We start from the raw sequence: 144,179 nt of genomic DNA on the forward strand, positions 1-144,179 counted from the left end.
AGTGTTTTTGGAACCATGGAATAATAATTCACTAATGTGACGAAGATTGTATGTGAAACAGGTGTACCGGGACAGATCGGAAGGTGCGAGAACACACACCTACACCATTTCGCTGTAACAGATGTGAGTGCACCCCCAGCGTACTTTCGATCCTTTAACGCATCATAACCAGATATTCAGAGAAATTGTACAAGCATTTTTCATTTCACAACATCAAGATGAATGCGTAAATCATCTTTCAATTGCCATATCAAAGAGATATCGCTCTTCCTGCATTTTAGTGATTGATTAAATATATATATATATATTTAGTGTCGCTATGTGCACTGATGTGGAACCAGGTGTGCTTTGCTCAGTTTTGCGCGAATAATTTGAATAATAAAACCTGTGGTTATAAAGTGCCTGTCTTGTGTGTATTCTTCCTCATGTTTTTTTTTTTTTCCGCACGATTCCTAATCTAAAACAAATAGCTATGCTGGGAAAATTTTCTTTTTGGTTCTGGAAGAAGGTGCCCGTGATTTCTTTGTTATAGGCATCGTGCATGCCGTACCAAGCTAAGTCAATGTCCATGGCACGTACGACAGCCAGACTTCTAACGCAGAGCCTCGGGACCATCGCCAAGTGACCGAGGAGAACGACGTGTGCGTGCGAAACTTGGCCAAATACAGCCGCGACACCCCGACTTACCGTCACACAAACACCCGAGGCTGCCAATCATGCCACCAGGAGAAACACGCCCAGCGTGCAGTTCTCTTAAAGAACACTGCCTGTCAGGTGGCGATCTTTCGCTATGATGAGCGAGTGTTAATACACACGGCAAAAAGGTACGTTGCCACCCCCAAACTTGTATCTCGAACTGTAGATGGTTTTCATATGATGGCAGCTGCACTGATTGCCACTCCATTTGAGAATTCTGGCGCCTCTACAGGATCCTGGAAGAAAAGTCTGATTTAGGGCCTTAAAGGGGCCCTCACCACCCCGCATTCTAGGACGAGAGAGTGGTTTCCTCCTTACCTTCGTTATGCCCTTTCAATAGGCGATGTCTCCACTCACCACTTATTGCTTAAAAGTTTGTGTAAATTATCAGCACTAAGCGTTGAACCTATCGGGATTGCGCCCTTGTCGCTTACACGCAGTTACTTCCGCTGTCGGAAAAACACAAAATTAAGGTCAGTCGGTTAAATGCGCACGACACGTCATGCGTTACAAGAAAGAACGGATGGGCGGCTGCATGGCAAAGTAGAGCAGGAGACGATTCATATCCGATATATTACTGCGATAGCAATTATATGGACACTCTCGGCCGGATTTTGCCGCCGGCGTCGACGTCATTCACCGTATATGTATACGCATCTATATATATGAAAATGAAAAAAAAAAAACAGAAAAAGACTGCGGCGCACGGAACCGAACCTCTTGCTTGTGAGTGCGAGGCGTTAGCCACTTAGTCACGAAGGAGCAGCTACTTCAACGTTTAAGTGGCAAGCTATTTATATCTACTACTTACTGCTGACGACGCCCATCTCGGGGGAACTATGGCCTCCGAGATGGCGGCACGCGGCGTGTTTCTCTCCGGGTTCCAATCGCCACGCTCCCCATCAAAATGAACAAGTATCACCTCGCACACCCGGCTACCGCGAGAGGGCGCGGATTCCGGCAGTGGCATACAGCAGAGGGCACGGCATTCCAGCATGCGCATGTTGTTTTAATCCCACGTACGAGCAAGAATCACTGCCAGAATCTTCTGGCTGAACTGAAGGAAAGCATTTTTTTTCTGTCAATGCATTTATTTTGGTTCAATTTATGAAGAAAAGCATGGCAACTGCTGCATTTTTCAGATCAGTAATTGTAGGAAGCTATCAATTCATCTATGGCAGCATTAATGTTTTTTCTCATTATGGTCCATTTTGTGTCAGTGTTGAATACCTCGATTTGAAAAATATAGAGGCATTCTAGCATTCCTCTTTTCTGGAGACCTGTATGAGGGAAAACTGGACTAATTATCATCCTTGAATTGTATTGCTCCTCTATTCACACTCATAATTTTACTATTATATTGCGTCCAGATACTTATGAGGCGGTCAATCGAAGCGCAGTTACGCTCTAACTGAGTGCCCTGGTCATGTCATTAAAATAAAGAACGTGAGAGGTAATTTTGTTTGAATATTGTAGAAGGCTTCGATTACTCGTACGTTCACTTCCTACGTCTTTTGTAGTCAAAGTGTTTAAGTTGTCATCGCCCCCCCCCCCCCTTTTGTCTTTTGAATTTTCATTTTGTCAAATATCAGTGTCGTGTTCATTTACTGTAGTTTCGACTGCACCCAAATCAAAGGGGCGCACATGTAGCATAATGGCATCTGCCTAATTAAAATCAAGCATTTGCAGAGGTGTACTACTGAAGAAAGAAAAAGTACAAATCGTCAGCGCTATGTAGCACCGCAGTGTTTCATATACCAAATACATCAAAGTCGGAATCCGTGTTGCATACTTCTTGAACAAGGAAAACATTTCAATGTTCGTTCTTACATTGCCCAACGCGCATCCAATGAACACAGTAAAGTTCACAGTGGGAATGGGCGACCATAAGTGAACAAAACGTGCCTTAACCAGACCTCGTCACAAAACAGCGGCGTTCAGTCTAGACATATTAATCTAGATGCATGGTGACCCCCTGTACTCCACTCCCTGCTTCTGAGGCTCGACGGGAGGATTCTTGAAACGGTGATACAATGAAAAGCAGCGCTAGTTCCATGAAAGGAAAGAAAAAGCAACCCTTTTAATCGAGTGTAGCCTGTGAGCGTCACTCTTCCGACTCCGCTTGTTGACCGGACTGTCATTTTTTACAGCGAAAGCTGTTATGAGATCACTTTTCGGGTCACGCGCAGGTGCATGTTGTCTGCCACCACCGCTGGTGTCCGTAACCACATCGCACGAAATTAGAAAAAAAAAAAAAAACCTTGCACCAATGGCACAGTGGGGCTCGAACCAGGTACCAGCCCAGGTGCCAGCCCCAGTATTCTACCACTGAGCCACACCGGTGCTTTTGACCTGTTGTCAAACTTGCCAGGCTTGATGTCGGGAAAGCAATCGCGTTAATACGACTTTAAAAGCGTTTTAAAACAGCGAAGGAACAACCTGTCGTCGCATAACGCGATTAGCATAACGAGTGGGCCGTCCAATGCTCCAATCCATTACAAAAGTAGAGTGTCTAGTACACTCTAACAAAAGCTTGTACTTGTACACCTTTTAACTGTGGTGCATACCCACTGCAGGCGTAATTCTTCATCGTGGTCAGCCACGGCATGAACATTTGGCACAAGATTCCTTGCAAGTGTTTAGGGGATACCGCGCTTCTCAGAAGAATGACAAAAGGTTGCATAGCGAATATCAGCCTACTACTACCCCCCAAAAAATGTTTTATTAATGTCATAGTGGGTATCAAGCAAGTGCGCTTGCAGTAGTTACCGAATGAGTGTTTTGAAAAGGCTCCGAAAGGCCGCTCTTCTAGTTTTCGCTGTGACTGTCCTGCACCTACCACGCAGTCCTGGCGTTTACGTTTTTTTTTTCTTCACCAGTGCCTTCCATACCACACAGCCTGTCAAGTTCGAAGTACAGTAAGTTTCCAGCACTTCCGGATCTCTTGCAGAGACATCGGAATTATAAGTACTCTAATATGAGCGGCGCAAATCTATAGCAAAAAAAAAAAGAAAAAAGAAAGAAAAAAAAAAACTGCCCATGTGGAAATATATAGATGCCCAAGCATCGACTTTGCCTTTCGTACACCTTGGGCCAAAATTCCCAAATGAGCGCGCATTTACATCAAAGTGCAGAACTATTTTTTTTTTCTCTCGCCACGTGCAAGCTTCGACAACAGTGCGGCAGCCTTTTCGACCATACGAAGGAGTGCCGTGGTGCAGAGAATGGAGCGGGCCACGCCCACTTCTGGAAACACGCTATCTCTGTCCGACTGGGACAGCCGGGGAGAAACCCGCCGTGCGCACACCATCTCTGAGGCCATAGAGGAACCATCGTGTTTTCGCCGTTACCAGCGAAATGGCGCCATGAGCACGCCTCGCCAGATCGTCACGACGCGGCGGCGCGCGCTCATCTCCCACGCGTCGTTTGCTTAGCGGAGAGGGGAGAAAGTAAGATGCTAACGGGTGCGTGCGCTTATCTCCCGGTAGAGAGAATCGGTAGAGAGAATCGTAGGCTTTGGGCTTTCACCGGAACTATATTGTAGTTACCGGGCGCACAAGGGTCCCTGCACTCGTTGCACAGTTTCAGTTTGCGAAAAGGGCACGCTTTTCAGACATAGCGAAGTAACAACTGAGATGCTTATACGCGTGAGCAACATGGGGCACATTTCTATCTGCTTGCCATTCTTCACGTGACATTTCAATTTGTTGCTATCGCATTCATTGCTTCGCGTTTGCGGCAAACCTGCGACTTTTTTTCGTGTATGTAATGCACATAGACATTCCGGGAATTGCTGTTCTTGAGTCGAATAGTCGAGAAACGCCAGGAGAGAATAATGTGCTCTTTTTCTTTTTTCAGAGGCCGGTGAGAGCCCCATAAGCATATGTACACAATATGCCGAAAATCACATATTTATAAAACATCAGAAGAAGCTTTACAAATTTGTAAACCTGCAGTGAAAAGGTATCACAGTACTATAATAAAAAGACACTACTGGAGCGTATCAATCGGACAATTAGACACATGGGGAAATATTACAACGCCACTAAGGCTGCTACAGAAGTCCTATAAGTGGTACATCTCAGAACTATGTATAATAAATAACTTGTGTGAGCGTTAGGTGTTTGTTTAGGTGCATAAGTTTGCGGGGGGACTCCAGTGCCGACAGCGATATTGGCAGTTTTCATGTGATGCCATAGTCCGGCCACAGGCACACACACTTATGAAAATGTGGTTAAACCAATGTCTTTGCATTATTGTGGTTAAACCGACAAGCCCAACTAAGGTGTGTCCGTGGCTAAGCACGTCGCAAAAAGCGCTTGCGTTCCTGCACACCGGCGTGCGGTCTTGAAATGCGTGCGCGGTGGTTAAACTGGCGCGCCCGCTGGATGCACTTTTAGGGGCGAAGCTCCTTCAGCCTAGCGTCATGCGTCCTAGATGTATGTAGTAGTAGGTACCCACCTCTCATTTAGTCCTCGGAATGTCCGCTGGATGGCAGTACTTGTATATAATGAATATATAATGAAAAGATGCAAGATGGCGAGTGTTCACTAGATAAACGGACAGACAGACAAGACAGACGGATGATTCACGGTTTACCAATAAACCATCCGAAGCTTCGCCTCACTCATCATCATTCACTTCGTGGATATGCTGTGATTTTTTTCATCCAGCGCCGTGACAATAGTCAGTGGGGGGGCAACAACGCGCTCTTGTGCAAACTGCCCTGCTGTGTATACTCGGCTTTCATAATATCATTGCCAATAAAGCTGTCAGTTCTCATTAGTATTGTGTCTAACTAGAGGCGTAGGCAGATATTTTTTTCAGGGGGGGGGGGGGGGGGCACCCCTCCATCTCAAGTGGGGGCCGGGCAGGCAGATGTGGTCTCATTTTGCGGTCTGTATGCTATGGCACAAAAAAAGAAAGCCGGGGGAGAGAGCTCGAAGTGCCACCCCCTGGCTATACCACTGTGTCTACACAAAAGAATGAGCCTTTAAAGGGTCAGTCAACACGCACAGACATATTTTTTACACCCCACAAAAAAAGCTCGGCAATTCGTAGAGGAGACCGAGGCAATTATGTTTCCCGAATATTACAGCGCATAGCTTCCATTTCAAAAAACAACTGCCGCGCTCCTGTCCTATGCCTGACCAATTCTCTTTTTATGCGCAGTCACCCATTGGGGACTTGACGAAGGATTGTGGGCTACGGCACCCACCTGCATCGGCTTCTGGTTCAAGATGCCGTGCCGCAGTATGGGCAATTTCGCCAGTGCCGTCGCTTTCTGCCGGCTCCACAGAGCAGTGCCCTTTTCTCACAAATTGCTTCATAATACTTTGCTGAGCTATGCAGCTTAGTTGAATAACAAATGCAGTCACTACGAGATAGTTATAACCGTGCGGCGGTCATTTCTTTATTCAAGTAGCACGCACCTCCAGACAAATGCTTGCTGTTTTTCAGCCTTAGTCAGTATAAGTCGGCCTTATATATTGCAATGACCCCCTTCCCTCCCCAAAAACCCTGCACATGCCTTTGTCGGCGACTGGTATGCACTTTACGCATTAAAACACACGGGCGTGATTAGAAAACTCCCTTAAGTCAATCCCGCTGCTCTTCAAGACACACATTTGTTCCCCTCCCCCATTTTTATATGCGGAAACGGATGCTGTGCTCACATGTACGCACCGTAGACAGGCTGGCGAATGCGGCACCGGCAGTGTTATTAAGGTTAATGAATGCGTGAGAAAAAGTATAAACTGCTCTGTCGCAAAGACAAGCTGCCACGAATCCGTCATATACAATTTCAAGCTATAGATACTTCTGGCAAGAGTGTTTTTCTCCTACCAATAGACTGAACCGCTAGTGTCATCCACCGTGTCGTCGGTGGATGACACTAGCGGTGATACTTTCACGAATTTCAAAGCCAAATTAAATGTATATTCATTTTTATTGCAAAAAGCATGCTTATTACCACTGATGTGCTAATAATCTCATTTTCACCGCGATCAAAAGTTTTTCTGAGTGGTAGACAGTCCCTTTAGGCTCTGACAGGTGGCTGACAAATGACTTTGCAGTATAGGAGTGACTGTGCAGGCAGGCCCCCAGACAAAGAAACCACGAGGAGACTATCAGTGTCATATGTTGCATTAGCAGTAAAATGATGAAAGCACCTACCATGGTGTCCTTTATCTACAAGGGCAATAAGTTTTGCTGCCCCTAACGCCACCTGGTAAGTAAGAGCACTACTGACTGTTTAGTCCAGTGTTTGTAAAAGTGTGGCTTTAAGCTTGTCAAAATAATACTGCAGTTGTGAGTAGGGCCGCTACATCAGTCATCAGTAGGGTTACGTCAAGTTCAAGTACACATCCGAAGAAAGACCCGTGTCAAAATCACCACACTTCTGGTCATTTATTTAAAGAAAAACTTCCTTAAAAATAGCAGTCACTTTAACAGAGGGTGCTGACATTAAAACCTATGGGTACCTGCAGAAAAATGTAGACTTTTTAGGGGCGAAGCTCCTTAGGGCGTGGGCTGTGCGTCCCCTGTAGCCTGTATGTAGCCACCTCTAGTTTAGTTCTTGCAGTGTTCACTAGATGGCGGTACCGTCCCCTGTATGTAGCCACCTCTAGTTTAGTTCTTGCAGTGTTCACTAGATGGCGGTACCGTCTCCTGTATGTAGCCACCTCTCGTTTAGTTCATGTAGTGTTTACTAGATGGTGGTACTTGTAGCTGATGATGAAAAGATGCAAGATGTTATAAACTAGAAAGCGGTACTTGTAGTTGATGAAAGACGCGAGATAGGAAAAAATAGGATAGGATAAAATAGGAATGATGTCACATATGGCGCATGTCATTGGTTGAAGGCAATCATTCGATTTAGTGCGGCGACGTACGCTAGGGGGAGCAATGTAATAAAATCGAGTGGGCAACAAAGATTGTTCTAAAAAATAAGGCTGACAAAATACCGTAGGTTGGGCAACACACGGTGTGGCACGGCAATATGCATGCAGCTTTACAGCTTGAAGGATCAATGGCATTGTGTCTTCTGGGAAGGCCACACCTGCAGGTGCTGAGATGTCTCGGTGTGTCCACCAAGCTCACACCCAGATTGGAAATCCTTCCAAAAGCCCTACGCGACAAGGGGAAAACACCCTACCACCAAAATCGCTACCTTCAAGCATGGGGATGACCAAAAAATGACAAACTGCGGGGCACAACATATGCATACAGATGGTATTTTCTCGTACAACTGAGAAAATGTCATAGTAAGTGATTAATAAGTGATGTGTGCCTACATGACTAGAGTACACAGTATTAAACCTGCACAAAGATACCACTTGCACATGTAACATCCTTTGACTGCCCATTCAAACTTTTTCATCTTACAGTTCACAAAACCATATCATTTGACATGTGCATACATTACCACGTGACTTGAAAATCAGTAAAACACTAGGAGCAGAACTGGAGGGAGTTGATGGCCGCCCACTCTTTCAATGTTTTAGGGACACCTATAGGAACAAGCTTGCCCGTGTCTTCGCAAGCAGAAGAAAAATATTACAACTTGTCGTTAGGCTAGTTGGTAATCAGTCATTAGGTAAGTTAATTTAGCACAATTTGTAAATGCCTTGAAACACTCCCATAGTCACACACCCTTCCCCTCAAGAAACACACACCAGACACAGCACTGATAACATGCTGACTGCTGCTTTCGTAACCATTGCAACTGTGTTACGGAATAACTCACACTGCAGTCAAAATAAATATTTTCCTCATAAAAAAAGCACATGAAATAGTGGAAAGATAAAACCTACTCTTACTAGAAAATGGGTAGAAGCACAGTCATCCACTGGCACCATTACGATAGCCCTTAATCAGCAATGTTACATTCTTAAATAAGCACAAAGTAAAGAAACCAGCAACAATTCACAGCCACTGATATAGTCAAAATAGCGTGTAATATTTCACTGCACAGTCAAATTAAGCTTTCTCCTCATAGGAAACCCTACGTGAATGGTGGAAAGTTAAACACCACGCTTACCTGAAAATGGGTAGAAGCACTGCCATCCACGGGAACCATTACAATAGCCCTTCATCTGTAATGTTACATTCTTGGATGAGCACAAGGTGAAAAAACGAGCACTAATTTACAAGCCACTGATATAGTCAGAATAGCGTATAATATTTCACTGCACAGTCGAATGAAGTGTTCTGCTCATAAGAAAGCTTAAGTGAATGATATGATTGATATGTCGGGTTTAACGTCCCAAAACCACCATATGATTATGAGAAACGGCGTAGTGGAGGGCTCCGGAAATTTCGACCACCTGGGGTTCTTTAACGTGCACCCAAATCTGAGCACACGGGCCTACAACATTTCCGCCTCCATCGGAAATGCAGCCGCCGCAGCCGGGATTTGAACCCGCGGCCTGCGGGTCAGCAGCCGAGTACCTTAGCCACTAGACCACCGCGGCGGGGCTTAAGTGAATGGTCGAACTTTATAGGCCGCTCTTACCTGAAAATGGGTAGAAGCACTGCCATCCACAGGGATCATTGCAATAGCCCTTCATCTGTAAAGTTACATTCTCGGATAAGCACAAGGTGAAAAAACGAGCACTAATTCGCAGCCACTGATATAGTCAGAATAGCGTATAATATTTCACTGCACAGTCGAATTAAGTGTTCTCCTCATAAGAAACCTTAAGTGAATGGTCGAACTTTATAGGCCGCTCTTACCTGAAAATGGGTAGAAGCACTGCCATCCACAAAAATCATTGCGTTAGCCCTTCATCTGAAATGTTATATTCTTAGATAAGCACAAGGTGAAGAAAGGAGCATTAATTCACAGATGCTGATATAGTCAGAATAGCGTATAATTTTTCACTGCACAGTCAAATTAAGTGTTCTCCTCATAAGAAACGCTATGTGGATCGTGGAAGGTTAAACACCATGCTTACCTGAAAATGGGTAGAAGCACTGTCATCCACAGGGACCATCAAGATAGCCCTTCATCTGCAATGTTACATTCTTAGATAAGCACAAGGTGAATAAACGGGCATCGATTCACAGCCACTGATATAGTCAGAATAGCGTATAATTTTTCACTGCACAGTCAAATTAAGTGTTCTCCTCATAAGAAACCCTGTGTGAATGGTGGAATGTTAAAGGCCGCGCTTACTTGAAAATGGGTAGAAGCACTGCCATCCACAGGAACCATTACGATAGCCCTTCATCTGTAATGTTACATTCTTGGATGAGCACAAGGTGAAAAAACGAGCACTAATTCGCAGCCACTGATATAGTCAGAATAGCGTATAATATTTCACTGCACAGTCGAATTAAGTGTTCTCCTCATAAGAAACCTTAAGTGAATGGTCGAACTTTATAGGCCGCTCTTACCTGAAAATCGGTAGCACTGCCATCCACAGGGATCATTGCGATAGCCCTTCACCTGAAATGTTATATTCTTAAATAAGCAGAAGGTGAAAAAACGAGCACTGATTCACAGACGCTTATATAGTCAGAATAGCGTATAGTATTTCACTGCACAGTCAAATTAAGTGTTCTCCTCATAAGAAACCCTATGTGGATCGTGGAAGGTTAAACACCGTGCTTACCTGAAAATCCTGAAAATGGGTAGAAGCACTGTCATCCACAGGGACCATTAAGATAGCCCTTCATCTGCAATGTTACATTCTTAGATAAGCACAAGGTGAATAAACGGGCACCGATTCACAGCCACTCATAGAGTCAGAATAGCGTATAATTTTTCAGTGCACAGTCAAATTAAGTGTTCTCCTCATAAGAAACCCTGTGTGAATGGTGGAATGTTAAAGGCCGCGCTTACTTGAAAATGGGTAGAAGCACTGCCATCCACAGGAACCATTACGATAGCCCTTCATCTGTAATGTTACATTCTTGGATGAGCACAAGGTGAAAAAACGAGCACTAATTCGCAGCCACTGATATAGTCAGAATAGCGTATAATATTTCACTGCACAGTCGAATTAAGTGTTCTCCTCATAAGAAACCTTAAGTGAATGGTCGAACTTTATAGGCCGCTCTTACCTGAAAATCGGTAGCACTGCCATCCACAGGGATCATTGCGATAGCCCTTCACCTGAAATGTTATATTCTTAAATAAGCAGAAGGTGAAAAAACGAGCACTGATTCACAGACGCTTGTATAGTCAGAATAGCGTATAGTATTTCACTGCACAGTCAAATTAAGTGTTCTCCTCATAAGAAACCCTATGTGGATCGTGGAAGGTTAAACACCGTGCTTACCTGAAAATCCTGAAAATGGGTAGAAGCACTGTCATCCACAGGGACCATTAAGATAGCCCTTCAGCTGCAATGTTACATTCTTAGATAAGCACAAGGTGAATAAACGGGCACCGATTCACAGCCACTCATATAGTCAGAATAGCGTATAATTTTTCACTGCACAGTCAAATTAAGTGTCCTCCTCATAAGAAACCCTGTGTGAATGGTGGAATGTTAAAGGCTGCGCTTACTTGGAAATGGGTAGAAGCACTGCCATCCACAGGAACCATTACGATAGCCCTTAATCTGTAACGTTACATTCTTGGATGAGCACAAGGTGAAAAAACGAGCACTAATTCGCAGCCACTGATATAGTCAGAATAGCGTATAATATTTCACTGCACAGTCGAATTAAGTGTTCTCCTCATAAGAAACCTTAAATGAATGGTCGAACTTTATAGGCCGCTCTTACTTGAAAATGGGTAGATGCACTGCCATCCACAGGGATCACTGCGTTAGCCCTTCATCTGAAATGTTATATTCTTAGATAAGCACAAGGTGAAAAAACGAACACTAATTCGCAGCCACTGATATAGTCAGAATAGCGTATAATATTTCACTGCACAGTCGAATTAAGTGTTCTCCTCATAAGAAACCTTAAGTGAATGGTCGAACTTTATAGGCCGCTCTTACCTGAAAATGGGTAGAAGCACTGCCATCCACAGGGATCATTGCGTTAGCCCTTCATCTGAAATGTTATATTCTTAGATAAGCACAAGGTGAAGAAAGGAGCATTAATTCACAGATGCTGATATAGTCAGAATAGCGTATAATTTTTTACTGCACAGTCAAATCAAGTGTTCTCCTCATAAGAAACCCTATGTGGATCGTGGAAGGTTAAACACCGTGCTTACCTGAAAATGGGTAGAAGCACTGTCATCCACAGGGACCATTAAGATAGCCCTTCATCTGCAATGTTACATTCTTAGATAAGCACAAGGTGAATAAACGGGCACCGATTCACAGTCACTGATATAGTCAGAATAGCGTATAATATTTCACTGCAAAGTCGAATGAAGTGTTCTCCTCATAAGAAACCTTAAGTGAATGGTCGAACTTTATAGGCCGCTCTTACCTGAAAATGGGTAGAAGCACTGCCATCCACAGGGATCATTGCAATAGCCCTTCATCTGTAAAGTTACATTCTCAGATGAGCACGAGGTGAAAAAACGAGCACTAATTCGCAGCCACTAATATAGTCAGAATAGCGTATAATATTTCACTGCACAGTCGAATTAAGTGTTCTCCTCATAAGAAACCTTAAGTGAATGGTCGAACTTTATAGGCCGCTCTTACCTGAAAATCAGTAGCACTGCCATCCACAGGGATCATTGCGATAGCCCTTTACCTGAAATGTTATATTCTTAAATAAGCAGAAGGTGAAAAAACGAGCACTGATTCACAGACGCTTATATAGTCAGAATAGCGTATAGTATTTCACTGCACAGTCAAATTAAGTGTTCTCCTCATAAGAAACCCTATGTGGATTGTGGAAGGTTAAACACCGTGCTTACCTGAAAATCCTGAAAATGGGTAGAAGCACTGTCATCCACAGGGACCATTAAGATAGCCCTTCATCTGCAATTTTACATTCTTAGATAAGCACAAGGTGAATAAATGGGCACCGATTCACAGCCACTGATATAGTCAGAATAGCGTATAATTTTTCACTGCACAGTCAAATTAAGTGTTCTCCTCATAAGAAACCATGTGTGAATGGTGGAATGTTAAAGGCCGCGCTTACTTGAAAATGGGTAGAAGCACTGCCATCCACAGGAACCATTACGATAGCCCTTCATCTGTAACGTTACAATTTTGGGTGAGCACAAGGTGAAAAAACGAGCACTAGTTCCCAGCCACTGATATAGTCAGAATAGCGTATAATATTTCACTGCACAGTCAAATTAAGTGTTCTGCTCATAAGAAACCTTGAGTGAGTGGTCGAATTTTATAGGCCGCTCTTACCTTAAGATGGGTAGAAGCACTGCCATCCACAGGGACTACTACGATAGCCCTTCATCTGTAACGTTACAATCTTGGATGAGCACAAGGTGAAAAAAACGAGCACTATACTCCGTTTCATACATCATGTGCAACGCTGTCAAAGCTAGCGCTCTTGTTTGCGGTGTGTACTGCCGCGACCAAAAAGTAGTGCGTCGCTTGGGGTGTACGAGAATCAATAAATGCTTCTCGGGAAACTTCTAAGCATACATATTTGTCATCAGGTTAAAAAACAAACGCCTGTGTTGTTGGATAAACAATCCAAATATGCGAGTTGGTAATTTATGTTTGTCGCTTTCGTATCAGGTTTTCGCTCTCCGCGCGACCCGCGCCGCCGTTTTTTTTTTATTTGTTGTGGCAGCTTCGAAAAAATGGCGTCCAGCTCTGCGTCCTCGACCACCTCTCCTGCGCGAATTTTTTCGAAGCTTCGCACATCAAAGCTGTCAAAGCACGCCAAGCAAGTAATTGCAAATGTGTACGCCCGTACCAGGATGCGTTTCCCGGAGAAATCTGTGCGGGAAGTGCTGAGTGTTGTGAGCGAGGACACCGAAATATCTCCCCGTACCGTGGCGAAATTGAAGGCGGAGCGTCTGCGTGGGCCTTTGGTGTCACCGAAAAAACGAGCTTGCGAGGTGAATATTTTGAGCTCGCGAACCGTCAAACATGACAGCTTGACAATCCATGCCATCCGTCTGAAAGTGCACAGCATGTACGCCAAGAGGGAGATCCCAACACTGGACAGTGTGATAAGGGCTGTCAACGAAGACGACGACTTGCCGAACTTCACGAAAACCACCTTGTGGAGGCTAATGAAGGACATCGACCTTTGCTAAGAGAAAACGGAATCTTGCGCTAATCGAGCGCAGTGACATCATTGCCTGGCGTCGCAGGTACTTGCGGGCGATCAAGAAATTCCGAGGACAGGGCCGGTGGGAACCGTTATTTTCATATTTCCTTACGCAGCACATGTAGATTTCCTTGATATAACACTTGATGTTAGCATTGCAACTTTATAATGGTAATGGAGAGTATTACATATGAATTACAACCTGGAAAAAAGAAAACGGTTAAGCAAGGTAATTGCTTACAGGTCGCATTTCACGACTTTTGTTTTTGTTGGGTGGGGGTATTTGCCTCAATCGGTGAGAGTTATTCGCTAAATCTCTGCCGTTTGGTGCAATAAGCGCTCATTCCCGTGAAAGATGCGAGTTACTGACAGCATTGTTGGGAATTTCAGTGTCTATTTTTGTTTCCATTCGTGCAAAATGATAGCGACGGCCAATGAATTCTTACCGAATACCGCATGTGTGACATGTGAACTTGCCATGAATCAGAACCGACGGCCAAATGCCACCTACGTGCCGAATTAAAGCCCGACTGAAGAAAGCACTGACGCCGACCGTTTTTTTTCCTCGATTGACGCTAAGCAGCTGTTTACGAAAGAGCAGTCAGCATATGAGTGGGTAACGAAGAAAATAGAATATGCATATGAATGCTTTTTGTACTTTTTGCTCAAGTTGTCCTTTGCAGTATTTTCGACTATGGTCATGGCAAGACTCAAGCTGCTGCTGTGGGTATGTTTACTTGTGTGCGCTAACTCGTGCGCTCGTTCGTTTTGCTTTGTACAGGTGCATCATCTACTTGGATGAAACATGGGTCAACGCAGGGCACACGAAGGAGTACGTTTGGCAGGAAACGACTGTGAAGTCATCGCAAGATGCCTTCCTCAAAGGTCTGATGACAGGATTGGCTGCACCCTCGGGCGAAGGGGCCCGTTTGATCCTCGTACATGCTAGCAGCAGTGCAACTGGTTTCATCGAAGGAGCTGCTGACTACTTCTGAGCAAAAAAGGGGGGCAGCGCTGACTACCACTCTGAGATGGATGGCAGATACTTTGAGGAGTGGTTCACCGACAAGCTTTTGCCAAACATTCCGCCTAATAGCGTTATTGTCATGGACAATGCGCCATACCACAGCGTAGCTCTTGAGAAAGCACCTACCAAGTCGACGCGCAAAGCTGATATTCAGCTTTGGCTCACAAAGAAAGGTGTTCCATGGTCAGAGGACATGGTGAGAGCTGAACTGCTGGAACTTCCCCAAAAGGTCAACACACCCAGTATTGTGTACCGCATCGACACTGTGGCGGCTACCCACGGCCATGAAGTGCTTCGTGTACCACCATACCACTGCGAGTTAAACCCAATCGAGCTTGTTTGGAGCCAGGTAAAGGGGTACATCGCAGCACGGAATACGGGTTTCACTTTGGCTGAAGTAGAGAAGCTTCTGCCAGAAGCACTGGCATCTGTAAAACAGGAAAAGTGGCAAAACTGCTGCGCGCATGTAGAGCAAGTTGAAGCTGAAGCATGGGAACGGGACATGATTGTGGATAGTGAAATCGAACCACTTGTCTTCTGCATTTGTGATTCGTGCAACTCCTCCTCCGATGAGTCGGGTGCTCAGTTCAGTGATGACGAGTTGAGTGGCATTGAAGAACTTTGCTGGCTTTCGAGGAATGTGCGGCCTGTCAGTGGTGGCTTTGTTCACGAGGGTCGACTGGTTGAGCTGGATTGTGGACACCTTTCTAGCGAACCTGCTGAGCTCATTCCCCAAGAAGGCTGTGTCATTATGACAAAGCAAAGAGTGCTTCCTCATCGTGTGATTTTGTGTGTTGGTTTTAACGTCGCCAAGTGACCCGGGCTAGGAAGGACACTGCACTGTACTGCTCCCTAATAATTGCTTTATTTATGTTTTGTTGTGAAGTGCAAACGTTCGGAATGGTCACATGACCTCTGTAAAAACTTGGTATAAAAAAGGAAAAAAAAGAAGATGTCGGAACCCACCACGACATTGGCCAGAGGTGCTCTTCTGTAAATAAAGTTTGCGTTTTTTAAACCACAAAAGTCGTCATCCGTTTGGAATATTGGTCCATCGCACGCAATGAGTATTGCCCCTGGATTTATGTATGTATGGAACAAATCTCCAACTTTTTGAACCAGTACAACTTTTGGGCACTGAATTACCTTATACCATAAAGATTTTCTCAACCGAGAAAAACAGGCCATATCCAGGTTTTTATAAAAAAAACGATTGACGCATAAATTAAAATTTAGAGTTTCTGCCGAATAACAGCCTAGCTGAAACTCTCTTTTGAACGATAAAAAAGGAACTCTTACTTGCGGGAAGGAGGATGGGTTGGAATTATACTGAAGAAATAAATCGCGAATAACAATTCACAAAAATGTTGCATATATTAAGATAGTAAACGGGCGAATACCAAGTCTAGGAAATGTTTTATGCATTTGTGTGCCAAAATCACTATTCCGAGCTACACAAATTTGCTTTCTTCCCTTTTCCCTGAATAACATATCATTCGTTACTCGCATGAAGTGCGTCGGGCTACCGTACAGTGCAGTGGAAGGTCGATTCCGCACTGTTTTGCTAAAACTGAACAGGTTTCTCTGCCGGCGGCCCGCTATAATCAATAACCTGCTGTGTGTTTAAAGAGTGGCACAGAAAAGTGGATCATCGGGGCAATGACGAAAACAAAAGTTGAAGGTGAGCACCTGTCGTTAACCCAGCCTCATTTGAGCTGCTGTGCTACCTAATCAATAAATTAACGTCATCTTACACGCAGTACTCGCTTACATCAACGAGGTAAACCGACAATGCGGTATAATCGCGACAAAATCGCCATGCTGGTCAAACCTCGGTGCCAGCTCAGCAGGTTCCGGCCCTCACACGGTATGCACAAATGAATAGATACGTGCAGTTCACTTCCGCGTGCAAGTAAGTTGAAGTTACTGAAAAAAAAAAACAAGATTTCGAAGTGAACTCGCAAAAATTATAAAAAAAATTGCACCACGTGGATTCGAACCCATGCACTTCAAAACTACGGTGAACTCTCCGGAGCGACGCGTCAGACCACTCGGCTACGAAACCGCGCGGAGCAACACCTTGGGTTTTATTTACGGACTACTTGCCTAGCCTTCACAGCGTTGCACCTGATGTATGAAACGGACTATAATTCCAAGCCACTGATATAGTCAGAATAGCGTATAATATTTCACTGCACAGTCCAACTAAGTGTTCTCCTCATAAGAAACCTTAAGAGAATGGTCGAACTTTATAGGCCGCTCTTACCTGAAAATGGGTAGAATTTATTTTATTTATTTATTTATGACATACTGCAGGCCCCACAAGGGGCCCAAGCAGGAGGGGCATAATCACTCAAGTATAAACAAACCGACAATACAAGGTAAAATACAGCAACTTCTAAAAAAAAAGAAACATACTGTCTCAATTTTCTATATGTTCAATCCCATCAATACTACAGACAACAGATATGGGCAGATCATTCCAGTCAGATATGGTGCGTGGACAGAAGGAAAATTTGAAGACATTTGTTCTGGCGCTGTAGGGGGTCAGGGATGCAGCGTGTCGATGTCGTGTACGCCGAGAAGTCAATGGCTGAATAAACTGATCAGGGCTAATGCCGAGTTTGTTGCTCTTAAGCTGGTAAAGAAATTTAAGCCTTTCTATTTTACGTCGTGCCTGCAACGTTTGGATCCCGCGCTCTTTCATGAGAGTAGTAGGCGAGTCTGATAAACGATATTTTGAGTAGATAAAGCGAACCGCTTTGCGCTGTATCATTTCAAGAGCCTGAATATTTTTTTGCTTGTGCGGGTCCCAAACTGAGCATGCGTATTCGAGTTTCGGTCTAATAATCGATGTGTATGCAAAAAGTTTAACACTTGGAGGAGCTAATTTAAGTTTGTGTCTGAGAAGGCAGAGCTTGCGAAAAGAGGACGCACAGACGTTGGAAACGTGCTGATTCCAACTTAGGTTGTTTGTAATGGTGACACCAAGGTACTTGTAACAACTGACTTCACAAAGCGGCCGTTCAGGAAGCTCATAGGAAAACAACAAGCTGTTCTTCTTTTTAGTAATTTTCATGAAGACCGATTTTTCGGCATTTAACTTCATATTCCACTTTGTGCACCATGCCTGTATGCTAAGAAGGTTAGAATTTAATTGAATTTGATCCTCGTGGCAAGTTATTTCGTTAAAAAGAATACAATCATCCGCAAATAGTCTAATTTGTACTGGGCTGGTAATCACATCAACAATATCATTAATATATATAAGAAACAAAAGAGGGCCTAGTACACTACCTTGCGGAACGCCAGATGTGACGGGTAAAGATTTGGAACATTTATCATCAATACTAACATATTGCGTGCGGTCAGATAGATAAGAAGAAATCCAGTTTGTTATAAAGGCCGGAAGTCCAATTGCCTGTAGTTTGAGCATGAGTTGCGAATGTGGAACAAGGTCAAAGGCCTTTCGAAAATCCAGGAATATTACGTCGACCTGGCCAGTCTTATCAAGGACGCCGGCAAAACTGTGAACAATAGAGGTTAATTGAGTGACAGTAGAAAATCCTTTTCTAAAACCATGTTGAAAGCAGGATAATAAACCGTTATCGTTGAGAAACTTGGAAATGTAGTTAGCTATAATATGTTCTAAAATTTTACAGCAAGATGATGTTAATGAAATGGGACGATAATTACCAGGAACCATGACATCGCCTTTTTTAAACACTGGAACAATGCGTCCGACTTTCCAATCAAAGGGTAGGACACCAGAAGATAATGATGTGTTGAAAATTGCCACAAGAAAGGGTGATAATGCTTCAGCGTAACGGGAAAGAAAAACGTTCGGTATCCCGTCAGGACCAGGTGAAGACTTAGTTTTTAGGTTAAGCATCATAGAAATCACACCAGATATAGACACAATATCAGCATTGATTCTGCAATTGGAAACAATTTGGGGCATAGGCTCATGTACTGTCGAAAATACACCGTGGAAATAAGCGTTGAAATGCTCAGCAATGTCTGCCTTATCAACGAGGAGCGCATTATCGTGACGTAATTTTTCAATAGGTTTTCTTTTGTTCGACAAGAAGTTCCAAAATTTCTGCGGAGCAGATCGAATGAAGTTCGGCAACTCGTGCTCAAAATAACTTCGTTTAGCGCTTGCTACGGCTTGATTAAGGGCTAATTGAGTGGTTTGAATGATGTCACGAGAGGACACTCCTCGCTTCAGGCGTTTTAATTTTCTTTTCAAGTGTAAAATATCCCGTGAAATCCAAGGGGTTAGCTTACGCGTCTTTTTTACCTTGTCTGGAACAAAATGTTCGATACAGTGAAGACACATGTTCTTGAAAGTATCCCACATTTGGGCAGTGTTAGAACCGTGAAAGTTGCTTAGGCGGAGTTCTAAATAATCTAATACCCCTGTCACACGGGCACTTAAAAGTCTTTTAAGTAAGCGGTCTTTTTCCGAAAAGGAGTTCCTGACAGCAGACACACGGCACAGAGCGAACTCATTTTCAGAAGCGGTCTTTTTCGTAAACGGCGTTCGTCGATCTCTTTTACGGCTCTGAATAAGTAGCCTCGAAACCAGTGGGCACCAGCAATTTTCGAGTGGTGGAAAAAAAAGAGCGAATGCTTATTTTTCCGTCATCAAAACTCTTTGTAAAAACAAATTTCATATCCTGCAGAAGGTGTAATGAACTCTTGTAATGGTTATTTCGTTTTCTAGTCTCGTAAGCAGCTACAACGCGTCGGCAATATCACGTGGTGACGCTCGGTCTTGCGCTGCTTTATCCTCTCCTTGGCGGCTTTTGCAGCGTCTGCCTCGCTTTCCAGAGCGAGAAGGCAGGCCGTGAGGCTTGCGATCCTCGCTTTTTCTCCCGTACGGTCGCCCATAACGTGTCGAGAGCAGTCGAGAGCAGCGAAAAACAAATACGGTAAATAAAAGCACAGTGGTGCCAGACGGACTTGTGCACGTCGCTAGTTATGGGAATGCTTCCTTATCTAGTGCAAAAACATTCACATCGGTGTTTCTTCATCTCTTATTCTTAAACTTATTTGAAGAAACGAGCAGTGCAACAAGTCTTTAATTTGTACATCGTGGTACATCGTTTAATTTTCATTGCTTCTCTTTTAACTGCTAGCGCCACGCTTTCACTAGCGTCATCGAACGAAAACACTAAAAGGAGATCGTTGCTGCCGTGTGTCTGCGCCACAAACACCTCTTTGTTAAAAGTCTTTCAACTTCGTAAAAGACCGCTTACTTAAAAGACTTTTTGCGTGCCCGTGTGACACAGGTATAACACAAATTCATCAAGAAGCACTGCCATCCACAGGGATCATTGCGTTAGCCCTTCATCTGAAATGTTATATTCTTAGATAAGCACAAGGTGAAGAAAAGAGCATTAATTCACAGATGCTGATATAGTCAGAATAGCGCATAATTTTTCACTGCACAGTCAAATTAAGTGTTCTCCTCATAAGAAACCTTAAGTGAATGGTCGAACTTTATAGGCCGCTCTTACCTGAAAATCGGTAGCACTGCCATCCACAGGGATCATTGCGATAGCCCTTCACCTGAAATGTTATATTCTTAAATAAGCACAAGGTGAAAAAACGAGCACTGATTCACAGACACTCATATAGTCAGAATAGCGTATAATATTTCACTGCACAGTCAAATTAAGTGTTTTCCTCATAAGAAACCCTATGTGGATCGTGGAAGGTTAAACACCGTGCTTACCTGAAAATGGGTAGAAGCAGTGTCATCCACAGGGACCATTAAGATAGCCTTTCATCTGCAATGTTAGATTCTTAAATAAACACAAGGTGAAGAAAGGAGCACTAATTCCCAGCCACTGATATAGTCAGAATAGCGTATAATATTTCACTGCACAGTCAAATTAAGTGTTCTCCTCATAAGAAACCCTATGTGAATGGTGGAACGTTAAACGCCGTTCTTACCTGAAAATGGGTAGAAGCACTGCCATTCACAGGGACTTTTACGAGAGCACTTTATCTGCATTGTTGGATTCTTAGATAAGCACAAGGTGAAGAAAGGAGCACTAATTCACAGACACTGATATAGTCAGAATAGCGTATAATATTTCACTGTACAGTCAAATGAAGTGTTCTCCTCATTAGAAACCCTATGTGAATGGCGGAACGTTAAAAGTCGTTCTTACCTGAAAATGGGTAGAAGCACTGTTATCCACAGGGATTATTACGATAGGCCTTCACCTGAAATGTTATATTCTTAAATAAGCACAAGGTGAAAAAACAAGCACCGATTTCCAGCCTCTGATATAGTCAGAATAGCGTATAATATTTCACTGCACAGTCAAATTAATTGTTTTTCTCATAAGAAACATTAAGTGAATGGTGGAATGTTAAATTCTGTTTTAACCAGAAAACGAATAGAAGCATTGCCATCCCCAGGAACTATTACGGTAGCCCTTCATCTGAAATGTTAGATTCTTAAATAAGCACAAAGTGAAGAAACGAGCACTTATTCACAGACATTGATATAGTCACAATAGCATTTACTTTACTGCGCATTCAAATTAAGTGTTCACACAAAGGACCTTACAAAAATTGTGAAATAATTAAGGCCACTCTTACCTGAAAATGGGTAGCAGCACTGTCATCCACAGGGACTGTTACGATAGCCCTTAATCTGCAATGTTAGATGATGTAAAGAAACAAGCACTATGCAAGCACCACTAATTATCTTTGTGGTTTTTCTCTAAGTGCAGTTGCTGCATTGGAAATCTTGACAGCTAGGGTTTAATTCATTCACTCCCATTACCAATTTCTTTTTGTTGTGGAGACATCATATTTATTTTTATGGGCAAGGTTAATCTTTGTTTTTATCAGAACTATGTCGATGTTGGCCTGCTTTTTAGCACTAAACTTTGTCATGCTCTCTTCATGCTGAGTGTGATCTTCACTCTCAGTGATATACGAAGACTAGACTGCGTTATCCACTCCTTCTGCATTCAGAAAGCTAAGACTTTGCCAACTTAGACCACATGCTCTGGTGGTGCCCCTTTTTATGGGTAGACGAAGATGTTACATCATACAAGCGGGATACTGCTACACTGTCTCGATTTGGAAGCACAATTATGGGCAGGCCAACAATACTGCGATATCGCGGGGGCTAGACCTATCTGTCCCTGTGTGAGAACGGCCTGCTGCGTGCTGGTGGGTCCAAATAGAATTTTTCGATTCAGACTCATTGCCCATTATACATCTAGCCTGTTTTCAGTTTTTTTTTTATTTGGCTTACCAACGAATGCTTCCTATTTTCATGTTTTTTTCTTGTTCATTATAATATTCTACTACTTGTTCATTATAATATTCATTTTTTACCCCACAAATCGAACTAATATCTCTCCTTTGCTACTCTCATTGTTGATGCCACAGTTGCCAACTGCTTCTTTTTCCAGTTTTTTTTTTTTTCTTTTACATTGCAGCAACCCATTACCACCACAGTATCCCAAGTGACCAACTTCTGCCACAAAGTCAAAGAAAACAGCATCTTTGAATTTGTGGCACTCGCATTTGTTCCACGACTCCAATACAATTTCGCAATGCCAAAATTCAACTGTACTGTGCTACTGTATTCTCATTTGGTATAAAAATGTAGCAGTGCTAATCGTAGTGGCAGAGACTATGAGTACAAACAGCAATACCTAGACTACTTTCATATGAAAGGACCATTTCGCACACAACTGCAACTATCGAGGTTCCGAAGTTATCTTCCCATTTGTTATTTTGAATTTTTTTTTCCGTAGCTACAGTTAAAGGGTATTTTTAGCGAATTGCGAGACCCATGGTTGAAAATCTCCAAGGGTGGGTAATGAGTAATGACTGTGCTTTTGACATGACATATTTCATTGCTTAAAGGGACACTAAAAGTGAACAGAAATGTATGTCAATGTGCAAGTTCAATGTTTGAGAACGTCTAGACCGTCAAATTTGTCCACAGCAGTGCTCTACTAATTAAAAAAGATAAATGTGCAACACAATATGCACCACAATGGGACATTTTGGAATGAGCCAAACGTCATCAAGTGTCTCAAGTCCAATCCGGAATTATTTGCTAGCACTCAAACTACTTACGATGATGTGATACATTACAAGACATAATAAATGCCACTTGCACGCTTTTATTTGATTCACACAAAAAAAAAGAACTTTTGTAACAGTGGAGAACGGTGTGAAAATGAAAACCTCTTAAAGGGGCCCTGAAACACTTTTTCAAATAACCATGGAATTATTGCCTCACGAATTCAACACCGCAAAAATTTTAAGAATTTGTCCAGTACGAGTGAAGTTACAAAGATTTGTCACACGCTGCAATTGCATTCTTTCTTCTTTCGTGCCGACGAAAGCACTGGAAGCTAAGCAGGGAAGGAAGGACCACAGGGAAACTTCATGTGAGCCCAGTGACCTTGAGAACTTTTTCTTGGAATTTTTGGCTTTTTTAATGTAATCGCATGCACATGCGTAGACAATTAGCAGCCTCCCGTGGTGGTCTCTGTAACGAGTGAGCGCGCTATGTTCGAATCTGACAATGGCTGATAGATGGGCTTGCTACGTATGATTTTTGGGTATATTGCGCGATTTCTCGAGAAGAGAAAGCAATTTTTCACTTATTTTGATAATTTATTGTGAATTCCAGGCCGCGTGATGCACTATGATATTTGGCTCGTGTGTCATCAGGAGCCTCTACTACCTATCGGCAGTGTTTTCTGACCATGCTCAATAAGTGTTGCAGGGCCCCTTTAATGGAACTGTTGCGTAAGTGGAACACCTGCCTCCGATATTAGTTTCATACTTGTATTCTGCACTCGTTTTTTTTGCTCAGTAAACAGAACTCCTGTAAAATAGGAAATATTTTGCTGGACTTCTAAGGTTTCGTGTAACGGGTCCCCTGTATGTACAACAAACCAAGCTATGTTAGTGGATGACTTCAGTGAAAATGTGACCAGCAAGTGATGCCGACCTTTCGTTGATGCTGTAAAATTGATCAATGTTACACCATATGCCTTAGTGGATGAGAAACGCCGCACTATATGCTCATGTCTTAGAGAAACTTTGATCCGTACTTTGTATGCTTTCCCAGTTCTAATTACACTAAGGACAATATGCCAGTTAAACCCGGTCACTTCTTAAATTCTGCTAGCCAACTTTTACTTGATAGCTCTAGCTGGAGTGTTTCTTAGAGGATGTTTCTCTTCATTTTTTGATATATTACGGGTAATAATATTAGTGCACACACAACTGGTGCGCTCTTTTCAACAACAAGTTCCTACGAAATGCTTGGGATTTAAAAAGTGCTCGCTAGAGGACAACACGAGTCAGCTTCTCAGGCCGGTCTTGAGAGTGCCCTACTCAGGCTCACCCGGCGATTTCCAGCATGGCCCGTACCAGAAGGTTTTGTGCTCAGCCTGATTGAGCCAGTTAGCCTTTGAGCATAAATTAGTTGTTGACAGGCACGTGTTTCAACAGGCACATTAAAACATAAAGACATAAAGAGCAAATGCACCTTTCTTTACGACAGCCTACAACATCAAGCCACCCCTCATTTTTCTACAGACATTACTTGTTCAATGAATTCTCAACAACCCAAGCCTCAATCTTCACCACGTTTAATTCAACCTCTGATTTCTGATTGAACAGTTTTGAAGATAGAAAATAAAAGCAATTGATATCTAATAAGCACAGCAAGTGTTGCTCACTAGAAATTGCTGCATTTAGGAACACTTGCAGTCAAAACCGTCCCTATGTCATATGTACTAGTTATCACGTAATGAATTACAAGCAACATAATTTCAACCATTCTAAGAGAACATTTACAACCCAATAAAGTTTATTGAAAGCATACGAATAGTGTCTGCAGTTTTAATTATGGCATGTAGGATTAACACCCACACACCAGCCATGACTTTCGCATAGACTGCGCAATAGCTGCCCTCATTTCACCCTCGTGATGTTATTATCAAACTTTCTGCAGCACCACAATAGAAGGAAGCTTGTGCCTCAGTCCTGTGCCAACTTTCTTGACAAAGAGGTTTTTGTCAAGGAAGGCAACAGCAGTCATCCTTGGCAGCTTTTACGTGGTACCCTACAATTTCTACACCACACTAAGGAGTGTCCCCAACTTGCATGCAGTAGCACCCATCAGTGCCAGTTTTCTTATGCAGAAACCTTGGCATGCAAATTAGCAAAATGTAAACCTACCTTGAATTAACCAACAAGGCTGATCAGTAGACGAGTGGAGACCTAGAGTGAGTGCGGATATATCAATATATATTTATACTTATAGTATGCAACGGCAGTTACCACCAAACTGTTGTTGCACCCGGCAGCTATAAGGTGCAAATGACATTTGTACTGATTACAGCAGCTGCACAGCATTTAGGAAGTTTGATGGACACTGTACAGTCAAAAGTGAAGATATACTCCATGCACACCACAGTTAGGTCACACATTGATGGAAGCGGCTTTTTTGATTCTCGTAGCTGATTTCAGAGCAAGAGAAGTACCGTTTTGTGGAGACAAAAGTGTTTTCAAAGAAAAAAAACAGGTTTGGTACAGATATTTTTTTAGCTGCAGGTGGCAAAGTATCTCACAGCACTCCTAGAGTACGAAAACTCACAGAGGCATCAATAATAAAAGGTATTTCACAGAAAACAATCAACACGAATTGTGCAAAGCAAACGAAAATATAGTTTGGCACCAACAGCAGCGTGACATGACCTACATAATTAAAATACTAGCAGTTCTAGCGAGGATACGACCAAACTGGTAAAGCTGAGTACAGTCGAACCTCTTTAAAAGAGACGCTGATATAAGAGACAAATAGATATTGAGACACCAGTGGTCCTACAGTAAAATACGGGCTGATAAAGAAGTGCATACGAGGTACCCACTTTATAAGAGATCTCATTAAAAGACAAGAAATACTGGCCAGAGCAAGCCTCTTATTAATGGGTTTAACATTACTACATCATAAAGTGAACTGTTGCCAAAGCAGCAGTAGATACCGATAGGTACATCAAAACAATCTCGGTCATTTTAAAATTTTGCCAAAATGCTCTGCATTCCAAGTAGGATAAAAGGAAGAAACTGCTGAATGAGATGTGTGCATCGGGTGCCAATTATTGTTCTGTATATGAGATCAAAGAAGATAAATTTACATATTAGTAGCTTACAAGTACGAGTTCTCTGGTATGACAGCACATATATTGTTTTCGGGTTCTTTAGGATTTGCAAATCTGTTTCACAGTTAAAGCACCTATTCAACCTTTTTTCAGTGCATTTTCATAGCAGGCTCAGAGAAGTCACTAACAAAAATTGCAGTTCAAGGCAGTATGCAGCGCTTTCATGGCTGCCAACACAACCCCAGGGTCACCCAGAGGGCTACTAAACTGAATGCTATGTTCACAAAGCTGGACTGCTGCTATGAACAGCTGATGCAGAATACTGTGCACTGGAATTTACTGCATTGTGATGCACTATTGAATGTGTGGTCATAAAAACTTGACATTGAAACATTGTTTCGAAGCGAGCTGGCAATTGCAGCTAAGCTATTCTTCACACCAATGCACAACGAGCACTCAGAACTTGAGTCCGAAATTGCAAGTTTTTAAAGGGCAAGGCTGAAAATGTTTTATTTAGCTTTGTACATGAGTTAATGATGTGCTTGGCTTGAGTGAGGATTTCAGATGAGGTCAGCAACTGAAAAAAAAATAAAAGTTGCATTTAGCTGAAAAGCATTGGCAAGTGGAAGAGGCAAAATAAAAAGCGAGCCAAGCAACAACTGTTTTACCATTCATGGGCATTTCATCAATCTGGGTACTGTAGTACTGCTCAATGTCTCTCAAGATGCGGATGTCATCGTTTTTGACAAAATTGATGGCAACACCTTTTCGACCAAAACGACCGGACCGTCCAATCCTGAAAATGAACAACAGATAGTTGCGAATTATTAACTGACTCATTACATGGCTTGCTACTTCAGGTGACGAGCAATGACTAGTATGTATAAAAGAGCAACACATAGAAACAATATATAACATATAGACACAAATATTACACTCAAATCTCATTATAACAAAGTTGCATCTTACACGAAAATAAGTTTGTTATAACCAAAAATTTGTTATACAGGTTTATTCCACGCACTATATCAATTGCAAGACTTCTTTTCATCTGCCTCATAATAACCGATGCATATTAATAATCCAGGTTCATTATATCAAGGGTTATATACAGCATAACACCCAATCTTTCCAACTTCCTAGGGGCCGAAAAATCACCCGAAAACTCAGGCCGTCAAAAAAAAAAAAAAAAGGAGGAGGTTGAAAGCTTGTTTTACTTCATTGAAGAGTTCGAACCACTGCAGCTATGTCTGAAAAAGCTCTCAAAGCCTGCAGTAACTTGCCAGGCATTTTGGTGCATGTACAAGTTCTCGTGATTACGTCTGGTATCTGCAGGGAAACCAGCCATTTCTTCCTAGTTGCATGCAGCACGTGGGCTGCTAGTTGCTGCTTGGGTGCTTGCTGTGCCGTATGCACGTGTCTGCCTCAAATGTATGTTGTTCAGTTCATGACAACCCACTGGTGTGGCATTGGCAAGCTTTGTCCTTGAACACGAGTCTGTGCAGCACATTTAGTGGTATTGCACAAGAGGCAGCATTGAAAGACGATGAAGCATGTTTAGGTAATCTATCAAAAGCGTGCAGCACACTTGGAATTTCACTAGGTTACATGCCTTTCCGAGCGATTAGCTTAAAGGAGGAGGTGGCGTTGAAAAAGCTTTCTTTTTTTGTTTGTTCACCTAAAGCAATGAAATTTGGCATGTATTTTCATAAGTGCCTTGAAAAGGAAAATGTGCAGTTTCATCATGATACCTTGAGTAGTTCTCAAGTTACATCATGCTACGTGGTTCGACTTACATGGGTTGCTCGTAGAAAGCCTAGCGCTGTAAAAAAACATGTCAGGAAGCTGCCAACGATGTTGATCTTTACTCAAAAGAAGACAATTTGGTATGACAATTTCAGAGTTTTTTTATCAGTTCTCTTTTTTTTTTATAAACATCATCACGGCTGCCTACACACATTGTCAGAAACAGTGTCATGTACAAGTCATCTTCTAGAAAAAACAAGAATTCTAAGATTGTCAGACCCCCAAGAAATGTTTTGGGATCCAGAAAAAAAAAAAAAAAAACTGCATCCAAATCCATCCAGTCATTCCCGCACTACACTTTCCATGAGCAATGCACAATGTCCAAAACACACTTGTGAGAAAAAGCCTGTTGAAGTTTTCGACAAGCTTTTTTCGACGAACTTTCTTGTTTCCCGTTGAATAATGATGAAAATTGACACAGACACCAAGAATGACCTCACAGTGCTTCCATAAAACTTTTGAGGCGATACCACGAACACTTTACGAGAGACAAATTTTTTCTTCATTGAACCTCATGGAGGGGCTAAGCATAATGTAAAAAAAAAAACCAGTATTGAGAAAACTGCGTTTAAAGTTTCAACTTTTCTTTACTAAAACATCTAAAAATTGTGATCTCAGGTTCGTCTTGTGATATTTAACTTCCCAGGCATGTGTTCTCTGCCCAGTGTGTCTTTCATTAACGTAATTAAGTACTTGATTACAAAAAATCACTGAACATTTTTTTATATACAGAGAGGCTTATTGCATAAAAAAAATGGCTCACACCATGACAGCCTATGCCTTCGTTCAAAATAACAGTTGTGGGCAGGAGACAAGCATATAAAAATTGGTGCCCCTGCCTCATACATCTTTTGCCACTCTAGCCGTGAAATGTTAAAGGCCGGTCACGGAAATGCTAATCTACGAGATTAGATTTGTGGGGTTTAACGTACCAAAACCACCATATGATTATGAGAGACGCCGTAGTGGAGGGCTCCGGAAATTTTGACCACCTGGGGTTCTTTAACGTGCACCCAAATCTGAGTACACGGGCCTACAACATTTCCGCCTCCATCGGAAATGCAGCCGCCGCAGCCGGGATTTGAACCCGCGACCTGCGGGTCAGCAGCCGAGTACCTTAGCCACTAGACCACCACGGCGGGGCGCTAATCTACGAGGCTTTCATTGTCTCAGAACATTCATAGGCGCTCTTGGCGATACCAAGCGCATCTAAATCGCATCACAAAAGCTTATTGAAAGCCCTACATGTGACCGTGGAGTGTGCGGCCGCGTGGACAGTGCAGCCGGCGCGTGATGCACTTGGCGGTGGCGTTCGGTCACGATGCATGAAATGCGTAGCTACGATGACAAAAAATGGGCGCGCACTGCGCTTGGTATCGCATTTTCGAGGCATGACGTGCGAAACTGCTAGCCGCTGTTCCGAGCAACCCTTGGCAGTGGAGGGAGGTAGGGGGGTGACGAGCTTGACTGTGTAGTCCACTGCCGATGCGTAAAATGCCTGTGTGCGGTTCCGAGCAGCTAGCGAGTGATGTGCTTCATTGCTTGCAAAGAAGCACGTCGCCACAAGTGCGCTAGCGCGTCGTTCCTGCCCGCAGTCTCGCTGTCAGCGGAGTTAGGGCTAAAGACAACTTCGATGACATAACGCGCTCGTAGACCGTGCGCCCGCTCGTAGTAATCTGATCGCGCATCCGCTACTAAAATGTAATTATAGCCTAAGTGATCATCGAGCGATGAACACGTCATGCAGTAGCGATTTTCGAGAGCCATGTCCTCACAACGCACAACCAGCAGATGACGATTTCCCGGAGTGAGCATCGGGCCAATGGCGAGGCGAACTGAGGCAACATGGTGGCCACAGCCAATCAGGGGCATCGAAACGACCTTCCAACATTTGCTTTTTGTGCACTTGTTTTTAAAGGGAGGAGCCAGCTGAGGCAGGTAATTTAAACACAGAGAAATGCTTTTTTACGACGAGCCCAAGAAGCCGACTCCCGGCCCCGCCATCGCGAGGCTATAATTTTTGAAAAGCTGTTTTCTCGCGATTTTCAGAAAAAAGTTTCGCTACCTAGGAGGGTAAAATGAATTTTCCGAAGCACTTCTGCGCAGTTTTCAGTGTAGATGTTTTGGAATCAGATAGAAAAAGGGTTAAAGAAACTGAAAACTTGATTTTCAAAAAAATCGATTTTTTCGCCATTTTTCATGATACCAAAGCCGCGTCCCCCTTAAGATTCTTATAATCGTATTTTTCAGCTACCGGTGCCATTGCTTCCTGCCACCATCACACCTTTATGCATTACGAATGACCCCTTGGAATTCTCAATATATTCATCCCATAACATTTTGAGGTTGCAAAAAAGCAAACTTTTGGGATCTTCCATGGCTGCAAACGGGTGGACTAGCAAAAGCTCTTGCTTGAGCCTGTGAGACAATCGGTGTGCCAACGGTAGTTACCGTAAAAAGCTGTGTATAGCTCGTTTTTTTTTTTTATAAATTTTACTATGCAATTTTTCCGGCCCAGACTATATTGTAGCGATGCTGAGACAGACAGGTTAAAAAAAACAAGCTTCTTTATTAGGGCGAACTTGTGCCCCAATTCTAAAGACTATGGTCGTCAAGTCCGATTAGCCGAGTGGCACAGATCCAACTATCTTCCTCTTCCTCGTAGCCGGAGCGCACGAACGCGTGGCGCATGCCAGCCGGGTCTTGCAGGTGCTGGTGCCACGATGATTGTGGCGGGCTACTTGAACGCGGCCAACCTGTCGCAGCAATATGCAGACCTAAAAAAAAATCACAGCATATCCATGAAGTGAATGATGATGAGTGGGGCGAAGCTTTTGTCAGCCCGTCCGTGCTTCCGTTCTTGCTTGTGTTCGTCCGCGCGACCATCCGTGCGTCCACTAGTCTGTCTGTGTGTCTGTCCGTCCGTCCTTCGGCGTGTCCATCTAGTGAATACTCCAAGTACCGCCATCTACCACCTCGCATCCCCTATGGCACGTACCCGCTCTAGAGTGGGTATGTGCCACCGGTGGCCACCAACTACAGCTACTATACATACATCGGAGGATGTACAGACCCATGCCTTAAAAGTTCGCCCCTAAAATTTCCGGCCTGGATTCGTAGTTTTGGTTTCAAATATAAGCAATGCTATCATGATTATCAGGTGTCTGCACGCTTCTGCGGTAGCCAGCATTGGGGGGCACGCTGCAGCCGCTGGGCAGTTGTGGCCCGGGTTCCGGTCAATAAAGAAGGTTCCTGGTCGGGCTCGGTGTTTTCCCTGCGGTGTCGTGGTCCGAGTAGCCTCAAAACCCCCTAAAAGTGTTAATGACGTTAGTCCTACAAGCGCGCAGCAGTGGCCATCGCAACCACTTGAAGCACGTAACAACGACTAAGATTTTAAGTCTGTGACTTTACCCCATGCCAACTCCACGAAGGCACCATTCGGCTGCCTTTAAAGAAAGGCTATCTAAGCTACTGAAACCATCGATAACTGTGCTGTGGGGCGACAGTTTGGCGTGGACGAGAAGGGAATTCACAGCTGGAGAAGCCCTCTTTATAAGCAGTGGCCAGCGAAGTTGTTTTCGGGGAACGAAACTGTAGTATTTTGCCGACGTTGTACAAGAACGAGTGAACTTTGTTTGGCAGCAACAAGCTGCACAGCTGACATCAAGGCATTGAGCAGGCAGTCTTCAAGGAGAGCAAACATTGGGTGTCCTGGTTCATGCGCCATGCTGGATTCTCCCTGCGTCGGCGTACTTCGATATCACAGAAGCTGCCAAAAAACTGCGAACAGATGCTTGTGAGCTTTCAGAAGCACGTCATTTCCTTGCGAAAGGCAGTCTCCTTTCAGATGGGCTAGATCGGAAATGCTGATCAGGCGCCTGTGCACCTTGATATGTCCTCGGCTCTGACAGTTAACTAAAAAGGCTCCAGGCAAGTTACCGTGCGATAAACTGGGAATGAGAAAATGCGGGTGACTGTAATGCTGGCCTGTATGGCAGATGCGCACCAGCTGCCACTCCACGTGGTGTTGAAATGAAACACGCTGATGAAAGGGGAGAAGTTCCCAAGAAATGTCATCATCCGCTGCCAGGACAAGGGTTGGATAGATGAATCGCTTGTACTTGACTGGATCGAGTCCGTGTGGTGCCAACAACCCGGAGAACTGATAGGGTTTCCATCAACGCTAGTGCTTGACGCATTTCGGTGTGTCATCTGGTGGACTCCATGAAGCGACTGCTGTGCGACTCCCGTACCGAGCTTGTTTTCCTGGAAGGGATGACATCCGAGCTGTAGCCGCCTGATGTGTGCCTCAATAAGACATTTGAGGACCACATCAAGTGCCTGTGTGTGGAGTGGATGAGGTCCGGAGAGCTGGAAGAGACCCCTTGCCAGACGACTGAAGCAGGCCTCGTCAACTATGCTGTGCTCATGGATCGCCGAGACTCGGGCCTGCATTCCTGAGAGGCTCATCCGTTTCTTCAAAAAGTACTCTCTCTCAGACGTCCTTGAGGGCACTGACGAAGAGGTGCTATAGGCGGACATGTCCGACAAGGGAGGTTCGGATGAGAGCTCATCAGATGACGATGAGTAACTGAGTAAATAAATGTATTTTTCCGTTTTTCTCGGGGTATATTCCGGTAAAAACTTTTTTCTCGCATTTCCTAAGTTCTAAATGCACTTTGGATTATATGCGGGTCCACAAGCCTACTTAAAACACAACCTGTGTGATTGTTGCCTTATGTCGCTGAGTAACAGATTCTCATGGCGGCACCAGATTTGCAATCCTTATTGGCTTGGAGTTGGCACTTCTTCGGTCTGTGGCAAAGCAGCGCTTGTTTGAAGCACAATACAATACAAAAGCTGCTTTTGAGGACTGCACACCCCAATAAAATTTTACATATAAGTGCTGTATTCAGTCAACTGCCTATTTTTCAGACATGCTTGAAAATTCTACTACTTCATTGGCATTGCCACAAGACCCTGAGAGTTAACTTATGAAGCCTGGAATTTTGGATGCTATTTGGCATGCGATTCTCAGGACTTTCTGCTCAAGGTGCAAATGTGAAGCGTAACAACTCCTCACATCTGCGCTTGTATCCGTTTAGTCCTTTATCCCAAGTGTGTCTTCTAAGCAGTGCGCAATAAGGTAACAATGAATAGCTACCAACTCGCCCAAGCAAGTACCCTTATAAGTTACTGCAGCATAAAGGCTGACATACCAAGCTTTTAAACTTAAAAATGATCAATCAATGTGAGGGTAACATGTTCCTTTAAATGAGACTTCCAACAGTGCGGATTTCTCCTACACTCAAAACAAAAATTGAGTATTTGGGGAGGAATGTCGCTACACAACAACAATCGCCATCTACTTCGAGTACTTTTCTCGCGCCATCACCATGGTTCTGGTAGTTCACGATCGCGAATGGCAAGCGCGTTATCAGTGTGATATAGCATTCCCGACAGCAAAGTGGCCAGGGCTGGGCTTTCAAGAAAAGAAACACGAGCTAGTGAGATACAATTATTGTTGTGTAGCAAAACTGCTCTCTGAATACTCTGTTGTTTTTTATAGTGTAGGTAGGTGTATTCACGGTACAGCACCCCTCCACTGCAGTGAAACCATTTTTGGAGGGGAGTTATATGTGGACTAATAAGTACCTAGTCACTCACTTCGAATACTTTAAAACTTAAATCAAACAGCTGAAATATTCGCACAAGCATAGTTTTCAAACTTCCCGAGTATTACATACAGTGCACATACGAGTACGTCACATCTTGTACAACACAAGCCCTTTTTTAAAAGTTGCACATTTGGACAATACAGAGTAATCTACCTTTGAGAAACCTTTCGAGCTAATTAAAAATAAATCAACCTCTTGTCTGAGCTTAGCAACACAGTGATGGATATAAACATATGGGGAGCAAACATACTAAAGATACATATTTCTGACCCGAAAGGCAACAGTATTTCACGTATCACTTTAAAGCATCGCTGATGAAACATGAGTGCATGCTATCACGGATCGTCTGCTAATTAGAAGACTGACTTTGCTATACCAAGCAACCTGGCAGCCCACTTTTTCTGATGCCTTTTTCTGAAACTGTGGCAGATACAATCATTTTTGACTAACCTGCATTCAATCTGCAGCACAATAGCAGTGATGCTGCTGCCAGGCTGAAATGGTTACATATGACACTTCATAACTTGTTTGGTAACAGTTAATGCAATTATTCCCTACACAAAACAGCAAGAATCCTTAGCTCTAACCTGTGTGATTTAGAAAAAAAAAGTGGAATTTCTTTAATACTAGTTACTATTCACTTTGACACTGCTTTGAAAAACAACAAAAAAGAGAGATATGTAAGCACAAGCATAACGCATTGTGGGGAAACAAAAATATGGGTTCCATCCAAGAAACCATGAAATTGGCAGTTATTTGAAAGGTAATAAAGTGCCGCATGTTTTGCAGTAATTATTTCAGGCAACCTGAAATGTGTGAGAAAATTGGTGCACATACCTGTGGATGTACAACTCTCGGTTGTTGGGCAGATCATAGTTAATGACAAGGGACACCTGCTGGACATCGATGCCCCGTGCCCAAATATCTGTGGTGATGAGCACTCGACTGAAAAAGGAGAACGAAGCCTGCTCAAGTACGCAGCACAAAGGATTCCAACCTATACCAAGACTACAAGAAGAGAGACTTGATATCAGTTCACAAATATCATATACATTTAGGAAACATTTGGTACTACAGTTGAGCCCACATATAACAGCCCCACTTAAAAAAAATTTTCACTGAAAACGAACAGTATCCGCGTGACCGTGAAAATATACATTGGTTCAATGACACAAAATCGCACTTACAACGAATTTCTCCGAGCGCTGCCGACTGGTTACAGCGAGCGGAGTCGGTGTTCTGCTGACTTCCCGGGAAACCACTTTCGACTACTGATGAAGCATCGGTGAGGTGCCCATAGATTCTCATTGTTAAACATTGACCCTGCCTCCGCGCCCATTTAGTTGCCGCTCTTCCCGACTGCTCTGTTGCGCACCCTTCCGTCTTTTGTCATCCCACTATTCTGAGCATCCCACATTGCCAGATGCAGCCAGTGTTTTCACACTGCCACCCATCTTTCGAAGACCGGTTGGCCATCTGCCCTATTTTTGATCGCTAGTACTGTCGTTGACGTCGCCTGCCTGGAATGACCAGACCACTGCTAACATCGTCTGTATCCGATCGACTGCGTCTTGTCTTGTATTGTTCTACTGCACGCGCGTGCGCTTCCCCACCCACTCTGATAATTCACAATTCTTTTCGTGTTTAGGCCCTGCTCACATCGCACTCGGCTCAACATGCCCTCATCACGCTGTGGAAGCGTAAAAACGGCTGTTAATTTGTGTGGAACGAATCGCGAAATATCTCTGTGCGCGCAGGCCCTCTTCCAAGTTTTTCTATATGCGAGTTGCACGTGCCTTTTAAGCAAGCTACCCGACCTGCCTCCATCCCAAGTGTTTTGGTTTTAAAGGTCTTCCCGCCGTATCCTCCCCTCTCTTCACTCTATGGAAACTCCTTGCCCTTCTCTCACAAATTGGCTCTCCTCTCTTGACACAACTCCTTCGCCCGTCTCCACCGCTCCGTGACACCAGCCACGCTGCGTCGAATTCAGAAGTTTTTCTGACTAGAAACGGGCCCAGAGCTGTACCACACGTTCTGGCATGTGTGTTGCATGTGCGAGTCTTGCTGGCTCTCAGTGTGCGTGTGTGGTCAGGATGGCGGACGGGAGGCCTTTCACGTTTTTTCCTGCCACTCAACAAAACGTTGAAAGTGTGACCGCTTGGCTTGAGCGTAATTCACGCGTTAGGTGCCATGATGCGAAGCGCCTGCTATTGACCATCTGGCAGCCAATTTGCCGCTTCGGGCGTCCCGGTATTCAGCTGTGGAGATGGTGAATATTTCGTGGGTGGCGGTGACGGCTACATGCATGCGAAACTGTTTTCGCGAGGCCAACTCAGTCGACGTCGGGCCCGATGCAGGGACTGAAGCTTCTGAACAGGACCATTCCGGCGGCAATGTCGTCGACTCCGACCTGGCAGAGCAGGTAGGACATCTGTTGCGATGGTTCAATTACCGCCGATGATGATGCCGAAACCGCGGAACCGTGCACGAATTAGGGCATTGTGAATTAAGTATGCGGCGAGAGCGATTTGGAGGAATCGGATTGCGAGAACGACGAAACATTGGAGCCAGTGCCTTATGCAGCTTACGCTACGGGTTTCGGCGAAGAGCACACTGCCATCTGAAAGAAACTCGAGACCGCCCTTATCGCTTCTGCTCTTAGAAACACGTGCATCAAGGACATGGGTAAAAGCAACACAATTTGTATCTGCTAAGAAAAGGACTGTAGAAAAGTGCTATGATACCATACTACGGTGCAGCAAGAAACATGCTTTGAAGTTGGCGCTCACAGTAAAGTCAACAAGCTCTTTGAACCACATCAAAACCAAGCAAACATGTTCCTACAGGCCTATGGTTTAACAATGTGCAGTCCACATACAAACAACTTGTTTCTGAAATAAGTAACCTAAGATAGGAACGCAGACTATACTTCAGAATGCACTCTATCCTTGTATTCACCAGAGCTAGCACTACTGGCCAAGGCCATTTCGAAGCACAGTTAAAACAGAGTGCACATCATCTATCTGGTACTTTTGATTGATAATGTTTATACACAGAAAAATGACGATGAACAAAAAGAGAAGCACGCACTCTGTCGCTGGCACATCCAGCAGGGTGTGCTGCTCCTTTCTTTGCCTGTTATGTTGACTGGCTTAGGCGAAAGATTTAGATGAACCATCAAATGCAAAATTTAACTGTCACCACCAGCATCACGCAGCGATAGCGACAAGTGACGTAAGAAATTTTCATCACTTAATGATGTCACATATTGCCCAAATTGGCAATATCATGACGTCACTGTGACATCTCGTAACATGATCACACCATCACATGACGTCATAGCTTGGTCAAAGGTGGTTCAATCACAGAGGCACTGCAAAAAAGCTTTCCAAGGGTGGTGGGGCAAGATCAATACGAGCCATATGCCTTTCAGTCATATCAGGTGAATGCACAAGAGAAAAAGATATTTTTTTTTTCAGCATTATGTACCACTGACCCAGATTTCAACCTTTGTGATAACATTCAATGGTGCAAGGGGCCAATTGGCACATTTATACGTACACGCACATTGCTGAACTCAAAACTAATCAATACAGTCCATGCCACTTATAACGATCCCAGATATAACAATCTATTGGTTATAACGACCATATTCCAGTGCACTTACGATTTTTCTATGGTACCATGTGAAACTCAGTCTACATACACCAAACATTTTTCACAGCCTCCTACTCTTACAACGAACAATTCCAGCATGGTTGCGGCAAAACTATGGACCAAACGAAGTGAAAAAAATTTTAAAACAGGCATTCTAAAGCATGTGATAGGCGTGCGCTTGCGTGTGGTCTGCTGCAGTTTACTAGCGACGAAGATATCATAGACCGTGGCAAGCACCGCATGCAGATTTCGCACGTTGCGAGCGAGGTCGCTTTTTCCAGACGTTTCTTCACCGCCAGAACGAAAGTGAGGGCATTTTTTGACAGGCCGTAACTACATTTAAAACCGTATAATGCAACATGTTTTTATTGATTGTGAAAGCCGATGTGCAGAAGAATAATTGTAAAAAAAAAAAAAATATCAAGAAGATTTTTTTTAATCGTCTCTTGCATGTTCTTTCCTTGAAGTTAGCGCATTTACATCTTTTCATTGAAAAGTGTTATTAATATAAGCTTTGGCAGTTTTGTAAATAAGCATGCTGACAAAGTAATGCGGAATTTGCACTGCTCTGTCATAAGCCTTTTATAAAATATAAACCATCAAACTAGGCAAACATATGTTTTTTAGGTCAAATTTGAGAATTTTATATGAAAAAATGTACACTATGCAGAGAATCGAAATATAATTGATCGAAAATGAAAATATGCATATATTTAGCTAAACAAACATGAGGTACGTAGCTTTGATATATTTTCATACCTGCTAAGTTCAAGGACTTTGAAGAGGGAGGGGGGGGGCATGCTAAATTCATTGCTATTATTTTTTTGAAACCAAAAGAAAACAAAAAACATTGTGAAAAACAAACAAGGGGTGGGGGTCCCAATCCAAGCGCAAATATAATTGATTGATTTGTGGGGTTTAACGTCCCAAAACCACCATATGATTATGAGAGACGCCGTAGTGGAGGGCTCCGGAAATTTCGACCACCTGGGGTTCTTTAACGTGCACCCAAATCTCAAGCGCAAACATTGGCATTGCAGTCTTATAATAGCTTGGAGTGGCCGAACAAACGAGGGCAGGCCTTCCCACGAAGGTGAGAGTCTCAAAGGGGGAGCGCAAGTACTCCCGAATTATCACGCCATCAAAACGACAACACGTAAACCTCATTATAATGAAGCTGAAGGGGAGCTACAATTACTTCGTTATATCCATTACTTCGCTATATCGACTATAACAGTTTGTGGCAATGTATGCTCAGATAGGTGCACACCTATAAGAATGCAAAGAAGGAAACTGCCTCGCGGCCCGATGTACCGCTATGCGACCACGCGTGCGACGAAAAAAAACAACAACGATCGAATCTCATTAATTAGAACACGTTTATTTCAAACTTCCGGTTAATTCAAATTCACGCTGTGGTCCCGTCAAAGCTATGTGTATTCCAATGGCCGAAAACGCCCTGTAATTCGAATGCGCAAGCACTTATGAAGGTTAATTTGAATATACCGCACTCCGAAAATGCTCTCAGCACCATGCCTAATCCCGCGGCGGCATTTCTCAACATCTCGCTCGCTGGATTACATGCCAAACGGTTCTGCCACCGCGATCTCCGACAACAGTGCAGCTCTGGCCGACCGGCTCGCCCTCCGCCATCTCCTGACACTGTGAAGCTCTCGCTGAGTGGTACCCTGTTCTCGGACTCCTTTGACTGTGTCCCCATCTTTCTCTGTCTTATCTTTACTTCTCACTTCATCCTTTTTAATCCCTCCTTATCCCCTTCCTTCGTGAGCCACTGTTGAGGTGTCGCATTCTGATGCAGACAGTTACGGGGCTCACTTTTATCTTCTTTTCTCTCATTTAAGAATCACTCCCCTTCCTCTCCTCTCAACAGCTGTGCACGAAGAAGAAAAAAAAGAAAAGGAAAGAAAAAACTGTGGCACATTGTTTGCTCTCTCTCAAATGTCGATCTGCGACGCGCCTGTGCCACGCTTCTCCCTTTTCTGTCTCTTTGCGCGTAAAGACCCTTCTCCTTTCAAGGCAGCGCACAGAGAGAGAAGAAAAAGAAAGAAAGCTGTCGCGGAAAGTCCTGCTTTCTTGGTGCAGAGGGTGAGTGCAAACATTGAAAAAAAAAAAAAAAGGAGAAGAGGTGCAGCCCTTTAGAGGCTTCAGCAGCGGAGAAGCAGCCGTTGCCGTCGTCTTTAGTGAGCGTTGGCTTTGGACTTAGCCGCGCGCTACTATGCTTTGCAAACTACCGTAATTACTCGCATAATCCTCGCACTTTTTTTCCCAAAAAACCTATGGAAAGTTGGGGGTGCGATAATTACGCGGGGAAAATTTTCCGCAGAAAGGTACAGCGCAAGGAAAAAAAAAAGAAAACGGCCACAAATTGCAGTTTTTCCACAAGCAACTAAAAGCTTCAAAAAGTGCTGATACAAGGCTTACCTTTACAATGAAACTACATGTTCAACCCAAATCAAGGTTTATTTGCACAGACAAAGGTCACTAGCTAATAAATTAGTCTCTTCGGCGAACTACTCGGAGCCCGAATCAAGACTGCCATCTTCGTCGCTCATAGAAGCGTCATCGGACTCATCGCCAGCTTCAGCGTGGTCTCCCTTGTCGTTTTCGTGGACCACCTCGTCTTCCGTCCCATCCAAGGCGTTGGAGATCCCAGTCTTTTTGAAGCTGCGGACGAAAATTTCTGGCGAAATCATGGACCATGCCTCGATTACCCACGAACAAAGGATCTCCACTGACGGCTTCTTTAACTTGCCCCCGGGAGTCATTGCGTGGTCGCCTTCGGCCATCCATTCCGAATGCAGCCTCCGAACATTATCCTTGAACGGCTTGTTCAAGGATACGTCAAGAGGCTGCAACATCGAAGTCAGATCGCCTGGAATGACAGCGAGGTCAGTCCGCAGCTCCTTCAGCTTCGCCCGAACGGAGTCGACCAGGTGACCGCGGAAGCTTTCGACAACCAGCAGCGACGGGTAAATAAGTGCTCCAGCGCGTCGACCCCAAACAGTTTCACCCAGTCGACCATAAGGTCGGCGGTCATCCACCCTTTCTCCTGTACACGCACGTGTATTCCAGGGGGAAACTTGGCCTTCGGGAGGGTCTTCCGCTTAAAAATAATAAATGGGGGCAGCTTCCGCCCGTCCGCTGTTACGGCGAGCATGACGGTGCACCTCTGCTTCTCGGCACCCGTCGTTCTAATATGCACGCTCCGCACACCCTTTTTCTCCACCGTTGTGCTTGGCGGCATGTCGAAGTTGAGCGGAGTTCGATCCGCGTTTTCAATTTGTGAGAGCAGGAAGTTCTTTTGCTCCGGAATCCTAATCACAAATCGATGAAACTCGATGACCTTATCATCGTACGCCGAAGGTAGCCGTTGACACAGAGTCGTCCGTTTCCTGAGCGAGAGTCCACTACGGCGCATGAACCGTGTGGCCCACCCGTTGCTCGCGCGGAAATCTCGTGCCGGGATGCTTTCCTTTCGGGCAATTATGCGCGCCTGATTTCTCAGCAGCTCGATCGAAACGGCACACCCGTCCGCGCGTAGACTCTTGATGTATTCGAGTAGTGCCGCCTCAACCTGTGGGTATTTTCCAGTCTTAGGCCCACGGAAGGCCTTGCGTGACTTGTTCGTGGCTTTAAGCTGTTCTTGCTGCCGTCGCCAGTAGCGCACACAGAACTCGTCCACGCCGAAGTGCCTGCCAGCGGCCCTGTTGCCGTGTTCTAGAGCATGGTCGATGACCTTTAGCTTGAAATTAGCTGTATAGCTCTTGTATCGGCTCATCACGACGCTGCAGAAAGGACAATGCTAGCCACGGATCACAACTGCGCTACCTCAGAACACCGCACCACAGACCGCACTACTAACACTAGCGCCATGCCACAGAACGCCGTCACACGCCGTGCCACAAGTGCTACTACGCAACTTGTGGCTTGGTTTGGATTAGATTAGAGCTCCGTTCTAGCAAGTTAGTAATTGTTTCTCTTCCCTTTTGAAACAGGGCACGCGTATCACGCGCCACAGGAATAAAAGTAAATAAATAAATAACTGGTCTATTCGTCCACTGGCCAGGCGTCAGTTTCCTTAATGCGCCTCAGAATTTCCTCAAACGCTCAAACACACACACAAGCAAGCGCCCAATAGTTCGGTGTAAGTCGAGCCGAGCCAAGGCTAGCCGTCTTCCGCACCTGCTCTATGGAGGAAAGAAAAACATGACCTGCTCCACTTTCCTTCCTCCGTGACCTGCTCCATTCACGTGGTTTAAAGTTATCTGACGACGGCACTTGGATGTTTACTCTGATAACGGCTGTGATGGTTAAGGACGTTCGTCACTATGTTTGTTGACAGCGGACGAAAAAGGATTCACATCAACAATGGATGCGAACAAAAGAAGCGTTATATTGTACACTAGAGAACGTCATGGCAGGCGAAAATAAAACTATATGTCCAACCCTACACGCCGAGCGTCACGCAACATGTACGAGAGTCAGACCTCTAGCATGCGGAGAGCTCGCGACTACGCTTACTCCGAGTCCAGCGCGTAGAGTTCTCAGTTCACAAGAGGAAAACGCTGCCTCACAGTTTGGGTCCCCGTCGTCCCGACATGATGCGATTGTCGACGTGCGCGAGGGCAAAGGTGGCACGGCTGGAGCGGCTGGAAGGCTTACGGCACACGGATGCGCTACCGTGTGCAGCGCCGTTTAGTCAGACGTCGCGGCCAGCAGTCAGGGTCGCAACTCCTGAGGTTCAGGGTCAGGCCCCGGCTCACGAGGACCACGCCCGGTAGGCCTCGCCACGAACCTGCTCCCGGCCACTGCACTCAGGCAGGAGCCGTTCGGCAGGTCTCGGCCTTGGACCTTGAACAGACACACCGGAGCTCGACCTGGCCGACACGTACGGGTCCCACGTCCGGCTCAGGAACGCTCCCAGGCACTCGTCCTCTCGAGCGGCGCACTGCTTCGTCTGCCTTCGTGGCCTCCCCGCTCGAGCTCGCTTTTCCACGTTCCTTCTTCTTCTCCTCTTCTTTTCCATTTCTTGTTATCGCCTTCGTGCCACCTGCCCTCCGCTCGTCTTCTTTAGTTTCGGTTTGGCGTTCCTCGGCGCTTGCAAGACCTTTTAGCCACAAATCGTACCTAAACACAGCACTTTTGTGTCCATTCCTTACAAATATCCCCCTGCTCAAGAAAGTTGTTTAGGGGGAAAACAACTTTTCACAAGCGCGCAAGGTGGAGTTCCCAAAAGCGAAAACATGGCAAAAAAAAAAACATTATTTACAGAAGTTCATTCCGTTAGGGAAAGGGTGAATTGACATGAAAAGAAATTGTGCCACCACTAAACGCTAACCAGGGGAGAAGTCAAATGCGGCTGAGGTAGTCGGCAACCACGTTGTTGGAGCCCTTAATGTACTCAACCACGAAGTCACACTCAGTAAGCAATAGGCTCCCTTTCGTGGTATTTCTTGAGAAGGTTAATGTGAAAAAGACTTCTCCGAGTTCCGAGATCTATCTCGTAGTCATAGTCACTGCGTTTTTCAAGCACTGTGAAGGGTCCCTTCCATGTCAAGATCAATTTATTCTTATCTGATGGTAGCAACAGCAATACTTTGTCGCCGGCTGATAGGTGTCGAACTCTTGCTTTCCTATCGTAATATTTCTTCTGTGTCATTTTCGCCTTCAGGAGTTCTTCGTGCGCTACCTTGCAGGTGTCTTGCAGTCGCTCCTGGAGATCTATAACATACTCGTATGTTGTTTTCGTTTCAGGATCGATGTTGGCCCCTGTCCACAATTCCTTAAGGATCGACATTGGCCCGCGTACAAATCTGCCGTAGAGGAGGTCGAACGGCGCGAATCCAAGGCTCGTCTGGGGAACTTCACGGTATGCAAAGAGCAGGAGAGCCAAGTACCTGTCCCAATGTTGCGGCCGTTCTTGACACATGCGGCGAACCATTTGTTTGAGAGTTCCATTAAATCTCTCCACAAGTCCGTTGGCCATGGGGTGATAAGGCGTTGTGGGTAGCTGACGAAATGAAAGTAGCCGACCGAGTTCCTGCATGAGACTCGAGGTGAACGACTTTCCACGGTCGCTCACTATCTCACGGGGCACCCCAACGCGGGAGAACATCTCTACTAGTGCTTCCGCTATGCGCTCTGTCTCGATGCTCGGTAGTGCCACCGCATCCGGGTAACGCGTAGCGAAGTCTACCATCGTTAAGACATACTTGTTGCCCTTGGATGACGTTGGTGACAGCGGGCCAATAATATCGATGGCGACCCGCTGAAAAGGTGTGTCTATGATAGGCATATTTCCCAATGGAACTTGTCCGACGAGGTGTTTAGGCACGGTCCTCTGACATACGTCGCACGACTTCACGAACCGTATCACATCAGCCCGTACACCCGGCCAATAAAACTCTGTAAGGACACGGTCTGTTGTCCTTCTTTGCCCTTGGTGACCAGACAGAAGGCCTTCATGAGCCATCTTCATTACGGTGTTTCGAAGATCCTTGGGTACTACAAGTTGCTCCAAGTCTCGCCTTTCTGCCGTGCGGTGGCGCCGGAAAAGAATGTCGCGTACCAGCACAAACTCAGTGACTGCTGGCTTCTTAGATATGACCTTCCCCAATGCGGCGAAGCAGGTTTCCAGCGTGGGATCTGCGTGCTGTAAATTCTTTAGCGCTTCCCGGCTGATATCCAGGGGTTGGATCCGAGGAACAATCAGTTCACTGGGCTTTTTCCTTTCTTTTCCTGCAGCCGCCGACATGTCATCTTGTCGTCTTCTATCTGATGAGGTTGCATCTTCAGGTTCTTCTTCAGTGCATACTGGATCATGGTGAATCTGAGCTAGTTTTGGACGTCTTGCTGGCTGCTTCGGGGCTGGTCGGGCAGCTGATAGTACACCCGCAATGTTGCCAAGCACGACTTCATACAATGGATTCTCCATACAAACAGCAAGCACCTGACCTCTGAAAAACGGAGAATCTATGTACACCTCTGCTTCTGGTAAGACTTTTGCAGATCGGTCCAATAAGCGAACGGTACGGGTGTTGCCAGTCAAGTTGCAGTCAGGAACTAGCGATCGTTTCACCACTACTGTATTGCAACCGGTATCCCGCAATACGGTAACCCGCTTCCCTTCGAGATAGCCCTTTACAGTTGGCATTTGTTTTGACCCGTTGTCGCAAGTTGCGTTGCTTTGGGTCCCATCACACATGTCATGACGATGTTTCTCATCCTGATTGTCAGGCGCATCTTCCATTGATTTCTCCTGCTGCGCTTTCTGGTATCCCAAGACGGAACATGATGCCTCTCTACGTTTTCCCGAGTTTGAGGGACAACTATCGGATCTGTGCCCTGACTTCTTACAGATCCAGCACGACGTCGACTTGGGCGCTCGAGACTTTGTCCAGCAATCGGAAGCTCGATGACCCGGCTTGTTGCACAGAAAACAAAGCGGTTTTCCTTTGCTTTCGCTGACAGTGTCAACTTTAGCTGTAGCCATCGGTTTCCCTTTTTCGTCTTTTCCTCTAGCGAGATTCACAATTCCCTGAGCTTCCAAATATTGATCAGCCATTGTTGCCAACGTGTCCAGGCTATGACATCCTCGCTCCTTCAGGAAGACAGCCAACTTCTCGTCGCACCGCCTGAGGAATTGCTCGGACACCATCTTGTCTCGCAGTGCATCATATGTTTTGGGAGTCTTCGCCAGCTCCTGCCAATGGTCGAAGTATCCACAGAGACGTCCCGCGAACTGTCGACCTGTCTCAGTATTCTCGGGCCGGGCATCCCTAAACTTTGTGCGGTATCCCTCCTCTGTATAACGGAACCGCTGGAGGAGCGTCTGCTTGAGCTTTGCGTAGTCCGTAGAGTCTTCTGCAGACATCCGTCCTACCACGGTCAAGGCTTCTCCCGTTAGACACAAGCTCAGTGACAGGGCCCACTTGTCGGTTGGCCAGCCTTGGCTCATGGCAACCCTCTCAAATCTCTGGATGTACGCATCCAGTTCGTCCCTACTCTCATTGTAGGGCGGAATCATTTTGTGTGGGCTGCGAAAACTCTGACCACCACCCATACTATCATCCGCAGAACTCGTGCTCGGCCGCTGCGCTTCTGCGACACGACGTCGCTCCTCGAGCAGGAGCCTTTCTGCCTCCATGCGAGCCATTTCACGCTCATGCTCCACCTGTGCTGCTAGCCGTGCCTCCTCTCGATCTTTCGCTCTCTGGTCCCTCATTTCTTTTTCCTCAGCGCTCACCCATGCCAGCAAAGCCTCACCACTCAGCCCCATCTCCTTCCCTAGCTCAACTAGCTTCCTCTTGTCGTCCATTCTCGTCCGCCACACACAAACAACGTGAGGCTCTCAGATGTAAGGCGAGAGCTTAGTCCTGTCTCGCGGACGCCAGAAATTGTGATGGTTAAGGACGTTCGTCACTATGTTTGTTGACAGCGGACGAAAAAGGATTCACATCAACAATGGATGCGAACAAAAGAAGCGTTATATTGTACACTAGAGAACGTCATGGCAGGCGAAAATAAAACTATATGTCCAACCCTACACGCCGAGCGTCACGCAACATGTACGAGAGTCAGACCTCTAGCATGCGGAGAGCTCGCGACTACGCTTACTCCGAGTCCAGCGCGTAGAGTTCTCAGTTCACAAGAGGAAAACTCTGCCTCACAGTTTGGGTCCCCGTCGTCCCGACATGATGCGATTGTCGACGTGCGCGAGGGCAAAGGTGGCACGGCTGGAACGGCTGACCGCACACGGATGCGCTACCGTGTGCAGCGCCGTTGAATCGGACGTCGCGACCAACCCAGCCGCCTGGGTCGCAACTCCCGAGGTCCAGGATCAAGCCACGGCTCACGAGGACCACGCCCGGTAGGCCTCGCCACGAACCTGCTCCCGGCCACTGCACTCAGGCAGGAGCCGTTCGGCAGGTCTCGGCCTTGGACCTTGAACAGACACACCGGAGCTCGACCTGGCCGACACGTACGGGTCCCACGTCCGGCTCAGGAACGCTCCCAGGCACTCGTCCTCTCGAGCGGCGCACTGCTTCGTCTGCCTTCGTGGCCTCCCCGCTCGAGCTCGCTTTTCCACGTTCCTTCTTCTTCTCCTCTTCTTTTCCATTTCTTGTTATCGCCTTCGTGCCACCTGCCCTCCGCTCGTCTTCTTTAGTTTCGGTTTGGCGTTCCTCGGCGCTTGCAAGACCTTTTAGCCACAAATCGTACCTAAACACAGCACTTTTGTGTCCATTCCTTACAACGGCACATGTTGGATCACTTTAGTTTGCCCCCCGACTCATCGAAATCGAGTGACGGGTTGCGGGTGCGCGGGGTTTAAGAAGAGGAAGGTGTGTGGGGCGTTTCCCTGGCCGATGTGTTTTCTCGGCCCCTCTGTTAAGCTGGTCCCAGCGTAGCAGGAGAGTCTTCGTGGAATTTACCTGGTTTCAATGGGTTTCATCAGCATGCATGATGCATAAGAGATGGCGCTACGCTAATGGGTGCTATTATCATCATTGCTCAAAGCAGCAGACGACATCTGCTGCTGCGATTTTTGAGGTGCGATATTTACGCGAGGAAAAAAAAAATCGCATTTTTGTTGGCCGATGTTGGGGGTGCGAGGATTACGCGAGTGCGAGGATTATGCGAGTAAATACGGTATGTGCGAAATTGATTAATGACGGATGTCCTCTGATTTGTTAATAAATGTAAGTTTTCGAAAGCTTCCCCATCGTGTGTTCTTATAAGTGAGAGGAAAATCGCTTTGCACCGTGGCGCCGCTTCTCGGTCATGTGACTCGCTAAGCGCTTCCTCAATCCTCTCCGCTGGCTGTGTGAGGAAGACAGCCCTCTCGGCCACGTGTGGCGTGGCTGTAAGGTCGGCGCGGCAGTTTTGAAAGAGCCGCTCTGAACGAGCGTCACACTCCGCGGGAAAACGCTATATACCTAACACACTTGGGTCGCATTTATTTATAGACTATTTTATAGACTAATTTATTCATTATATGCATTTACCGGTCAACTTTACTTCATTACAACGAAGTTTAAAATGCATGGTTCTCAATAAAGCTTTCAAGGGGAATTTCATTTACTTCATTATATACATTATTTCCTTACATCCCGTTACGTTATAACAAGGTTTGAGTGTAGCAAGATCTATTTTCATGAAAACAACTCTTGTATGTCTTCCTCATACACACGTGAACGATTGGACGGCGCAGCTGGCTGCTGTAAAAGCGCGGATCATCGCTTTGCTTGCTACTAGATTCTTTGGACTTAAACGCCAAAACACTTCTAGCTTTTTTACGTATTTACTGCCTTTATTATACCGCTGTATTAGCCGCGTGCTATTGGAGCTCGTAGATCGCTATCGCGTCGCCGCGACCGCTGTTTTGTGCACAGAGGTTGCAGCAAACAGTAGTTCCGTTCTCAATCTGCGTGCGCTGGCCACGCATGTGCCTTCAGAAACAAGTAGTTTTTTCCTTTTCATATTTTTTACCATCTATGGTTGCATCTGCAGCTGTTTTGTCCGCATCGTTTGTGGAAAGCAGCGTTGCATTGCCTGGTTGGGCGTAGGATGCGTGCACACTTTCGGAGTTCAGTTAGTATATACATGATCTTGTCAAGAACGACCGTGGTTTCCTCCACAGCTGTTGTGACAACAAGCATGCACTTGTTGCATGTTGCTCTCGACCTTCGTTCAACGGTACTAAAGTTCACATCGCCTGCCGCGCTTACAAAAAAATGTTTGGTACATTCAAATTTCAGCCCAATGGTCACAGTGGAATTCGGCAAGTGGGTTCATTACAGGAGTAAGTACGATATACTATCTGTACGAACATTTAAACACGTAGAACATTCACATAAACGCAGTTGTGAAGCTTACGACCACCCAAAGCCTGACTTACCTCTGGCCAGAGCGGAACTCCTTCATAATGGCGTCCCTCTCTTTCTGAGGCATGTCACCATGCATGGACGAAACGGTGAAATTAGCTTCCCGCATCTTCTCGCTCAACCAGTCCACCTGTGCAAGGCAAAAATTACCAACGATTATGATACTGCCTAATGTGCTGAGCGCAGCTTCGTGTTGAGGAAGGCCAACTGTGTTTTGAATTTGTCAAAATGGTTGATTGGGGCGAGTTGGCGATTCATGATTGTTTGAAATAAGAGTGCGATACATAGACAGGAAAGACAGGAACAAGTGCTTGTCCCCATCTATTCTGTCCACGTCTACGTATCGCGCTCCTTTTTCAAATAATGTGTTTTCAAGTTAGGCTATCCACAAGGTATCGACTATGCCATAAACCATAATTTTTGTCAACTATCACAGCGATACCTGTGCCATTGTTTTGTCTTCCTGCAGCTAAGTGAAATATTCGCCACACATCTGCAAGGTATGTGCACTTTGATGATGTGGCATGCTACAGAGGATGCAGAATTGTGGCTGGGCACTTTGCAAGGGGTGGGAAGCATTAAACCACACACATGTTGCAGAATTAGCATTGACTGATTATTTTACTTACTGCCATGCTATATTGACGCTTCGTGCTTTTCGAGTGAGAAGCGTCATGTTCCTGTTTGATCAGTTTTTGGGGACAAGTGGACAGTCAGGCTCAAGACGCTACTCACTTAAAAAGAGCGGCGCAAAGACACGGGAAAAAAAAAGACAGCAGAGACAAAGAGCGTTTTTCCCAGTGTCCTTGCGCTGCCCTTTCTAAGTGTGTAATATGAACCAGCTAGCTAGCCAAAACCAAAGTACTTCCCAAGACGCTACACGTGTTCGGTGGTTCAATGTGCTGAAGCGCTACGTAAACAAACCTTGCTCTCGTGGCAAACCGTGTTGCCGACAAGGATTATAACAGTCATTTTCACAGTGATGCAGCTTGTATTCTATCAGTACTTGACAATTGCACAGATGTTGCTAGCGCTTGTATCTTCTGTGCCATTATTATACGACTGCGTAGTTGAATGGGTCGAAGTGTCCCTAGAGTCTCAAATCTACGTTGGCGATCGAAATCCCAGCACCGAGAAAGCCAGATAAGGTGACAAAGGAAAGATGTGCATAAAAGATGCTTCTACTCATACTGTAGGATCATTTTAGGCAAAAAATAAGCTGACAACTTTCAAGGCCAGTGTTCCCAAAATGAATTTTTCTCCTAGTTGTGGCGCTAAGGAAGGCGATATCTCAAAAATCAGTCTTCATATTTGTGTGCCTTTTTTTTATTCTGTTGCTGGATGACACTGCCAGAACGTAACAAGCTTACTTTTTAGAAAATTGATGTAATTAATTTATATGCAATTAATGTTTATAGAAGCGGTAATATCTGGCTAGATCCAATTCAAAGTCGTGCTAACATTCTTTTGGAGGGAAAATCAGAAGGGCTTTGCAGTGTCCTGGGATATCTATCAAAGAACGACCCCAATGAATTTCATCTTCCTACTATGTTTTGGAATTTTTCTAGGCTCTTCTTCAGGTATACATGCTAAGAACTCTGTTAGCTTTAACACAGTGTTATGAAACCTCAAAGTTACTTTAGCTTTAATGTAGTGAACATACCTTAGAAGCTTCATCTAGATATCTTAAAAACAGGGGGTGTGCACCCTTCAGTTCACCTATGGCAGCAACAAAAGCACATCAACTGCCGTAGGCGACCCACTGCATAAGTGTTTCTCACAAAATGCGGGTGACAGCTGTGTCCACCTACCTTCCTCTTGGTGTTGCAGAATATGACAGCCTGGGTGATGGTGAGTGTGTCGTACAAGTCGCACAGGGTGTCAAACTTCCACTCCTCACGCTCCACAGCCACAAAGAACTGCTTGATGCCTTCCAGGGTCAACTCATCACTGTGAGATAAGAATTACTGTCAAACCTCACAACACAAGGTTAAGCTGATTCTCTTGATGCAATCCCACACTGATCGATCAGACTTTCAATGTAGCGAAATTTTTTCAGTAGTAAAAGTCTTTCAGCATTATGCAGTCACATTGAAAAATCCCAGACTCCTCGGATTTCACTGTGTCCTTCACAACAGCCAAAGCTGTCCACAACATACAGAGCAGACATCTTGCAATTTCGCCCAGTATAGCACAAAGCAGCTTTTTTTCTTTAATGTTGTAAAGGCAGTGACTCATCAGATGCTGTGAGCACAAAGGCTTCTCATCATGGTCTAGTCTGCACAGACTTTTGAAAAAGGCTGGGCTGAAAAAGTCCCTCTCACTGCAACCCACGATGACATTGTTGCCTTAGCAATTATGTAGAAGTGGATAAAATAAGCGCTATTTAATTTCAGCAATACAGTCAACTGCCGATTTTCCGGACATGACCGATAATTCGGACACCTTCACGGCACCGCTACGAGCCCCACAGAATCAATGTTTAAGAAAGCCTGAAATTTCGGATGCTCGAACCCCCCAGAGTCCAATTTTCCGGACTTTTTGACGCGACGGAAGGTCGGAAACCACCACTTACCTCCAGAGGAAACCACCACAACTGCGTCACACGCGGTTACGATCATATAAATGAGCGCGCCGATCTACTGTGGCGGCATCTGTTGCTTAGACTAGTTGATCGTTAGCGGAGAAACACACACGGCCTCCGAGATTCCTAACACTGGCTGTGTTTATCATGCAAGGGTGCTTCGCTGATAATCGAAACTATCCACCCGAAAATTTTTTGGCGCCAATAAAGTTCCTTTCGCTTTAGCGCTTGTGCGTGCCACTCTGGCTTCTCGAACAGTGCTTTCACGAAGCGTTTCACCACTTCGAACTAGAACTAACCGTCACCCACCGATTTGGTCTGGCCACGCTGGCTATCTTGGATGTTTACCAGCGCCACCTTCGGAGTACCCGGGGCACCGTCGCCTGCTGTCGCGCCATTTTGTTTACGCAGCCCACAGGGTGTTTGGCTAGTAGTGCGTGGTTATGCGATCGTGTGAAGTGTGCTCTCCAACGCTAAGCCTAGGTGCTTCGAGGCTCGTCAGCAAACTCCATTGTTCACATCATGAGGATTTCGCTTGCCTGCGATGACCCCCACTCCGCCTTCGTCGTCCTCGTTGATGGCATCGAAGCGCGGTAAACAGTACCGTTGGTTAACGATAGAGAAGAAAGCCGCCATTATTAAGTTAGTGAAGAGTGGCCGATCGCAGGCTGACGTGAGCAAGGAGTTCGGCATTTCCAAGCAAACAGTTTCCGATTTCCTGAGGAACAAAGACAAGATCTTGGAAGCGGCCGAAAAACCATCTGGTGCCCAAAAGATGAATGCAAGCCAAGGTGTTCACCCAAAGCTTGAGGAAGCTTTCGTCGTGTGGCTTAATTCAATGATTGCCAAGCGGTTGCCAGTCTCAGGCTGCATCTTGAAACAAAAAGCGGAAACTCTCGCGCTTCGAATGGACATCACAGATTTTAAGTTCAGTGATGGATGGCTGAGAAACTTTAAGCATCGGAATGGCCTCAAGCTCAAGAAGATGTGTGGCAAAAGCGGCGCTGTCGACAGTGCACTTATTGTGCAGTACCGCAGTGGAAAACTCCAGTCTTTGTTGCAGCAGTTCTCTGCTTACAACATTTTCAACAACGAACAAACTGGCTTGTTTTACAAGCTGCTGCCAGAAAGAACACTCGCTTTTGCTGGTGACGCATGCCATGGTGGCAAGTATAGCAAAGAACGGCTGACCGTTCTTGTCGGCAGCAAAAAACTTCCTTTGTTAGTAATCGGGAAGTCCAAGAGCCCAAGGTGTTTTAAAGGGGCAATGCTGCCAGTGTTATACGAAGCCAACAAAAAAGGCATGGGTAACGCAGCAGTTGTTCGAGAGTTACGTCCGCAGGTTGGACAGGAAGTTTGAACAGAACAGACGTGTTCTGCTCTTCGTTGACAACTGCGCTGCTTATGGTCACACCATTAACTTGAAGGCTAACCAGCTGGAATTCATGCCGCCCAACACGACTGCGATCCTCCAACCGATGGACCAAGGTGTTATCCGTAATCTGAAACTTTTGTACCGTTCACGTATACTCAACCGCATGGTGCTGAGCTCGGAAAACGGGAAAGGCTACAGCGTTGACCTTCGGCCTGCTGTCGGAATGCTTGCGAACGCATGGAAGGCTGTAACGCAAGACACGCTTCACAACCGCTTTCGCCACGCGGGCTTTGTACTCTACACTGAGGCAGCCGATTTGCCTGAAGAAAACGACAGCGTGACTGACTTATACCCTCTCATAGACGATATTATCAACGACCTCGGCTCTGCTGGTGCTTCCATGCCCACGGAAATAACTTTTAAGCGGTTCGTCGACGCTGACAACGAGCTCAACTTCTGCACAGAGCTAACTGACGACCAAATAGTCAGTCAGGTTACGGCGGATTCAGACGACTTCGATGTCGAAAATGAGGAACCAATGCCTGCACCACCCACGACCACTGAATTGATGCGAGCATTGATGACGCTGTCATCGGTGTACAGTGATGACATGACCCTTTCTCAGATCGAGGCGAATGTGATCACATGCGAGCGGAACGCCGTTCAAACAAGGATTAACAAGTTTTTCAAGCCACTGCAGCTTTAACACTGGCTGCCCTGACGGCACCCGCTGTCGGCTGCATGCATTTTTTTTTTAACAGCTCTTTTCAGAGCCACCCCACTAATGATTTGGCAGAGTTCCAGAAGTCTGGTACTTTAACCTTCACCTTCTTGATCAGAGAAATATCAATGAAATGGTGCGTTTTTTTTTTCTTGCATTAAAAATTATCAGTAAAATAATGCATTTTTTTTTTTGCTTGCATTCATTTTTTCGGACTGCCCAAATTTTCGGACGGTTTTTCGCTCCCTAGAGGGTCCAAAAAATCGACAGTTGACTGTACTGGCAATTTAAATCAAACACAAATATTTTCATGAATTTAGAAGATTTGTAGGAAAGATTCAAGGCCATTTAAGCAATTTACTGAGCGAGAACTCGTGGCGCACAAAGATGTGTCAGCAGACACTCTAGATGGCACCAATATATCCACTTGAGTAGATTGAAGCCAATTAGGCGTTTCGTGAATGAGTTGAGAGTTGCAGTGCGTTGGCATCTGCACTTTCTGTTGACCCATACTTAGAACTCTACTTCATGTGAGCTCGCTTTCGTTGTATACAATCTGAATAACACCGCGAAGCTTAGCATGCATTCCAGCGGTTGGTAACACTAGCACTGTAGGGTAAGGGTGGCAATGGCACTGCCCTTGTGGTCGCAGGTTCTAATGCATGCGCTTTATTGTCTCGGTGCTTTTCCTCCAGAGCCTGTGCTAACACTATGCTGAAGAGGACTCACCGTTTGACCAGAATTCGCACAGGTTCTGTCATGAACTTGCTTGTCATCTCCAGGATTTCGTGGGGGAGGGTAGCAGAGATGAGCACCACCTGAGTGCAAGGGGGCAGGTACCGGTACACATCGTAGATCTGCTCCTTGAAACCTGCAACGAGACCAGGCATCATTCCTGGTGCTAAGGGCAGCCAGTCAGCTCAATCCCCCCACAATAGAATTACCTGCGCATCTTGGTTCTTGTTCGCCAATGGTCAATGAGACATTTAACAGCTCTTTTCAGATTTAAAATCCATTAGCACTACAATCACAGTCGATGAAACGTCCGACACATCGTTTGTGTGCTTTTAAGCTGCAATGCGCTGACACAACCATGCGAGAAGGCGCAGGAGTTCTTTGCATCATGATGCAGTGCTCCATTAAAGGGGCCCTCCAACATTGTTTTAGCACATACTTTTTATTTGTGGTTTGCGTAGACCGATAGCTGGGGATAAACTTAGCATAGGTATAAGCGCCGATATCAAATGATTTAGTATTTTAATCACACAATAAAGTCACTACATTGCTGCCAACCGCATCACCACGTAGTGGCTCTCTACAGAACTTTGCGGACGGAAGTGACGCCGGAAGGTTGCCGCCATATGGTTGGATAAATGTAACATTAGAAGCAATCGTGGTGTAGGACCAAAACTGAGGTTACTAATCTGTCATTTTTTTTGTCTTTGTGCTTTTTCATTGAACCCTGAACAGACGCGGCCACAACAAAAGAGATCATTGCGACTACACAGCACGACAGAAACTCGAGCTGCCGTTTGTATTTTCGAATGATTTTTGAGACTGTATTTTTGGCTTGCGCTGTTAGGATGTCCATCCGAAAGACCTCTCTCTCTCTTTCTTCCCTCTCCTTGCTTTTAGGAGTTTGTTTGCGAGCAGTCTCTTTCCGCACGTGCGCTTTGTTCGTCGGGCAGCTTACCGAACAACGCACGAATGGTCAACAGTAGTTCGATGTCCTGGTCGTTCCACAAGTTCCTTTCTCAGAATAAGAGGAGGGAGTGACTCCAAATGTTAAAAAATCAGCAGAAAGTATTTCGCTTCGACACAGTAGCTCCTGCTCACGTTCTGGCAAGCCAGGCGTCAGGCACGAGGTCTACATTATTTTGAAGAAAAAAAACTAACAACAACGAAGTGCAAGCTTCCCTCCCCTACGTAGGCGCTTCCAGCTTATTTTTTTGGGTTAGCCTTCCGATGTCATGGGCGAGTGAAATATGGTCAAGTGACCCTGCGAAAGTAGAGTTAAGGGTCGGCAATTTTTAAAAGACGATAGTCTTTCTTGGGGAGCTTCGACGAAAAAATTTTGGTCTGTCTGTCTCTCTGTACATTTGTCTGTTTGTCCGCCCTTAATGATATCTCAAACGGCACCAAACGGCCAACCTCCTCCGTAGCACCCACCAATATTGCTCAAGCTTTAGCGTTCATAGTTGTGCCATTGTCAATAAAAAAGCAATTATTGCACATATCTGAGGCACCATAACAACATGTTGATGCTTTGCATTTCTGCCTTTATACTAGAAGAGGCACACACAAGTAACTCTACGGACTGTAGCGGACTGCAGCGGACTGTAGCGTTGCGCTGTGCTGACAGTGCAACGCGATGCTCAAAAAGGTAAGTGTTTCCAACGCTTGGAATAACGGTAAGTGTTTCCAACGCATGGCGGGTCGAATAGTGTTGGACAACCCCTTTAAGGGGAGACACGGTTCCTGGGTCTGCCTGGTCCATTTTCTGAACTGATTCAATCTAAAAGCCCAAATTTATAATATTCTTTTTCTTACTGAATTCGAAAAACAAGAAAGTAAGTATGAAAGAATAAAACCCAGGCCATAATCACTAACACAAGAAGCCACATGTTCAGCCCACATTTAATTACAAATAGGAATTAAGATTCCACATCATTATCTTATGCTTGAACATATACTAACTCTTTATCCTGTAATCAAACTGATGTTTAGCTGATGTAGCCACAGCTTTTCCTGTACTTGCATTACTCATATGGTTAATCTTAAGCAGGGGTGCAACAGTCGAAATAGAAATTGGAGCAGTTTTTAAAGCTGAAAAATGTTAATTTTGGAGTACTAAAATCGAAATTTGGAGGAGGTTACGGGAAAACACATTCATTTTTTAATCACAAAAGACCAGATTTGCAACAGTATAAAAAAAGTATGTACAGAAAAAAAAAAGCATAAAAACCATTAAACATCCCATAAATCATGCAAAATGAATATGACTGCTGCTATTTCAATAAAAGTAGCATCTTGAACTTCCCTTCTCGGCAAACAATGATAAAGTGCACATTGGCATTTGCCCTGCCTGTCAAATCCTTTGACAGACTCTGAGGATTCAAAGCTTCCTTTAGATTTCTGAGAAAATTGAAATTCCTTTAGATTTCAGAGATTTGTAAAACTGAAGAGTAGAGGAGGCAAAAGTAAAAAAGAAAGTGACACACAGTTTTGTTTGAATTTGTGGGGCAGCAGAAATATCATACAGTGCTCCAAATGATTGCCAGTAACTCCTTTAGAAGTCAGCGATATTATTAGTACTCATCATTATGTGGCGTATACATGCTCAAGGGGGGATGTAGCTTTGGAAAACCAACTTTCTCAAAACTTAGCAGATGTTGATGAAAATTGGCACAAATATTCAGCATGTCCTCCTAATGCTTCCACAAAAGTTTCAGAGAACTATCTTCAGAACTTTTTATTTAAAAAAATTTTTACTATTTGCAGTCCTTAGCACTTTGCAGAGTGCCTGGAAAGTTTAAAAAATGCACTAGAAGGCTAAAAGAATATTTGCTGTACAATTGAATGCACACTGAGTGTCATGACATGCCTGCTTTATTTTTTTTTGTTACACAAAATTCTTGTATTGCAATTCTTCTTGCAACCTTCACACTAGGCACACTCTAGGGGTCACATCGTAAAATTGCAAAAAGTCAAACTAAGAAAGAAAGTGTGTCACGACATACATTAAAGTGCAAGGAATATGGCAAAAAAAAAAAAAAACAGAGTCAAGATAGGCCAAACGGTTACGAAGAAATTGGCAGCGCAGTCTCAGCAGGTGGGCAAAAAAAAACACTTTTAAGAAAACGGCTGGAGAAATCTTTCCTTGCCTCCACTTATCTAAAATGCACCAGGATCATAGTTTTTGGTGTCCTTCGTGATGCGGGGCCTCTTAAGCATTTGATGCTTGCTTTGGTGCGCTTTTGATGCTTTTCTTTTTTCCGTATTTGATCCTCCTTTGCAACTCTGTTAATGGAGTGCTTTCCAGGTTTCAGGCCGGGCGATACACAAAACTCTCGATAAGAATAGAAAGTGCCAGAGTTGTGCCAACAGATGGCCTCATTCACAGCTGTTCCGGCGGCAACCAACAAAGCATTTTGTTCTTTAGGAAGAATAGACCGAATTACTGCATGGAGACTCTCAGCTGTGTTTTGGGTTTTCTTGCCTTGGCAACGACTTAGCAACTGAGGGTCAGAAAGGCATTGGTAGACTGGCAGCAATGCAGCTGCAACATGTGCTGCCAGTTTATACTTGTGCGGTGGTGGAGCCTTGCCTTCAGTTTCTCCAGCACGGTACTTGCACCAGCTCAGTGGTCCAGGCGGACACAATTTATGGTGCGGCTCTTCATCTTTCGAGGTGATATGATGAAACGTCGCCATTATGGCTCTTTGCACGTCATTAACTTCAGTCTTGTCACGGATGGCCATCCCATAATAATTTGTTAGTCTTTTAATCAGTTCTTGAGTCAGGCCAGTCTTTTCTCCAACGGGTTGATTTTTCTTACTTCTTGCTACAAGTGTTCGCAGAGCTGAACCCATCCTCTTTTTTACATGATTTATTCAATCTTCTTTTGCCAATGGAATGAAGACGTATGTTTCTTCAAAAAGATCCGAGAAAGTACGACTGTCGCCATCACAAACAATGGATGTGTACCGAAAATTGTTCTTCTCAAGCGACCTTCTGAACAAAATTAGTGCAGCCTCGACCTTCATTCGGCCTGAATTTATGTTGGTGTTTTTTCGACAAATATGGGCCTCTTTCCGACCCTTACAGCCTTCATCATTTTCTTTTGGCCCAAGTGTGAAGCCATGGCATCTGTGGGAGAGAACGACACAGTCAAGCACCAAACCGGTGTAGAACTCGATAACTGTGCCTACACCAATGTGAGATGCATGACCACGTGTCACCCATGTCCTATCATACACGCCTGCGACATTTTTTGTAAATGTCTGCTCCATTTGGCTGCAAACAGGGTGCACAGCTGTCACAGAATCTGCAAAAACACTCGCTGCAGACATTTCACCGGTAAATTTGAACTTTGATTTCAAATGTTTTTGAAAAGTTTTGTCGTGTAGGCCCCTACGCCACACGTTCATTATAGACCAGAAGTCTTTTACACCAGTTGCACCTTTGCCAGTGGTCTTGATGGCTTGCATAGTACGCATATTCACATCAAAAGCCTTGCCCCTCTCCATTCTTGATGATGACCACTCGGTGCACACAATGCCAAAGCTATTGCACTTCAATATCATTCGTGCTGCAAAACCATGCCGTGTCTCGAAATGAAGACTGAGTTTACACTGAAAGAATTTTGGCCACAAAACATCTTTATATAAGGCATTTATTGCTGCTAGCTGTGCAAGCAAAAACTCTTCTGCCAGTTCCACATCAGTCCATTGCTCATTCTCCCCAAGGAGCTTCATTTTTTGCTCAGCTGCCGAAACGGATTTGAGCAAGGCTTTTACTGCCTCTGCGCGCTCACGAGAGGCTTGTGGCGATATGTAACGAGGCTCCAAGCGAGCTTGAATTGTACTGGCAGTTACTGATGGCATTTCATCTACGCACGATGAGCACAGCCGCTGGTCGGAAAAGTCGTTGACCAACGATCGTGGCCGCGGGCCCGAGAAGTCGTCGACCGACGATCCTGGCCGCGGGACCAAGAAGTCGTGGGCTGACGATCGCGGCCGCTGGTCCGAGAAGTCATTGATTGAAGAGCACGGAGCAAATGGCAGCGTGTCGGCACCACGTTGAGCAGCAGAGGCAACACTGGAAGCTGTCGATGTATTCTTTTTCATGTTCGGAGATTTGCGATTACGACTTCCAAATTGATGTAATGTTCGGTATTTTCTCTTACACCGTGGCCAATCCATGATCGCTTGCAAGAATCTACGGTGGAACGGTGCCGCCCACGACCGCAATATCCGCTCAGTGCTTTAATGGCGTGCATGATGGCGCAAAAAATAGACAGCGGGACACGTGCGTGCGCGCGTGGGAGAGGAGAATTCGTGTTTTTGCCAAGGGCAACTGCTCAGGAAATCAATGGCGCTCCCGCATTTGTGTCACGTGGCGCGCGCAGCCAGTCGGGTTTCAGTGTGGGACCTTCGGGACTTTGCTTTTTATGAGTTTCTTTTCGCCGCGGGAAACTTGAGCCGAAGGAACACTCTCTCGGACGAGACAGAGATGACGGCTCTCGGTTGCACCGTTGCTATTTTACCGTGGCTTGAAACACTCTTTTTTCACGACTTCCGTGATTTTATGCGCCGCATTAGGTGACAAAACAATTTTTTAAGCACTTCTACGCAGTTTTCAAGAATATTTTGAAATCTGAGAGATAACAGGTTACGGAAATTGAAAATCGGATTTTCGATAAATCGCTTTTTTGGCCATTTTTCGCGATTCGAAAGCCGTGCCCCCCCTTAAACAAACTGTGCTGTGTCCCATAATTAGTGCTAACAGCTTCTTCCAAATCTTAAAAAGCTTTTTTGCATGACCAGTGCACTGCGGCGAAAATGGCTTAACTGGCGTTCTGCTCGGGTTAGAATAGGGCAAAAAAAAATTCGAATCGCTGCAATACCAATCAACCCTTCCCCCCCCCCCCCCCCCCCTTTTTTTTTCATAGATGGGGTAACTTTTTTTCACAATGTGGTAAATGCAGCACGTCAAGTTTGTGAGCAGTAATAGCGGCATAGGTTTCCAGCTTTAGTTCCTTACATGCCACCACTGGGTTCGCAGACTAGAAAACTTATTCCCGCGAAGTGTTGCTGGCTACAACAATGCATTTTTGTCTAGAACCTGCATCCTACGGCCAACAGATAGCCGCTGCGGTAAGCAGACCAATAGGCGCACAGCGTTATTACATTATGTGAGCGATTGCATTTTGCGAATGTCCTGGCCTAACCATGGTTTAGGATTAGGGTCTGCACGCCTGGATCCCTGGAATGATCGATGACGCAAACTACAGGAGGCCAACATGGCCTTCATTTCTCGCCGACATTAGTGCAACTGAGAAAATTTTGAGGCTGATCAGGCATTTTGGCATAACGTGGAGCAATTTCAGCGAATTTCATACTTTGGTGCATCTCGGCGCAAAAATGGGGAATTGTATCAACTTGGCACAGCTGGCCAAGTTGATACAGGTTGATACAGGTGATACAAGTTGATACCCCTGCTTACAGTCAGCCACGCCACGCTGCATGAAAAGCAAACATCGGTACTCTTGTGGTCACTTGGTTCGCGTGGAGCACACCTCAAAACATACCATACGGAAACGGTCCTACAGTTGCAATGTAGCAGTGGGGTTCCCAACACAACAGATCCCATGGGGGTATTGATGAGACTGGTGCAAAGCTAACACAGCGCAATGTCAGTGCTGTTATTGGGATCTCAATACAGCACAGACACCGAATGGCAGAGACACTGACTTCACTTCCTGGTGCAAGCCGCTGCCACTTACCTTTGTTTAGCATTTCATCAGCTTCGTCGAGAACCAACATCTTGATAGCACGAGTGCGCAGGTTTCGCCTTTTGATCATGTCTGCACGATGAAAGAAATGAAAACACAATAAACTAATACAGCCAGCATTAACACCACCGCAGATGCTTCTACCTAGCACATGCAGTAAGAGCTATTGCTCACAAGAGTCAAGTGACACAGAACATTCGCTTCCCCCCTTCTCAATGTGCCCCACACTCCAATTGAATAGTAAAAAAATACTATTGTACAAAGGGCCCATAACATGAAGTTGGCTTTTCTTATTACTTAGTGAGAGTCCTAGCTTTTGCTGCATGGCACAAAGTAAAAAAAGGCAAAATAACTGTGGTGGAAAATTATAACAAGCTTTCACTGGGGCCAGAGATCACCTACTACAGAAGACACAGGGTCATTCAAACTTTCAATTAATTCAAGCAAATCGCTTGCCCACCGAGTTGTTCAATGTATCTTAAAGCCACTTAACACAAACTGCCCCACAGGACAAATTTGTTTCATTTGAACTTTTTGCTTGTCCACGCCTAGAACTATCTGCTGCCTTTGTTGCGTCTAGATATTTGTGTTTATGTCACTAATTGCTTTGTCACCAAAAGTCAGAAATAAAGTTGAGGGCCTGCCTACAAAATGACCAAACTATCGAAACCATGCCCACAAACAATCACATGCTGATCAAGAAAGGGGAAAAAAAGAAACGAAATAGTCTAGTTTTAACACGTGAACTCTCCACTCGCCGACGTTAATGTGCTACGGAAGGTCTTCACCTCTTTGGTAATGACGTCGACGGTTAACTGAGGAGATATGCCTTTATGAATGGCATTACAAAAGAAAGAAGGCAAGATGATGACCATCGACGAATGCACCAACATGACACAACATCAACAACCTTATTGCAATAAGCATCTTCAGCTATCTGCTCAACTGCCTATATGGCTCAGTGCCATTTTTATCATACTGCATAGTTTTAACCAATCAAAAGTTGTATTTTTTTAAAACTTCCCGTTTAAAAATATTCATTTTTTTAAGTTTTCATATAGCATACTTTGCTTCTATAAAGCATGATTTGTTTGAGAAAAAAAATTCAAGCATACATTAACTCAAATTAGCATAAAAATGTTTATTATCCTATGGCCTATTACAGTCAAATCCCACTACAACGAAATTGATGATATGCATGAAAAAATTTTGTTGTGGAATTTCATTGCAAGTGCATGCATTGAACTCTCCCTAACTGAGCCACACCTGGCCAAACACTGAGTGAACGTATTTTCTCGCAAATAACGTGAGCAAAGTATACAGAAAATTTGGGAGCTGAAGTCGAGGTGCGAGTTATACAAAAATTTTTAGTGCGCAGGTTGGCTTCACGGCATGGCTTTAAGGCAATGCAAAGAAGGCAACCTTGCGTCAATCCCCGGGTAGTTTAGGGGCGAAGCTTCTTAGGGTGTGGGTCTGTCCATCCTCGGATGGCGTATGTAGTCACCGGTGGCACATACCCGAAAGAGCGGTCCTTAGAATGTCCACTGGATGGCGGCACTTGTATATGGTGAATACATGATGAAAAGATGTGAGATGGCTGTACTTCGGAGTGTTCACTGGATAGACGGACGGACGAACAGACAGATGGACGACTGCACAGACAGCCGCACGGACGGATGGATGGACAGACAGAAGAATGGACATACGCACGGAAGGACGGATGCACCGAAAGTCAAACGGATGGACGGACAAAAGCACGAACAGACCGACGAACGCTTCACCCCACCAATCACCATTTACTCCGTGGATATGCAGTGATTTTTTTTGTTTTCCTTTCCGCGGTTGGCAATCAGTGTTTCGGTTATATGCAGGGATGAATTATACAGAAGAAAATACAATCCTTGGGGCATGCCGAGTGCACAGCGCCGCGAACAAGCATGCCAAAACATTGCTAGAGGCCAAGTGATAACTGCAACTGAAAGTGACGAAGCTTCACACTACCACGGCCATAAGTGAACGATAGAAAGGGCGTAACCCCTCGTGTAATTTCATGGCTTTATTATCTTTTATATACGGCTGTGTTGGCTGCGCACCTTCGGATCGTATTGGCTATTGATGAACAAGACAATAGCGGCCGCGTTTTCATGCGCCAGCATCTGCGGCGTACAATAGTTCCGTTTTCAATTTGTGCGGGCTGCGCTGGCCGTGCGCGTGATTTTAGAACTGCATCATTGCTATCTTTTTTCGCATCACTACAGAAAGAAATATTGGGTTGAATCATTATGCGTAGACTGCAAGCGTACTTTGTGGGTGCTCATCATCGCGTTCAATACGACTGCATTTGAGTTCGCAGCGGATGCGGCAGAATGCAGTTACACTGGGACTACTAGGTGGGCTAGCGTGTGCCCCTTCACAAAGCATGGTTGTCATTCACGATCACACGGTTAGTGACGACGAGCGGTAGTTTTGTTTTGAGCGCGACGTCAAAAATATATGACGGGGGTTCGATTGTGATTTTGCCGCAGCCCGCACGTACATAAAATTCGCCGGCAGCATCATGGTGGATGCGTGCGCTGTCGCTGAGCATCTCAATGACGATAAATTTAGCGGGATGTGCGTGTGGCAGCAGAAAGCATGTCTCCGATGAAGACACGGTTGTTGCGATACGGCCATGCGCTAATGAATGTCACAAGCCGCCGAGAAATGGCCGAGTTGGTGGCAGAATTTCGCGACAATCCTAGGCAAGTTTCTTTTTCTTATGGGGTAGTACTCGCGAAAACTTCGATAAAGCGGAAATATTCAGAAAAATTATTCATTGTGACGAGACATTTTTCAGATTGTTTCCCATGGGCGGCCGACAGGGAATGGAAAATTATTTGTTGTAGCGGAATTTGACAGTGCTGCCTTATACGAATTGCGAAACAATGCCATCGTCTAAAAACTGGCAATTATAACATATCAAGTCATCAAAGTAAACCCCAATATTTGAATAATTTGCACTTGAAGAGCTTCTCTTCATGATGAGGATAAGCTTCTCTTCTGAAATTATGTATGAGCAACGCCTCTCTCGCCTTCACTGGTCATTTGCTAAACTCAAATCGCCAAAAAATGTGAAGTAGTGGTTAAAATAAAAGAAATTGCCATGCAAATGCTCCAAACTGTGAGGTGACACAGGACCTGTAAAGTCACATTAAAAAATGTCGCGGCAAAAAGCCTATAACGGCAATTTTTTGTGGCCCTATAAAGTCAGTCTTGAACAGGCACATCTCTATATCACTGTTTTTCATGGTCTCGTACAATTGGTGTTCTACAGTACGACTTTCTTGCAAGTAAGACATATCCTGAAGGTACTAACCAAAGACACGTCCTGGAGTGCCAGAAACTACGTGCTGTCCATAGTCAAGCTTGCGGATGTCTTCGCCCAAGTTGGTGCCCCCAATGCAGGCGTGGCACTGGACGTTCATGTAGTCGCCCAATGCCAGAATCACCTTCTGGATCTGTACGGCCAGCTCGCGTGTAGGCGACAAGATCAGAGCCTGCGTCTCCCGCATCTGTGTGTCGACGGTCTGCAACACTCCGATGGAAAAGGTAGCAGTCTTGCCAGTGCCAGATTGGGCCCTGCAAGCATTTCAAGGAGTTGAGCTGTGATTTCACATCATGTACTGGTAAGTTTTGGGAACTTTGCATTTAGTATAGAAGCCTGGAAGTAATTGTGCGCTCAAAACAAACCTGACGCTTGGTCAAAGGGCAATAAACTCTGCAGATAGGAAATTCGAACACATTGCAGTGCCAGGTGAAAGCAGCATTGTAGCACCTCCATGCAACAAATGAAAATAGGAAAGTTCCAAATCCCTCGACTATTTCAATCAAGCGCCTTTAAGAAGGGTGATTTGCTGGTCGAGTCTTCCATAACCTTTGTTGGGTTTTGTCAGAACAAATGCCTTCAACTTGTTTATTAACGCTGAACCCAGTGTGGGGGAAGGTGCTTGGTAGGAAGCTTGCAGCAGGTGTGTGGCTAGTTTGTTTGCATAATGGGGCCATATAGATGACCATCAGAATTGCGGACAACTGGACTGAGCTCTTCTACACCAGAGTTACTCCTTTGCAGAACTGGCTGCAACCACTTGCTGTTTACAAACCCTTGCTAATGAGCGACTGGCTTTTTTTAGCCTCTAACAAGCACAAATGCACCGTAGAGGCCAAGTTTTACCCAGTGCACAGAACAACAATATAATTTTCCATTAACTGAGGCACATGCAGTAACATTTTACTATTCAAACTTCCCAGAGACAAATATAGTCAATGTCCGATTGGCAGTGGCCCCTTCAGATATTCAATATGCTTCAACCCGAAAGACTATTGTATTGTAAAAAATTTCCCTTTGATGCTATGCTACTGTCGCAAATGTACTGACTCAAGGAACCACTGGTTTCAGCATGCAGATGATAGATGTGGCTGAGGTGTGAGCTCAATTAATACTGTTTTGGACCAGAAATATGTACAAGATGTCCGTAACATCGGACACCAAACATTTTTAGCATCCAAAATTTTATATATTAGCATCTACGAGGTAGTTTTAAAACTCTGAATTTGAACAGAGTTCACCGTTGTCAGCCACTTCCACTGATGTTAAAAGAGGAGGAGAGGTCGAGAAAATATCATCTTTGGCTTTGAGATGTAAAGTGTTGTCGGCAACACTTTGGTTTCATAAAATCACGTACAGTGTTTGTTAAAAGTTTGCAGGCCACGCTTCCATAGAAATACATGACACGATGGCCTGGGAACTTTTGAACCCCCCCCTCTTTTCCTCAGTACAGTGGCGATCAAAATTTTGGAGACCATGGGAGCGCATGGCCAACAGCATCGCGGCGCCTTCTCACAGATACCAGAGAAACTTGAGAGCGTGCACTGCGCAAGCGCATCTTTCCTACCTGCCAGCCTACGCTTTTGCTCCCTTCAACTGTGCCAAAACGGAACAGCAGAAAAAATCGCAAGGTACCACTTTTGTAGATGCCGCAGAAGCATTGAGTGATGATATCGCCACAAAGATATCCAACTTATAGGGGCAGTGGCGCTTTTGCACCTAGGTTCCAGACCCTCTGCGAGGGCGAGAACATGCACATATCGTTCGTTATTTTTTTGATCGACACATGTGATAATAATACCAAGCAGTCCTGCCTCTTGGCGTCTAGGCGAACCACAAGTGTTTTCACCGCCATGAAACTTCTGGAACAGTTAAGCGACGCGCTCTGAGCACTGCGCCTACAAGTTAGATACCTTCGTCGTGATATCATCGCTCCGTGTTTCTGCAGCATCTACAAAAGTGGTACCTTGCGATTTTTCTTGCTGTTCCGGTGTGCGTGCAGTTGAAGGGAGCAAAAGCGCAGGCTGGCAGGTAGGAAAGAATGCGCTTGTGCAGTGCACGCTCTCAAGTTTCTGTGGTAGCTGTGAAAAGGCGCCGCGGTGCTGTTGGCCACGCGCTCCCATGGTCTCCAAAATTTTGATCGCCACTGTACATAAATACAATTTGGCCTCTGCATTGCCTCATTCTTGACGAGAAAACTACAGAACACCACCCTGCCAGCTCTTCATCCACCTAGAAAAACAATAAAACTTTCATGGTGCTATCTTATTACAATGTGCTTAGGAACCGTCTCCAGCATTTTTTTTCCTACAATTTCAATTTAAAGTATTTGAAAAATATTCAAATCCCACAATTTTGTTATTTGAACAGCTCTAGAAAACACAAATAGGTGTTTGTGGTTGGCACTGCATTTTTATATTTATGAGTTTTTCTTTAAATGAAAATAAATGAAATTTCAGTTGCGAGTGTGCTATTGTCCTGGCATCTTCTTTGTTTGTCTGTTAGTGTAGCACAACCAAATCATAAAACTGAAACCAGATCGATGTTTCTTATCAGGTTAAACAATTTTAAATATTTTTGGCAGGAACATTAATGGTTCTAAATACTATGGCACGTCCGACACCCTAAATACAACCCCACTGTTGTGCAGCGCCACTACCTCAATATACAGCCATCGTACTGAGGAACATTACATGCAAATCCTTTGCAATGATTGGTAAAGATGCAAAGAGCGAATAATCAGTAGTTTCAAAATGAACGAAAACACAGGGCACACTCACTGAGCAATCACATCCCTGCCTTTGATCACTGGCTTGATAGAACGCTGCTGAATGGCAGATGGCTTCTCAAAACCTAAAACATGAACAGCAGTTATAAACACACCAATGCAGGCTGTCAATGGATATCATAACGAATGCAAGCACCTCAATTGTACTCTGTCAAGAAGCATGATTTATGGTATAGCCACTTCAAAAAGACACTGGCGCAAGCAAAAACTCTCACAAGTGCCTGCCTGTGCAGCACAAGATTTCTCTTATTTAATCATCTTTCTTTAATACATCTTGAGACTTCATCAATGGCTCAGACAATGCAAATATTTTCCCGAGGTGGTTAGGCATTTCAACAAATTGATACACACTTTAAAACCAACACTGCAGGGAATGACATAGTTTTCAATTTTGATTCATTCTGTGTGGTTCTCAAGAGTTTTGCAATAGTGTATTTGCAATAGTGTATTTCAATGACAAGTGTAAAAACCACGGTGGAATGGCGTCGATATGTGCTGGCGCATTTGCTGGGTGAGAACCTTGTGTGTTCCTACTCTTATGCCCAAGTTTCCAAGACCATATCACCATGTACGCGTGAATTTTTTATTTCACTTGATTATAAACCACAACAGCGTGTCAAAATATATTAAGCATTCACTATGCTAATTCGAGCTTGGTATACTTGAAAGCGTTAAAAATGAAGTGCGTCATTCGAACCAACGTCTTAGCGACTCGCAATACCAACGATGCGCCACCGGACCTAGCCGTCGAGAGATAGGACGACAGTGCCGGCGCAATATCCCCAAATGAAAAAGTGCCGGTTGCCAGCAACATATCCGCTACCATCTCGATGGTAGAGAATACCAGCAATTAAAAATACCACGTAGAAAATAAAAAAAAAATTCTCGTAACGTCTGTCGATGGGAAAAACAGCGCGAACGAAGACGTAGCACAAACGAAGGAACACACATTTCTGGAATTCACGTAATGACCAGGCTTCTTCGTATCGCAGGCAAAACGAGCCAGAGAAGGCCTCACAGACTGAGTAATCTGGCGTAGGTAGATTGATGCGCAGTTGCTTCACGTAAGCGCAAAAATCGAAGTAGCCCGTACACACGTTAGGCCCAACGGCAGAACACACCAGTCAGCCGGGGTATGGGCTCACCATATGCATAAATGCCTCGCAGCAGATCTTCTCTGAGGCCAATGGCGTCGAACGTCGGTATCACCTCTACATCTTCGCTGGTTTCGAACTCCACATTCGACAAGTCCTCTGTTTGCACAACGCGGCGGCGGGCTGCCATTTTGCTCGTTTGTGAGGTTTGTGTCTTGTCTCGTCTTGTCTTGAAGACCGGCCGAACAAAGGCCACAAACCACAAAGGCTACATCATGACCTACTACACTCCTGACCTGCCCAGAGAGCACCTCTTCCAGCGCCCACGTTCTAGTTCATACCTTCTGCCGCTAGGGCCGTCACCTACGAGCGGCGTGGCGCTAGGCAGCACCTGTTCGCTGTCGTCTGCTTCAGCCATCGCTGTGGCAGTGCAAATCGTTCTTATTGTGCATGAATTGTGTATGAATGTGTAAAATATGGCAAATAAAGCGATATGATTCCTCGTCAGAGTTGGCTGCATTCGTGTGGACGTTTGAAGCAGAAATAGAACCGTAAAAAAAGCACACAAAGGGTCACAGTGGCAAGCAGACGGGAACTTTTCTACAAATGAAGGAAAATTTATTATGAAAATATTTCTTGAATGAAAACGTAGTCCAACGAGATAAAAAAACTATTGTTAGGCATTCATTGTTCACACTGAATCACGATGGTTCCAGACGATACGCATACACAAATTGCAGAAGATACGCAGAAACACAGTAGGTCGTGTGCAGAAACTTGCAGACGGCAGATAGCTGCAGTAGTCAGCTCTAATAGTGGCCGCGTGCAGTTTTTTTTTTTAGATGAGCTGACACCTCAAATGTAAGTATGGTGTATTGCTGCGTGCCTTATTGCAAATCGGAACAAGGCAAACAAAGTAAAGTAAGTTTTCACGAGTTTCCTGCCACAGACATACGGGAAGAATGGATCGAGGCAATTGGAAGAAAAGGTGAGTCTTGTGTTTTTGAGAGTCGTTTCAATTCAGAACGAGTTGCAAGCTAGCAAGAAGCACCAGGGTGCTTTAGTAAACTTTATTTCCGTGTGTTATGCTAATTCACTGAGCTAAAAAACATGAAAGCTTTTTTAAAGTACCGCGGCTAATATGGCAGGCTCCACAAATAGTGCCAAGAAATTTAAATATAGCACACAAGAAAAAAGTAAATATACGAAATCTGTAAATTATGTAAAAATGCGTAGCGGTGGGTTGCGAGGGGTTCGAGCACCCTTCCCGAAGGCTGCCTCAACAAATGCCGCCGAAATCCATAAAAAAATTAATTATTATTATTATTATTATTATTATTATTATTATTATTATTATTATTATTATTATTATTATTATTATTATTATTATTATTATTATTATTATTAACTATGCTCGACAAGATGATGATAATGATGACGATAAAAACTTTATTGGGGTCGCAATGTGTTGCCCTCGATAGGCACATCACTGCCTTTACCATATCGTCTCATCGCACGGACATATAAAATCATAGAAACGCGCATCGGCCAGCGCTCCCCGTTCCAGCAGACAAACTCCCGTAGCGAAATTTGACGCACAATTTTTGTTGTGTAGGTCACAGTAAGAGTTAAAGCTTCAATTCCTGTGTCTCTCCTTGATATGCGTCCGTGGGCGTATGTGCATTATTCTCTTCTATCAATTGACTACAAGTGTAACACCTGTCCAGGGCGAGTGTCCAAGGTAAGTGCTCAACAGGGGCACTGCGTTTCACCTGACGCGTCCTAAACAACCTAAAATCAGTTTGATATTCTATTACCAATGAGTACATTATTAGTCAAAAGCTTTATGAATACTAAATTGAAGTTTTTTTAGGCTGGAATGGCAAAAACAACCATGCAGCAAGACATTTCTACGCAAATATACAGCTTTAGAAGTCAATCAACCAGTATAGCCTAACTACTAAAATGTAACACATAGCACACGTTAGCCTTTTCAGCAAAAAACAATCACACGTATAGGCAGTTTGTCACAGAAGCAGACGCATGGTATCAGTCCGTCGCCCTCCTGCCGGCCGCACAGTAGCAGACGAACAGGTTATAGGTAGCGCCACCTACGGCGAGCGATTGAACGAGAGCGGGGACACGCGCTCCCATAGGAACCCCGCTATCTGAACAGGTCAGGAGTGTAGTAGGTCATGGGCTACATAGCCAAGGCTAGTATGCTGCTTTGCTTTGACGCTACTTCCTAATTTAACAAAAAAATTGTTAATAAATAAAAATGGTAATATAAAGCTTTAAAAACTATGTAATTGAAGCAGAATTATATAATATTAGGTCGTATTTGGGAGATAAAAGCCGTGGATGAAAGTAGGAAGCGCTCGCTACAGTGACGTCAACATCGACGTCACATGACGTAACGTCAGGTTTGTTGTCAAGCAAGCCTGCAACCCGTCCGCTACAGCTGTTGAACAAGGCATTTGGTAACTGGTGTGTGGTACGTGCCTTTCTAGCCATGATTTCTATTCATGGCTAGATTGACTTATGAGGTGCTCATGAGTGACCACAATGTTTTTATTTGCGTCGCTGTCTTTCAGCGCAGCCTCATCGTCTGTTGGCAGGTCAACATGGGTCGCATCTTCCTCGACCACATTGGAGGTTCTCGATTGTTCTCGTGCGCCAGCTGCGACACCATTCTGACGAACCGCAGCGAGCTCATCAGTACGAGATTCACAGGCGCCACGGGAAGGGCGTTTCTCTTCAACAAAGTGGTCAATCTCAACTACAGGTGAGCCGTGCTCTTCAGTGGGCGAGTGTGTAATCGCGTTGTTGTCATTCCGTCTTGCATAATGACCACCGTGTCACGCGGCTGTTTTCGTTTGATGCGATCGTTCTTCCGCAATCGAAGTTTGACATTAGCCGCCTTCCTTCTGCAGAGCGGCATGCATCTAGACAGATGTCGCTCTGTTATGAAGTAGCGTCCGCGATAATAACGGTCGTGATATCAATAAGCGAAACTGAATGATGTTTTAGAGAACCTAAATTGTTCGTTTTCTCACATAATACGTGTTTTCCCCCCACATTTTTTAGACACCGATGAAGGGGCTTTTAAACCACTCAGAGCTAGAAATTAAGTTGTGTCGTGTTGCAGTTGTGCACGAGTCTATAACACGGTCAACAATAAACACGTAGCCTTGGGAATTTTCCCAAATGCTGCCCTCTCTATTTTCTTCACTACGCTCTTTGTTGGCTCCTTGGCCGAGTGTTCTTTCTCACCTTGCGAGGAAGACGGTAGGACGAACGCGTATTAGTAGGCACACAGATCTCTCTGCCGCTCACATGCCCATATTCTACCGGTGACGTCACGACCGACTGTGGGGGATACCAAAGGGCCCGGAGTAAAGCACGGGATTGTTTTATGTTGCGGCACAGCCACGTTTGACGCTGTTGATCGTGACGGCACTCTGAACTCAAAGCATGCGTTTATTTGAAATGCTGAAGAAAATGTGTTGTATGTGGTTTAGAGGCCCTTTAAAGGTCACTCATTACAGACGAGGGTGAGTGCGAAATTGCGGACACGGCGAAAGAGAACGTGACGGCACTCGTTTTCGTCCTCCTTGTCCGCATTTACACGCTCGCCTTCTTTCGTGATCAAGCTTAACTTACAGTGCACCTTGTGAAAGCTTGCTGGAGACAACTGCCCTGACCAATCAAGAGTACAGCAAATGTGACGCAATGGCAACCCACTGTTGTGCAGCGAGGTGCAGGACCGAGTGATGCTCACCGGCCGGCACATGGTGCGTGACGTCTCCTGCAAGAACTGCGACACCAAACTAGGCTGGGTGTACGAGTTTGCCACCGAGGAGGGCCAACGGTACAAGGAGGGTCGCGTCATTCTCGAGAGGGCGCTCGTCACCGAGAGCGATGGCATCGAGGAGCACATGGCCAACTGACCCGCCTCGACACCGCCCTACTACTAGGGCACTAATGGTCATGCACACAACATTGCCCGTACTAGAGTACCCCTCTGTTGCCATGGACATTGTTCCCGAATCAAAAGGGCCATGAGATTTCATATGCGGGGAGCAAAATACTTTGGTACAAAATTTGCAGACATATTTTCATTTGTGCCGTGTAGAATTCTATAAACTTGCAGCAGAGACCGGTGAGGGAAAAAAAAAGGAAAGTGTGCAATGTCATGTTTTATGTTATGGGCCACGTCAATGAGTGTAACAGGATCACTTACCATGCATGTTCTGTACATAAATTGCCTCCATACATAGGTATTGTTGAGGCTGCAACTTTGTGAACACCTCATCTTAAAGTACAGCAGCAACACAAACTTTGTGTGTATTCGTTTTTTTTATTACATGGCAGAGTAGAAATTTACTACTGTAGGGGCTTTCTGGAAGAGCAAACAAAACCCAAAGGTCTACTGCACAATTTAGCATTCGCAATGCGAATAGAAGGTAGGTAGCATAAACAAGTAGAAGTGCAGAAAATCTTCTTGTCTCATGTGCATGTGCTTGCTTTACCTAAAGTTGATAGTGTCCTTGACTCACAGCCAGATTAGGACCATGTTCACGGGTGCTAATTTGAGCAGTGTCAAAGCCTATGTTATATCTGGTTGAAACCCTGTGCACTGGCTCAACATAGAAAAAGCCATGGTACACAACTAAAGCACTAGCGACCTGGAATGCTAAAAGATGACCACTTTCTAAGAAAACTTCTCACTTTCTCAAACACCATCGCAAAGTTAACATTGTCACCATCTACGTCAGTACAGGTTATTCATATTTACTGTAAAATGTGCGCTTGATTTTTGTGGTTTGGTCATGTTTCTACCTCTCTGGAGGATTTGCCTTGAAAATGTTACAAACTGAATTTTACTTTGTTTTTCTTGAGCAGAAGCTGTCTGTGTGTATATGTATATATATAGTAAACAAGTCAATGACATCTTTTGTTTCTTCGCAAGTTTTTTTAATGACGCACACACTTTGACTCACAGGAAAAGCCTGTTTGCAACAGACACATGACAGTGTAAAGCCTCTTTGCAACAGACACATGGCAGTGTAACAGGTGCACGCAATGTAAGCGGCCATCGCGATTTGATCCCAAGGAAAAGGCAAATGTTCTAACACTGTGCTCACTTGTGCTGGCAATGTGGTTTGACCAGCAGGAAAATGCTGTCATGTTTACAAGACCTCCCTGAAGTGCGGACCATGATAGGCAATCACTCACTCTGATGTTTTAGAAATACAAGACAGATTTGGTTGCACTGTAATGAAGAGCTCACTATGGCATCTCTCATGTCCTCTCGAAATGACAGTCTTAAAGTCATGGCCTGATGGTAATGCCGTAGGGAGCCATTCCCTTCTGCTGTTTTATTTTCTACGAAAGCCGCAAATATCCTGCAAAGAAGGAAACGGGGTACAGACTGCGAAATAAACTGTGTTGGTTCATGCTTTTATGCTTCGAATAAGCTAGGTACAGCTACACCAAAAGCAAAGGTGCAGCTGCAACCGTTTTCTGGCATCACTGTATATGGTACACAACTCATAGTATTTGCTGACATTATTGCCGGTCGCAAATGTCGCATTAAACTGTATTAACACCCTGAAATGCGAGCTCTGCAAGCACCTATTGCAATTTCCTTTACACAGCATACCAATTTTTCCAGAACTTTTCTGCTTGCGTGAATTTGCACTTATTGATGCTTCTCACAACGTGCAATGCTAAGGAGTAACATTTCGGAGTCCTCAAGTAGCCACTCGATAAGAGGTGTTGAAGGGACACTAAAAGAAAATGACAATTTAGGTTGTAGTGGGAGATCAATGAGAATGTCTAAACATAATTATTATCAACAGTGGTGCTTCATTGAGAAATTGAGGTAAATGTACAACACCACACATGCTACGAGTGGGACATTTTAAAATTATCCCATAATATAAGGGTCTGATTACAAGTAACCGCTAGTAATCAAACCAGTTGCGATGAAAAAACAAGAACCTTCTACACATTGCACATTATAAAATGCTGCTTCTCTATTTGTTGATTCATAGAAAAAAATAACCTTTTGGCATTGCCAGGGGGATGGCACGATTGGTTCGGAACCTCGGTTTTCGACTGGTTAGGCTGGATATGTGGTGCCATCTAGCACAGCCCACTTTAACTAAGCAAGCACAAAATTTGTATTACAGAAACATTGGGCATTCTGCTTCTGGCGTGAATGTGTTGAAGCAACGTTCTGGCAAATTAGTTGCCTTTTTAATCATTTTTTTTTCCTTCAGTACTACAGCCAATGCAAACGTGTCTATGACTGGGTACACAAAGCATCACGAAATGTCGAGACAATCGTCAGGCAAGGCAAGTGCTATGTTAGAGAGGCCCAATTTCAGGCTAGTGACATGAAGTGTGCTAACGCTGTGTAGACCACTAAACATGACTTTATTTTTGAAAAAGCATTTACTTGACACAAAAGTAGCACTACAAGGTTTCTGAATCGCTGTTTCAGCCATCAACGATGACTTAATATTTGCCTTTGGTGTCCCTTTAAAACAAGTGCAAGGACCACTTCTGTCATTCTCAAAGTGACTTTTTAGTAGAGGAGCACGGAGAGCTTGCTTGATTGACGACAGTGCGAAACGAAGGCGTCATAATCCAGAGTATTCTGTCATGCAACGAGCTCAACCAACACACTCATTTAAACAGGCCACTAAGGCATGTTATCAATTTGTAGCATACAAAAGGCAGTTGCACATACTTTAACACACTTTTCAGTGTCGCAGGGACACCTTAGGAAAAAGCACTCGCAGTGGCTTACAAGTAGGAACCTTTACACATAGCAGCTACTGACAAATCTGTGCCCATGGCATATAACAAGTTTCTTTGTGCATTGCAATATTTAAAATATTTGCCTGCTTAATTAACTGCTTTTTGTACATTTTGCAGCAAAAGTAGATTGAGATCAGTATTCAGTGTCATACAAAAAATATGTACTGTTTCCACACATGCTCTTTTTGTTTGCTGTCACACTTGTTATTTTTCTAAAAACGAATTGACAGTACAAGCACGGGACGAAGAAAAAACACGAGCACTGGAATTTGTCTACGTGTTTTCGTCTCTTCTTTGAGACATGTACTAATTAACCAGCCTTCCGCTACTTGTTCAGTTCTTTTCTTGTGCAAAATATTTGTGAAAATAAGGTTGGTTAGAATTGTTTAATCAAGACCTTTACTTATCAATTTTATGTCAAACAAACATGCACTGCATTAATGACATACTTTAGCCGCAAAATATCACAAACACAAGAGTGAAGAAAGACACGACGAGAAGGACAGGCGGCTGCTTGTCATTGTGCGTTTCTTCACTCTGTGTTTGTGATATTTTGCAGCTAAAGTATGCCATTAAGCAAGTACCAACAAGGCAAACAATCAGTCTTGATATAATGTGCGTTGATAATTCCGTATTTCCATCCTTTCGTTTCTTAGTTTTTTTTTTTTTTCACTTCCTCTTCATTGTGCTCACAACACGTGTGTGTTATAATAATAAAAAAAGCTTATTTCTTTGCATGTTTTGCCTCCCTTGGCACCATATCCATTGCCATTTATCTCTCTCCCACCGTTCTTAAATGCCTCAGCTAGACTAAGTACATTCAAAAGTGGATATTCCAAACTTGGCAAAACAACTCAAGGTACGGTATTAATAATATGAAATCTGAAAAAATGCCTGAATGTATAAAAGCATGTCTATTACATATTTTATATCTATACCTTCTCGTAGCATGCACACGTTGAGCAGCAGTGTATTTTGTGTACTTGGTTCCCTTTCAACAAGGAGGGGCTTTAGGTATTGTGCTCCACTGCATGCTGACTAGCTGCCTTGGCGATTACCATTCTTTAACACAATACATGCCTTTGTTAGGATGAAGCTGGCAATAAATTTGGCAGTGAAAATCTCTGAAACACTAGCCATCCATGTTTTATCGCATTTTCTCTGCAGCTGGCTTTCAAATTCAGTGCTGTGTTTGACAGCTTTCAGCAAAACAGTGGCTCTTTGTTGTCAAGAATATTCCCAATAATGCACGTAGTAATCATATGCTAGCTAAAAGTGCGCTTCAAGTCACACAATGCGGTTTAGCATTTGATTTTGCTTCAGCTGGAGATCAATAGAAGTTTGAAGTATACAAATGTAGTACAGTGGCGTACTTTTGCAAGGAACAAAATGTTATAATTGTTCGATTCATGAACGGACTAAATATATATGGTGTTAAGTGTGCACTACTTATGGATTCAAACAAGACATCAAATTTTAGTCTTAACGGCTGATATGGGCAATTGCTCGAAATAACCTCGTCATGTCGAGACTAATCCAGTCTCTAAACATAAAATTGACTCTGATCTACATGTTGAAGTTGAAATTGCACTACTATAACCCGAACTGAAGACAACAGAAGTGAAAGTATATGAGCTACCTAGCTCTAAATTGTCCTGTTTGGGTCCGTTAGTATGTACATCTACATTTGTCACTGCGCAGAGGTACAGCAGCTCAATGTTTTTCTCACAAGCTTGAGCCCTTGCTTTAAAAAAAATTAAGAATTTCGATTTCATTCTATGCATTCCGTAGCTTGCTTCTACTTTGACAATCTACCTCATGAGTGAAAGGACGACGGTCATGCAGCCACCCTGCAGCCATAAACGAGACGGGCGAAAAGGTTGTGAATGCCTTCATGCCACGATAATAAACTTCTTCAGTACCGTTTTACATGATCATAAGTTCATGGTGCAATGGTCTCATGATAATTCAAACTCTAACAATTCACTTTCAATTAATTCCAACAAATTTTAAACATTTAGCTGGTCCCATATATTTCCAATGCATTTTAAGAGCGCTTAATTTAAGACTGCATTTTAAGACCATCACATTAATTTTGTTTATTCATACTGTTAGGTTGTCTGCACAACAACATGCGCGGACTAATGATTCCATGCTGAGTGAGCAAGAATAAAAACAAGACTGTCTTCCCTCAATTTGCTGCGCCTGTGAAATTTATTTTAACATACTTTCGTCACAGTACTGTGGTGTCATGCAAAAAAGCACACTATGATTGGAAAGCCGCCACTGGGACACATTTTGTTCCTTCCACACCCATGCATGGCTCGCATACCTGCAATAATGAGTATCAGATGGTCGCACTAACTCTGAAAGCACAACTGTGACTCATTCATAGCTGTCCCATGACGCTGAAAATAAAAATGCACACCAGTTATCTTTTGGCAGGTGCCATTAACCTTCGGATATTAATGGTTTTTCAAAGGCATACAAATATGCCATCTTCACTATGTCCTGTCTTAATGGATGTTCAATTCTGTTTTAGGAAGAAAGACATGTGCACAAATGAGCTTCTGCTGCAACTTTTTCTTAGTAAACAAACCGTATCTAGTTTACGCTCGATTATTCCCCCTCATCACACACAAGCTTGCGCAAATTGAAAAACTTGTGGTCGATTTTCATTTAGCCAGCTAAAGAGCATAACAAGGGGCAGAATCCAGAGTTGAGGATACTGCAATGCTTTTGTGATTTGTATTCAGTTGCATTGTATGAGAGAAGATATTTACAAGAGCAGCACCTTGGGAGAGAACAGCCCATGAATATACAAATATTCTAAATGTTGGCACTTGACATATATTACTACTAATGCCCACAATGATGGGCATGGTGATTATGTTCTGTAAAAAGTGCTTGTCACAAAGAAGGTGTAGTGAGTCTGTTGTCTATTAATGTTGCCTGTGTTCCTCGATATGAAGCTTCACCTCCTGCCACTTTTAAAAGTCAGTAGCACAGGGAATGCAAAAACATTGCTAGTCATAGCTGGCTTGTACATTATCAAAGGGAAGTGCTTTGTACAGGGCAAATTCCTGTCATCGCTTCAAGCTGTCCTGTCCAAAGTGCTCTTTTATTTGATATCATTGCTAGTAACTGATTTTAAAAAAAGTTATGTTTCATCTACAATGTATTTAATCCATGTGGCTGGGTAGAGCAGACTTTCAATCTAAGAACTTCATCAAATAGTGATCCGATTTGTCAACTGAAATAGCATCTCTATCAACAAATGGTAGTGAAAACATTTGTGAACATTAGTTTAAAAGGGACAACTAGTGACCTTTCACGAAGCTAGATGCCACAACATAGTTTTCCAAACAGTCAGTTATAAAATCTTGTACGTACTAATGTTTATAATGGCTCTTGATATCAATTCCATATTCATTCTAGAAATTTTCAAGCAATATTCTGCTGCTGCCAGGCACTATCACATTTTTCAGTTGGCCCCAATGACTTTATGGCACTAGTCATAAAAGCATGTTGACATATTCTGCGAACATTCAAATATACAAGTTGCAGTTGATAAAAGGTATTCTTTTTGCAGTAAGAAATATATTACCAAGGGCACTGACTGAGACAGGCTTATTTATAATGGAATTGTGCTCGAGCATGTCACCATTACTTAGAACTTCGGTCAAACCTCCATGTAATGAACCTTGATTCGATAACATCCTCTGTGCAACGAATTGTTTTTCGTGCATTCAAATCTTGCACAAAAGAACACCACTGCGTCCTTTACCACACTTGTCTTGTCTAGTTTTACTTTTCTGTGTTTCCCATCTTTTAGCGTTTCTAAGTGCCCAGGCCGTAAAGCTGTTCACACATCAAAGTACCAAAAGCCCATCTTGAAGGCCATAAAATGGCAGCTTGCAGCAACTCCAAAAATTTTCTTTGACACTAGTTCCGAGTAATGTAGCAAATCTAAAAAACATGCTTTTGTTTACTGTAGACTCTGCAAGTGGTGTCTAGAATTAGAAAAGCTTACATCCTGCGATGCTCGAGCAGTTGCAATTGAAGACTTGAATGGTAGTATAAAGCCCCGCTCACACTGGGAAGTTTTCTGTAGCATGAGTAAAGCTTGATGCATTAGTGACAAGGCAGCTGTGTTCCTACTGAAGCTCTCCGTTGTGTGATGACGTGCACATTGTGACTGCCAACTATTTCAAGTCGCACTGTAGTGTGGCCAGAAAAAAAAAGGGAGAAATGCATGTGCACATACATGCGTCATGCCTCTCGTTGTGTGCAGCCATGGTTGCAATGACAATGGTGGAATGCCAGCAGTGTTTCAGCTCTGCTGTTACGCAGGGCAGCGGGCAACATTCGATTTCCATGCCGTGTGCGGCTCTACATGCATTCTCCTGCAATCTCTCGTAACTGTGTGTTTTGATTAGCTTGCTACAGATGATGTGCTTTTCCTGGCAACAAAAATCAGCCTTGGACCAATCAGCGCAACGACAGATTTTTCTGGTCACACAGCATCACACAACGTGTCAAGCTATTTATAAAGTAACTCAAAATCATTTAGCGTGTATAGGGCTTGACTGAGAGCCCAAGGAAGAAAAATACAGACCAAACAAGAATTCTTACGATCAGGTTGAGCTCAAAGGCAACTAATATGCAGTGAGCAAAATTCTGGATGCCACCTTCAATGTGCAGGCTACCCTTAAAAAAAAAAAAAAAGCATCGGCTGCACTTTTGGCATATGAGCAAAACATAAAGCCCATGTTCATAAAACTACGTCAAAGGTAGCATCAACTACAATGCCCTGAGACAATCACTATTTTTTAACCCTTGCTCTTAAGGGCACCGCCTAAAACGACTGTGAATGCTGGGTGCCATTAATAGATGCATCCAAGATTTAGATAATGGTACGGGCCACGAGAAACAACGGGACACCACGTTTCACAGTTGCTTTGCCTGGAGTGCAGTCTCCACCAGAGATGCCTGCATTCTTAACCACACAATCAGCGCAACTTTTACGCAGTGATTCTCGCTAGGTAGTTATAAATAAAATGCCATCACCAGGGACAGCCTCTGAACGAATACAAATTTTTACTGGTGATACTTGCTCACATCGACCGAACAAAATTTCCAACCTAATCAATTTTTTTGTTGCAAGAATGACTTCATTATATTGAGGTTTGACTGTATCATAACATTTAAAATAATAATCATTACTGAGGTTTAATTTCACAAAACCACAATATGATTATGAGAGACGCCACAGTGGATAGAGAGCTCCAGAATTTTGACCACCCTAGATTTTTTTGAGTGCATCTAAATCTAGGCACATGGACCTCAAGCATTTTTGCCTCCATTGAAAATGTCGTTGCTTCAGCCAGGATTCGATCGCACAACCCGCGATAAAATGTTTTAAATAGGCAAATGTGCGACAAGATTCACATCATCACAGAAATACAGTAATAGCTTTTGTGTTTTTATGAGGATATATATTTGCCTTTCTTTTCTATAAATTTCCATCAACTAGTATTATTAAAAGCATGCTCATGTTGCATTTCAATATGAAACAAAGTACACCCATTTTCAGATCATTTTTTTTTTCTTGTGTCTAACTGGGCGATGCAGTCTTCAAATTGCTCTGCTAGTGCTAAATGCAGGGTTTTCGCATCATCTATTAACTTTTCAAGACCAATACAGCCAACCAAACCCATCTCAATTGTCAGGCACTGTGCCCAGGCGTTCATGACAATGCAATTTCTCTTCACAATAACACCTTTTTTTTAACAATCAGGCCATTTTCATTTTGCTTGGTATTAAGGAACACAACATATCACTAGCGAGACCTAATGTTTGCCTGTCTCTATTGAATGTACAATTTCTAGCTACACTATATTTTGCAAATTTCATTACATATAAAAGTTATTCTAGTTCATACTTCTGGAGCTCTGTATTTTTTTCAACTATCTTTTGCTTGCTCAGTCTTGCCCCCAAATGTGGAAATACTATTCAATTCTTTCAAATCTAAGGATGACAAAATCTTGTCTAATTCACACTATATATTGGACTACTCTAACTATAAAACTCCACATAAAAGCAAACTAAAACTGATAGTTTACACTTGACATTGGGCAAAACACAATGGCTCTAGAAAATATGATCCTTACTGAGTTTCAATAACTGCACATGAGAAAATAAAGGAACACTTATTACTTGCCCCTCCTTTAGCACATACAAAGTGCAAACAACAAAAAAGTTAGCAAATACCTATATTACCAGCGATGCCTAATTGAGACTCAATAGAGCATTACCATTCATCAGGTCCGATTTAACGTTATCGCTGTTCAAAATAATTTGCAAGCAGCAAAAGAAAAGTCGTTCATATGTAGTTACTCGATGCAGTAGAGCAGCTTTGCCACATCAACATCCACGAGTTATGAGTGGAGAAAATTATTCTGCTATGCAGAGTATTATGAATTGGACCCAAAGTAATGACCTACCACAGTCCAATGTGCTGCTATGTGATGCAAGTGACTGTCTTGGTGCCCCCATGAACGGGGTTATAATAAAGTGAGCTGCCGACAGTGTGTTGCACCACAGACATCGTTCCGAGTGAAGTTCAAATCCTGGACACCTGTCGGGCACATAACTAAAGCAGTGAAGCACGGAACGCACTTTTCTTGGTTCATGTTGCATTGGACATCCAAAATAGGCACACGTGAATGGGGACTAGGAGTCAGAAGCCATATTTGCCTGGAACTTGTTAACGATATGCTTAACCCAGCCTTTCTGCCGACACGTCACTGGTGCCGGGGCGGGGGATGATGGGCACAAGCTGGATGACGCGGGCACTTGCTGCTGATCAACTGGGTTACAATCCTCAGGCTGTTTTTCCGCCGCAGTTTGAAGCTTGTCGTTATCAGCCCTACGACCCTGTTTCACTGCAATGTCACGTTCACTGCCACTGACCTCCTCTGGATCGCTGTAAATTGCTGAGTCACGAAACATGTCGTCAGCCAGGATGTCTTCGATGGCCTCAAAGTTTCTCTCGTAGTAACTGTCTGCTGAGGAATCGCTGTTCTCGGAGTCTGTGTCGTCGTCCAGCACAACACTGGCCGAGTGCGGAATAGACGACGGGGCCTCGGGACTCCTGTTGGCCTCGGAACTCCTGTAGGCCTCTGGCTGCGAACCATCAGTGCCGGTGGCACTTTGGTTTCTGCTCAGTATGGCTAGAATGGTCTGTGGAATGCAATAATCGGGCTCTCGCTGCCGAGCGATTCGAGCTGCAGCTGAGGAATTGCCCTGCACACCGTGCACACTTGAAAGCCGTGGAAAATGCCTCGTCTTGGAACTTATAACGCTTGCGCAAGCTCTGCCAAACGTGCCGATCACATTAAGCTGCCGAGAATCATTGCTCCGAACGCTGTCTCGACTCGATCCATGGCTCAGGTGACCTTCGTTGCTGCGTGTGGGGCTTTCGTTCGGGTGAGGTGACCACAAGCCACGCGTCAGCTTTGTACCCAGGCCTAAGAGTGTACTTCGCCAAGAGCCCCCATGCAAAGCGTCGCGGCGGTATATTCTGTGCTCGGGATGAACCACGGAGGCCGTGAGATTTTCTACAGAGTTAAGTTCCTGACTGCTGAACTGGCTGTTTCCCTGCGGCATGTAGCCGGTTGGCCCGTCAACGAAGTCTGCTCGGGAGGGCTGGTCTGATGCTATAGTGAACGGGCGCTGCTCTGGGGCTTGCTGTCGGAGTCGCTCCATGCGAGCTATGAGCTGGTGCGTTTTGGTAGAGCCTGTCTCGCTAGGCGAGCTTGGGACGTCATGACGGAAACTGCGCGGAAGTGACCCGCACCTCTTGCAAGCGTTTGGAGGGAGGTGTTCCTCGAGACTGTTCAACCAGTCTTCTGGCACACTGTTCTCCTTTCTGAGTCGTCGAGGGTTCTGAATCTCGCTTTCCTCCGGGCAAACTGTCTCGGAAAGCACTGTCTCACTGAAGGAGTGGCTCCTGTGAACAGGTTTGCCGGGAGATTGAGTTGAAGTATGGACACCGAGCCTCGCACAGATTGCGGTATAGTCGGCATCAGCAGGAGCGCAGCAGGTACTGCCGTAAGACTGCTGGCTTATGTGCTGACTAGCAAATTCAAAAGTGACATATTCGCCCGGGTATTCATTGGTGCAATAGCTTGGCGAGCGCACAGGTGGCCTATAGCGGAGAAGTCTACGTACGTCTACCATGCAGGCACCGTCTTCGTTTTCGGTGTCACTGGTGTCCACGCTAGTTCTAGGACACTGCTTACAGGGCAACCACGGCTCCTCACTGGAACTTCTCGATTCGAGCCTTTCATCTGCCCTTGCCTCTGGCTTTCCTGCATAACACGAGGTGTCAAGCCTCGACGACGTGGGTGAGCCTGGACTGAAATTCTGACTGGTCGTCATTGTCACACCAGGTTTGGTATACTGGAGCATAGAAAAAAGAAACAGCAGTAACCAAAACAAGTTAACCAACAGGAAACATTAAAAACACAGGCAACAGGTCAAACAATCAGATCTCCGGTCAGCTATTTGAAGCATGATATGCAGAATGCACCTAAAGCTTAACCACATGCACCATACTAAAACAATTATTCGAGAACCTATCATGTGTTTCAAGTTGGTTTTTCAGAAAATTTCAAGCAAGTGTGCCGGCACACAATAAAGAGTAGCATGAAAAACTTTTCCTGATAGCAGAGCATGCCAAAATGAAAAACATATGGATCAGTTAGGGTTCAAAGCGGTTCAATTTCAATTTAGTGCTGAGAAATAAAACTTAGTAACAGTTCACTTAAATGGTTATTATCAGGTTATCCAATCTAAACCAATTATGTTGTAAATGGTTCTGCAGCCGCAGAACCATCCAAGTGTAGGATGTGTATCAGGTATACACATCCTACACTTCTTGCTTTTTGGCAACATGTTGTACAGTGCTATCAGCCCAGAACACTTCTTAATGTTACCACAGAATGATGTTACCATTGGACTTGCATCACAGATCTCCCACCATAAAATTTTACTTTTCGAATCTGTTAAGTAGAGTGAAGTATTACATGAGCCAAAGTTTACTCATCGTGAAATCACTGAGCAATACAAACCGCACTACAGGAAGAAACATAATTGACAGGACCAATCAGAACTTCAATTGACAAGACTTTAATTACAACTAACGTTTATCGAGAAGGCTCCAAAAAGTAGAGTAGGAGCACATGCGTTGTCACAAACAAAGCTTGTAAGTAAATGTACTGAAAGGTTTGCTATCCTAATGCCTGACAATAGAGTCAACTGAGAAGAAGAGGCAGATGGCTTTTGCCTTTGAGTCAGGGTTGATATGAGCTTAATTTTTTTTTTCTTTGAAAAGTTTGAAATGCATGTGTCACCAACTGTCAGTATACACACCTCTGGACTGTAGTGAAACTCTGCAGGGTTCGGCGCGTTGATTCTCTGGCATGAAACCGGCTGACAGGAACACGACTTGGTGAGGCGAGCCTGCAAGACATGATTTATGCACCAAACACAGCTTCATTTTATTGACGTCAAAAGTGACGGTAGAGGATGCTATGCGAGCATGCTGAGTTATACGTGTCCCTTGCTCACTGTAACCTTTTATGAGGCAATTGTTCTGTCGAGGCTCAACTGCACATCCCCTTCAGGCGCCAATTACCATGATGCGCTGGCTGCAAATGCATCATACTTGCACGACATGGTTCCAAAACACTCAGTATTAAATTCCAAGAAAAAATATCAAGGAACGTGTTGTTTTGAGAGTCTCAGTAAATCATGTTAGCACATAATTAAATATGTATTTATTTGGCAATCAGTCAGCTTCCATCTCTGCACAAAAAAAAAAACATAATAGGCTCCAAATGCATGAACGTTTTTTTTTTGTGCTCGTTCCCAGCAAATAAAATAAATACTTATGACGTTGAACCTGGTACGTGGCGTGTTGAAAGATCGTCAGACATGGTAGTGTTTCCAGCAAAGTGATCTTTTGCGGCAATACACAGTGCAATAAGTCAAATGACCGCTAGTTGTCCCACTCAAGAAACATGCGGTAGGTGACATGCCTCTGAACTTCGTGTGTGCAATTGTACATGTGGCGCCTGAAGGAGATATGGCACTGAGAATTCTGCTGACGATGGCACTATCATCACTGGTTTTCCCTTTGCCTCCACCACGTTGCCACAAATTCAAGGTGTTTATTATTGCCCTCTGAACCTGGCTGCCGTGCATTAAAAGTGCAGTAACAATGATCATAGTAGCAAGTATGACGTGCCGTGTGTTCCCTAACTGAACAGTAATAGAAGTTTAGCCAGGGCAGTGCACAGTTTCAATAATATGTGGCTAACCCAGTCATTGTTCGAGCTAACAAACTTTTCAACGCAAGTAGCATGGCTGGATCGCGCCACTTGGCTCGAATGAGAGGTGGACTAACAAGATTCTATTATGTTGATTTGGCCCTCCAAGATCAGTAGTTTGTTAAAAAACCAGACAGACAATATTGCCACATTCTAAGTAATGTCATCGCCCCCTTTCACTGTCAGTGACTTTTTTACCGCAAACTGCGCCTGCATTGTTCAAGAAGCTTCGGGATTGCAGTAGATTATTTTGTTAAAATTACGCCAACTTCGCGAGCATTAAAAATTATTCTGGAACCTAAACCTACGTGGCTGCTAGTGATAACGCTAGAATATTTGACGGCACGTTTATAAATGCCGACGCGCTTAACCACTTGCTACTTGCTCAACGACCCACGCTCTGTTCGCCACTAAAAGTGCCAGTGTATTGCTGTAATCTGACTTTCCTTTTCTGTGGCCACAAGTTCTGCCCAAATAAACAGTTTCATCTTCAACATGAAGTCTGCTCTCTTCGTCAACGCCACGACCCCCGTGACAATATCGACATGCAGTGCATCGAGATTCGGACACGTCAGTGTATGCACACCTATACCTTTTTTAATCACAAATCCACACCAACTACCTAGCTCAACTTTCTGTCATAGCAAGTGCAATGCTTGTCCTTAACAAGTTTAGGCAAACACAAGCAAGCATGTCATTACTGATGTTTTTGCTTCAATATAGAGCTTTATAACCAATCTTACTGTTTACCTTCAATACTGTGCCCCATGTTACCCAGCATTGCTGAGCAGATCCTTGCTTACCTCAGATTTGTTGCTTAGCTGACACTAGGAAAACACAAACAAAAAAGCGGGGGGGGGGGACCCCACAACAAATGTGATGAAGAGATCAGAGGAACTCCCAAAATGCATCTGAGCAAGATGAGCCCTGGCGAATGCAGTTGGCCTCACCTTTCTTGACCCTGCAAGGAGACAAGAAACCGGTATCACGCTGTGCTGGACAGTCATAGAAGCTCCAAGAAAATGCCAGTGGACATATGATCAAGAATGATTTGTCAAAATAGCGAGTACTGCAAAACAAGGACTCTTATCAAAGTCATGAATATAAGTTGTTCCATAAAGCAGACCAGTTACTCCACGTTTTCTTTTATACCAATAATAATCTTTTTTTTGTGCTGGCTCATTATTTTCATATGCTGATGTACGCTGTCCTGATTTAATTGTCTGGCTGAAACACCAGCAAAATGAACGAAATCGTTCCTTTCTGACAAATGAAACATGCTTCAGACAGCCAATATGACTGAAATAAGCTTGTGCAAACAGTGATTTTTAGGTTCGAAGCGAATTCGAATACTTTATACAGTCGAATCTCGATAATTCGAACTCGAAGAGGACTGTAAATTTGTTCGAATTAAAAGAAGTTCGAATGAATGAAAGCTAAATGAACAGAGAGCCCACCATGCAGTGGCACATGTGCATTGAGCTAACACACGAGAGGGAAGTATCAGAAGACTTACATTTATTCACAAATCACAAGACATCCATAATTAATTGAAGTAATTGATGCACGTTTGCCTTGCAGCGAATCAATCAATTTCGCACGCAGCTTGGAAAGCATTTCTACTTCGGCTTCAGCATTCTCCTGGCAAGAGAAGTTGCATGCGGCAATGTCCAGCGCCGACACTTTCTAAAAACGACAACACCCGCTGCTACCCTCTGCGCCGCAGCCGCAGCGTGGTCAGCACATGATGAGAAAGAGGGCAGATCGGCATTTGGTAGAGAACCAACACTAAGTGAAGATTTTTTTTTTTGCTCTTTGCACGCGGCATTGAAAGAAGGGTCTCTACATGGAAAAGATGGGAAAGGGAAAGCGTGGCACAGGCGCGTCGCAGATCGGAATTTGAGAGAGAGCAAACATTCTGCCGCAGCCTTTTCTGTTTTTTTTTTTTCTTCCTTGCATGCAGCGTTGAGGTGTCGGAGGTTCTACCATGGTGTGGTGCTGAGAGCATTTTCGGAGCACAGTATGTTCAAATTAACTGACTCAAGTGCTTGCGCGTTCGAATTACAGGGCATTTTCGTCCATTGGAATACACATAGCTTTGACGGGACCACAGCGTCAGTTCTAATTAACCGAAACTTCTAATTAAGCATGTTTGAATTAATGAGATTCGACTGTATATTGCTAGTAGAACTCACTGTTGGGCTAGCTGGTGCATGTCTGAATTCAATAGTCAATTTCGCATCAAAACCACAATCACAGAAATGAAAAAAAAAAAAAAACCTATATACAGGACATCTTGTATATGTGCTTCCTTCATTTGTGTGGTTATAATTTTGGTGTGAAATTGACTATTGAGTTATATATATCGCATATTATGAAAGAAAATGGGTATATTTGTCATCCTAACTAACCTTCACAATATTTAAAAGAAACTGAAACAAGGACATTGCAAATGTCATTTTTTTGCATCAAAGGAAATGAAAACAACTTTGAATAGTAGCAGGATTTGACTATCGACAGAATGCCAGTGATAGCCTGTAAAATATGTTACTTTTAAAAATTTGCTATGCTTGGAGCATATACGTCAGCACAACATGTCCTTAAACTTAAAAAAATGAATGAATATGTGGCTAATATCCTCATTTAACCCGATTGGCACTTGGCGACAGTGTAAATTTCTCTTGGATATATGTTTTCACAGCTTAGCACCACTTCACAGCAGCGAAACCACTTTTCCAAAAAGGTTACATGCGAACTAATATCTACCTGCAAAAGTGCTTTCATGGTTTAGCACCACTCCACTGCTGTGAAATCACCTTTACAGGATGTCACATTCTGACTTAATATGCAACAATTCGTTCATTTCGTTCATTCGTTCATTTCGATAATTCAAAACTATCGATTTAAATTTGATCAGAATATTCAAAGCATTCAAATATTCGCACAAGAGCAGACTGAAAGGAAGAAGCTGAATGAAAATAGTTTTTACCTGGCTTTGCTTACATTGTAAGCAGGGCTTAAAAATTGTTGTTTGGTCTAAAAAGTGGCATTCAAACTATGTTTTTTAATCAGTGGGATGCACAACTATCACCTTCATTTGTCACTTTTCTAAGCAGCTTGAATAGCTCTTGGTCTCACTGTGAAAAGATATGTAGTGTTTATATGCCCGAGTTGACGTTTCGATAAGTGAATAGACTTGAAGGACCTGTATTCTCCAAGCTCTAGCTTTGAAGAAGACAAGTCACTTGTAGAAACATTAGCTCAAGCAAACAACCCGTGTGAGACTTTTTTGTGGCAAGCTTCCCTTCCAATCATTCTTTATCCCACTTGTAGTGCTGCTGCCACCATCATTTCCCATTTGTTCTTGTTTTTTGTTTTTCCCACTGGAAGTGTCATGCTACCATACTGCAGACGCTAGAGCTCTCTGCGAGAAAACCTGGACCCATTCTCACCTCGTGACAACTGCAGGGCTCTCTGAAGGCTGCTTTCAGACTTGCGTCGGTCGTACCTGCGTCTCTTCAAGTACTCAGGTGCACCAAGCGTCTTCCTCATTGGTCCCCTTTCGCACATCGGGCCTCCTGCATGGCAGACCATAGAGAGTGCTGTGGCAACTGTTTCATGTAGACATGCGCGAAGAGTAAATTTTAGGTTGTTTGAAGCGAATAGCAATTTTGTCAGATCGAATTTGAACATTCTTATCGTAAAACATATAGAAAGATGAGCATATCTAACATGACTCAACTAACCTGCACAATTGAGACAAAGCATATACAAGTGTCATCCTTCTTGGTTTTAAGAAAAAAAGAAGCAGCTTTAAATAGTAGCAAGATTTCCCTTTCGTTACAATGCAAGTGATAACCAGTAAAATATGTTACATGATAAAATGTTCTACACTTAGAGTATATAAGCCAGTATAATAAGTTTTTTTATTAACTTAAAAAATGATGAATCGATGCAAGCGTATTATGTTCATGTCACCTTGAATTGGGGCTTTGTGGCAGAGAGAGAAAGAAACAATTTTATTTATGTCAAAAAAATGCACAGAGGAAAGGCGGTCAAGCCGTGCCTGGCTGCAATGTCCTCAGCTCGCTGTATGGCCTAGAGCTGTACTCCTAGGCTCATATTCGCGGAGTAGACTTTTCCATGCCTCGAAGTAAGGAGTGGTCAGGAGATCAGGCAAGGGTGGATCCTCGCTGCAGCCCCATGGTATATGAGAGAGGGAGGCGATGGAGCTACATTTTGAGCAATGCGGACTGAACAGATTGGTGTAAATGTGTGCGTAAACTCGCGGGCACGGGAACAAGTTTGTTTGGAGGCGGCGCCATGTGATTTCTAGTGGTTTCGTGAGTTTGGGATGCGGCGGTGGTTTTGTTTGACAAGCGAGGCGATAGTGCTGAGCAATTTCATGATAGGATATGAGGGGCTCACCAATGTTATCTGGGTTCACACTCTCTTGCTTTGTTTTTCTACTGGGCATGTAATTTAACTCCGAAAACACTCCCTAGTGGTCCTCTTTATTGCCATGACCAAATTTTGTACTCTCTTGCTTTGTTTTTCTACTGGGCATGTAATTTAACTCCGAAAACACTCCCTAGTGGTCCTCTTTATTGCCATGACCAAATTTTGTAAGATTGTCAAATTAGTCATGCCATTTTCCATTTTACCCCCCCATTTATACCAGACTAGTCCCACTGACAAGGTCGCTTGCACACGACAGAAGTGGAAAATGTAATGGAACACTTATGACTGCAAGCACCAGTGGTATCAAACCTAAGATGTAATTTTTACAAAAGTACAAAAATAGTCGCAATAATTGTTTTGTACAATTTGACAATAAACCATAACCAAACCAGCACACATTAAACAAATTTGGTCACTTTAGTGCCACTAAGTAGTAGATAATTCTTCAGTTAAACCTCCAAAGCGTAAGGTTGCTATCACCCACTCCCCGTAAAGTAATTTACACTTTATCGTGCACGCATGTCTGGCAGATTATTCGTAGTTTGCCACAGCCGGGCTAGAGTGCACCTGCGAGCGCTTCTTCCCTTACGGCCTTCTCACCTGTCGCGAATAACTAATCTTCTAAAGGATATCTATAAAACTAATCTTCTAAACGATATCTATAAAAGTAACAAGGTAGTTATCAAATGGAAAGAACAGCTATCTGAACCTATAGAGATACAACGCGGGCTTCGACAGGGATGTCCCTTGTCACCTTTGTTATTTATGCTGTATCTCCAGGGACTAGAAGCAAAATTAGAGGGGAGTCGATTCGGATTCAGCCTCCCATTTGCCGAGCAAGGAAAGCACATTGAACAGTCATTGCCAGCATTGATGTATGCAGGTGATATAGTAATAATAGCCGACAACAAGGAAAATCTGCAGAAATTGACAGACATCTGTGGCAATGAGAAAGATAGGTTAAACTTGAAGTTCAGCAGGGAAAAATCGGCACTCATGATTTTTAATGATAACAGAGGCAATGAGCATAAGATACAGGAAGTCACGTTAGAAATAGTGGATAAATAGAGTAAAAGCTCGTTAACTCGGATCTCACGGGAAAAGAGAAAATGTCCGAGTTAACCGAATTCCGAATTATCGAACGGACCATGAGAACTAAAAGGAATTGTACACGGCACAGACAAACCTTTATTTCTTGAAAAAGTGCGTTATTTTTGCCTGCCTCGCCGTCGGAATTTCTGACAGAACGATCTTATTTAATTTCATCAGGTGGTGGTGCGCACGGTCACTGTCGCGAGAACAAACGCAGAGAACTCCTTGAGGACAGCGAGGGCTTCGGCGGCCTCCTGCACGGTGCGGCGACGTCGCGTCAGCTCATCACTTCTTTCAATATCATAACCTTTTTTTCAAGATCATTTGCTGGCTGCTGTGGCCGCTTAACTCCTGTGACGATCACCATGAAGCGAGACAACGGCGACAACGCGCACAAATACAGCCGCAACACGCGAAGTCACAACACAAAGAACCAAGACACGAAGTATATTACACCAGTAGGCGTAGCATGGGCGTAGTGAGCAGCTGTTAGTAGACAATTGATGCGCCGGTGGCCCAAGCGCTTCCGCCGGGTGGTGACTAGCGCCACCTAGCCACTTCCCCCTCATTCACTATCATCATCGTCATCTTCTGCTGCAGTTCGCTCAGTTTCGGTTTCTCCAAAACTCCGGTTCTGTCGTCGGTTACGGCAAGCGGTGCTTGAGCCTCCAAGCCGCCGAGATCGCGCGACTCCGGAGTCCCGATAACCTTCTCCGAAGTTGTCCGAGATAACCAGTGTGCGGCTAAATCCCACCGAATTAATGAGCATTTGACCTCATTGAAGTATACACAGTTTTGCTGGGACCGCGCCGCGAGTCTAAGTTAACCAAATTTCCGAGTTAATGAGGTCCGGATAAACGAGCTTTTACTGTACAAATATTTGGGCATGTGGATAAATAACGGGGCTGAGTATCTAAGGAAGCACGAAAGACACGTAGTGACTAAGGGCACCAGGAATGCAGCTGTAATGAAAAATAGGGCACTGTGGAACTACAATAGGTATGACGTTGTGAGAAGGATTTGGAAAGGTGTCATGGTTCCGGGTTTGACGTTCGGCAATGCGTTCTTGTGCATGAAATCAGAAGTTCAAGGCAGATTGAAAATTAAACAACGTGGCATAGGTAGACTTGCTTTGGGAGCACACTTGAATACCCCAAATCAGGGGGTACAGAGAGACATGGGATGGACATTGTTTGAATGCAGGGAAGCTAGCAGCAAGATGGAATTTGAGAAGTGATTGAGAAAAATGGAAGAGGAGCATTGGGCTAGGAAAGTTTTCAGTTATTTGTACATAAAAAATGTCGATACTAAATGGAGGAAACGAACTCGAAAATTGTCAAGCAACTATTTAGACAACAGCAGAATACCAAGCCAAAAGGAAACATCAGTTAAGAAGAAGGTGAAGGAAACAGAGAGGGACATGTGGAAGATCGAAACCATCACTGGAGACCTACTGAACTTTTAAGCAGGAAATTGCAAGGTAAAAGATCTACGATGATTCTCGAGGTAGTTCTCTGCTCTTCGAGGCTAGAACAAGAGTATTGTGGACCAAGACGTACCGGGCAAAATACGAAGGCACAGACACGGTACGTAGTGCGTGTGGAGAAAAGGAGGAAGGGGCTGAACATTTGATAAAGGGCTCCATTCTATATTTGAAGATAATGGCGCCGAGTTTTTCAAAGCATTTGGATTTAGGGACAGTGAAGGCAAAATATACTTTAAAGGAACAGAAATAACCAGGACGAGGCTAACTGATTGGTAGCTACAATCGAGGTGCGAGTGAAATTCAATCCTTAAACACGCTGTGATAGCACTGAACTTTATGGCAAGGTGGCGTGAGCCGCCGCCCGATCTAAAGAGCACAGCCGGATACATCCATCCATCCAGTGTCACTTGGCGGCAAGTGAGGTTACACTGGTGCTGGATGAAGAGTGCTTTCTGTTTGATGCGGCGATGGACAGTTGTCTTTCACTGAAGCAAGATTCTGTGGCACATTTCTGAAGGTCTTTTACCGTGAATTGGACATCAGGACACAGAATTCGCAGAACACTGTACGTGTCATATTCTCTGCATGCTGTACTGGCATAATATTGGGTTATTTAGCATGTTATTAATTATTTCATATATTCGGCTGGCAAGCTCGCTCTTGTAAAAATTGAGGAAATGTGCGCATGTTCACTGCTTGACGGCATGGCTGTGCCCATTTGTTTGATGAGTGTGGCTTATCCAGACCCCACAAAAGAGATAGAAGCATGTTCTATCCTTTCATGTAAAAGCAGCCAACCCACGTACTGTCATTTTGGCCAAGCTCCAACACCAGCTGCTTGGCATGGCTCGGTATGACAGCACTGAAGCTCTCAATGATGGCTCGTTTCAGCTGCAGGCACCATTCACGCTTCTGCTCCAAACTACGAGCCTGCACATAGAAGCAATCCACAAAACAACAATCTGAAAATCTGACTTCGCTAAAGGACTTAGGAACACAAAAAGCAAATCACAATTTATGCCACAGTGACAGTCTAAAACATCAGTGTTATCTGCAGCAATTCAGAACTTGAGGTAAATGCAGGACACGGCTCACGCCAGCAATGGCACATTGTGGTGCATCATCCTGATGATGTACTAGGCCCCGAGTGCAATCAACCCCTACTATACTAAAAACCCCCGTGATAAAATAAAAGGGAGACAGCAGTGTACTACAGTATGGTATAAAATACTAGCTGTGCATTTGTTTGATTTATAGAAAAAAAGAACTTCATGGCACTACCTTTGAGAACTACAGAGGTGGCTCTAAAGTTCCTTTTTTGACGTCTTTCGTTCCACTGTTGTAGTCACATGTCAGAGGTAATTTCATTATTGTGTATAGCTAGGTGTGTCCCCCTAAAAATCAACACCAGGGAGGCTATTTTGTAAGCGTTCTGTCACAGAGTGGAGGAGAGACAGATGTGGAAAATTAGAGGGAGCTGCATAGGATTGGTCAAGCCTTGCGAAACGGTCAAGACGTGAAAATAGCCTAGGAACAGGCACAAAATGGGGGAGCCTCCGCTCTGTTGACAAAACAGATAGAAAACAGACTCTGCATGACGTGGAATGAATCAAAACATATGCTTTTGAGCCAGGAGAATAAATTAGCACGTCTTGTGCCTGGTTTGCCCCAATCCCATGCCGACAGCTTGGAGAAATCACCACCGAAAGACTCGGCAAACCATCTAGTGTCCACTCAAGAGATTAACACAAAAAAATTGTTGAAGTCAACCCGCCTTTCAATCTTAATCTTTGAAAAAGAATGCTTGCCAATGCTGATGGTCAGCTTCAATAGGTAGAAGACCCCCTATCCCCTGGTATCATTGCTGTTCCGAGGTACTTGCATACATGGGCATACCCACCTGGAAGGAGTACTGGTAGTCGGGGCTGTTGAAGGGCACCACTTGAAAGCAGAGGGGCTCCCCCTGTATGCTCTCGATGAGCATCAGGTTGGAGCACACCACGTGCGTCTTGTAGTGCAGGATGCCCTGCTCACGCTGCTTGGCCACCAGCAGCAGCTTGTCGAAAAGGAACAGGTGCCGCAGGGCCTTGGCACCCAGCATGCGGAAGCAGCCCTCGGCCACCAACTCCCCGAAAGTGGTCAGGTCCTCACCCTGCACCCAGCCATGCACTAATCTACACAACTTGTCGAAAGATATCACCACAGCAAAATCTATCAAGTGGCCAACTCCACAGAGTTCCCCACAATAATTACTAGAGGAACTACGGTGCTGCGGTCGTACAGCCACCATAGGAACGACAGGCAGTGCAGAGATTTGCTTACTCTTCATGCTTGCAGCATCACACACACTAGTGGCTTTGGTGTTTGCTTCAGATTAAAGAATGAATTGTTATGAACTCTGTGAGCCAATTTCAATTGGTGAGCCTAAAAAAGGTCAAGGCTGTGAAGTGGAACTGCTGAACTTGGTCTTCCAACAAAGTGGATGCAGGCCACAAGGAGCGGACAGAACAAAGTTTCAACAAATCCGTGAACTCTATCCATCATTTCCATGCGTGCTGCATTGCAGCTCCTACAGAGACTTGAGTCCCCTATGGTGCATTTGTAAAAAACTCCATGCCTAGAGTTCCCTCTGGTGCATTTATAAAAAACTCTATGCCTAATTCTACTTTGACTATGTTTTCATGGAGCAAGATTGCCATGAGAATGTTATAACTGCGTGCATTCCAATTTAAAGATAACTGGCTTCTGTTTTTGTCATAGGCAGAGATAAGGGTGAAATTAAAGACTGAGTCAGGCAATGCCACTGTGGCAACTGTGATGTTTGCACCGTGTAGACTCCTCGCATTTAGTTTTTTCAAGAATACTTCCAACTTTAGAAGGTGGATAGCCAACAACAAAGAAAAAAGCATGCGCATTCAGCCTTAAAATGCAGTGAATTCTGAATGCGACAAAAAAGGACACCCAAAAATATGCACAAAAATACCGCCCCTTCAAACAGTTGTATTAGCGTTTGTTTGGTGGAGTCTCCAAATGAGAGCCCACTCTTGGAACACAATATACCAATCAAAACATTTATTTAACTAATTTTATATGGACAATACCATCAGCCAAACGAAGTATGTCACTAGTGACACTCTAAAAGACAAGCTTATGCAAGACTCCAATACACTCAATCAACATAACAACAAACAAGGCAATGCGAAAGCTGCATCGCCAACGCTCAATTCACCACGAGCGGCCCACAGGAAACGGCTCGAGGAGACATCCCCACAAACTCTCCGGAGGAGGGAGATGACCGTTCGTGACAGCTGTCACACGCCAAAAAGGCTCACCATTCTTTTCTGTCCAGCCACTTAACTTCGCCACCAGGCATCAGTGCTGGTGCTACCACACTGAAAGCATAATAATGATGATGGTGAAAATTATGCGCGAGCGCTGTTCTACCTACTGCTCAGCGGCTGTTGACCTTAAATGCGACTTATCCGTGGGACACGTGTGCACCATGAGGCTCAAACGTCTTTACAGGGGGTGATAGCACCCCCACACTTCGCACACGCATCTCTTTCCCAATGATTCGAAAACACTGTGCATTCCCCATCAGCCTAGCTTACCTGCCATCCGTAAAGGAGTGACTGTATCTCCTGCACTCGCACAGCGTGTTCGTGCCTCCGTTTCATGTCGTTGATGTGGTACGCTATGCCTGTCATCACAGACAGGGCATTCTTCACATCGGGGTAGCCTGGGCTCTCCTTGTCCACGTGCTTCAATATGTTCTGCGCACGAAATTCCCAAGATATGAAAATAATTGTCGCAGGATTCTTGTCTTATGGCAAAGATAATGCAACAGCATTGCTGTACAGCCGGTTACCCTGGCAAAAGAAACAGCTTTCATGACCGAGTCCACCACCACAAGTCACATAGAACTAGCAAAAACCAATCTTCAGCAACCTAAAGTGTCGTAACTTCTTAATTAATTTAATGTTACCATGAGTCACGAGGATGTTGGCTCCCACGCCTAGTGCTAGCACTGGATGACAATTTTGAGAGAGGACAGAAGTAAAGTGTGCCAACAAAAGGGAGACGCTTTCTTTTAATGCAATGTCATTGACCGGATGCAATATGTTCTACACTAGACTCTTTTTTTTTTTTTTGCAATAAAGCAGATCTCTTCACACCATAGAGAGTATCAGCAGCAAAATGAATGGCCTATCTAAACAATGTTCACCTGAAGGAGGAGGTGGTACTTGAGAATCCTCTGCACAGGCTTCAGCAAGTAGGATCCCAGGGGCAAGCTGTGGTGCAGTGACGTCTGGCGTGCCTGCACACAAGTGAAACACACATGGCCCTACTTTTTAAACAAAAGAAGCCCACTTGATTAGAATAGATTTGAACCTTGACATGACAAATCTGCCCATAACGAGGCGGATAAGGTGCTACTAATCGCAAAATCTTACAAATGTATGCTTACAAACATGTATAATGAAGGTGCCCGAACACTCCCAGCCGTTTTTTTTTTTCCTGTACACTGACAGTCTGTAAGTGCTAAGCATGCACACAAAGAGAAAATACTTGAGAACGATCCCCAATAAACATAAGCTCGGGCAATGTGGTCGTATCTTCAGGAATTAAATTACCGCCGCTGATACAAAATGGACACTGATCGGGCAGCGAGAGCTTGATGCTCACTGCGTCTAAAAGCTGAAGCGACTAGGACTGCCACTTGCCTAACATGCCTGACACGACGTTACAGCTTTGAAGTCACTGATCGCTATGTACAGTACACAATGCAGCCATACCAGTTTATGGTGTTCAACAGAAAAAAAGCAGCTCGAGATAAACACTGCCACATAGCTCACATTAAAACAAGGCACATAGCAACACAGGCAGATGACGCCCGCTCTCAACCAGAGGTTCAGCAACGTAGACTGAACATATCAAATCAGATCGGTCACTAGGCCTACATGTCATGGGAAAATGCTAAGGCAACAAAAGTGGGTATTCGAAAACTCGTTCAACTGTGCTGCTGCCATTTCTAAAAATCCATTATTTAAAGCCTGGTAATAACTTATACACTTGACACAAAGAGCTACAATTTATCCACAGGATTCTGCATCAACTCATTGCGCTTGCACAAAATTATCGAAGCCATTTTCAGTCCCTTAATAGAAGACTGTTTTCTTGCAGTGCCCGAGAAAAGCTACACAAGACAGCAAGACTTGCCTTGAATATTTCCGCTGTCTCTGCTTTGCCAACCAGTTCAGTAAGGGTTGATACCATTCTGAAAAATAAAAAGGAGAGTATTTCCAGCTCATCAGAAACTGAAACTGAAATCTGCATAAGGACATGAAACCAACAAAGCTAGCATGTCTTTTTCAAGCGTTACACACACACAAAAATAGATTATTATAAAAGAACGAAACGAAACAAAGAAACTGAAGGAAAACATAATGGTGTTCAATTCAGCCTCCGTCAAACTCTTGCAATTTTCACCTTGATATTTTGTTTCCTTCTTCCAGGTTATGGAAGATCTTAAAAGCGGCTCAATGCTGACAACCAGCCTACTACAATAGTGTAACACCTTTACAGCTCATACCACGAAATTATGCAACTTTTGCTGAAATAACTATTGATAACAACACAACCAAAACTGCATCATGCTATTTTTATATGCTCAATGTATGTGGAGTCAGTACTTTGGAGGTTGCATTCCCAGAACCACTTTCACGTGCTTCTACTGGCCTAAAAAGCTGTTGCTTACTTCACTAGATAAAGAAGTGTGGTCTAGCAATAAAACGTAACTGCAACAAAGTAATAGACGATTTGAAAAGTGTAGCTTATGATAGCATAGATATAATGGCAACGCCGAAATCGACACTGTTATATTTTTAATTCACAGAACAAACTACAGTGCATTGATTTCAAACTTCGGTGACAAAGATAGGCTATGTTTATTATGGGAAGTGGTGTTGGGTCATGCCACGTGACGACAAGCACCGTTTCCTTTTTAATGGCTGGACGCTACAAATAGCATGAAATATTCTTATGGTGGAAGCTAGGCCATTACAAGTGAATTCTAAAAACAGCAAAAACGCTTTTTACACTTTTTTTCAAAAAGAAATGATTCTTGTTTCAAAGTTATGTATTTTCAGAACAACGAGCACAACACTTAGCCTGCGAACGAGGCTATGGTGTGCTAGCAACTGAAGGTAGAAACGCATGCTGCGATTTTAGCGTACCTAAAATGTGGCAGGTGGTGGGCACCAGCGTTGCCATAGAACGAGTCTTACAAGCAATAGTTATAGCGCGAGAACAGAACGACAACAAAGAGACCTCGTTCTGTTCTCGCGCTATAACTATCATCACGTCATATTAACTAGCCCAAACTGCTACACTTTCAAGCAAGCCGAGAAGTGACCCTGCCCAAAGCGTGTGTGTATCTTACACAGTGTGACCGTGGGAGCATCTGCTACCCGATGCACGAGGTTCGTAGTAGCCGTGCTAAAGATGCCGTCACAAAGAGCGGTAGCGAGGTATTGTGTGAAGGCCACCGTGAGGTGACCTTTCAGGTATGTATTTATGAGACGCGTGCTGTGATTGGAAGCAGTCTTTGACATCAACAGGCGAGTGAAATGCGAAAGAGAATGTTTCTCGTCATCCTCTGCTCGAGATTTGAACTTTGAAGACTCATAGCTTCCCTTTCCAGGCACCAATTTCTGTAATTCTTATTGCATTAGTCTCAATAATCATCGCTACACGCATTCCGGTGCTAAATAAAGCTGTAGAAAAATTGTCATGGGGCCCCTTTAATGACCAGCGGTTATTTTACCTACGTGCTACGTGCCCGGCCTATGTTCGTTTCTTCTTTTTGATTTCAGTTATGATATCCCTAACCCCGGTTTTTTCCCTGACTCACCCTGCTCTCTTCTTGTCTTTTAAGGCTACACCTATCATTTTCCTTTCCATCGCTTGCTGCGTCGTCCTCAATTTAAGCTGAATTCTCTTTGCAAGCCTCCAAGTTTCTGCTCCGTACCGGCAAGATGCAGTTGTTATATATACTTTGCTCTTGGGGGTTAGTGGTAGATTATCATTTGTGATTTGAGAATTCTTGCCAAATGTGCTGCATCCCATCCTTATTTTTCTAGTTATTTCACTCTCATTGTTCGGCATAATCATATGGTGGTTTTGGGACGTTAAACCCCACAAATCAACTCTCATTGTTAGTTTCTGCGGTTACTACCTGTCTTAAGTAGGCATATTTCTTTATAACTTTCAGTGTCTTTCCACCCAACGCAAAGCGTTGTTTTGGGGTGAAGGATATCATGGTTGAAATCAAGAGGAGGAAATGAACATTGACCGGGCGTGTTGACAGGATAACTGCTGGTCATTGAGGGTAACTAACTGGATTCCCATAGAAGGCAAGCGGGTTAGAGAGACAGAAAGTTAGGTGGGCGAATGAGATTAAGAAAATTGTGGGTATAAAATGGCAGCAGCAAGCACAGGACTCAGTTGGCTGGCAGAACATGGGAGAGGCCTTTGCCCTGCAGTGGACGTAGTGAGGCTGATGATGATGATGGTAGCTGTGGTTCCACTGTATATTTCTCCCAGTATGTTTATGTAGGGTTTGTCAATGCCCTGATTCAATAATGCCTGCATCACTGCTGATGTCTCCACTGAGTATGTGCACACACAGGTGCACATACTTAAACTATGATTGTAACAATATGCTCACTAATGAGCCCAGATGTGCTCGCCTCTAAAATATCTGAAGTGGCTGCACCAAAAAACTCAATTTCATGATGCATTGATATCCCAAATGTAAAACAATAATTAGAACTAACAGACACGAAAGCCAAAAAAATATATGGAATGTCATTTGTAGCAATTTTGATGTAAATGTGAAGAAAGCAAAGTGGATGAAAAGATAACTTGCCACAAGCAGGGACTGAATCTGCAACCTACAAATAACATGTCCGATGCTCTGCCAACTGAGCTACAGTTTCGGTCATCTCTCTGTCTACTTTTTGAGGTACATGTGTGCATTTAAATGTGGGAGTGCGAGTCAGCAATGCTGTTAGTCATGATGGTGAGTTTAGAACACTCAAAGGTTTGGTTCTTGCCAGTGGCAGGTTATCTTTACGTCCAATTTACTTTCTTGACATTTACATCACCATTGCTACTAATAGGATCTCCTATACTTCCCTTATCTATCTTGTCTTGTTATTTATAATTATTGCTGTGCTCAGCAAAAAAAAAAACCGAGCCCCTAGAATTTTCTTTGTTTCGTTCAACTGCAACAGTGAACATAGGTCACTGCAAAAACGCTATTTGGAGCTAGGCTTATTTACCTGGTGACAATTTTTGCTGAACTTTACTTTTTCTGTAACATGCTTTGCGGCAACATAGAGAAGTTAAAAGTGCAGTGCTCACGTTGGATAACTTGTGCAGAACTCTGTGTAGACAGAAAAGCCACTGCTGTGGGCCACAAAGCATCGAGCAATGGAGACTGGGTCAAAGCCACACTTTTCCAGCTGCGCCAGAAAGCCACTGCACAAAAAAGAAAACATTAAACACATACAAGCTCACTACTGCCACCAAAAAATTATTTAGGAGCGATGACAAGAACTGCTTGCAGGTGCGACTGAAATTCTAGATATTAGGCATGAGCACATATTCAAGCACTTAGAATATTTAAACAAATATTAAAGTATTCCAATTCATAACAACACAAATTTAAGTTATTTAGAATTTGAAAGTATTCGAAATCAACAAATAGGCATAAGCCGCATGTAACCCCCCTCCCTCCCTCCTAAAAAGGCAGTTTCACAGCTTCATAGGAACGCTATTCTGTGAAACCACCTACATTAAATCTTTATTGCCGCAAAGCCCTTTTTAAAAGTTAAATGAATGTGTTACCCTCAGGTATATAAATATTTTTTTGAAGTTTAGGAGCATGTTGTATGGACTTATATGGGCTAAGTACAGTAAAATTTAGGACATGTTTTTTAGGTTTGTACAAATAGTGAATTTTGGGTTTGAAGCTAATAGTGATTTTGGCATAATAATTCCGAACCAAATCAAAGTTGTATATATTACATACTATATGATAATAGGTATATTTATTACAACTGGACTAATCTGCACAAATTTTTTTTTAATTTGAGACAAGACCTTAGCAAATGCTATTCTTTTTGGTTGAAGAGTAGCAGGATTTGAGTTTTGATAAAATGCAAGTGATAACCGGTAAAGTATGATACACAATAAAATTTACTACACTTATAGCACATAAGCCAGTATAACGATCTTTCAAACCTTAAAAAAATAATAATAAATTTGAGTGATATGTTCATGTAACCTTAAAGTGGGGCTTTGAGACAGTGCAGATTTCTTTTGAAAAGATGGTTCCACGGCGTAGCGATCTTTCACTGCAGTGAAGCCACCTTTGCAGAATGCTACATGAGCACTAGTATACATTTAGATAGGTGTTTTCACAGCTAGCACCTACCCACTGCAGTGAAACCACCTTTACGGGAGTTACATGCGAACTAATATAAATTTATTCATTTCGAATAGGGTACTTTGAAATTTCCTATAATTTAAATTTGATTTAAAGCGAACTTCAATACCATAATATTTGTTCAAATATTCAAAGCGTTCAACTATTCACACGAGCCTACTAATCACTATTTGGGAGTATTTATGTTTAGTTTCTTTTACTGTCTTACGACAGAGAAAAGCAATGTAAGTGCACTGACAATGTTGAAACAGTGGTTAAACAACCAAAATGAAAGTACACGACCATAGCTAATATAACAATGTGAACAGCATGAAAAGAGTTTAATGGCTTTTCCTGCCTCTGCACCCACCAGCTAGTTGCTTTCACAGTACTATTGTTGACAAACCCAAGTGAAAAGAGTATAGTTAGCTGACCTGTTGAATGCATAGATGCGCTCAATGTTGCCGAACAGGCTCTTCAGCTCCTCTGGCTTTATTTTGCTGTCAGTCAGCTGAGACAATGGCTTCAGGTATCCCTGAAAAGAAAGAAATATTGCTTGGAGCTTCTACAAACACGCTCGAAAATAGGAGCTGAACTTCGAAACAATGGTTCACTGGGCTAGTTGGAACGTTATGCCACTTTGGATTTGGCAGTGCAAAAAACAACCGCAAGAGAAGTACAATACACCACAGAGCGCCTTGTAGTTTTTCAGTGTTGTACTTCTTGTGTCCTCGTTTCTTGCGCTGCCCATTTAAAAGATGCATAACCAATCCCAACTTGTCCAAATGCCAATTTTTCTTCAAATTTACAGATAGCTTTTCATACAGTACAGAACAGGAAAGTTGGGAATAGACCACACAACCGAGGAGCTGAGTGCCAGCAGCAGGTCTTGCTGCGTATACGCGAAATATATGCTAGCCAGTAAAAGAGACAAGGAAAGACATGGGATAAACATGATACAAAGAATGACCAGGGGTTACAGACTTTTTATGCGGAGTTGATCTTGCAGATAGAGTGCAGATAATGTCATTAATTGCTTGGGTTTAACGTACCAAATTATATGATTATGAGAGACAAAGTAGTGGAGAACCCGGGAATTTTCAACCACCTGGGGTGATAGATAACCTCACATCATTATCAGCTGGAGCCTGGGGCCCTTCATGCACCAGTTCACCATATGTAGAGTTACTTGACAAGTTATTTGCATATCTACAAGATATGTGATTTCCTTGTCAAGTAACTGTTGTGGTCAAGTAACTTGTCAGGTTTCCTATGTGTAATCAGTTATCCTGCTTTCACACTTGGTGCTAGCTCGTTCAAAGTTTTCAAAAGTGAGGAAGTAGGTACATTGAAAGAGCAGCCCCGGTGGCCTAGTGGCTAAAGTACTCGGCTGCTAACCCGCAGGTCGCGGGATCGAATCCCGTCTGCGACAGCTGCATTTCCAATGGAGGCGGAAATGTTGTAGGCCCGTGTGCTCAGATTTGGCTGCACGTTAAAGAACCCCGGGTGGTCGAAATTTCCGGAGCCCTCCACTATGGCGTCTCTCATAATCATATGGTGGTTTTGGGACATTAAACCCCACATATTATTACATCAAAAAAGCATTATCGAATCTAATTGGTTTTTGTGTCTTTGAATGTAGACAGCACAATCATTGCCATCATGGGGCGTATCTAACTGCCTTAGTTTCATACCAACATAAAACGCCTGAATAGGCCTGAATATTAAAGGAGCGATTATTTCATTCAGCAGGTAATCAAAAATTTAAGAGAAGTAACTGCAGAGCTTCCGACGAAAACAAGAAGTCCTCATACCTAAGATAAAGCTATTTTTAAGAAACCTAGCAATGCTTCTTGCATGATAATTTGTATAATTTTACGAAAAAATTTACGCTCACACTACACTGGTGTCACACATGTCCCGTTTATTAGGAAGGCAATCGCCGGGCTAATTCCAAGGGTCGAAGTATCGGCCCCCCGAACCGCACCACGAAAGCGTGGACAATTTAGAAGTGGTCCTTCTTGGCGCGCCAGCGGACGCCGGCTGTGGTCCAAAGAACAAGTCAGAGCCGAGAGTTGATAAGCAAACAAAATTATATTCTCATTAACGGCAGATCAAAAACAATACACACGTATGCACACTCCACAATAGTTACATACAATACGTCACCAATCAAACAACGTACTACACAGTACAATCAGCCACACTCAAAACAACGGACATAGACAATGAACGATACGCTCTACAATGCAGTCGCATGCATTGAACAACCAAGACACTTAAAGACTAAAGAGATAGAAACCTATCCAGTCCAAAGTTCTTGGAACAAAAGTCTGGATGATACTCTTCCGAGAATCACTCACTCAAAGTCCAGCGTTGTTGTCGTTCCGCGCCCTCGAAGTTTCTCTTCCAGGAAACCTCACACCTTCAATTGGCCACTCTCCAAGCTTCAAACTTCTTCGCCCGAACACGTCAGCTTCACACACGCAGCTGTCGCCACGCGTCTTCGCTCGATAGCAGTAAACACACTCTCTTGCCTGTAGCTCGGGCCTTCACCCCTCAGGTGGAAATCCTCTTCATCTCCTGCTTCGTCCCTACGGACAAACCTTCGCCGACTACACGGCGGGATCCCTTCGCACTCTGGTGCAACTTCCGTCTTCTCCTGATCTCTCATCTCGGCTGCTCGGTTAAATACCTTGCGCGCGACATTCCAGACGGTTCTCGTCATTTCGTCGGCGCGATACGCAGCGAAGGCTGGGAAGAGGGCGAGACGGTTGGAATGCCCTCCGCGGCCGATGACTCAACTCGGTATGACCACGCCCCTTTCGTTCTGGAACTTTCGCGGGCTATCTCGGCCGCCGATGTGAGGCGAGGAGGTTCGTCGGCGAAGCCACGCTTCCGAGGGGAGAGCGCGCGCCCCGGGGAGCCTTTAGATGTTTGTTTTTTTTTTTTTTTTGACCTCGCGGCGCCACTACGGCGTTTCGTGGCGACAATTTGGCGGCGGGCCCATTTTTAGCGCTCGTTCTGTGACACTGCCCCCCACTTTAAGAATATTATCTCATAATATTCGGAACCACACAAACAAGCGCGAACAGTCCCCACTCTCTCAAAGACTGTAACATAGTCCTTTGCTCATGACACGTCACATCACTCAATACGATTGGACATTACAATTCAATCTCACACACACGAAATATAACCGCAGGTACATGAGTACAACGCTTCATCACACATTCCAAACAATACAAACATACAAAGTTCTGTCTTTACCACAATTATACAACACTATACATCACATCACAGCACAGACACTTCGACACTTGTGACACAGGATAACACAACACTAACACAACATATGGCACTCAGCACTGCCAAACACATTCTGATTCGACTTCAGCACTTATCCTGTGTATTTCGAGCTGCGCTTGCGTCCTTTCTTGCGGTGCTCGCTCGATCTCTTCTTGTGTTTCCACGTTCTTTTTCGGCGAGCCCTTTCCAACGACGATATCTGAGGCGGCGTCTCAGCCATCGTTGTCCTTCCGACACTGTTAACGGCTGATAACGCTCAACCGATCCTGTCACCCGCTTGTTCACGTCCCGACATTTGGCCTGGCTGGCCAACTCCGTCTCCTTTGCTCTGTCGGTCGGTTGAGGTCGTGCCGACGTAAGACCAGTTGCCCGGCCCGTGAACTCGTTCAACACGATCATCTTATCATTCATAGTCCCTTGCACCGCGGCTTCACCTTGGGCTCGAGTGGGATCCGTCACGGGTTGCTCCTTCACTGTATCTCGCGGTCGTTGGGTTGGCGAGGGCTCTATCTTAAGGTCTTCTCCCAAACATTCCGGATCATTCGGTCCTCGCGCCCCGTCGATGTTTCCGATGACAAGGTCGTAAAGGGGGGTCGTCATACATAGAGCCGTAACCTTCCCGCTGAAGTATGGGGTTTCAACCTCAATTTCTGTTTCGGGAAGCATCCGAACTGTACGGTCAATTAAGCAAACCGGTTTCGATTTGCCGGTTAACTCACTTTCCCGTACCAAGTTTCTCCGCACGATAACAGTGGAGCTGCCGGTATCTCTTAACACCGTAATCTTTTTGCCCGCAACTTTTCCTGGCAGCATTGGCATTCCTTTCGTAACACCGGTTGGCTGTTTTGACATTACAGCACCCACAATAGGAATTTTCTCCCCATTCTTCAACTCTACGAATCCATCGGTGACGGCATTATTATCAGATTTCGGTGCCGCTTGCACACAAGATACCTGGTGAGTTTGGCTCGCTCCGTTACGACATGCGTCTGCCTTGTGCCCAGTCTGACCACATTTGAAACATTTTACAACCGTGGGGCTTGTGAAGTTAGTTCGGCAGTGGTTAGCACGGTGACCCACTCGGTTGCACAGAAAACATCGCGGAATGCTCTCTGGTGCACGCTTCTTTTCTTTGGGAGTCAGTTTCTTCGAATCATCGGGACAATCCTTCTTGACTCTGGCCAAATTAGTGCCACCTTGCGCTTCCAAGAATTGATCAGCTAATTCAAGCATGTCTTCAAGTGACTTAGCTCTCCTCTCTTTCAAGTACAGCGACAGGTTTGGGTGGCAACTAGTAAGAAATTGTTCTCTAATTAGGAGCTCTCTAAGTTCATCGTACTCCTGCGCTGTCCCTGAAAGTTCAATCCATCTGTCGAAATAATGGCTAAGTCGGGCGGCGTACTGTGTAGCCGTCTCACCATCAGCTGGCTTTCCTGTCCGAAATCTGTCCCGGAATCCTTCTACAGTAAATCTAAATCGCTTCAGCAAAGCAGCTTTCACCTTTGCATAGTTGGCTGCATCGGTCGGCGTCAGCCTACCGTACACACTGAGCGCTTCACCACTCAAGCAAGTACTCAAAGCAGTTGCCCATTGATGTTCCGGCCAATTCTGGCTCTTCGCAATCGTCTCGAATCGGTGAAGGTACGCGTCAAGGTCGTCCTTCCTTTCATCAAACGCCACGAGCAGCTTGCTTGGGTTCAAGCGGAAGCCATGATCTTCCCGTTCGCTGCTTTCAACTCTAGGTTGGACGGGAGTTTCACTTCGCTGTTGCAACCGGAGCCGCTCGAGTTCCATCTCGTGCTGCCGCTGCCGTTCCCTTTCAGCCATCTCCGCTTCTCTTTCTTCTCTCGCCCTTTCGGCTGCCAATTTTTCTCTCTCCAACTCCAACTTCAATTGTTGCTCTCTTTCTTCCTTAGCCCTTTCAGCTGCCAACTTTTCTCTCTCCAGCTCCAACTTCAATTGCTGCTCTCTTTCTTCTTTCAGCTGTCGCTCCTTTGCTTCTCTTTCTTCTCTCGCCATTTCAGCGGCCAGCCTTTCTCTCTCTAACTCAGCTGCTTTTTCTTCCTTGGCCCTCTCAGCTGCCAACCTCTCTCGTTCCTACTCGGCTGCTTTTTCTTCCTTGGCTCTTTCAGCTGCCAACCTATCTCTCTCCACCGCCTCTTTCTCCTTCTGGCTTACCCACTTCCGTAGTTCGGCACCAGAAAGGCCCATCTTCTCACCAAGAGCTACTAACTTTTCGAGATCCATGGTGTCTCGCAAATAAAGTCTTGCCGCGTGTAAAAAGTATCTGCCTAAATCAGTTTATCGGAACACTCCACTGCACTCGTTAACGAGAACACTGCACAACACACAAAATCGTTCCGATAGCAGTATCAACAACTCGAGGCTCTTTCTCACTACTTTGGACACACTGTTCACCAAAAGGTCCTGTCGCGGACGCCAGATTAATTGTCACACATGTCCCGTTTATTAGGGAGGCAATCGCCGGGCTAATTCCAAGGGTCAAAGTATCGGCCCCCCCGAACCGCACCACGAAAGCGTGAACAATTTAGAAGTGGTCCTTTTTGGCGCGCCAGCGGACGCCGGCTGTGGTCCAAAGAACAAGTCAGAGCAGAAAGTTGATAAACAAACAAAATTATATTCTCGTTAACGGCAGATCAAAAACAATACACACGTATGCACACTCCACAATAGTTACATACAATACGTCACCAATCAAACAACGTACTACACAGTACAATCAGCCACACTCAAAACAACGGACATAGACAACGAACGATACGCTCTACAATGCAGTCGCATGCATTGAACAACCAAGACACTTAAAGACTAAAGAGATAGAAACCTATCCAGTCCAAAGTTCTTGGAACAAAAGTCTGGATGATACTCTTCCAAGAATCACTCACTCAAAGTCCAGCGTTGTTGTCGTTCCGCGCCCTCGAAGTTTCTCTTCCAGGAAACCTCGCGCCTTCAATTGGCCACTCTCCAAGCTTCAAACTTCTTCGCCCGAACACGTCGGCTTCACACACGCAGCTGTCGCCACGCGTCTTCGCTCGATAGCGGTAAACACACTCTCTTGCCTGTAGCTCGGGCCTTCACCCCTCAGGTGGAAATCCTCTTCATCTCCTGCTTCGTCCCTACGGACAAACCTTCGCCGACTACACGGCGGGATCCCTTCGCACTCTGGCGCAACTTCCGTCTTCTCCTGATCTCTCATCTCGGCTGCTCGGTTAAATACATTGCGCGCGACATTCCAGACGGTTCTCGTCATTTCGTCGGCGCGATACGCAGCGAAGGCTGGGAAGAGGGCGAGACGGTTGGAATGCCCTCCGCGGCCGATGACTCAACTCGGTATGACCACGCCCCTTTCGTTCTGGAACTTTCGCGGGCTATCTCGGCCGCCGATGTGGGGCGAGGAGGTTCGTCGGCGAAGCCACGCTTCCGAGGGGAGAGCGCGCGCCCCGGGGAGCCTTTAGATGTTTGTTTTCTTTTTCTTTTGACCTCGCGGCGCCACTCCGGCGTTTCGTCGCGACAATTTGGCGGCGGGCCCATTTTTAGCGCTCGTTCTGTGACAACTGGTGCTGCCATTCCACTGACACTACACTGGTGCTGCCACTACAAACTGCTGCCATTCCCGTACCTGGCATCAATAGCATTATGGATACTCCATTAGGGTCCCTTTTTCTAGATGAACTTATGAGAACCGCACTGATTTTTCACCATTTGCACCCCCATTGATGGATTGCACTAGCTAAGGATTATGCCACTCAGTAGGCAATCACTCAAGTGCTACCAACTAGCTGCACAACAGACATCGCAGATTTCCTTCTGTGTGACATCATTCCCCAGCATGGCACTCCCTGTGACTTACTCACAGACCGCGGTCACTGCTTCCTGTTTTGTGTAGTTGACAACGTACTTTCATCTTGTGCGGCACAACTCTATCGTACCAGCCTAAGACTAATACCGAATGCCTCAAGCGTGCACTGACGGACATACTTTCCAAGTACACTTCTGGAGCGCACCAATGGGGATGTTGTTCTCCTGTTCGTCGCCTTTGCCTACAACTTGTCATGTTATATAACTGCCACCTATTTGCCCTTTTATATTCTCTTTGGCCATGATTCATTGCTACCTTTCAACACCCTGCTTTCACCCGTGCTCTCTCTCACTGCATTGTGCAATAGCCCACGCTCGGCTTTCGTCGTCCCAGACTACACTAAAGTCCCTCTTCTGCTGTAACTCCCATTCTGTTGCATTAGCCTCTGTGAGAAGACTCAGTTCTGTGCCATGTGATGCCAGTCACACACAGGACCGACATCTGCTGCAACCATGACCAACAACGTGCATGTTCCTTATCAGAAGCCCTACAATGATGACATGCAACTTTAACTATAAGAGGCCCTGGGACGGCGCTTTCCCAGCCGGGTAAAGGGTGTGAAAATGTCATCCAAGCACGGCACTTAGATGACACCGAATGAATGAAGACGGCGACGTTGTTGCTGCGGAACCACCTGCATTCCTATGCGCTGTGCGCAATGTTTGCTCGACCAGCGTTGAGCAAACACTCCCCATAAAAATATGAAATTAGTGAGCTGCACCGACCTCAACAATGGCACCAATGTCACGCACGTATGTCCTCTCGGTGTCCACCACTTCAAGCAGAACACGATCCAGGTAGCTTGGCTGGTCAGGGCCTACGCTGCCAACTGCAATGTAACAACTGTACATCAACAGAGATGCACCATTTCGCATCTACTGAGTTGTAGGGGTGTAAGGGGAATGTGATGTGTGCTGCAAAATAGCTGCAGACAAGAATATTAATGAGAACTAACAGACAATGATGCCAAGGAAGGTAAAGGGGGCATTCTCAGTAGCAATTGTATTGCAGTTGTTAAGAAAAGAAAGTGACAAAAAGATAACTTGCCACTGGCAGAGACCAAACCTGCAACCTTTAAATAACCTTTGACCTAAGTGTTATTGGAACTTCGTGTTATTAAAATGTCACAGCATTGGTCCCTACAGTGGCAAGTTTTCTTTTCGTCTACTTTTATTTTTTCACAGTTACTTTACTTTTTTTTTACTTCGGTGAAATCTCAGCCACTGAAGACATTTTTTCAACACATTTGCAATTTATTACGTTTGTGCACTTAGTGAAAATCTCGAGATGACTTTGACACTTTGTTTTAAATGGTGTTTTTTCTTCTCTTATTTTTCTCCCCACATTCTGAAAAAAAGAAAATTATAAACAGCCTGAAATTTCTGAAATTAAGAAATTTATTGCTATGTGCAGGTTAAACTGAGGATAACAGAACTTGGTGGATGTCGACATAGGCATTGAAACTGTCGAGACAATTTTTATGGGTTTAACATGCACTGTTATGCTTCAGAGTGAAACATTAGGTCAGATCAAGCAGATAACATATTCTCTCAGAACCATACTATTGTTAATTCATCATGATACCAGAAATATTAGAAGGGGGACGATGTGCAAAGTTTTATATTTTATTTAATGCCCATGAGTGTTAGGGTAATAACAAGAATGTCAAAGTCCTTGGCATATTTTAGGTTAACTACAATTGTATTGGTTCAGAAGAGCACTTAGTTGCACTAGTTGGTTGGGCTAGTTGACAGCGGGGTTGCCTTTCTCAGCAAGTTGTCTTTTCAAAAAATTGTCTTCAAAGCAGTCCTTGAAGCAACTCTGCATTGCCGCCATGCCGAACAGAGCCAAGAGGGCTAGCTCGAGAGACCGTATCATGGAAATGAGTTCAAACCCAGCAACGTCCACTGTAATCACTTGTGAACAAGGCTCGTGTATGGGGGCCGAAACGTCTTGCATTTACTTGCTTTCAATTGTGGTCAGTGTGTTGTTTTAATTGTCTTCAAGTTGTTATTTTGTCCACTTTAGTTTCTTCACATCTATATCACAATTATTGTTACAATATTGCACTTAAAACAGCACAATAATTGTCCCCTATACTTTTCGTTGCTTAGTTATCGGCTAGTTTTGATCAAGGATGTGTCAAACAAAGAAACGAGCCCTCAAGGAATTTGCTAAAGTAATATACCAAGTGAATTTCACTGAAATATATTGAGCCTTTAAATCCAAGGACATCGCCTGCCATTTAGCATTTAAAGAACGAAACTAAAAAATCACACGGTTTGAGTTCCCGACAAGTTCCAAGGCATAAAATCTGACAAGGACCGCCTAGCAGCTGTGCCATTGATTTCAAGATGCAAACTAGATGCTAGCTTCTCAGAAACAACTGTACCTGACATAGTCGCAAGCAAGCTTTTAAAAAGAACAAATGAGCTTGGACTGCACGGTGTGGCAAGCTCTGCCCTAAAATCCACTGCTTGGCAAAATTGTACAGGCAATTATAACCGAATCACACAAGTTGACGATTTGATTGGGTGAGCATGTTTACATTAATGTTCTAGGGATGAAGGAAAGAAATGTGCATCCCTGTGAAAAATGAAAACAGTTAATCACCAATGAAGTCCATATCATGCAACGATATATAGCAGCAAGTGCCTTCAAGACCAAATTATTCGATTTTCCGTCTCTTTTTTTTTCGTTTTCATTTCTTATTGTTCTTTTGCTGGTAAGAATGTCGGTTGCATATGAAGATCATGCACTGCAAAATTGCTTTGTTCACAAGTATGCACATAGCAGTGTAGTTAAACGTACTGTGGGGATGGCTGAGTAGGCTTCTATGCATGGCCACAGCACTGCTGTCAGTGAATGCAGTGCGACAGAGCGTTCGGTTTCCACGAAGTGCTGCAGGAACATCATCTTCCAGGCTCTCGACACTTGCCAGGTAAGACTTCTTTACGCCACCCAGTCCTGAAAATATCAGAACCATGTGTCCGAAAACTCACAGATATTCACCTCACTCTCTGGCACTCTTCGGCACCAGAGTCATCTTTGACAATGCAGGTGAGCCCCCAGCCACATTTCATAGAAGTTGAAGGCAAGAACACAATGGTTTCGGCAGCACCGCATAATTTTATCAATGCCTTCCAGCTCTCCAGAGGCACTTCACAAGGCAACTAACTGACGATAAGGGGCAATGCCACCATGCCAACACTAGTTATTGTAGTCACACCTTTGGCAAATTGATGCCATTGTAGAGTTGTTTAACACATGCTGCAGCTGCCCCAGCAAGCATAGAGTTTCCTGTACATAAAGTTTACTATAATATTAATTTAAAGTAGCTCTGGCACTTGGATCGTTTCAGCCACCATGGGAATTATGGGCAGCACACAGATTTGCCTAGTCTTCGTGCTTGCTACTCAAAACACACTTATGACTTTAATTATTGTAACTCATAGAAGAAGAGATCATCATGAACTTTGTAAGCAGTTTCAATTGGTGAGCCTAAAAAGGTTGAGGTCGTGATGTGGTACCACTGAGCACTTGCTGAACTTTGTCTTGCGACAAAGCCAATGCCAGCCACACGGAGCCAAAAGAATGAAGCTAAGATAAATCCGTGTAATACCCATCATTCCCATTCTGGTCGAAGCACCATACATTGCAACTAACATTGACACTAGTGCAAGAGTTCCATCTACTATCATCATCAGCCTGACTAAGCCAACTGCAGGACAAAGACCTCTCCCATATTCTACCAGTAATCGCGATCTTGTGCTTTCCATTGCCACATTATACCCGCAAACTTCCTAATCTCATATGCCCACTTCACTTTCTGTCTCCCCCTAGCCCGCTTGCCTTCTCTGGGACTCCAGTCATTTATTCTTAATGACTAGCGGTTATTTTGCTTAAATGTTGTAGGCCCGTGTGCTCAGATTTGGGCGCACGTTAAAGAACCCCAGGTGGTCGTAATTTCCGGAGCCCTCCACTACGGCGTCCCTCATAATCATATGGTGGTTTGGGGACGTCAAACCCCACTTATCAATCAATCAATTATTTTGCTTATGGCTACGTGCCCGGCCCATGTCCATTTCTTCTTCTTGATTTCAACTATGATGTCCTTAACCCCGGTTTGTTCTCTGACCCACTCTGCTCTCTTCTTGTCTCTTAAGGTTACCCCTATCATTTTCCTTTCCATCATCCTCAATTTAAGCTGAACCCTCTTAGTAAGTCTCAATGTTTCTGCTCCGTAAGTAAGTACCGGCAACAGGCAGCTGTTATCTACCTTCCTCTGGTATAGTGGCAATCTAGCATTCATGATTTGCGAACGCTTGCTAAATGTGCTCTACCCCATTCTTATTCTTCTAGTTACTTCAATCTCATGGTTCCGTTCCTCGGCTGCTACCTGCCCTAAGTAGACGTACTTTTTTACTACTTCAAGTGCACTGCTACCTATCTCGAAGTGCTGTTTTCTTCTGAAGTTGTTGACCATTACTTTCGTTTTCTTCAGCATAATTTAAAGATCTATATTTCCACTCTCCTTGTCTAATTAACTAATAATGAATTGCAATTTGTCTCCCGAGTTACTCGGTAATTAATTGCCATTGGCGAAGTACAGGTTATTAAGTTACTCTCCAATAACTCTTATCCCTAAGTCTTCCCATTCTAGGCCTCTGGAAACCTCCTGTAAGCAGACGGTAAATAGCATTGGGGAGATTGCATCCCCTTGTCTTACACCCTCCTTTTTTGGTATTGTTTTTTTTTTTAGCACTATGGCTGCAGTTGATCTTCTGCAGATTTCTTTCAGGATGTTCATATATGATTTGCCAATACACTGATTCCACACTGTCTGCACAACTGCTAATATTTCTACTGAATTGAATGCTTTCACATAATCTATAAAAGCTATATATAGTGCTTGTGTGTATTCCGAGCATTTCTATATCACACATAAATACACCAATTAACCCTGTAGTGTATTATTAGAAAACTATGCCAGCAAATGATGCCTATGGTATGCACTACAACCAGTAAAGTCATGCCAATGGTCAATATGCATATTAACCTCCACCCAAACACCAGATGTAGCAAAGTTGGTGTTCCAAATAGATGGGCCACCAAAAACTGTGGCCACTTACATGGTAAAGCTAATAGCTAAAGGTGTTGGGTCTTCAATTTAGTGAAAATGCTTTTTGAATAAACTGCAATGAAGATATGCAGGTAACTACAGCACTTTTCGGGCCCAGGATCATGTAATACACAACTTAGGCAGTGCACTTTTTTTTTCATTAATATTAGCAGGCATGTTTAAAGATGTCTTGTGTTGACATCGTTGTGGCCACTACACTAACATAACACCCAACACACTGGGAAACTGATAGTAAAAATTGGAACAGCATAACAGGTCCACCTTTCATTGGGCAACAAGTAGAACACAGCGATAATTCAGTGATAAATTGCTGGCATAACTAACTTGATTTGCACATGACAATATGGCACACTGATATCATGAATGCCTCGTGTTTTCAGTGCTAGCGATAAGCTATGTCAGTGGTGTTATATACACATTACAAGTAATGCCAATCACAAAGGCAATTTCATATCGGAAATGACTTGGTCATAACAATGCTGCTTTGTCAGTAGCACTTTCACTGTTTTATTTTTGTTCGTCTTTATGGCTCCTTTTGTCCTGCATGGCTTGATGTTTGTGCACCACTGAACAAAGAATAAACTACAGTGAAGCACGCACCAGGAGGCAAAAGTGATGATGATGAGGAGGAGGATGAGGAGCAGTCTGAGCTTGAGCTGAGTGGCCGACATGCTGCGGCAGGCGGCGGGCAGGCAGAGCCATCCGAGCGCAGCTCCGATGCTAGGTTGTCATACATGGCAAGCAGGGAGCCGCTGATCTCAAGCGATGGGCCTGCAAGCATCAGTTCGGCATCACATGTTTGTAACTAGGGAAGATGTGATTACTCTATATCAGTTCTGTTGAACACCACAAGGTGGTGGAAGCATTAGGAAAGGGAAATAGAAAGACAATGACCTTAACTTTTTTACGTTTACAAAAAGAGATATTCGTCACAATTTTTTCATCCTCGCCAAATGCCTTTTTTATAGCATGCTATACAAATGCCACCAGAATGAAATAATTACTCATTGTATATATCACATTATTTTATTATTGTGCATAGCTAATACATGGTTATCTAATTTCTTCTGTGCCTATTTGTTCCTTCGTTCCACTTGTGTGACATCCTTCAATTTTTTTTTCTATTCTTTTGCTTTTCCTGCCCCCAATGTAATTTATGTGTTAAGAGCTTGGATTTAATTACTGCTGCCAGGTACATGGCCCTCAGGCACTCTCAAGCAGTTTTGCAACTGCTTTTCGTCTGTGGTTTCGACCATCAGGGGTTTTTTAATGTGCATCTAAATCTAAAATAAGCCTCTAGCATTTCACCTCCATTGAAATGCAGCTACCACCGGCGGTATTTAATCACGCGACCTTCGTGTGAGCAGTCGAGCACCCTATCCGCTAACCCACCAGAGTGGATGGGTAAAATGAGGGACTTGCTGAATAACTGAATGCAGAGGGGAACAGCGCAAAAACGGGACGGAGAAAGAATGATCACACAACACAAGCACTGATCATTCTTTCTCTGTCCCGTTTTTGCGCAGTTCTCCTCAGTATCATGTACCAACTGGCCCTTCAAGACACCCTTCTGCAACTGAATGCACAATGACTTGTGTAAACCCGAACAATTAACGTTCATTGTATGCATGAGAAGCCTCCCAACTGTGTAACGTATCTGTACAATTTGCTCCAAGTTTAAGCTTAATTCTCAAAGTTCCCTCAAACCTACAGACAACTCATTAGTGAATTGCAATAAATAAATCCAAATGCATTAACATTGAGTATATTAATAAAAAGTAACAGATAATGATGTCAAGTGAAGTATAGGGGACGTTATTAGCAGTAATTGTACTGTAAAGAAAAGTTGGTGAAAAGATGACTTGCCGCTGCCAAGGACTGAACCTGCGACCTTTGAATGATGCGTCCGACACACTACCAACTGAGCTACAGCTGCGGTCATCCCCCCACCCACTTGATTGGGTATACATGTGCATTTAAACATGGGAGCATTGGTCAGCATCGCTGGTTGCCATGACAGCGAGTGTGTATTACTCTTTTTCTGCCTGTTGAGATGTTATTGCAAGCTGGCAGCTGACCAATAATCCCTCGCATACTACCAGCTGCCTTCAGACTTTGTGCCTTTATTGAGTATGCCAGGGATTATTGGTCAGTTGGCAGCTTACAATATAATCACGTGCTACATGACGCCATCAGGCAAAAAAAAACAGTGTTCCGCACTCCCCCTAATGGGTTCAAGTGACGCTCCCACGTGACTAACGCTCGCACACATATACCCAATAAAGTGGACGGAGGGATGACTGCCGCTCCATATCAATTGGTAAACCTTCAGACGTGTTACATCGAGGTTGCAGGTTTGGTTCCTGCCAGTGGCAAGTTATCTCTTTATGCATTTTCTCTCTTCACATTTGCATTACAATTACTACTAATAACATACCCTATATTTTCCTTGGCATCACTGTCTGTTAGTTCTCATTAATATTGTGTCTAACAAATAAACAACTAGCCTTTAAATTTTCGCTAATATTTACAAGCCATCCAGCCCTTTTTCAGTTACCTTATTAAGGGCAAAAGCCTTCACAGCAACAGCCATGATACCAGTCAGAGTGACTTATCTTCTCTCACCCACTATCTATCTGGGTTGGCCTGGCTGTCCCTTCAGATTTGTTGGCTTCTTACTTGGTTTTGTCACCCATGTTTATCTGCCTGTCAATATTTAAATTTTGATAAAAGCACTGTACTAGTATTGCATAGGTAATAAATACTTCAGGTAACATAGATAATGTTAGGCTGAAAAAATAGGCTTGAGCCCGCTGTTGGTGTCGATCTGAGGTGCAGCTTGATTCCAATTTTAAGAGGGGGGGTGAAGGGAGGTTCAAACACTTTTTATGTATGGTTGTGAGTGTACACAAACACAAGCAAAATTTTAACATTTCAGAGAGAGGATGAACTCCCCTCAGCCTATTGCTAGCACTATGCCAATTAAGCTGATAATCTACAGCTTTGTTTTTGTGCCAAAATGGACAAGGTCATAGGTGCATATACACTTTCATTGGCACAAACAACCAAGTTAAGACAGAAAGAGGCATGGCAATAGTCATGTTTTGTAAAAAGCTATGTGCAGTTATGGAGTCTTTTGTTAACAATGCCTTCGAGTGATCAGGAGGTTTACTTTGCTAGATCAGAAAAACAGTGACATGAAGCTCCCTTAAACAGGCTTTGCGAGGTACAATACTCGCTGGGTACTTTTATTGAAGAAAGAAAGCCGGAAAGTTGAAACTTACGACAATACGTGTGGCTAAAAGCTTGTATGCAGACACAGCGATCAGTTAACAATGGCATGGAACACAATTCTTTTTGTGGAAGTAAGTAAGGATAAGTTTATATTACTTTAACAACATAGCTCGGCAGCTTAAGCTCATTTCACTGCAGTCTTCATTCTGCAGTAGGTAGGTCGATCGTGTCTGCACCATGACTGGTGCTGAACAGTAGAGCAGAATGCTCGCACCGTTACCACGTCGACATTGGTGTCTTGCTACATTTACGACATTATGGAAAAGTGAGTCTTCTAATGAGGTATAAGATAGGTATTCCATTTTCCGTGGATAACAATACTAATTTTGCTAGGGCTTAACGTCCCAAAAGATATTGTGGATGTAAGTGTGTGCACCAGTGTTCAGTTTTGCAGCTTCAGTATATACTGCCACAACATTGCCCCTACAGGCCCCTGAGCAAATATAAGATGTACACAATGGCTAATAGTAGGAATATCTGATATGTCGTCGACTACTCCGTTGAGCATCTGAATAAGATTCGAATTATCGAGAAACAACAGATGAGATGATGACAACGCCGATTCCTCAAGAGCTCTGAAAGTGTATGATCAATGCGGAGCCAGGAATTCCTTTCAGCCGAACATTTAATTAAATAATTATTTTTATCGCGTTGCAAAATCAAGGTTCCATTTAGCAGACATGAGTGAATTCCGTGGACCTGGCAGGAAGTGTCCCGTTCTCAGAAAACTCTCGGGCAAAAACAGACCTAACGAAGTGTACCAAAACACCAGTCGACATCGTAGTTGCTTTTTTAGGAGCGAAGTACTTGGGAGTCTCGGCTGCCGTCGTTCATTATAAACGGATACGCGGCCCAATCCCTCTATTCTCAACTGGTCGACATTTTTATGCATATTACGAGTTAAAGGTTCGTCGTTGCCTCTAACGTAGTACATTATTTGGCTTAGCAGCGGTGTCAAAATCCACGACGAAATGTACCAAGGCGCTCAAGCTTCTTATGTAAAACCAGAGAGACAAACGTGCATCTCTACGGTGAAGTCATCTATTTTAGACGCAACTTCGTGAAACATATCTGTGAAGGAATGGTGGTCCAGTGACGAGAAGGGTTTTGCTGTCGAAAACACCACATGTTTCGCAGAAGGTTTCACGTTAGTGGCGCTGAAACGCCCTTTCGTTCTCATTGCATCCTCATAATTTTCTTAATTAATGATCGGAGTCCTTCGTTGTTCGCGGGCGACTAATGGTTTCACTGATGTCAAGGCCGCGAGCGCTCAAACTTTCTGCAGTCGCGCAGAGGCCACCGGCGCCAGCGGGGCGCGCATCGAGTAAAGCGCTCGCAAGGACCTTTCGGAGGAAAAGGATCTGTCGACTGTCGAGATGCGTGCGAGTGGTTCTTGCGTGTTTCGTTTATTCATTTACCGGAAGAGCATCGCCCAGTAAACGCTTTCAGCGTGCAGCGCCTTTCGCAACCGAAAGGGCACAAAGTTCAATGGCGTTGATCGCACACTTACCGAAAAATTCTTCCCACTGCACGGAATCGTCCGAGTCCGAACGGGCGTCGCCACGGCCCATGCTCCAAAAAGCGGGGCCTCCCTCTCAACAGCGCATCAACCGGGGAGGCTCTTCAACTTCGCCTCGAGAGCCATCGGCCCCATTCTCCGCCGTTCGGAACAACGTCAAACCCTTTCACTCCACTGGTCCACAAAGGCACGGTGCGCACGCTCTCAAAAAAGTTTCGGCCGATGCGAAAACAAAAACTTGCCGTTGTCCGTCTCGCGAGCGCCCGAGCCGCGCCTCATCGTACGCAGCACAACTTTCGTCCCACCACAAAACACACATGAACACAGCGACAAGGCGCTGCTTTCTTGCGCAACGCACCGAATGCGAAACGAAGCAAGAACAAAACGTCAGGGCACCACGGCAGCCAGCCGCAGCTGTGCCATGTGCGAGACGCCAGAGCGTAGCCAGGGGCGCGCCAGTGATCAAAAACCGCGCACGAGCTTCACAAGTGATGAAAACGTTCTCGACAGCTCCGCATGCGTTTGCAGTGCCTGTGGCTGTGTTGAAAAATTAGCGTCACCCGTACCGCAGTACAGCCCGCACAGCCATACATACACACACTCTGAAACCCCCGAGGCGAAGGCCACCGCAAACTTCATGTAACGGTGATGAAACAAACAAAAAAGCAGCGAGAATGTGATTCATGGTGAGTGTATACACGCAGTTATCTGCTTTAATTGTAAATATATTTTGCTTACCTATTAACTAAGGCTGTACAGCATGCTTTATTCTGAGCTTTATGTTGTACCGCGTGATGACATCATTTTTTTACACGTCCATCCATATTTGCACAAAGCATTCTGGCCACGCTGTAGCATACAGTGGTGTGTGGCGCGCCAAATTTTGAATAACCAGCGTGGTCTAAAAACACTGTATAATGTTATTTTAGGGCACTAAAGAGACGCACGCAAGAAAAAAAAAACAGCAACAACCACAAAGTTAAGGAAGGTGTGGGAAACACAATTTGTAAATGTTTAACTTTATAAGAATAATTGTGGACGCAAGTTGACGCATCCTGTGCTCTACCAGTTAAGACACAGTGGTTGTCGCTTAACCATCCACATTATTGGTTTATGTTTATGTAATCCTGATCGCGTTAGTCAGCACCGCTCGCAGCCATGACGGAGTATCAGTGAGGGATCGGGGGGAGGGGTGAAATTCCCCTCCTCCGATGCAAGCCTCTGCACCACCGCCCTCTCTTTTCAGTGCATTTCGTCCAACTTCTATCAGTCATGAATAGAAATCAGTGGAACCACTATGATCACTAATTAACAGTACTCATGCTATGATAGGGTTCTCGGACCTCGGAAGAGGGGGGTGGGTTCTTCCCCCTCTTCCGGTGTTACTTCAAGCAACGCCTACTCTAGAAAGATGCCAGAGGAATGGCTCACGCTCCCAACGTCTCTGGGGAATGTCCGCACTGTGACCATCCGTTCGCGGATCCTTTCCATATGGTGTGGGCATGCCCCTCAAATCCGGCGGTCCCGCCACTTCCTTCCCCTTCCCTCCCTACCCGAGAGAGCTGGGAGGCTGCCCTGCTCGGTTGCTCGACCCTAGAGGACCAGCGTGCCCTAGTGGCCCTAGCGCGTGCTGCAGCAGAAGCCACAGGGGTCCCGGACTAGGGACTCCTCCTAGATTTTGTAAGGGGCTTTTGTAACTCTCTCCTGTCAGCTGAGTGAATAAAGTTTACAACCTACCTACCCACCCAACGGAGTTGGCCTGCCTTCAGTTTTAACAAGCTCCGCGCGGTGGCGCTCGCAACCTAGGAAGATAGGTTAGAATTTAGGTTCATTAAGAAAAAATCAGCAGTCATGATTTTTAATGATAACGAATGTATGGCTTAGAATACAGGAGGTCGCGCTAGAGATAATAGATAAATACAAATATCTGGGCGTATGGATAAGCGATGGGACCGAGTACCTAAGGGAAAAATGAAATATACGTGACGACTAAAGGTAACAGGAATGCAGCAGTGATGAAAAATAGGGCACTGTGGAATTACAATAGGTATGATGTTGTGAGAGGAATATGAAAAGCGGTCATGGTTCCTTGGCTGACGTTCGGCAATGCGGTCTTGTGCATGAGATCAGAAGTTCAGGCAAGATTAGAAATTAACCAACGTGGAATAGGTAGGCCTGCTTTAGGAGCTCACGGGAATACACCAAATCAGGGAGTGCAAGGGGATATGCGATGGACATCATTTTGATGGCAGGGAAGCTAGCAGCAAGATAAAATTTAAGAAGTGATTGAGAGAAATGGGGGAGGAGCGTTGGGCTAGGAAGGTTTTCAGCTACTTGTACATGAAGAATGTCGATACAAACTGGAGTAAGCGAACCAGGAAATTGACTGGTAAATACTTAGAAAAGAGCAGGTGGCCAAACCAAAAAGAACTATCGGTTAAGAAGAAAGTGAAGGAAACGGAGACTGACATGTAGAGAATTGGCATGATTAGGAAGTCCGCACTGGAGATTTATCGAAATTTTAAGCAGGAAATTGCCAAGGAAAGGATCTATGATAATACTCGGGGTAGTTCTCTACTGTTTGAGGCCAGGACGGAAATATTGCGAACCAAGACATATCGGACCAAATACAAAGGGGTAGACACGGTATGCAGTGCGTGTGGAAAGGAAGAAGAAACTGCCGAACACTTGATAATGTTCTGTAAAGGGCTTCACCCTATAGTTCAGGACGATGGCGCAGAGTTTTTCAAAGCACCGGGGTTTAGGGACAGGGAGGGCAAAATAGACTTTAAGCGGGTAGAATTAACTAGAAGGAGGTTATCTGATTGGTGGCTAAAGCCAAGGCAGGAGTGAAATTTAAACCCTTCACTGCAAAGTACGAATCCTCAACCTCACTATTTAAGGGAAAAAAATAAATCCAGTTTTTAGTTAATTAAGTAGTACAGCTTGGTGGCGCTAGCCACCGCCCAATCTAAAGGGTACAACCATATTCATTCATCCATCTATTCATGTATTCATGGACCATCCATCCATTCATCATCGCGATGGCGGGTGGCATAGAGTTTCCCACAATGCGTTAGCGACCGAGAACATTTTAAAATGAACGAGGGAAAGGGTGTGTCAGCTGTTTTTCTTTTCATGCGGCAGGCATCTTTCTAGAGGAGGCATTGCTTCAAGCGACCGCCTCCTTTCTCACTAAAAGATATAATCGAGTGGCTGGATCCGCCCACGACGGCGTGCATGGAACACTGTTTTTATTTCCAGCTGGCGTCACATAGCACATGACCTTGTTACGAGCTAGAGCTGACCAATAAGCTCTCAAATTAACCAAGACAATGAAACCATGAAACTATACGGTTATGCCACAGCTCCTAGCAGTTTAGTCCTCTCTGTCTCTCTCTCTCTCTCTCTCTCTCTCTCTCTCTGTGTGTGTGTGTGTGTGTGTGTGTGTGTGTGTGTGTGTGTGTGTGTGTGTGTGTGTGTGTGTGTGTGTGTGTGTGTGTGTGTGTGTGTGTGTGTATGTGTGTGTGTTCTTTCAGATGACCGCAGCTCGTAGCAGTTTAGTACTGCGGCAAAGCTAACTTTCATAATTCACAACGGCGTTGAAGGGGGGGGGGGGTAGCTTCTGAACGCCCTTTCGGATATGCAATATGAGTAATAGTTTAGACTTCAAAGAGTTACAGCACCCTAAGTTTCAAACATTTCAATACATTCTACGAGTCTTGTGGCTGTCCCGTGAAAGTTCAAATTTTCAAGCACGTCCAAAAAATTGGCAGCTTTGTCATCCTTATCACTGGTGTCCGTTCACATATTCCATCCCGCATTATAGCTTTCTTACTTGAGTCAGCTGTATCCCTATTGTGCTTTTTTGTGCGACCCGCTTAAAGCAATTTTTGGTTATAACAACGAAGCTTTCGTAGCCGGTATTGTTGTATAAGTGCGCAATACTGAGTTAACTTTTCTCGCATATTTCGCCCCTTTGTTTAAAGGCGTTCTATTTATCCCCCCCCCTTTTTTTTCTTAAAGAATAGGGTCGCGTCGAGAAAGTGTGACATGGTGTAAAGACTCGGAAAGAAACAAAGATGCTGAATAGCGCAGAAAATTTCCAGGAAATGAAGTTCTTTGTGCTCCAGCAAGGCACGGTTAATGTCACGTATTCTAGCACACGCTCGTGAGAGTATGTGCGCATCAGTGATACGGGACAGACCCGTTTGCCTGTCGGCTTCTAATATCTTGATTCTTGATCACTATCGCTTCGGTCGCTTTGTTCTAGCTTTAGGCAACGTATATATACTGATTACTCTGATATACACTGAATGCTTCGGCTACACAGCTTGAAGCAGATTCTTGGCCGATTTTAAATCTTTAAACGTAGCCGTCGTTGAGTAGTTCCACTTTTTTAAAACATAACTCTTCCATCCCTACCTGAGCGAGCAATTTCTAGTTTTGCCCTAGTGTATATGACATAAATTAGTTATTGCATCGTTGTTCTTGCCACCATACAGTAAAAGCTCGTTAAATCGAACTCTAACGGAACTATGACATTGTTCAAATTTATGAAGCGGACTTCGAATAGGCTGGTGCGCGGTAGAATGAAAGGACATCGTGCCACACTACGTGGACAAAACTCCGGACTTTTATCGCGAATGAGGCGCTTCTGATAATTTGTGTTTGGTGATTTCGTAAATTAAGTATATGGAGCTCTTACAGCGACGAGAATCAATTCATCAGTGCAGTGATACGCCATGCACTCATGTGAGCAACGAGCCTTAATTTCGAAATATGTGACGCTATGTCAAAATACGCTTATTGAGATGGCATATTGACGCTACAAAGAAAATAAGTAATCAGCGATTTGCATATGCTTGCATTTCTTTTCTCGCGACTCCGTGAGCATTGTTTGCAGCTTGCCCAAGAGTTGCAGCTCATATTCCGAATACTGATCTGTTGAGAAAGGCTGATGTTTCGTCGTTTTGCATCTCTAGTCTGAACACACTGTGCTCACACTTTGCCGACTTCCGCGAGCGAAAAGCGATGAAAGCTCACAGTTTGAATAAACCGGTCATTGGGGATACCAACGCGTTCGAATTATCGAGAGTTTTCCCCCACGGAAACACACAGGACTGTGCAAGTACCAGAGGGTCAGTTCGAATTGACTGTAGGTTCGATTGAACCGACTTCGAATTAACGAGCTAATACGAAGAGCGACAAAACATAGATAGATAGATAGATAGATAGATAGATAGATAGATAGATAGATAGATAGATAGATAGATAGATAGATAGATAGATAGATAGATAGATAGATAGATAGATAGATAGATAGATAGATAGATAGATAGATAGATAGATAGATAGATAGATAGATAGATAGATAGATAGATAGATAGATAGATAGATAGATAGATAGATAGATAGATAGATAGATAGATAGATAGATAGATAGATAGATAGATAGATAGATAGATAGATAGATAGATAGACAGACAGACAGACAGACAGACAGACAGACAGACAGACAGACAGACAGACAGACAGACAGACAGACAGACAGACAGACAGACAGACAGACAGACAGACAGACCGTGTCGTCGAATTGGTCACGTACTTACATTGCAAGCGCAACAATTAAAACTTTCAAAGCATTGGCGTGATTCAGCTGACAACAGAAGGAAATGACGTTTACACTCCACTATTTTAGTGCAATGTAAGAACGAAATGGAGGGCAGAATAACAAAACGCACACAGCGCTACTTCTAACATGTGATTTATTTCATTAGGCGTCATACAAATAAATAGCTTGAAGAGCGCAGCGCACATTTGTAACTGTTGCAAAAATGAAACCTACGGCTTTTTTTTTTTGTTTTGTTCTGTTCAGTTCCCATGATCACGAAAACTAGCATATGTTAGCCCAAATTTATTGTGATCATTTCGTAACACGCGTAAATAACACGTGTTTTGCAAAAAAAAAAAGAGAAAAAAGTACCTTATATTTCATTTTTGTTGCAAATTTAACGCACCTGCATGGGCTGCTTTTCAACGTTTCGGCGTGATGCCTGTATACTGAAATGAATCTCATGTAGGAAGTTAGCACTGTGTCTGTGTTGTTATTTCTGTCCTACTAATAATTACAATAATTGTTGCCGTTTAACGACTCAGAAGCACGATACCAATATGAGAGGCGTCATAGTGGAGGGCTCCGGAAAATTTGGCCATCCGGGGTTCTTTTACGCGCACTTAAATCGAAGTACACGGGCCTCAAGCATTATCACCTCCATCGAAAATGCGGCCATCGTGGCAGGGATTCGACCCCGCGACCTGCGGCTCAGTATTCGAGCACCATAAACACACAGTGGCTGGTGTTACTCTCTTCTTCCCACAGTGCGGCAAAATGGTGAAATGACTATACCACACACCCCCAAGTTAACATTCTGTTACGCGTGCTCTTATCGCAAATACTCGAAGAAAGGAGGCAAACAGGAAGGGCTCCTCGTGCAGAGGACCACCTCAATTCGAAACGCGCGAGGCCCAGAAGGAAGCGAGATGGCGGGGCACGTGAACCCCCTACCAAGTGTCTCGTCAAGAAGGAGAGTCGGCATTGTTCAAAGAGGATCGCTTTGTTCGGCGATAACGGCGCGTCTTTTTTATAAGAGGAAAGTCCTCCGCTATACGTGACTTTGAGGGTAGATTATTGTCGAGACGAAACGCGGTCTTTCGTCGTCTTAGAACGCTGACGAAGACACTCATCGGACATATAGGCCAATAGTAACAACATTAATGCTAACCGAGAGAAAGAAATGCGTTATTTTGCAAAGTGCTTCGCCGGCTCTGTCCTTCGAGGTGAAAACATTCGTACTGCCCAGAAGTGAAAGCAGCTTTCACTAGATTGATTTAATAACCGTCCGGCGAGGTTTAGCGCGACGGAGACTTAAGCCCGGATCGAATCATCTGTAAGGTATGCCCCTAGGACATACAATTTCATCATGTACACCAGTGGAAAACGACCACGGATAAGCCTAACCTGAAACATCATAAAAACAGCTTAGGAAAGCTATACTTTAGTTATGTCCTGAATTATTAAGACCATCAGTAATAATTATCAGAAGCCAAGCACAACGTCCCAATACAGCATTGCAGGTCATCGACTGCATTATGATTCTGCCCTTTGGGACTATGAAGCGGTTGAATATAACCTGTCCTTTAATGATCCAAGGGGTAAGATACCATTTCATAAAATAGCACTATTGCCCTCTTTGAAGTTCTATACAGGAGTATTACTAAGACAAGTGACAATGGGTTGTATGAAATGCATTATTTGCTGCGGAAAAAAACCTCACTCAGGCTCGCTGGAACCTCGTGCTAACGTGCTATGCAGTGAAGGTGAAGCAAAGGCAAGCTTCCTACTGCCTTGTCCTTGTTCAGATGAATTTTTTTCTCCCTTAAAACAAAAAACTGCTTTTTTTGAAATTTTCCGCACTTCTTACTAACAAAAAATACTATGCAACAATATATAAGCCATATTTTTACTCGCCCCACTACATTGCGAAAATTAAGCCGCATTATGAGTCAAAATGCTGTTTTCCCCAACTTTGTCGCAATATTCTGGCAGTGTTCTTGGCTCATTTGCTTCCAACGTATTATAATCATTTAATATATGAACATATAAATCCGAAAATGTAAATGTATTACCGGCAAAAAAACTGTACTTGATATAAAAAATGCTAAATATGCAGCGTGTTCCAATTCTGTTGCGATTTTTCGTCAAGGCGAAAAATAAGGAAAGTTAAGAAAATGAATAAGCTATCATAGCCAGAAATATTATTGCCCTGAGATTAAGGGAAAGCATATTTCGTAGTAATTTTTCAGACCAGTAATAATATATAAATTGTTTTGTGCGGTACAGTTTTCCTTTTGTGCACGAAGTTTGAAGCGCCGTCTAAGCCGCACAAAAATTTGCGAAATATAATTGATTGATTGATATGTGGAGTTTAACGTCCTAAAACCACCACATGATTATGAGAGACGCCGTAGGGAAGGACTCCGGAAATTTTGACCACCTGGGGTTCTTTAACGTGCACCCAAATCTGAGCACACGGGCCTATACAACATTTCCGCCTCCATCGGAAATGCAGCCGCCACAGCCGGGATTTAATTTGCGAAATATAACTTCTTAATAGATACGTCTCACATCCACATATATATGGACAATTTTTTTTTAGCATGATCGAAGATGGTCGAAAATTGACCGGATACACTTGTTGAATGGGTCTGTGGATGCGTCAAATTCGCATGAGATTATTCCAAGCACTCAGTGTTACATTATAGGAAAGCAAATGACGAAATGCTTGTTTTCAGCGAGGTTCAGCGATTAAAGTTAATTAACATGTAACTCAATGTCTCATTATTCTGCAACCAGTCAGCTTCTACATTGTCATGAAAAATAAACTTTAAGACCCGAGATACATGCACAGTTTCTTTTTTTGTTGCTGTTGTGTTAGTCTTGACATTCGTCCTGTAAGTCGGCAAGTCGAACAATCTTCGAACATGGTATAATAGTGTAGGCAGTAAAGTGATCCTTTGCAGCAATACGCAGCGTAATGAAGGTAAATGGCCGTGACAGTTGTCAATGGGCACACTCGTTTCAAGCCATTCGAAGAAACACGTGGTGCCTGACATGCCATCGCAGTTGTTTGCACACACCGTGACCGAATGAAATAATGAGATATAAATAAATAAATAAATAAAGGAAATAATCAAGGAAAAAAAAGAAAATTAATGCAAGCCACCCTGCTCTGCACTTAAACTCATTTAGACTTACCACCGCTATGGTGCGAACATGCTTTAGTTTTTTTTTTTTTTTTTTTGATAGAGCAGAGAGATAGTTTTGGATAGAGCGTAAAATGAAGTTTTTTCGGCAGATAAGCTTAGCGCTTGCAATGAAACTTACAAATATTTATTTATTTATTTATTTATTTATTTATTTATTTATTTATTTGTTTGACCTTATGCGCCATAGATTCAAGCGATAGAAAAGGGTTTTGCCGAACGACGAGTGTGCCGCATAGGAACGACGGCAGATCACGCACGAAAATGCCGATTCATTCGCATTTCGTGATTCCTTTTGGACGCGGGCGTTCGATACGAGGAACAGCGGAGGCAAAGTCGCCTCATTTATATCGAGCGTTGCCATCGAAGACATTCTGTATCCATCGGAATGCACGGACGTGACGTACGCAAAGCAGACCCTTTTTCACCTCCTCGGCCGAGCGCTTTTCAAACAAAGCTTTGTCGCGATGCAAGCGGCAGATTCGACCGATAGCTGGAAACAACAGCCGCCAATGTTTTCTATTCTACTTTGACGACGACGGTAGATATCTTCCCATTCGACGCCCACGAGGAGGAACTTCCCGGTGAGTCGCCAAGTAAACACACACACGACATTCGCGCCACCCTTTGTACTTAACGCCGGAGCAGCGGGCCAGCCCCGGATTCGCCCGGCTCTCCCGAAGGTGCGTATATGTGCTGTCAGCTTGGTTGCTCCTTTTCATTCGCGCGTTCAGCAGCGTCCGCTGTTGTTCTCGCATCGTATTGCGATAAAAAATATTTGTACGGTGGCATGGAACTACTTAAAGGGACGGACAACCAATTTTAGATGCTACTTATTTTCTTTAGCGCGACGAAAAGGTCATCGTAGATCTTACCTGCGCGTCTAATGACGGATTGGTAACGGATAAAGCGTCGTCAAACATCTGCGCGTGGCAGCACATGCAAACAGTGAGCGTGCCGCGCACACATGCGCCATGGCAAGACATGCTCACTGGCTGAGAGTACCGCCAAGACACCACCGCCCATCACTTCTTTCACCTTGTAAGCATGCACAAAATAGATAACGATGTATATTCTATTCAGAACTAATTATGGCGTGCATGGCAGCATACGTGACTACGCACAGCCAAGTGATCGACTCCGCAATACAGCGTCAAGCCTCTTCTGCTATAGGCTGCGCGACATATCAGCTTTTTGTTACTTTTACACGTGATTTAGACATATAAGTCCTACCGACAACGTGAAAAGAATGCAGTAATCTCTAAATATGATTCACGTTTTTTTTTTCATTTCTACCAGGATCTGTACATATTCCCACGTTCTGGCCAGTTGTTGGTCCCTTCAACTTACATCGCCGTGGTGCATGCATGACGTGAGAAAGTAGCACTGATTTTAGCATAGTTGTAATAAATGTACATATATGCGAAGCATTCTTGGAAGAAAAGCGACGTGAGTGATTTTATCGCGTGCTAACAAGGACGCCTAAGAAGCAGTATATACTTCAGAAAAACAATCATGTGTATATCAACATTTTCACTTGAATGAAGAAAAATCCTTGTTAGTTATGTTAAGAAAATTGTTGAGTAGCTAGTTCTCTAAAAAGAACTAAACGTGATTGTTTGTCCGAAAATTGCTGCATACGTTTTGTTTTAATTATCTCGGTGAAAGTTACCGGCAAAACAAAAATGCAGGCGACGTTTCTTTCAATACTTCACTCACACAACTATCATAAACGTATCAGCCAGGTGGTCAAGAAAAGCGCGAGACCCCCCCCCCCCCCCCCCTGAGAAAAGTTGGGGGGGGGGGGGCTGAGCCCTCCCACATTTGACAGTGGTCACTGTCGGCTGCACCCTGGGGAAACCAACAACTAAGGCGAAGTTTTCCTCCACCACAGTATTCACTCAATTACATTGTAACGAGAAAATGAAAATGTTACCGGGGAATGTTTTAATATGGAAACAAATTTCCGAAATTTCCGTTGTGACAATTGTCCTTGAAGGCTCCGTGCGGTGCGATACTGGCTACAACTGATGTTAACTGGACATGACTTGCATCTGTGTAGCCGGAGGACATTGTTTATCTTCTTGTTATAAATTTATATAGCTAGCGTAGTAACCGTAATCACTTTGCACCAACTTGATGCCTGCACAGGACCCTTACCAAAGCAGATTCAGTGCCTTGCGTGGTTCTTTCGTAGAATACATGTCTGCCACACGAAATTCTGGGTTTTGATTCCTTCTGGAACCTGATCTTTATTCTTTGCACTCATTGTATCAACGCTGCCAATGCCAGATTTTTTAAAGGTTCTCGAGTTTAAATTGCCGACGTCTGATGTCGCTGCTCCTAGGTAGATACAAACTTTAAGGCGCATACCCGCATGCCGCAGCCCGTACGGGTATGTGAGACATGACTGAAAGAAAGAGTTTCGTGACGTACACATGATTTGCACGTTACGTCGGCAGCATACACACCTTCTCGTGCTTTCGTGCCCCCCTACCATGCCCGGATTTCGGTCAGTACTGAAGTGATGAGGCAAATACGAGAGTACCAAGACGTAGCTAACGAGATATGTAGATATGTAGATATAAACGCTATTGGTTTATATCTGTATGTATGTATGTATGTATGTATGTATGTATGTATGTATGTATGTATGTATGTATGTATGTATGTATGTATGTATGTATGTATGTATGTATGTAGGTATGTAGGTAGGTAGGTAGGTAGGTAGGTAGGTAGGTAGGTAGGTAGGTAGGTAGGTAGGTAGGTAGGTAGGTAGGTAGGTACTTGCGAGTGTGTGCATGACGAGCATTCTTATAAATGCAATCTTCTCTCAATTAAGGCAATTCACTCAAATATTGAACAACAGTGAGGCGGATGTCATCCGCCATTCATTCTCCCAGTTCCTAATCCGTCTTCCTCTTTTCGCCCTGATCCTGTGCCTTTGACGCTTCAGACATTGACCGCTGCAATGACATCACAGGCACCCGCTCAAGCCCCCTCGCTATTCACAAGTTACTGGCGTGGTTGATACGCCAGTTACCAAAGATAAACTGTTATGATTCCTTAAGCAAGTGGAGCTCTCAGCAGCCAGTCGCAACAGAATCAGTCAGACCTTTAGGCATAGTAGCAGTGGCGTTCCAGTAGCATTTCACAAATCGTTAAGAACCTTATATGCACACTGACGGCATTCATCTTTTTCACAATTTTTTTTCTTACAGTTCCTTCGGTAAGCAACCTCACATTCCCCCGCGACACTCATCTCTAGTCGCTCCGGTCACCGGCAACAAGTGGTGCGCCCGCGTGCCCGCACAATCACTACTTCGTTTTCATTATTTTTTTTTTCGTGCAGCAGCAGACTGTAACGGCCCTTCCAACGACATCACAGCCGTAACCTGTCTCTCCACATTTTTTTACCACCATAATAGATGATTTACTACATTATTAAAGTATGCCTCTTATTTTTTTTTTGTATGTACGTATACTGACCCTTTACGTAATACCCTTTGAATGGAACCTTAAAAAATTACATTGTTGAGAAAAAAATTGATGAAATGAACAAAATTAGACGACGGGGAAGAAAAGCCGAAAGGAAAGAGCCTTTTGCTTTGTCATACCCCGCTGTTCGCGTAGTCTTGTACCACGCACCAACTAGCCTGACGACAAGTTTTACGAATGAAGTGAAATTTTTCCGCAGACAAACCCCACAATGGGCCCATGGATTTTCGTATTAATGGGCGTTCTGGCTTCAGCCAAGGGGGGTCAGTTCAGCCAGAGACTGGAAGGGCCCGTCACAGCGTACGGCTGGGTACCGCTTGTTCCAGTGTCCACCAGGCCAGTGCCACAGAGCGGACGCGTGTACGCAACGACTCCGTACCAAGAAAACTCGCCGCAGGTTTATCGACAAGCGAACGGTGGGCCGAATGGTGACGCTCCGAGGCAGCTGAGCGCCAACAGTCCCCAGTCGAGGACCGTCACAGCCTCCATCACGTGGCCACGGGACCACCCAGGGCAGCTTCCTCAGGACGAAGTGGTCGGTCCGGGACAATCGAGTGAAGACGTCGCCGTTCCGGAAACGAACCCGCCCCTCCTGACCAGCGGCCGTCCCGATGACCGAATAGTCGAAACGACGCTGAGGACGCCACCGTCTCACGGCTACGTCGTCGCCCTCGTGAAAAAGCCGAACCATCTCAAGTCCTACTTCAAGTCTAAGGTCCCCGAGGCAGTGAAAGACGACCAACCAGCCTTCTTCGTGTACGTACCACCCAACAGACAAAATCCCTCGTCAAGCGCGCCCCAACTGAGAGCCAACAATGGAGGAACTTCGCAGGCCAGTGCTGCCCCGATGTTCTTGAGACAGCCCTACTCAGTTACCACGCTGAGAAGCCCGACAGTCTTTGTCTACGTTCCTCCGGAGTTGAGCGCTCCACTTGTGCTCCCCGTGAACCCGTCCCTGAACGCACTGCTGGAACAGTCAAAGTATCTGCCCAAAACATTCATAGACTCATCGCTGAACGCACCCTGGTTCTCCCAGAGCCTCGAAGCTCCACCCGAGGAGATCATTAAGCTCACTCTGTCCCAAGCGGAAAAGTGGGCCTAGTATATGTGAATAAAATACATTTCTGAAACGGCTTGGCTGTGTTCCCATCACAGAGCAGCGACAAATGTGCTCCCTGCGGTTGCAATTAGTAACTCTGTGCCGTGCCATACGAGAATAATTATTTAATAAAAACATTCTAAGTATTTACTTTATAACAAACACCACCACTCAGTTTGAAATCAAGTCAATCTATAAGGACCCGTGGTTCCCGCTCCTTTCGTGGGCCCATTTTTCTTGGCTACGAAGCGATTTTGAGGAATATCTTCAATGCCGTCGGCCATTTGATCCTCCTCCACTCTGAGTAAAACTTAACTGCCAGCCGTACAACTGTAAATTCATTACGACCCAGTTTATAGATTCATCACGCTCTTTTACAACCCGCATTGTTAGGCGAGGTCTTGATGCGAAAAACGACGCATCTGTGTCGGTTTAGGCAACGTGAGTTAAGAACACTCATCCGGGTCACGAAGACCTCCCGTCATAACCTTCTGCAGTGCATATGTTCTCGAAGTTACTACTTCACGAACGTTTTCCTGCCACTATGGCAGGGCTGCATATTGTCGCTCTCGCCCTTCTGTTGGCCATCACTATCTGCAATACAGCAAGCGAAGATTCTCCGAATCAAAACGGTACCTCGCAAATGAGGGCGTGTTACTATCCAAACGGTGAGTGATCTTTTTTTTTAAGAAAAAAATAAATGAAGCAGTGGTCACAATTTCTTAGTGAGGGCTACGCCTTTCTTCGCGTGGTTGTAAGGATATGCAAGGATATCATATAGTTGAAATCACGAAGAAGAAATGAACATGGGCCGGGCACGTAGCGCGCAAACAGGATAATGGCTGTTCATTAAGGGTAACTAACTGGATTCCCAGAGAAGGCAAGCGGGTTAGGGGGAGACAGAAGGTTAGGTGGGCAGATGAGATTAAGAAATGTGCGATTATAAAATGGCAGCAGCAAGCACAAGACCGGAACACACACACACACACACACACACACACACACACACACACACACACACACACACACACACACACACACACACACACACACATATATATATATATATATATATATATATATATATATATATATATATATATATATATATATATATATATATATATAAAGCACGAATCGAACCTACGACCTTCGAATAATATTCGAAGGTCGTAGGTTTGATTCCTGCTCACGGCAAGTTATTTTTTCACCCACTTTTCTTTATTGTTATTTAGATTACATTGGTTCTAATAACTTCCCATATACATTCCTTGGCATTACTGTCTGTTAGATCTCATTAATTTAGTGTCAAAACACGGAAAAACCACCCCTTAGGTACACACTTCTTTCCCATATATATATATATATATATATATATATATATATATATATATATATATATATATATATATATATATATATATATATATATATATATATATATATATATATATATATATATATATATATATATATATATATATATATATATATATATATATATATATATATATATATATATATATATATATATATATATATATATATATATATATATATATATATATATATATATATATATATATATATATATATATATATATATATATATATATATATATATATATAGGCAGGCATGGTGGTTGAGTGGCCGTAGCGTTGCATATAGTCTAGTAGATCCTCCGTGAGCGGTCACAACGTGGTTTATTTCGACGTTTCGGCCTAGAGTCTGGCCTTCATCAGGAATAAAATTATTCCTGATGAATTATTCCTTCATCAGGAAATTTTATTCCTGATGAAGGCCAGACTCTAGGCCGAAACGTCGAAATAAACCACGTTGCGACCGCTCACGGAGGATCTACTAGACTATATATATATGTTGTGTGTGTGTGTGTGTGTGTGTGTGTGTGTGTGTGTGTGTGTGTGTGTGTGTGTGTGTGTGTGTGTGTGTGTGTGTGTGTGTGTGTGTGTGTGTGTGTGTGTGTGTGGTGAAAAAGAAGGTGTGATTGGATCCAGTGGAAACTTGAATACCAAGAAGTGGAGGACGGGCAAAACGAAAACTTTTATTTTTCCTACGTTTCAGAGCCGAGGACCGACCTTCGTCAGGGCCCTGATGAAGGCCGGTCCGCGGCTGAAACGTAGAAAAAATAAACGTTTTCGTTTTGCCCGTCCTCCACTTCTTGGTATATATATATATATATATATATATATATATATATATATATATATATATATATATATATATATATATATATATATATATATATATATATATATATATATATATATATATATATATATATACTTTGAAATATTATAGTGCGCGCTAATTATTCATCACAAATATTGGTGTGGTGTCTCCAAAAGATCATAACAACACTTTCATCGATTTGCGTTTTTTTTTAGGAGCCATATGCCGAGTACTTTCTCTAATGAAAACGTTTGCTTCGAGTCTAGTGTGTGGAGTTCCCGTTCGAGCCACCGTCTATGTGTGCCGTGTTTGTTACATTCGAGCGACAGGTGATATTCATCTGTGTCATTGTGGCCGCAAGAACATGTTGACGATGGTGTACGCTGAATTCAAAATTTCTTAGAGTTCTGAGTCATCACGTATATGTCTGTAGTTAAAGAAGCACTCCAACTCTTTATGGGGTCATTGTACTCTCAGCTGAAAGTCACGTGACACCATAAGAGAGTTAAAGTGTACGTATCTTTAAAAGGGTACTAAATTGAAACAATGGCATGGTTTAGAGTGATAAGCTGTACTTTGAGAACCTAATGTCGCAAGTTTCGCTATCATAAGTTCATTATTAGCGGAGAACGTCGAGGTTTGAGTTTGAGTTTGAGTTTATTCAACCACGTGACAAGTACACGAAGGACAAGTACACGAAGGTTGAAGTTTATTTTCAAATATGGCGTCGTAATCTCCACACGTATTTGGCCGCATTGGCTCCATGAAATTTCTTGTAACTAAATATATCAACTGTGAAGTGCGCGTTGATGGCGTTTACACGCAAACCAATGACGCCATACCCTGTTTACATCAATGGGCAGAGTGTCAAATATGCACGGACGCATCGTTTCCTGGGCATAATAATCGACAGAAGTCTTTCGTGGAGCCCACATTGTGCGTACTTGAAGAAGAGACTGCTATCTATTGTGCATATCATGAAATTCTTGTGTGGTAAAGCATGGGGAACTTCTGTGGCCTCCATGCTACAGCTGTACAGGGCCCTATTTCTGGGTCTATTGCGCTACAGCCTGCCGGTACTGACTAACACTTGCAAATCGAATACTCATTCATTGGAGAGTTTGCAGGGTCAGGCACTGCGTATCTGCCTAGGACTGCCCCGATGCGCTTCTACTTATGCCACAATCATGCTTGGCAAAGACCATCCGGTCAGGACATATATAGTTGTGGATTGCCTCAGAGCGCACATTCGACATGCTAGCCGTGTCCCCGACCACCACTTGGCCCTTCTACCTTCCGGAAGACCACGTGCTACGTTTTCAGACGTCATAGCTAAGCACCTAAACAGCATTCCATCAGGATATACGCCAGCTGCGAGAACGGCATGCCCTTTGTGGTGCCTCGACCAGCCGCAAGTACGTCTAGAAATTCCGGGAATCAAAAAGAAAAGCAGTCACTCTAGAGTAGCATTGAAGCAAGCAACACTGCTATTATTACATGAGTTGTACTTAGACCGAACGCAGATATACACTGATGGGTCCGTCTCATCCAGCAGCTCATCAGGTGCCGCTGTAATTCCGGCTGCAGAAATGACAATCAAGTGTAAGTTGTCGCATATGACTACATCTACGGCATCAGAGCTTGCAGCTATAAGGGCTGCTTTACAATATCTCGTTCAAGAACGTCCAGGAAAATGGGTCATATTCTGTGATTCGAAGGCAGCGCTTCAGAGTTTGCAGTCTGCCATGCGTAGGAGGAGCCATGACCAACTGGTACAAGAAATAAGACATTGCCATCATGAAGCTCTAGCACGAGGGCATGATATTATATATCAATGGCTGCCTGGACATATCGGTATTACCGGAAATCAATTAGCCGATGATGCAGCCCGCTCAGCCCATGAAGAAACCCGTGTAGTCCCGATTCCTCTATCAAGGAATGATGCAGCAAGACAACTTTACCTGCTGGCTCGAGATCTCACACGCACGTTTTGGTCGTCTACCAGCTTCCAAAGGTGTCAATTTTATGAACTGGATCCTTCGCTCAAGCTAAAGCTACCATCACACCTTTCCCGCTCCGATGCGACACTGTTATGCCGCCTTTGGTTGGGTGTTGCATTCACAAAGGCGTACTACTTTCGCATTGGTATGGCAGACACTCCTACATGTGACTACTGCGGAGATGAAGAGACCATCGAACACGTCCTGTGCAGCTGCGCTTGCTACGACACACAGCGATGCCAGCTACGGATGGTTTTGAATCGACTTGACCCCGGACCATTTTGTGTGCAGAAGATACTAGGACCTTGGGCATCTGCCTCAGTTGCGCAGAAAGCAACTAAAGCACTGCTACTTTACCTTAAGTCAACAAACCTGAGCGACCGCCTGTAAACTGTGTGTGCTCCCCGAGTGTGCTCGTGATTGTGTGTACCTTCTCATCTTTCTGCAACTTCTTTTCTCCCCTTTATCCCCTCCCCAGTGCAGGGTAGCAAACCGGATGTGCGTCTGGTTAACCTCCCTGCCTTTCCTTGCATCTTTATCTCTCTCTTGTAACTTCGTATATTAATTCTGCATAGATTATGGCACAAACAGACGGCAATGTAGTACATCTTCACTGATTAGATTTTACGTAGCAACCAGTAGACGCCTTCAAAGTTTGTGATGTCACGGTGTTTGGCGTGGGAATCTCAAGATGGCGTCTCTACCCACATTTACTTTTCGCGCGTTTTCTCGCCTATCAAGTGTCGTCTCGCGGTAAGCGTGGTGTTTTCTGGACTTTGAACTTTACTAAATGCAAGAACTAGTTTTTCTCGTTAGTTTCCCTTTAAAGAGAGTCGTGGCAAGTCAGGACCACCCGAAAGGAGTCCCAGGTATTCGTTGTTTTTTTTTTAGTGTGAGAAATGTTGCATTTCTGCAGGACCACACGATGATGACAAGTGCTTGGACTTCCGGGATCGTTGGATCAACGAGTCCACGTGCGAGAGCAACGAGACGGTGAGGTCATCCTGGCGTTGACGCCCCATCCGTGGGAGGCACGCTTCTTGCTGTTGCTTCACTAGCTTTCCTCGGAGCTAGGACGAGAATTTTGGGACTTGATTCTCGATGTATCCACCTAATAGATTATCCACGTCGGCCTCCAGAAGCGCACCCCCTGTTTCTGGTTTTTCTTCCACGGCGTCATTTTAAGTTCCCTAAGCTTTCAAAACTCTCCACAGAATTGAAGAGGCTGTGTTCCGATTCCGGACAGCATCGAAGGCACTCTACGCTGACTGCATGCTTAGAAGACGAGCCCATGTCAGAGTCCGTGGAACAGAACGCGTTTAGAAGACATCTACACGACGTGACGTCACCTCGCGTCGAGAAAAGAAAGCTAAGAGAAACAAAAGTAATTGTTTTGTTATAGCTCATTTCGTGTTCAAGTGTACAAAAATTGAACGTTGCTCACGGGAGAGTCTAGTTGCACCTCAACAGTTCGGGGTCACGTGACCAAGGTAAACGTCACATATGACGTCAAAGGTAAAGTGATCGGCTCCAACTGGCACTGAACTGGCTACATCTTGTCAAATGAGTTTGAGGTCACTTGTCTTGTGGTTGTCATGCACGCTGCGCAGTTCGTTAACTTGGCGGCTTGATTCATAGTTTGCCTCATTGCGCCGTGGTACCCCGTTTTCTTCCACATTGTACAAATTCACACCGCGGGGTAAATCGCCTGAAGAGTAATAATATTTGTCAGAGTTTAAAATACCTAAAGCAGATAAGATTATTGGGGACGCCGTAGTGGAGGGTTGTGGTAATTTCCACCACCATGGGGTTCTTAACTTGCCCATGAAATCTGAGCACGCGGGTATCAAACATATTTGCCTCCATCAAAAATGCTACCGGCACGGATTACACCGAACGACCTTCACAAAGATCACCTAGGCAAGAGAACAGAGCGAGCGCTCGTCTCACTGGCGAGTCGTGTGTTGCCGTGCGTAACGTAGAACAACAGGTCAGCACATTTCTCTAAAACACTGAAAAGGCACGCTCCGGACTGCACTGACGTCAAGTTCCTTGACCCCTGTAGTTGTGGACTGCTCACTGGTTACTTCAAAAATTAGAATCGTCTATATATTGTGTAACGCCCCGAGACAACCAAATGGCCATCGGGAAGACTCCGGGCTGTGCACCAGTAGACTTCAGTATATTCCTTTGATGTAAAAAGTATGGTGCTAAAACCCGTATCAGCAAGTGCCGGCAAACATGTTCTTAAGTATGTTAACCGTCCCACAACAGGGTGCCTACATGACTGGCCGTTCATGTAGGCTCCTCAAACACAACACACTTGGCACTCCCCTGGACAAGACTGATTACTATCCTACCTACACAACAGCACAGGACACGTCCAGGAGAGACTTCGATTACGCAGGCTTCGATTACCGGGCTCTTTAATCCGACAGGGCACGCAGCGGGCAAGCGTATATTGATGGCAACAAAACGCGCCTTCTCCACCTGCTAAGCTTTTGTCTCTTTCATAAAAAAAAAACTCTTCCCCCCCCCCTTTTTTTTTTGTCTCTTCACCTCAAAGTTGCTTGACAAGGCGTAGCCAGTTGCAGCCGATCGCTTTTTCAGCGACGGCACATCTGACGTTTAACCTTGGGTCACGTGACCCCGAGCTGTTGAGGTGCAAATAGACTCTTCCGTTGCTCCCATTGACCATCTGGAAAAACGTCTGCAGGCTTGTGTGCAGACGACCATTCCGGCGAGATCCGAGCAGTTCTCTGACCCGCAATCTTGTTTAGACAGCAAAGTTGCTTGCATCGTTTTTGACTACGATGCTGTCTTCTTGAAGCTGTCTGTTTTGCCGGCCACGTGAAAGTTGGAATGGGACTGCAGATGACCGCCGTCTTCTTAGCTGTCTATATACGGTAAGTATTGGACCTCACCTCGACGGAATGCGCTTTCAACGCTTTCGGACTCACATCTCGGAGGCCGTGCATAAACTTTGATGTCGTTAGCTTTTGCATAAGGTTTAAAGAAGTCGCCCGGCCGCCTGACGCACCTCTATGTCGGCACGCATTACCTGCATCATTATCAAACACCTGAACACGTTCATACGTAAATTCAGACTAGTCAACTTTGTTTAGGTGTCCTGTTGCTGTATATTTCATTATTTTTTTCTCTTTACACTGGGAATGTGCTGGCAGGTTTGGTTCATCGACGTGGTCAAGCACGTCATGACGTAACGGCTCACTGCATTTTCGACTAACTGAACGCGCTTCGCCGAAGTGAGTATGCTCACTAAGTAGGCTACAGTCACGCTATGAAAGTTAAAAGAACGTTATTAGAATAAATGCGATGCGAAAAATGCGCTTCCGCGGGTGGTTCATGACTATGGCAGCCGGACACACAAGCTGAGTGAAATGCGCAGTTTACTAAAAGCGTAGTTAGCTTGTCAATCATATCCTCGTCATCGACCTTTGTGATTATGTTTGAAAACGAAGACAACTCTCTTGTAGAGTCATAATATTGCGAGAAGTTTGTAACAAATTTCAAATAAGCTAATTTTGCAATAAGTGACTTATCCTGCGAGAAATACAAACTCTCTAAGAAAAAAAGTGCTTCGAGCCTTTTTCGAAATTTCTGGATTGTCACGTATACGACTTTCTATAAGAAGGCTCTCAACGCTCTTGTAGGGTTCATTATACTCCCTTCTCAATGTAGTGTTATATTTCCAAAGAAATTTAACGTGTCTCTTCAACTCTTTTGTGGGAGTAATTATACTCTCTCCTGAGAGTAATGTTACTGTATGAACACTCGTTGTTGAACTAGTTGGTGCATTGCTTGAGAAAAAATTCCAACCATAAAAATAACGAACAAAGGAAGCAGAGAAGGAGACAGGAAAGCGGGTAGACTACCAACTGTTTATTCACGTACGCGTGATATATTCACTCATGCGGTCACATGGTCAAGCTACAGGCTCTTAACAAAAATTGCAAAATACAATAGACTGATGCACAATCACTCAATGCAATCTTCGCCATACATGGGCAGCACGCACGTCACGTTCGGGAACGAGAGGACCGCCATGTTGCAAACAAACGCAGCTGCCTGAAAACGTAGTCAGGAGTTTTGCAGTGGCGAAATCGTGTCTTCGGTCACGCTACCGGCTTCACCAGGACTATGTTTGCAGTTTTGAATTCACAATATTACCCGCCACGTTGGTCTAGTGGCTAAGGCACTCAGCTGCTGACCCGCAGGTCGCGGAATGGAATCGCGGCCGCATTTTCGGTGGAGGCGAAAATGCTTGGACCCGTATGCTTCGATTCAGGTGGACGTTGAAGAACAACATATGGTCGAAATTTCCGTAGCCCTCAACTAGGCGACGTCTCTCACAATCATATAGTGGTTTTGGGACAACGTTGAACCCCAATCCGGGACTGTAGTCATCCCTTCATCACAAGTAAGGGTGTTTTTGAGTTATGTACAAGTTTGCCACGTTTACTTACGTGATCACGTCGCTTTCTCTAGAATGCCAACTATATATAGATTCACAGCGTTGTACAGCCGACCTTTTCCACTTGAAAAGACGCATCTCGTGTTGTTAAATGAGGCTAACAGTGAATGATATGTGAACGTGTCTTCTTTTAACCCGCCAATTTATATAGGACGACGCAAACCGCGACTGTGAACCGAGCGTATACTGGTTGCTGGGTTACGACCCTTATGACCAGACTACTGCCACAGCATCAGCGCGATTTCACTGCTCTAAAAAGGGAAGGACGAACACGATTGATTGATTGATTGATTGATTGATTGATTGATTGATTGATTGATTGATTGATATGTGGGGTTTAACGTCCCAAAACCACCATATGATTATGAGAGACGCCGTAGTGGAGGGCTCCGGAAATTTCGACCACCTGGGGTTCTTTAACGTTCACCCAAATCTGAGCACACGGGCTTACACGATTTCCGCCTCCATCGAAAATGCAGCCGGGATTCGATCCCGCGACCGGTGGGTCAGCATCCGAGAACCCTATAGCCACATGACCACTGCGGCGGGGGAAGGACGAACACGCTGGATGCAGTCGCAACGGGCACGCCGTCCACGGAATCGGGAACATCACTTGAACGTAGACGCAGAACCAGAGCGGGATGAACCATCAGCAGTACATAGATCCCATGAAACCGTAGCTCTCGAGAGGAAAATAAACCAAGCATTGAGACACTACTGAAACGAGCAAAACTGTGGTGACATCTGAACATGGGCGTAGGCAGGAGCGTGCGAAAGGGGCATTAGCGCCTCCCAAACAACACCGAAATTTCTCCCACCATGATGCAACACGGGTTCGCACTCCTCACTACAAAATCAAGTCGAAGCCCATGTTTGACTTCAACCGCGGGAAAAAGCTTCGTAACTCCGCTCGATTAGAACGACGACACGCTGTGATGAGAGCTGCTTTGCTGCTATGCTCTTCGCCTATCCTCAGCATGGTGAAGTAGTTGTGGCCGTTCAGCGACTTGCAGGCCTTCATCTGCGGGACGTCACTTGTAGAAAGCACCAGTAGCTGACGATGTCGCCGGGGGTCATGGAAGGCAGCAGATTGGTGTAGCTTCATACCGATGCACACTTCGTATGGGTTGATATGCCATCGCACATTTCAATTTTCGCTCGGTAGCGTACACAAGTCGGTCCCACAAGCTCTTCGCCGACGGGCAAAGCGCGGGCACGTTTTCTTTCGTTATATCGCACGAATGCCGCCGACAAGCTCCCAACCACCGGTAACTGCATGCACGCGCAGCCAGACTCAATGTTGAAAAACATGGCGGTCACTCACTTTTCCAGCCGGAAATGACGTCACGCGCAACGTTTTTTTTTTTTTTGTGGGCACCGCCATCTTGCTATCGGGTGGCCCTTTTCTGGTCTGGCAACCTATCTGGCATGCAAGAAGCTCGCTGTTTGCATAGAAGGTGAAACGTCTTCACATTGCGCAAGCTGTCTTGAAAAGGATTCATTGTAAGTAAGTGCTTAAATGTAATATTGTACATTGTAAAGCATACGAGACTTACAGTCGGCGCAGTTGCATACCTAATGTATTCACCAAGTAAAGCGCACCACTTTTAATGACGGGAACGGCACATGGTGTAACACACACCGACAAGCGCTAACCTTCAACAATGATTCATCAAAAGCCGAATTAAAAAATATGCATGAAAAATTGTGGCCATAAGGCACGTGTGAATGTGGAGGCATCAAGAAATGACAATTCCTTCCTGGATAATGATTGTGCGCTGACACAATCTTAGCCTGATTCATGGATGGCCGACTCAACGATAAACCGCGTGGTGTCATCTTGCCGGGTGCTCATGAAAAACATGGACGCGTGCCCCAAGATGTGCACCACGATGAAGGTGCGCGGAAATGACTTTATAGATGATCGACATTTCTGGAGCCCTCTACACCACGGCGTTTCTCGTAATCATGTCGTGGTGTTTCGACGTTAAACCTCAAACGTCATCGCTATTATAGGCTCGGCCAATCACCATTGGCTGTGCCGCTAATTTCTATTGACCAAAACAGCGATGCCTACTTATTATTTTTCGTTAGGGCACCAACGCGATTAGGCCCACAATACGCATAAATAATGGCAGACAACAACCATACAGTTGTATGTTATGTTGCTTTGTCTCAACTTATTTTGCCGAACTGTGTCAGAGATGTGATAAGCGAATTCAAACGATCGAGTCCTTCTTTTCCAGGATTTTGGCAATATGACAACGAGGGACATGCTGGTGTCAATGGGCTGCTTGGCATTGTTCGAAATCGATCTGAAGATGGCTGGATGGTGCGTAGACGCCGACTCGGTGAGCACCTAAAAAATGGGGGTTGGCGCAAAGTCTGACCCATGTAGTGATTTAATATGGAGTCCCACATTGATGGGGGACCCTGCGCAACGCTTACGCTTGACCATGTGAGAACGCTTGCACAGACGCCTTTCCTTTTAGTGCGGAGTAATTTAAGCTCGTCGTGCACCGTCTTATGACGCATAGTCATGCTATGGTCAATATAGACCTAAAACGAGGCTGACAGCGCTCAAAGCCGGTGCAACATAAACTAAGAAAGTAAAATATTACGAACTACAAAAATAACCCAGAATTAATTGCGAAAGGTTACGTAAAGTCACGTTTCGCGATCTCGTAAAATTAACGTGACGCGAAGCATGCGGAGGAAGGTGACCGTGTTGTAATTCGTTTATGGACAGCTTGCACGTGACGTCATAGAAACATGCCACCAACATGGTGGCTTCGACGATGACAAAGCCGTATAATCACGCGGCAATTGATCAGTGTGGTAACGACGTCGCTGGTACGTCATTGGGCATCTGTACATGAAAAACGAAGGATGCGAAGCCGGGATAACAATAACGTGACATCACGAAGTTCGTGTCCAACAATGTTAGTGAACCAACGTCGCTGTTTCAGTGACGTCAGTGCAAGCCATCTATTGAGCAATGTGTTATGAAAATGACGCCAAACATATTGTTACGGAAAAGAAGAGACGCCGTATCGACGAGGCTGTGGATTAGATGTATTTGAAACCATCGGTAATGACGTGACCAGTTCACCAGCGATCGAGCGTAGACGAAGCTTCGTCTTCCTCGTCAGTCACACACGCGCGTCGCCCCCCAGAATCTCAGTATGCATGCATGTAGCATAATCCCCGGCAGCAGAAGCGCCGTCTCGGTGCATCTAAAGGTCAACGTCACTAGGAGAGTGGTAATGCTTTAAACGCGCGACATGTGCAATATCGGTAGCCTGTTGGGTACATGAAGGCGAGTGGGCGACAGGAACAACTTCATATGTCACAGGAGTAACCACACGAAGGACTCGGTATGGACCTGTGTAGCGAGTAAGCAGTTTTTCTGACAGTCCAACTTGACGGGTCGGAGACCAAAGCAGGACCGAAGAACCGGGCGAAAAGTGTACGTCGCGGTGTCGTTGGCCATACAAACGACGTTGCTTCTCTTGAGAGCTCAGAAAGCGATACGGGTGATTTCGCATGCGTGAGCGGCCCGAGTGATAGCGTCCATGGCATATTCACTGGTCGGTACTGCAGGGGACGGT

General features: G+C 44.3%; 4 protein-coding genes and 1 long non-coding RNA gene across 7 annotated transcripts; 2 read left to right on the top strand and 3 right to left on the bottom strand.

Annotated features, from left to right (window-relative positions):
- Positions 1-7,085: 7,085 nt before the first annotated feature.
- LOC119166927 (uncharacterized) lies at positions 7,086-25,127 on the bottom strand. Its single transcript, XR_012884413.1, has 24 exons — positions 21,518-25,127; positions 21,082-21,136; positions 20,861-20,915; positions 20,640-20,694; positions 20,422-20,473; positions 12,987-13,041; positions 12,766-12,820; positions 12,536-12,599; positions 12,318-12,369; positions 12,097-12,151; positions 11,876-11,930; positions 11,655-11,709; positions 11,434-11,488; positions 11,213-11,267; positions 10,983-11,046; positions 10,765-10,816; positions 10,544-10,598; positions 10,314-10,377; positions 10,096-10,147; positions 9,875-9,929; positions 9,654-9,708; positions 9,433-9,487; positions 9,212-9,266; positions 7,086-8,792 (listed from the first exon to the last, which is right to left on the bottom strand). It is a non-coding gene; the product is annotated as an uncharacterized LOC119166927 (long non-coding RNA).
- A 1,422-nt stretch (positions 25,128-26,549) lies between these two features.
- On the bottom strand, positions 26,550-67,779 carry LOC142765823 (eukaryotic initiation factor 4A-III). Its single transcript, XM_075867624.1, has 10 exons — positions 67,606-67,779; positions 66,453-66,525; positions 63,664-63,926; positions 60,300-60,380; positions 53,522-53,663; positions 49,924-50,062; positions 48,127-48,242; positions 34,389-34,496; positions 26,736-26,863; positions 26,550-26,644 (listed from the first exon to the last, which is right to left on the bottom strand). Exons 1-10 carry the CDS (start codon positions 67,742-67,744, stop codon positions 26,628-26,630), a joined length of 1,206 nt encoding a protein of 401 aa, XP_075723739.1. The 5' UTR covers positions 67,745-67,779; the 3' UTR covers positions 26,550-26,627.
- A 2,178-nt stretch (positions 67,780-69,957) lies between these two features.
- On the top strand, positions 69,958-72,507 carry LOC119166930 (yippee zinc finger protein). Of its 2 annotated transcripts, none has more exons than XM_037418319.2 (3): positions 69,958-70,048; positions 70,149-70,339; positions 71,309-72,507. In XM_037418319.2, exons 2-3 carry the CDS (start codon positions 70,179-70,181, stop codon positions 71,502-71,504), a joined length of 357 nt encoding a protein of 118 aa, XP_037274216.1. In that variant the 5' UTR covers positions 69,958-70,048; positions 70,149-70,178; the 3' UTR covers positions 71,505-72,507. The 2 variants fall into 2 exon arrangements, with proteins under 2 accessions (XP_037274216.1, XP_037274217.1); XM_037418320.2 differs by having other exon boundaries at positions 69,962-70,048; positions 70,154-70,339.
- A 2-nt stretch (positions 72,508-72,509) lies between these two features.
- On the bottom strand, positions 72,510-119,078 carry LOC142766126 (uncharacterized). Its single transcript, XM_075867977.1, has 15 exons — positions 118,451-119,078; positions 114,247-114,417; positions 111,315-111,470; positions 109,229-109,332; positions 101,749-101,849; positions 100,249-100,365; positions 97,042-97,099; positions 96,047-96,139; positions 95,433-95,594; positions 93,722-93,973; positions 92,628-92,751; positions 88,235-88,360; positions 85,626-85,743; positions 83,824-83,944; positions 72,510-82,851 (listed from the first exon to the last, which is right to left on the bottom strand). The coding sequence occupies exons 1-15, from the start codon at positions 118,509-118,511 to the stop codon at positions 81,121-81,123; spliced, it is 3,495 nt and encodes a 1,164-aa protein (XP_075724092.1). The 5' UTR covers positions 118,512-119,078; the 3' UTR covers positions 72,510-81,120.
- An 8,689-nt stretch (positions 119,079-127,767) lies between these two features.
- LOC142765113 (uncharacterized) lies at positions 127,768-131,917 on the top strand. 2 transcript variants are annotated; one of them, XM_075865688.1, is made up of 2 exons: positions 127,768-127,869; positions 130,983-131,917. In XM_075865688.1, the coding sequence occupies exon 2, from the start codon at positions 130,995-130,997 to the stop codon at positions 131,883-131,885; it is 891 nt and encodes a 296-aa protein (XP_075721803.1). In that variant the 5' UTR covers positions 127,768-127,869; positions 130,983-130,994; the 3' UTR covers positions 131,886-131,917. The 2 variants fall into 2 exon arrangements, with proteins under 2 accessions (XP_075721803.1, XP_075721802.1); XM_075865687.1 differs by having other exon boundaries at positions 127,819-127,968.
- The last annotated feature ends 12,262 nt before the right edge of the window (positions 131,918-144,179 follow it).

Source organism: Rhipicephalus microplus, chromosome 6 (genome assembly GCF_043290135.1).
Source record: "Rhipicephalus microplus isolate Deutch F79 chromosome 6, USDA_Rmic, whole genome shotgun sequence".
In the NCBI taxonomy this organism is placed as follows: Eukaryota; Metazoa; Arthropoda; class Arachnida; order Ixodida; family Ixodidae; genus Rhipicephalus; species Rhipicephalus microplus.

Bases quoted from the DNA above. Each gene is read 5' to 3' on its own strand.
- LOC142765823 (XM_075867624.1), bottom strand. From the start codon at position 67,744: ATGGCAGCCCGCCGCCGCGTTGTGCAAACAGAGGACTTGTCGAATGTG. The intron at 63,927-66,452 runs GTGAGTGTGCCC...AAATGCTTGCAG, and splicing joins GGCAGGGATGTGATTGCTCA to GGCCCAATCTGGCACTGGCA. The intron at 48,243-49,923 runs GTAGGTGGACAC...TGCCTTGCACAG, and splicing joins TCTGCAACACCAAGAGGAAG to GTGGACTGGTTGAGCGAGAA.
- LOC119166930 (XM_037418319.2), top strand. From the start codon at position 70,179: ATGGGTCGCATCTTCCTCGACCACATTGGAGGTTCTCGATTGTTCTCG. The intron at 70,340-71,308 runs GTGAGCCGTGCT...ACTGTTGTGCAG, and splicing joins GTGGTCAATCTCAACTACAG to CGAGGTGCAGGACCGAGTGA.
- LOC142766126 (XM_075867977.1), bottom strand. From the start codon at position 118,511: ATGGGCCGTGGCGACGCCCGTTCGGACTCGGACGATTCCGTGCAGTGG. The intron at 109,333-111,314 runs GTACGTTTAACT...GTTACATTGCAG, and splicing joins CCTACTCAGCCATCCCCACA to TTGGCAGCGTAGGCCCTGAC. The intron at 101,850-109,228 runs GTCGGTGCAGCT...CTTTCTTTTCAG, and splicing joins ACATTGGTGCCATTGTTGAG to GGATACCTGAAGCCATTGTC.
- LOC142765113 (XM_075865688.1), top strand. From the start codon at position 130,995: ATGGGCCCATGGATTTTCGTATTAATGGGCGTTCTGGCTTCAGCCAAG.